This window comes from Peromyscus maniculatus, chromosome 11, assembly GCF_049852395.1.
Source record: "Peromyscus maniculatus bairdii isolate BWxNUB_F1_BW_parent chromosome 11, HU_Pman_BW_mat_3.1, whole genome shotgun sequence".
NCBI lineage: Eukaryota > Metazoa > Chordata > Mammalia > Rodentia > Cricetidae > Peromyscus > Peromyscus maniculatus.
In genome coordinates, this window is record NC_134862.1 from 82,822,307 (window position 1) to 82,966,485 (window position 144,179).

Below are 144,179 nucleotides of genomic sequence, written 5' to 3' on the forward strand. Positions count from 1 at the left end.
CTAGCCACCAAGATCTGTTTCTTTATTTGGCCACTTCTTAAGGCTGACTAGGAAAATCCAGCAATCAAAGGCCCCCTTTGCCTTACTGAATTGACATGCTCAATTAAAATTAAACATCTCATCCTAACATTGAGTTTCCCTCTTTACCCTAATAAACTGCCATTTGCCTATATACCACATATGACTCCCTCCTATCCAGAGGCACTCCTTTGTCCCTGCAGGACAAATACCATTTCCCTCCTTTCCTTATCTCCTTCCCCTGCTCCCTAATCTCCTATCTCCTTTACCACTGCATCCTTGCACATTCTAACACAAAACTCCCCTTCCCCCCTCTTAAAACTCTATCTTCAAGGTCATTTGCAGCTGTTTTTCTGCCTGAGTCAGGAAGCAGCCACTTTAACTTTTCTTCCCTGTTTAATAAGAAGAATCTCTTTATGAAAACAGGCATTTGGGAGTGGTTTGTGCCTAATCCAGGAACTGGTAGGGGGCTTCAACTGTGCAGGATTCTCTTTCAGGGTTGGTGGCTTACTGATATATTGTCTTGACTGTTTATGTTTTTGTTTTTGCACTAGGAACTAAGCGTCTCTAGGGGATATTTGTTCCACCTTTTCTGGGTGGATGTTCAGTTTTGGGTTATTGTTGTTTCAATCTGACAGATTAGGCCAGGAAAACAATGCTTAGTTTCCAGCCTGGGGGGTCACTCGGGGTGTTAATATTCAGACTCCAACTAGTCCCAGATCTTAAGTTCTAGTTGGAGTTCTTCATTCAGATTCCAAATAGTCCCCAGTTGGTACAGTGGATAGTGTTGATGGTAGGTTATTAGCACAGTGGTTCTCAACCTTCCAAATGCTGTATCCCTTTATTATAGTTCCTCCTGTTGTGGTGACCCACAACCTCAATCTTTTCATTGCTGCTTCATAATCATAGTTTTGATACCATTATAAATCATAATACAGATGATCTTTGGTGACCCCTGTAAAAGGGTCATTCAAGCCCCAAAGGTGTTGCAACCCACAGGTTCAGAACCTCTGGAGAAGGGAAGAACTGGCTCCAAATTCTGTTAAATGGGACTTAGAGTCCAGCTCTAGGAAGACCAGTTGAGGGAAATCCAGGGCTGCCTTAGCTTTGGCCATGGATGGCAGTGAGTCCTATATGGATGGAGGTGGGTTATGTGGAGCAGCTGATGTAAGAAGGCAGCAGCTGCTCTAAGAGTACTCTGGAGAGACCAGAATGGAGGAGACAAAGGAGGGCACAGCTAGGCCGGTAAGCAACCTGGGTTCCAGTCAAGTGTGGTGGCTGTGAGGTCCCTGGTAGAGAGAGAGATGTTCTTTGGGACCTTACAGAATAACAAAGGAATGGGGGTGGGCTAGGAGGAATGACTGAATGGGGCTGATTCTTTTTCCATGTTACCAGCTAGGCCATGACTACAAAACTAATAATAAAAAAAGAGCATAGAGAAGCACTATATTAGCACTAATCTTGAGGTTCTACAAGGGTTTTCAGAGGACAGTTTCTCCCAGTCCGTACAGTGATGTTAAGCTGCTTGCTGATAACTGCTAGAGAAGAATTTCTGTAGACTAGTCATAGCGTACATCACATACAAGTGGAACTTCCTATTTGTATTCATCATAGGATTCTCTCTGTTAGGTGCTGAAGAAGTGCGCTGGCTCTAGCCTAGAAGGAAATGATTCCCAACTCATGTAGAGTCCCCAAACTTTATGAAAGAAAGAAAAAAAAAGTCTGACACAAAGTATTTGAAAAGCATCACTGATGCTGCACCTGTGGTAATATTTTGTGTATACTCTAACAAATACAGCTTGCCTGAAGATCAGAGGGCAATGCCAGCCACTAGTTATCCATAGAGAGCAGGCAGTGGTGGCATACACTTTTAATCCTAGTACTTGTAATCTCACGCATTTGCTCCTAGTACTTGGGAGGCACACATGACTTTAATTCCAGCTCTAGAGAGGTTGAGACAGAAAGTGATATGGCTGGGCTGAGAAAAGGAATCTAATGCAGGAGGAGACAATAAGTTAGTCCCTTTCAGGCTGAGGATTCAGTAGAGGTAAGAAGTATCTCTATGGTTGGTTGCTCTGCTTTACTGATTTTTCAGCATTTACCCCAATATCTGGCTCCTAGTTTTTATTAAGACCAATTAGGATTCATGCTATATCTGGTATCCAACTTGTGGGGCATGAATTCACAAAAAAAAAAGCTGCTTGCCTGTGGCTTTGAAGCCACTGGCTTGGGCCAGAACTACATGTGGCCAGAATCACTACTGGGCCAGCTAGATTTTCCTTTTCTTCCCCAAGCCCTCTGAGGGTACCTATTATTTTTTTACTGTTGTAGTCGCTCTTCAGCAGACTCCACCAGACTTTGGCCTCCAAATGCCACAGGAGTTAGCCTCTTTCACAAATTCCCCCATGCAGATGGCTGGCTCTTTGGTTTCTTCCCTCTCCTCATGGATTTGGCTTTCTCCGGATGCAATCTAGGGCTGTTAACACACTAGGCACCTGGCTCACTTCACCATCATCTGAATCATCATTGTGCGCAGATTTGGTGAATCAATTGGGATTTCTTTTTCTTTCTTTCTTTTTGGTTAAAAAACAGACAGTGAGTCCCACCCCCCCATTAAAAAAAAGGGAAACATTATTACAATGGAGGTAGTTGGGTCTCTGTTTGATAATACGCTAAGTGGTTTGAAAGTGGAACAATTAATTGAGAGGATAATTAATTTAGATGGGATTTACATCATGTCAATTGGAAATATTCTTTGTTTGATCATTTTTGTTTTATCATTAAAAAAGTTGTCAATATGAGTGCCAAGATGAAAGTTTTAGAAAAACATATTAAAACAGATCATAGAGATACTCAGACTTGGATAGTGGAATTCAAAGGAGAACCAATATCAGCATTGCATTATAAGGTTATAGTCAAACAGCCCAAGGCTTTTAAACAGCCAACCATAATTTACCCAGTTATCCTACAGAAACTGCCAAATGATAGATATCCTTGAGGGTGTATATGAGCTAAATGAACTCATGTGCAAATGTTAGATTTAAAGAGATTCGAGGAAGTGATAGTCCCAGATGGCATGCCTTTACCTTTTGTGAAGCAAATGTTAAACTCATGGTCAATTTATAATAGAATTTTCCCTCAAGACTAGAGAAACATGGTTACCTCAGTCTTGGAGCCTGGTCATCAGTTACAGTGGAGGACCTGGTGGAAAGATGAGGCTAAGACCATTGAACAACAGATTAGGTCTAGAGCAAAACCAACTTCTTGGAGAGGAAGATTATGCTAATGTAGAAAGGCAATCTCTATATGACAATCACACCCTGGCTTTATGCCTGATAGCAGCCTTGGATGCTTGGGATAGAATTGAAGAAAATTGAGTCATTTACTAAAGTTATGCAGGGTCCAAAAGAAAAAAAACCTTCATTGATTTCTGACAAAAACTGACTTCAGCAGTAAATATAATGATACCAAATTCAGAAGATAGACAAATAATAATTGAATCTCTGGCTTTTAAATATGCTAATGCACAATGCAAAATGGTAATTAGGCTATTAAAGGCAAGATCAGCACCCTTGGAGGAATGGATCCGAGATACAATCAATATTGAATCTCATATCCATGCTGATGCTTTGATAGGAGAGGTGATTTCCAAAGATTTGAAGAAAAATCAAAATGTCAAATGCTTCAATTGGGGTAAACAAGGACACTTAAAAAGTAACTGTAAACAGGGCTTTCCTAGAAACAATGTTTTTGCTAAGAATAATCTCAACAGAATGTCCCTCCCTTCTGAATTATGTAGAAGATGTGGCAAAGGCAAGCATTGGACTAATGAATGTAGTTCAACAAGAGACAGACAAGGTAACCCTTTGCCATCAGGAAACATCTTGGGGGACTCTTACAGGTCCCCATGTCAAATTCAGCTCAGTCCTTCCCTGTCATTGTGGAGGAAACTCTTTCTTAGAACAATTAAAGAACCTAATGCCTATTGTAAAAAAACATACTTCTCTGGATGATAGAACAGCATTAAAAGATGAAACAAAAGTATCAGAAGAAACCAGAACAAGAAAGAGCCCTCAACTAGGAGAGATGCTATTTCATCAAACAGCATGATTACTCAATTTAAACTAACATGCATTTGATGAGACATAACTTACCAAAAAGGAACCTCCCCAAAGTTAGGGTTGGGGAAGGATTTTATTTTATCTTTTCAGGAAAATAAAAAAAAAAAAATCTTGAGGAATTTAAAGACCTTTGGACAAATAAGCATCCAAAGAAGACAAAACTATTCTTACCTCACTCCTGCCCAATCAGGAGTTCAACCCCCATCTGAATCTGGAATTCTCCTACACTCCATCTTTAGTCCTTAAAAGTCCTGCCATAACTAAGCTCAATGCTGTCCCTGATCTAACCACTATGTTGTAATGGACAGGAAGCCCAAGCTTAAGCTTGCAATAAAGGCTCTTTGCTTTTACATGTGAACTTGAACTCCTGGCGATCTCTGGGAGGCTCATGATATGGGCATAACAGGTGAAAGGATGAACAGCACTGGTGGTGGCACTGGTTACCAGTGGAAAAGTCACGAGCCATGGCCATGACTACCAGAGTTACAGAGAGCTTTATTGGAAGGAGGGAGGGGATAGGAGAGAGGAGAGCCAGGTTTGGAAAGAGAGAGATTGTGGGAGCAGAGCAGAGAGCAGAGAGGGAACAGAAAGAGAGGGTGGGGTCTGCATCTGGCTTTTTAAGGCACAGATTGTATGATCACACACAGCATACACAGTTGCCACCAGACCCTGATGACTTAATGCACAAGACCTTGAGCTGCGAATGTTCAGGAATGAGAGCAGAATCCTAACAACAGGATCTCTCAAAGATGATTCCACACAGACTAAGATAACACTATTAAGCTGACAAACACCATCTAAAGATCAGCTTTGGACTATAAACTGCTCAGGACAATTTTGAGGTGGCTAGCTGAGATGATCCAGCCTCATAGGCTACTCTAGCCAGAACTTGAGACAAGCCCTACACTTTCCCATTACACAGAGACTGGACAACAAATGATATAACTACCTCTCCCAGGACTTGACAATTAACTCAAATTTTTCTTTTCAGGATCCCCTAAAGATGCCTTTGCCTTTTTGGTCATTCAATAGGTTATGGATATTTTTCATTGTTTAGGGTGGTTGGTTACATGTTGTATTGCTAATAGTCAGGAAATAAGCTGAACAAAGGAGATTAGATTCAGGGTTCTTGTTTGAAAAAAAAGAAGGGGATACAGATATGATATGACAAATGAGTAGATTATTGAGTCTACTCTGAAAAGAAAAAGGGGAGGATATAGATATGATAAGATAAAAAGGTAGATTGTTGAATCTACTTTTAAAAGCTTACATTGATATCATCTTTCTATATTGATACAAAGTTGAGATTAATTTTGTTAGAACACACTGAACATACATTTCTATTCTTGTTCTGTGTATTGTACCTATACAGTTAATTTAACAATGTAATGCAAATATCTAGTCCTTGAAAGTTATTACAAGGTAATTAGGACATAAGGAAATACAAGTTAGTAGTTAGTCTTTACAATCAAACTTGTAGTCATGATAGATATGTTTTCAAGGTCAAACAGATATATTTTAGATAGACAGGTCATCTTCAAACCCTTTAGAGATCTAGAGAATATGGAGTTTGCTTTCTTTGTATAATGTGAATCTTAAAATGTTTTATTAATAAAAACAAACCCAGAGCCAGATATTGAGGTGAACTCTGAAAGATCAGAGAGACAGAACATTCCACATCCAACCTCACCTTGCCAATTTCTCAGCTGACCTTGTTTTCATGAATCCTTGGACCTGAAGCCTCTGAATCCTCACCTGAATGGATCTCAGCTGAACTGCTGCTAAAAGCTAAAAGCTTTACAAAAGGCTCTAGTTCCTGGTCCTCATGCCTTAAATACTTTTCTGTTTCCTGCCATTACTTCCTGGGATTAAAGGCGTGTATAACCACGCCTGGCTGTTTCCAGTGTGGCTTTGAACTCATAGAGATTCAGATGGATCTCTGCCTATGGAATGCTGGGATTAAAGGCATATGTGTGCCACCATTTTCTGGCCTCTATGTCTAATCCAGTGGCCGTTCTGTTCTCTCACAGATAAGTTTATTAGGGTACACAATATATTGGGGAACACAATATCACCATATCTTTGGGGCAAAAGTTAGCCACTAGGCAAGAAAGTGCCCTTGCCTCAACTCCTGACAGTATGCTGTCCAAATGGGACAAGCAGAACACAAAAGAAAGGCCTGTTGAAATTTGTCAAGACAAGGTAGGACAGTCCTTCAGAAAATCCTGCCTCATAGATAAGTCTGTCAGACATGCTAGGCCTATAGGCTGAAGACTGAAGGTGAAGCCCCAATGTTTCAGAGGTAGGCAGTTGTTTCTGTCATTTCTCACATTTTTTGGAAATCCCTTGCTTGTACTTCCTGCTTACTCATATATATTATTTCCTCTTGGGTCTCAGGAATTGAAGATGAGATAGTTATGTTTATAGTTTTCCTTGTTAACAAATTCAAAAAGGAAACTCACTAAAGAGGTGTAAAATGTATTAGACTGAGAGGCATCAAAAGATAGTTTTTGGTAGGTAATTCAAGTTAGGATAGAAAGTGAATTAGGTACATTTTGGACTCACCAAAACTGGATAAATAATGGAGTATTTTCTATGAATTTGTGAAGTGTTAATGGACTAGATATTATAGATGCAATTATTGCCTGTATATATTATATATAGTTGTTGTAATTATTGTATATAGATTTTATTTTAGACAAATGGGAAAATGTACTGATTTTTTTTGTATGCTCCAACAAATAAAGCTTACCTGAAGATCAGAGGGCAAAGCCAGCCACTAGTTAGCCATGGAGGGCAGGCAGTGGTGGCATACACCTTTTATCCCAGCTCTAGGGAGGTTGAGACAGGAAGTGGTATGGCTGGGCTGAGAAAAGGAATAAGTCAGGATAAGATAGTAAGTCAGTCCCTTTCAGGCTGAGGATTCAGTAGAGGTAAGAAGTCTCTCTTGTGGCTGGCTGCATGGCTTTACTGATCTTTCAACATTTACCCCCCTGATCTCTGGCTCTGGGTTTTTTATTAAGACTGATTAGGATCCATGGTAAATGCACCCCGGAGCTGAAGCCATGAGATAAAATTGCATAGTTTTTTATTTCAATCTATCTGTACAGACTTCTAAATAGTCAGAGCTGTTCTAAGAGTCATCTGGTTGGTTGTGTCATTTGCAGTCTTTGGGCTGAAGGAAGTCATGATTAAAAAGGAGAGCCCAATACCTGCTAATTAAGGAACCAAAGTTCATAGTTACCAAGCTCGTTCCTAGTTCTGAAGTCTCTGGAATTAATAGCAACTTCTTGCAAAAAGAAGATTCTTTGACTAACTCTCTGAGTAGCACTAACCTGTGGGTATAAACATGAATATTTTAAAGGAAAACTGACAATGAGATGTGATGTTTTTTAGGCCTACTGCCCTCCAGGTGGGAGGTTTTGACAAGGCATATTATGCTTGCTATGAATTTTCTCTTGTGTAGCAGGCCTCAAATGCAACCAGAAAGCAGTTGGTTACCACTGTGACAATGGTGCCATCATTGTGCCAGGTGCCCTACTTTTTCTTTTGTCCAGAACTCATAATGGAAACTAATAAGAATGCTCCTGGTCTTTCTCTATACTTTAAGTGGCATTAAGTTCAGGTAGGAGAGAAGTTGAGTCCTTATGTAAACATCAGGGAGACTATAGCTTCCTCCAGATCAAAATCATTCACCTTACAGAAAAGCTTGGTAAGACACAGGGTGTTAACAAAAGGATACACATGGCAAGCCACAAGAATATGATATAAGGAGTCCAGCTGTGTATTAAAGCTATACCTTGACCAGGCCAAGGGTCTGTCAAGTGGGAAGCCATTTAGCATGAACTATTTGGTGTTACACAGCTTAATATTCAGCTGTGCCTTGTTATAAATTGCTTGTATTCACAATTCCTCTAGAATGTGTGTGTGAGCTTCTTTGCTCAGGCCAGTACTTGGATAAGGTAACATAGGCAAAGACAAGCTGGCTGGAGATGCATAGCTTTGTGTGTTGTGCAATAATAAAACTCAGAACATCCTTTGCCTTGAGGCCTAGTGGCTCTCCAGAGCAACTGACTGAAACAAAAGAGATTTTTACATATCAAGGTGGAAGGTAGGGTGGAGCAACATTCCAGAGGAGGGAGAGAACCACATGGCAAGGGGAAGAAGACACAGGCATTTTCTGTAGAGGCAGACAGAATGGCATGACCAGGGAGAAGGAAGAACACAGAGGTTTTGTAGATAGTAAGGCAGAAGCCTTGTAGAGTTCATCGGAGCCAGGAGTAGAGAGTAAGTAGAGATGGAGGATGAAGAAACAGAGGATGTAGATGAGGCTGGAAGCATAAGAGCTTAGTTGTTAGCAGGACTATGAGAGGGCAGTAAATGAGGGAACAAAAAGAAACTGAGTGTCAGGACAGAACTGAAGCTATGTAGACAGGATTTCATCCCAGAGAAATAAAGTAGATGAATGAAGAGCTTGGTGTATCTAGATTTATTCCTGTCCTGAATGCCTGACAGAGATGTACCTGAAGAGATAGAATTTTTTCTTAGAGGAGTAAAGTTAACAGACATAAGAGCATAGTGTATATAGATTTCTTCCCTCAGATATCCAACACTGGACGCGGTGTCATCCTCGGACTCTGGGCAATCTGTAGATACAGAATAGCAGGATTGTCTCAGAATGGGTGAAATCTCACATCAGGCAAGAAAGATCATTAAGATCAAGTAAACAACTTAGAGGCTTCAGGAAGTCCCTGAAACCAGATATAATAGGGTCCCCCATCCCCAAGAATATATACATTGTAAGGAGTTGTCCTAGGCATTCTCATATAAGCTGATATGCCTGAAAATTGTTGAGACCACCCATGCTGTCCTGAAGAGGCTCAGACCAACTTGACTACCTAAAAAGGACACTCTCCAATGCTTTGTACTGTCTGCACATTGTCAAGGGTGCCCCAGGATTCTTGCTATTATGAGCTGTTACTCATTTTGAATTAAATGGTGACATAGCTGTCTTTGAGTCATTTCTGCTCCTGTAAGTAACACCTCATCAATATTCCTATAATAAACACAACAATAAATAAATAAATCCCATTGGCTCACCAAATTGGACTTCAGTTGTACCTGAACTTTGGCCTGGGGTGAGTAGATATTTGTTTCCACCTCCCCAGGAATATTGAAGTAGAGGATAGATCCAGCCTACTGTATGTAGCTAGATTTGGCACTGTTACTCCCTTTTTTCTTAAATAGCATTTGTGGATTATATAAATTGAAACTTTTGGTCTATATAAGACAAAATTCTCTGTCTCTGACACATACTTTTTTTCTGTCTTAGTGTGTTTTGTGTTGTGTCAGGACACTACAGGTACAGCGTTAATTACAGAAAATAAATGTAATACATATCTGCCAGTTTGGGAATCCAAGAACTAATCTTTGGCATTTGATGAGATTTCTTCCTGTATCTTTGTTACAGGATGTTGTGGTGGTTAGAGTCAAAGCCAGGTGTTTCCAAAACCTTTCCCTTCATTGAAAGATTTAGGGTAAAGGCGCACACAGATTTTAAAGAAGCAGTGAAACTTTATTCAAAGCAAAGCGACAATAGAGCTCAGGAAGGAATATGTGTGAAGAGCATCCGTGGGCCATGTGAGGAAAGGTGCTCAAGGGCCCCGGTTTTTGTTTGGAGCCACTTTCATGGAGTTCAAGAGAAGGAGGAGTTGGGGTGCTGAAGGGGACTGACACTGGTTCATCTGTATTTCAACTAATGGGCTTAGATTAGGTACTCAATTACTTCCTGAGCATGTACCTTTCCACACAGTATTTTATTTTGATTATATTCACACAATTATACATAGGAAGAAGTTGGTGAATTAGGATATTCATCATAAAAGTTCCCTTTGAGGACCCAGGTTTGTCTTGTTGTACACATCCCCAAACTAGTCCAGGCTGGATCCGATCATCTTTCTTGGTATCAAACATGTTCTGGGACATATTTGAATATAAATGTTCTATGAAGGTATTTCTAAGGGCAGTAATCATTTTCATTGTTTGCAGCATAGGTATTTGCAACCTGATGTATGCGGATGTCCATGATGCCAACAGTTTTCAGGTATGTTGTTAGAAGAACATTGTGTGTACACAGGGCATGGGGACAGTGGTCTCTGGCTGGGAAGTGCATTTGTGGTTATCAGACAGAAGGGAAGCCTCAGATTGCTAAACTGTGCCCCGTGCTAGCCTGTCTCATCCCTATGTGCTGGAAGAGCAACGTTAAACAAAACAAACAAGAAAAGAAAAACAAGCAAACAGAATTCCCTTCTACAAATGCTTTTCTAGTGACATTGATCTATTGATGGGAAGTGACTATGAACTGAACACACCCCATTAGGCCCCTCATTTCCAGGATCATTAAATGGGAAATAAGATGTGGATTTCCAAGATGAGAGATGCACTCATCCTTAGCTCTTCCCTCTTCCTGCCTTTATTTCTTCTTTTCTCACCTTTTCTGTGCTCCTTAATCCATGTTAGATTGTTGCCCCATGTGCCTATTAATACTGATTGTAAACCTGACAGACCTAGTATCACTTATGAGAATCCTTTGAACACATGCATGAGGGGCTTTCTAGACTTGGTTAAGTAATTTGGAAACACTCACCTTAAGTGTGAGTGGTATTGTTGAATAGGTTCAGGTCCTGAAGTGAATAAAAAGAGAGAGACAGAGAGATAGAGAGACAAGGACCAAAACAGCTCTAGAACTCACTTCTTTTTGAGTCCTGCTATAAACACAATGGGACCAGCCATCTCACCCTTCTCTACCATTAAATCAGAAGCAAAACCAAACCCATTCTTTTTCCAGTTGCTTAGGTCAGATATGATTTCACAGAAGTGAGAGAAGTAGAAAAAACCCCAGCAAGACCTTTCTGGGAATCCTGACAAATTTCTTAATTCATTTATCATAGGGCTTCCTCATTTTGAAGGATTCCAGTGACATTATTTCATTCTAGAATTGGAGTTGAGATTCCTTACTACTGCAGATAGTATTCCTCACTCTTACCCAAAATTTGTGGATTCTTTGCTTAAATAATGAAACCGTATAATACAGTCACAATTACTCAGTGAAAAGCATCTGAAGACTTGTCAGGTCCTCAACACACTAGTTTGGGAAACTGCACTCAAGGCTGAATTCAACCATCTCCTGTGTATTACTAATGTTTGGTTTTTCTGGGCAGGACACAGTCTATTTGTTCTTGAACAAGCTTTGTCCTTAAACATCACACTTGAAGCCTGTATTCCACAGTTTTATCTGCAGATCACTAATATTTTATTTTAGAGCAACTTCAAATGGTTTAAAGATATTCCCAAGGAATCACTGCTTTATCAAAAACTGGATTTTTTTAAATGTTATATATATTTATAAAACTGATAGATTAAGAATTATAAAAGTTTAGATACAAAATATGGAATTTAGATAATACAAAAATGTATAAAGAATATGAGAAAGCACCATTTCCTAGATATAATAGCAGGCAGGGCAGTGGTGGCACATGCCTTTCATCCCAGCACATGGAAGTCAGGGGCAGGCAGATCCTTGAGTTCCAGGACAGCTTGGTTTACAAAGTGATTTCCAGGACAGCAAGGACTAAACAGAGAAATCCCCTCTTGAAAAAACAAACAAACAAACAAACAAACAAACAGATGGCTTTCATAGGTATGGTATTTCAACAGGTCATATATACATTCACTCTCTGGACTTGTTTCTTTTCTCCGTAAACAGTATCCTTGGCATCGAGATTGTCAGAAGTATAGTTCTACAGAGGTTTTCATAACTGAATCAGGGTTGAGTGCCTCTCCTTCTGGCGTTGATAACCTTAAAGAAGAAAAGATGAAGTCAGAGCAGTTGAAATGCAGATGGTTCACACTTCTCTCTACATTCCTACGGACTGTTTACATTGTAATAGTGGCTGTTTAAGTGTAATACGAATCCCACACAGTGTGTAAGCATGACAAGGATTGTGGATTTTAGCATATTGTGGTCTGATTTGCTCAGGGCATCCTTGGGAACTTATCGTTTCTGTTCATCATCCTCTGCAACAGACAGTATTTGAAAGTTACAGATGAAGACCCCAAGGTTCTTTGCGTGTAGTCTTTGGTCAATTTCAAGTCAATGTTTTGTGATATTTTGTTTGTGTTCTGACAAATAAAGCTTGCCTGGAGATCAGAAGGTGGAACTAGTCACCAGTTAACCACAGAGGCCAGGCTATGGTGGCACACACCTTTATTCCTAGCATTTGGGAGGAAGAAGCAGGAAGATCAGGAGTTCAAGGACACCCTGGACTGCAGGAGATTAAAACATATGATCCGTAGGAAGAATTGTATTTCCCAAAGCACACACCTGCATGTAACTGTGCCTTACAGACTTCAGCTGCCATGTATCTTCTCTTGAGGTCAATTCAAAGCAGACAAGTCGAAGTTTATTGCCTGGCTCACAGTTGATACTGGTCAGTCGTCCATAGACCACCACTTCCATTTTCCCAGTATCATCTTCAATCCCATAGTAAATGAAGTCACCCCTTTCATTTTTCTGAAAAACAAGTTAACATTCATGTTTTAAGAAATATGTGAAAACTTACCACATCTATGAGAAATAAAGAGTGTTAGCTTAAACCTGTCCCTGACAATGGCAAGTATGGCTTTTAGGTTTAGAATCACAGGTAAAAGGCCAGTGAGATGGCTCAGTGGGTGAGGGTGCTTGTTGGCAAGCCTGACTACCATTCAGTTCCCAGGACTTACAGTGGAAAGAGAGAACTCATTTGTGGAGCTTCTCTTCTGACTTCCACACTGCTTTCATGGCCTTTATGTTTCTCTCAACCCTCACAGACAAAATAAAGGAATAACTGACAAAATAGAATTACTTGAATGGAAGAGTTTAACATGTTATGGTGAACAAATCTTTTTCTTGGCAATCCCTCTGGAGGTTTTGTGTGCCTAGCCCTTAATGACTGAGCTATAATTGCAGCCCTTGGAAGCCTCTCTTAAGTTTTACCTACTTGAGGTCTTTATCTGCCGGGTGTCTTTAGAAAAAATGAGTATCTTCCTAAGTACTAGGGGGAACATATCAGAATAGCTGAGATTTCTTAAGGTTCCAAAGTAAGGGATCAAAAATGAAAAAAAAAAAAAACATAAATACACAGCAAACCTCATTTAGCTACCATTTCAGGGCTCTTAGTTACATCCAGGAGGCCTGAGAAGAAAAGGCTACTTTGGCTCATTGTGAGTCTGAGAAACACTATTATAAGTCTTTTTTATTTAATTTATTTTACTTTTTATTGACAATAAAATTATTTTCACACATCATATTCTAATCACAGTTTCCTCTCCCCCATTTCCTCCAGCATAATTCTTTCCTCCCCACTTTTCCAACTCCAACCCTTCTTTCTCTCTCTTTTTTGTCTTTTTTTTTTTTTTAGAGGCTGAGGACTGAACCCAGAGCCTTGTGCTTGCTAGGCAAGTGCTCTACCACTGAGTTAAATCCCCAACCCCGCTTTCTCTCTCTTTTAAGCAAATAGTCAAATAAAGAAGACAAACCAACAAGAAGAAAACAAAATGAACAAACTAACAGACATAAAAAAGAAATAGCATGAGAAACAAACACACAGTCACACAAGACAGACAATCACACACACACACACACACACACACACACACACACACACCCCTCCTGTATAAATGGATCACATTTGCTCAGTGTACACATCAATGCACTCTACTACTTCCTAATCCCTTAGAAGTTAAATCTACAGCAATATTTCTGGTGTTTTAGTTTGTGTCCCACTTACTTATTAATTGTGTGACCAATTGTACCAGCACAGTCAATAACAGCATAGATAAAAGGAAAAAGTCATGCCTGATTCATGCACTATGAACTACAAAATCATACATCGAACAAGCAAACATACTAATGAACACTGTACATTGTACATAGTACATTGGCACTTAAAAATATTCAAAAGTCATAGAATTCCTTAAATTTCTTCACTTTCATTGTGCCTATTATAAATTGTGAATTTAAACCAGATTGTTTAACTCTTCTTTCTCTCATTATTTAAAATATTATTCACTCAGTAAAAAGGTCTTGATAAAATGTAAAGAATGTGATAATGAGAACACATTAAAGAAATAATCCTGGCTTGTTGGACATGGTTTCATTCTAGGGCAGAATTGTCTATTTGGTTTTTTATTCTCATCATTGCAAACTGTATCTAGTCTATGAGTTTGACACTTCATTCACAACTGAGTTCGGTAAGGAAACTATCAAAGAAATATAATCTCAAAGGAAAGTGTTCTATAAACTGAACAGTGTCTGGGAATAGGATGACTATAAATGGATTGTCATAGCCAGGAAAATGCCAAAGATTATTGATGAATCTCCTTGTAAAGAATTTCCGCCCGGCAGCAGCAACAAACAGAGGCAGGTAGGCCCGCAGCTGCAGCCGGCAGAGACATACAGGCCTGACAGTGGGCTGCAGAGGCAGACTGACCCGGCAGAGGCAGGCAGGCACAGCAGGTGACAGCCGAAACACAGTCGCAATAAAGACCAGAAACAGAGCTATTATTCTCTGAAGAGCTAGTGAAAACAAATTCTTAATCAAAAACTTGGAACAGGGACGCCTTTAACCCCAACAGCCGGGGAAGAAGCTATCTCCATGGGACAGAACCAGAACGAATCTGAACACTCCCTCTGAGGAAAACCCAGGGCTCAGCTGCTGATCCTGCAAAATCCAACAACTTGGAGGTGTTGGTGAGACTACCCCGCTCAGCTGAAATCCATCGAGGAGAGGATTCAGATCCCTACAATTTGAAGTCTGAAGAAACAAGATCAGCTGAGGAGTTGACGAATAAACAAAATGTGACCTGGGAACACAGAAGAAGGCGCTACCCAGCCACCAAACCAGATCACCAGAATCATAAGTATATACTTCACTGACTGAGATCAGCTGCCCCTGAAGAAACAGCCCAATAGCACCAATTTAACCAAGAACTCCTAATGAACCAAGACTAAAAATTAGAACAAGGGAAGCACTCTCAGACACAGACACCATCTGCACCAAGCAGAGAAAGAGATGAGTAGACGCCAGTGCAAAAATACAGGCAACAACATAAAGACCTATATGGCAACATCAGAACCTAGTGATTCTACACCTGCAAGGCCTGAACATACCAAGACAGAAGAAACAGAAGAAATCAACCCTAAAAATGACTTTAAGAAGATGGTAGAGGACCTTAAAGAAGAAATAAAACATTCCCTTAAGGAGGAAATAAAAAATTCCCTTAAAGAGGAAATGAAAAACTCCATTAAAGAGGAAATAAAAAACTCCCTTAAAGAAATGGAAGAAAAAAACGAACAAAAAAATGGGAAGAAATCAAAGAAAGCCAAGAAAAAGCAATTAAATAGATGAAAGAAACATTCCAAGATCTGAAAAATGAATTTGAGACAATAAAGAAAACACATGCTAAAGGAATGCTGGAAATAGAAATCCTGACTAAACGAACAGGAACTACAGAAATAAGCATAACCAACCGATTGCAAGAGATGGAACAGAGAATCTCTGACACTGAAGACACGATAGAGAAAATAGATTCGTCAGTCAAAGAAAACACTAGAGACAAAAAAGTCGTAACACAAAATGTCTAGGAAATTTGGGACACCATGAAAAGACCAAACCTAAGAATAATAGGGATAGAAGAAGGAGAAGAATACCAACTCAAAGGTACAGAAAATATACTCAACAAAATCATAGAAGAAAACTTTCCTAACCTAAAGAAAGAAATACCTATGAAGATACAAGAAGCTTATAGAACACCGAATAGGCTGGATCCAAAAAAAAAAAAAAAAAAAAAAACCCTCGCCACATAGTAATCAAAACACTAAACACACAGAACAATGAAAAAATATTAAGAGCTGCAAAGGAAAAAGACCAAGTAACATATAAAGGCAAACCCATCAGAATAACACCAGATTTCTCAATAGAGACTATGAAAGCTAGAAGATCATGGACAAATCTTATGCAGACACTAAGAGACCACGGATGCCAACCCAGACTATTATACCTAGCAAAACTCTCAATCACCATAGGCAGAGTAAACAAAATATTCCAGGATAAAACCAGATTTAATCAATACCTGTCCACAAACCCAGCCCTACAGAAAGCACTAGAAGGGAAAATCCAACCCAAAGAAGCTAAACACATCCATGAAAAATCAAGCAATAGGACCGGGCGGTGGTGGCGCACGCCTTTAATCCCAGCACTCGGGAGGCAGAGGCAGGTGGATCTCTATGAGTTCGAGGCCAGCCTGGACTACCAGGTGAGTCCCAGGAAAGGCGCAAAGCTACACAGAGAAACCCTGTCTCAAAAAACCAAAAAAAAAAAAAAAAAAAAAAAAAAAAAAAAAAAAAAAAAAAAAAAAAAATCAAGCAATAGATAATCCCACAAACATACACCAAAGAAGGACAACACAACACAACCACAAAAAAATAACAGGAATCACTGGTCATTAATATCCATCAATATCAATGGTCTCAACTCACCTATAAAAAGACACAGGCTAACAGAATGGATAAGAAAACAGGACCCATCCATCTGCTGCATACAAGAAACACACCTTAACTTCAAAGACAGACACTACCTCTGAGTAAAGGGCTGGGAAAAGGCTTTCCAAGTAAATGAACCTAAGAAACAAGCTGGTATAGCTATCCTAATATCTAATAAAATAGACTTCAAACTAAAATCAATCAAAAGAGATCAGGATGGACATTACATATTTATCACGGGAAAAATCCACCAAGATGAAGTCTTGATTCTAAACATTTATGCTCCAAATACAAAAGCACCCACATTCATAAAAGAAACACTACTAAAGTTTAAAATGCACATCAAACCCCACACATTAGTAGTGGGAGATTTTAACACACCACTCTCACCAAAAGATAGATCTACCAGACTGAAACTTAACAAAGAAATAAAGGACCTAACAGATGTTATGACTCAAATGGACTTAATAGATATCTACAGAACATTCCATCCTAACACAAAAGAATATACCTTCTTCTCAGCACCCCATGGAACCTTCTCAAAAACTGACCACATGCTTGGCCACAAAACAAATCTCAACAGATACAAAAAAATTGGAATAACCTCCTGTATCTTATCAGACCACCATGCCTTAAAGTTAGACCTCAACAACAACAAAAATTATAGAAAACCCACAAACTCATGGAAACTGAATAATGCCCACCTGAAACATCAATGGGTCGAGGATGAAATAAAGAAAGAAATTAAAGAGGTCCTAGAATTCAATGAAAATGAAAGTACAACATATCCAAACTTATGGGACACTATGAAAGCAGTGCTAAGAGGAAAATTCATAGCTCTAAATGCACACATAAAGAAGATGGAGCAATCCCATACCAATGAATTAACAGCACAACTGAAAGCTCTAGAACAAAAAGAAACAAACTCACCCAGGAGAAATAGACACCAGGAAATAATCAAATTGAGGGCTGAAATAAATGAAATAGAAAACAAGAGAACAATACAAAAGTCAATGAAACAAATAGTTGGTTCTTGGAAAAAATCAACAAGATAGACAAACCCCTAGCCAAATTAACCAAAAGGCAAAGAGAGAGCACCCAAATTCACAAAATCAGAAATGAAAAAGGAGACATAACAACAGACAATGAGGAAATCCAGAGAATCATCAGATCATACTTCAAAAACCTGTACTCCACAAAAATGGAAAACCAGGAAGAAATGGACAATTTTCTGGATAAATACCATATACCAAAATTAAATCAAGACCAGATAAACCATTTAAATAGACCAATAACCCCTAAAGAAATAGAAACAGTCATCAAAAGTCTCCCAACCAAAAAAAGCCCAGGACCAGATGGTTTCAGTGCAGAATTCTACCAGACTTTCAAAGAAGAACTAATACCAATATTCTTCAAAGTGTTCCACACCATAGAAACAGAAGGAACACTACCAAACTCTTTTTATGAGGCTACAATTACCCTGATACCCAAACTACACAAAGATGCAACAAAGAAAGAGAACTACAGACCAATCTCCCTCATGAACACTGATGCAAAAATACTCAACAAAATATTGGCCAACCGAATCCAAGAATACATCAAAACAATTATTTATCACAACCAAGTAGGATTCATCCCAGGGATGCAAGGATGGTTCAACATACGAAAATCAGTCAATGTAATACACCATATAAACAAACTGAAAGAAAAAAACGACATGATCATCTCCTTAGATTCTGAAAAAGCCTTTGACAAAATCCAACACCCCTTCATGATAAAGGTCTTAGAAAGATCAGGAATACAAGGAACATTTCTAAACATAATAAAAGCAATTTATAGCAAGCCAACAGCAAACATCAAATTAAATGGGAGAAGCTCAAAGCGATACCACTAAATTCAGGAACAAGACAAGGCTGTCCACTCTCCCCATATTTATTCAATATAGTACTAGAAGTTCTAGCTAGAGCAATAAGACAACAAAAGGAGATCAAAGGGATACAAATTGGCAAGGAAGAAGTCAAACTTTTACTATTTGCAGATGATATGATATTATACATAAGTGACCCCAAAAACTCTACCAGGGAACTCCTACAGCTGATAAACTCCTTCAGTAAAGTGGCAGGATGCAAGATCAACTCAAAAAAATCAGTAGCCCTCCTATACACAAATGATAAAAGGGCTGAGAAAGAAGTCAGAGAAACATCACCCTTTACAATAGCCACAAATAATATAAAATACCTTGGGATAACACTAACTAAACAAGTGAAGGACCTTTTTGATAAGAACTTTAAGTCTCTAAAGAAAGAAATTGAAGAAGATATCAGAAAATGGAAGGATCTCCCATGCTCATGGATAGGTAGGATTAACATAGTAAAAATGGCAATCTTACCAAAAGCAATCTACAGATTCAATGCAATCCCCATCAAAATCCCAACACAATTCTTCACAGACTTGGAAAGAAAAATACTCAACTTCATATGGAAAAACAAAAGACCCAGGATAGCTAAAAGAATCCTATACGATAAAGCAACCCTTGGAGGCATCACCATCCCTGACGTCAAACTCTACTATCGAGCTATAGTAATAAAAACAGCTTAGTACTGGTATAAAAACCGACATACCGACCAATGAAATTGAATTGAAGACCCTGACATTAATCCATGCACATATGAACACCTGGTTTTTGACAAAGGAGCCAAAACTATACAATGGAAAAAAGAAAGTATCTTTAACAAATGGTGCTGGCATAACTGGATCTCAATATGTAAAAGATTACAAATAGATCCATATCTGTCACCATGCACAAAACTCAAGTCCAAGTGGATCAAAGACTTGAACATTAATCCAGTTACACTAAACTTAATAGAAAAGAAGATAGGAAGCACTCTTGAATGCATTGGCACCGGAGACCATTTCCTAAATAAAACACCAACAGCACAGACCCTGAGCACAACAGTTAATAAATGGGACCTCTCGAAACTGAGAAGCTTTTGCAGGGCAAAAGACACAGTCAATAAGACAAAAAGATAGCCAACAGAATGGGAAAAGATCTCACCAACCCCTCAGCTGACAGAGGATTGATCTCCACAGTATATAAAGAACTCAAGAAACTAGACATCAAAATTCTGAACAGTCCAATTAAAAATGGGCTAAAGAGCTAAACAGAGAATTCACAAAACAAGAATCACAAATGGCTGAAGACATTTAAAGAAATGCTCAAAATCCTTAATCATCAGAGAAATGCAAATCAAAACGACTCTGAGATACCACCTTACACCTGTCAGAATGGCTACAATCAAAAACACCAATGACAGTCAATGTTGGAGAGGATGTGGAGCAAAGGGAACACTCCTCCACTGTTGGTGGGAATGTAAACTTGTACAACCACTGTGGAAATCAGTATGGCGGTTTCTCAGAAAATTAGAAATCAAATGACCTCAAGACCCAGCCATCCCACTCTTGGGCATATACCCAAGGAATGCTGATTCATACCATAAAGATACATGCTCAGCTATGTTCATAGTAGCACTATTTGTAATAGCCAGAGCCTGGATCAACCTAGATGCCCGTCAATGGAAGAATGGATAAAAAAATGTGGTACATATACACAATGGAGTACTACTCAGCAAAGAAAAACAATGAAAGCATGAAATTTGCAGGCAAATGGATGGAACTAGAAAAAATCATCCTGAGTGAGGTAACCCAAACCCAGAAAGACAGTCATGGCATGTACTCACTCATAGGTGGATTCTAGATATAAAATAAAGAACAATCAGACCACAACCCATAGAACCATGGAGACTATCATGGAGGTCCCTAGGCCAACTGTGGCTTATAATAAATTTCGGTTTTACTCAATTATTGAAAAAAAATAGCCAAATGAATGGAAACACATAAACAATGAACCAAAGGCTGAGAGGCCCCCAGCTGGATCAGACCCTCTGAATAGGTGAGACAGTTGATTGGCTTGATCAGTTTGGGAGGCAACTAGGCAGTGGGACCAAGTCCTGTGCTCATTGCATGAGTTGGCTGTTTGAAACCTGGAGCTTATGCAGGGACACTTGGCTCAGTCTGGAAGGAAGGGACTGGACCTGCCTGGACTGAGTCTACCAGGTTGATTGCAGTCCTCAGGGGAGGCTTTGCCCTGGAGGAGGTGGGAATGGGGGGTGAGCTGGGGGTAAGGGGCGTAGGTGGGAGGGGGGAGAAAAGGGGAATCCATGGCTGATATGTAGAACTGAATATTGTTAAAAAAAAAAAAAAAAAAAGAATTCTCATGGTGGTACCTTGAGAGAGGAATGGTTAGAGACTATCCCAATATCCAAAGTATGGAAACCTTACTCATCTCTTTCTGATATGAAAGGTAATTATTTCCTGTGTTTAGTAAGTTGAGCAACTTTCAGTGCCAAGAAAAACTTAAAATCTCAGAATGCATATGCATTCCACAAATAATGTAGTGGCTTACCTTAGTTACCACAAACTCTCCATTCACGTATGTCCCTTTTATTTGAGAGAAAAGATCCTTAATTTTAGGAGTTCCATTGGCTCTTCTCCTCAGTGTATTTGAGATAACCATCGTTTGGTTAACATTCGCATCAGACACACAGGAGGCTCCATATATCTCCAGGAATCCATTGGCGCCAAAATAATCTGATATGGCAATGATCTTTTGTGGGATGAACTTGTTCTTTAGGGCTGTCTCAAAAACCTTCACTCTGAAGAATTCAGTCTCAGTAGCCACTGTGGCATGGAACATTCTTTTGCCATCAATCAAATCATAAGTAAATGGTTCTGTTACTTTCAACACCATCACTTGTATGGGATCTCGATGGTGACCTTCTACCTTAGAAGGCTCCTTTGGTAAGTTTCCCTTCTTTGGTGTCTACATAAAACATACAGAGGATAAACATGCATAATTCAGACCAATCCTAAGGCACAGCTCCACTGAATAGAATGGAGAACATCTATCTATACAATGATTCCCATACCTTACCCTAGATAAAGGAAGAAATGGAGATTTACCTAAATCACTACTTAAGTGATTCCAATTAATACTGATCATACCTGCTAAATAAGGAAATTATACTTGTAGTTAAGGGGAATGAACCCAAAGCCTCCATGTTCTAGTCAAGTCTTCTATGTAGGAATATTTTGAAGATTCCAATTACAAAACCTTGTCAAAACAGTCAGAGCTTTCTTGTAAAAGAAAGATGCACTCAAATATTGTTAATCAGGAGTGGTTCGGGCTAGCAGCTCTTCTTTTTGCATAATAGCAGGCATGGAAGAGAATCCTGGGACCAGAAAAAGTCCTGAAGTCATTTTACTTTGATAACCTACTTCCTCAATATCCCATTCCATTTCTGAACATCAGGAGAGCACTATGAAATGGAGGCAAAACTGTAGGGCTGAAAGAAGAAGCATGTTGGTCGTCATGGCCAACCTGGGTACCAGCTCAGGGAGGCAGCTATAACTGGTAGCACTCTCTGAAATTTGACTTGGAAACATACAGATTTCACACTATGGATGGTAGGGTTAAACTTCAATTCCTGATCGATGTGTTCTATCTTCAGGAAATACATTTTCATTATAACTGTTTCAGTAATTCACAATATGAAAAGAATACCTTGACAAAAAGTTCAGAATGTAAATTAAATAAGCAAGTGTCTCACTATACTCCTTACAGAATAGGCATGATCAGGTGATCATTGAGTCAGACATTTTCTTAATCAAATAGAGCATACAAAGTTATTTTAAAGTTGAATGTAGGGAAGGTCAGTAACTAAACACAATAAAAATGAGTTGATTATTTGAATAAAAGGTTATGTGTGCATATAGATTAATGAAGAAACCTTTCAAGTTTGTGCTAAGCTCTGTTATTATATTGTAAGAACAGGTTGCTTTACCCTTGATAGACTGCTGATTACTGCTGTTGGAGGCACCAGAGGAGTCTGGAGAGCACTGGATGCTGTTGTTCGGGACACCCAAGGGTCCAGGAGAGAGCTAGATGCTGTTGGTGGAGAGCCACATGGAGCCAGGAGACTTTTAGATGCTGTTGCTGAAGGCATCTGAGGAGCATGGACACTCCTTGATGCTTTTTCTTTAGAACAGGGAACAGCCTGTCCAGTACCATATGATACTCCTTGAGGCCCTTGAGTGGTACACATACTTCTGGACTCTGTCCATGGAGGAGCATTTAGAGCCTGGATTACGTTGGATGATGTTCCTAGGTGTGTTTGAGTGGTCTGTACTTTGCTTGTTCCTATTGGTATAGAACCCTGAGGAGCTGGAAGGCTATTGGATGTTGTTGGTAGAAGTACTTGAGAAGTCTGGAGACTACTAGATGCTGTTGCTGGAGAAGCCAAAGAAGCCAGGACATAAACATGTCCTGTTCCTAAGGGACCTGGGACATTGGCATTCCTGGGTGCTTTTACTGTAGCAGGGTTAAGAGTCTGAATGCCACTGGATGCTGCTCTTTGAGATACCTGGGTGGTGCTATCATTTCTGGACACTACTTCTGGAAGAGCATTGGGAACCTGAATATTGCTGGATGCTATTGCTATTCCTACCTGGGCTTCCCTTTTCAATGTTGCTGAAGGCCCTTTAGGGGTTTGGGCTGGCCTGGATGTTATTACTTGAGGACTCTGAGGAGACTGCTTGCTACCGGCTGCTGTTGCTGTAGGTAGGTGAATGTTCTGGGCGCTATTGGACACTGATCCTGGAGACAAATAAGGAGTACTGAGAAAGCTTGACACTGTTTTTGAAGGCATGTGAGGGACCCAGCTATTACCAGATATTGTTGCTGGAGGTACATGAGGAGCCTGGACACCACTGGACCGTGTTAGAGGCACTGGAGAGTTCAGATGGATGCTAGAGTCTGATGCTGGAGACATCGGAAAATTCTGGCAAAGTGGTATTGGAGAGCCTAGAGATGTTCTTAAAGTGAAGCATGTTTCTGTTGGAGTCTGAGAAGTCTGGTGGAGGCTGTTAGAAGCTGCTGCTGCTGCTACTGCTGCTGAAACTTCTGGAAGAGTCTGGAGTTTACTGGCAGCTGAGGAGTTGCTGGTTGCTGCAGATTCTGGAGGTTGATGTTTTTTCTGGGAAACCTGTGTCTTAATGGTACTCTGTTTTTTGATGTTTGTGTTTTTCTGTTTTAAAGGAAAATAGGATTGGGATATTTTTTAATACTGCTTATTGGTTTTTGAAAATAAGACCAAGTACATCTTTTTACTTTCTTGTACTTTCTCTTTTCAAAAGAGGACTTTTACAATTGTCAGCTTTTTCCTGGGCTGAGGGAAGTACTTGAGAACATACTTAGTTATTTCTAATACCTAGCTTCCACTCTTATAACTTCTCTTAAAAGTCAGGTATTGAATTTTCTCTAGTCTGGGATGGAATACAAACTCAAAGCATCTTACAGACTGTTCAAATATTACTTGGCCTCATTCAGCTTTTAGTGTTATTTTGTGGGAAATGAAGTTTGTAGTAAAACTGGCTACTTGTGTTCTTTTTCTCAGGTAGACTTTCCAATCTATCAGATATTCAATCCTTATTGTACACAGATACAACCCTCCACATTTTCAGGTGATGTGATTGAAATTATGCCACAAATACCCTAAAAAAAAATGGACAAGATGGATGGGAATGTAGCTCAGTTAACTTCGTGTTGGAATAGCATGCCTGAACCCCATCCAGACTCATTTAAACCTGTATTTAGGTCTATAAAATAAGCATAACTCTAGTTTAATAAAACTTCTCCGTATGTGAGAAATACTTGTATTTAGGCAACAGATCAAGTTAGGGTCCTCATTATACTTTTATAATCTTAGAAGTATAAAAATTTAAATATTATAAAATTTGCTTTAAAAGTGAAGGTAAGTAAGTATGCAAACACTTTGGTTTAGCAGTAATGGCCATTTTTACTGTTTTTGTTTTATGTTTTTGATGGTTCAAGGTAAAATTTCTTCTAAAATGCAACAATTGCTATAAAGCTGACTCCTTTCAAGCCAAACTTAATACTAACTGTAGCCTATTTTCCAGGCTTGTCTACGTCTTGAATTCAATTGCTGTCGTCATTGACAAACATGGTTAATTAGATGTGCCTAAGGAGTTCCCGTGCTAAATAACAGGACTCTACCTGTTAAGAAGATTAAATGCTGGTCACATAGAGTGTTCAACACAATGGTACCATGCAATAAAATAAGGAGATGTGTGTACATTGCAGTCAGGATCTCAAAATATATGCATGATGAATCGATGTAATTAAGTACATGATTAGGAAATTAGATGAGAAGTACTTTCAAGGTTATGATTGTTGTAATTATATTAAAAAGGCATCAGAGTGGGAACAGGAAGCCATTCCCTTTGATGAGGAATGGCTGGGAGAGTTTGGTGTATGTCTGGGAGGGTCTGAAACTGACACTTAGCAAAAGTGACCATTACAGTTATGCAATATTTGGTCAGTGAATGGACATGGAGAAAGACTTCCAAGCAAAGAAACAGAATGTGTCAAAACACCTGTTAAGAAGAGCATAGAATGGTGAAAATAACCTCTGAAGTTGGGTCACCAGCAAAGGGAAAAGGCCTGAGAAGAAACTAGGCAATGGGGAATGATACATTCTTGTGTTAGTCCCTGTCTGTCTCCTCTCTTTCTTTTCTGAACTCTAAACAGAAAGTTGGTTGACAACATTAGAAATCATTTCATAAATACTTACCTTTTCAATGTACCACAGAGGCTGTGATACATGATTACATAACTTACTGAGCTATTTAATAATAAGAGGAAAATCTTTGTAGTAGGGGATCAGTGAGACATTTTCCCAAGGTTGTGGTGAGCCCAGAGATAGGCTTTGGGAAAGGGCAAGCATTGGGAATAGGAAAGTGGTACCTTGTTTGAGGAACTGCTGGATGGTGTTGGTGGAGGCTTATGAGGAGTCTGGAGACAACATTCATCTTTTTGTGGGTTGCTTCCTGAAGGCTCCAGAAGCTGAGTCTGCTCCTGGGTAAGCTTCATTTTCTTGCCACCTTCAGTTTTTATGGTTTGTTTTCTCTTTTTCTAAAAGAAAAATGTTTGTCTTTCCTTATTGACTTTCCAATGTGTTGGGAAGTGAACCCCAGACTTTGTACATAGTATGTTGTGCTTTCTCATACAGTTTTATCCCCAGCCCTTAGTAATGTCTTTAATATTAAGTAAAACATGATATTTCAAGGACCATAAGAATCTTTGTTTTATTACTGGATTCTAATTATATTTGCATCATTGTGTACACCTCATTCTTAACAGATGGATCATATGGTATGGTAGTTTGAATAAGATTGACCCTCATAGATTCACTAATTTGAACACTTGGTCACCAAAGAGTCTCAGTATGTGTGTAGCAGGTATGTCCTTGTTGGAGTAGGTGTGGTTTGTTAGAGGAAGTTTGTCACTGAGGGGTGGGCCTTGAGGTTTCAGATGCTGAAGCCAGGCCCAGTGCCACTCTCTCTTACAGCTGCCTGTGGAGATGCAGAACTCTCAGCTACCTCTCCAGCACAATGTCTGCCTGCACACTGACATGCTTCTCACCATGACAATGATGGACTAAACCTCTGAATATGCAAGTCCAATAAATGTGTTTTTAAATAAGAGTTGCTATAATCATGACATCTCTTCAAGTAATAGAAACCCCAACTAAGTGATAAAGGGTTGTCTGATAGAGGAGTAGAAAAATTACATTTATCTCATCCTACTTATCCCTGTGGTGGCAAAAGAGCATGAGGTGTAGAATTATAAAGTTTGTATTTAATATAACCATTAAAAAAGCCACATCCCAAACAACTTCTGTTTCAGTAAATGGTCTTTAAAAAGCCATGCGGAAGTTTTTTGTTTGCATCCCTGGGGGTTATGCTGCATGAGTTAGAGACATTGTATATCTGACACTGGAGGACAGTGACAGGTCCCTATGAATTTGTTGACTTAGAACCTGTTCTCACTAGAGCCGTGGACTAGATAGATTACTGAATCTTCCTAAAGAGCTAAGAAGGGGAGGAACCTGGGGAGAAGCTTTTTGGTGGGAGACCACCCACCTTACCTGTGCAGAGGGTTTACTCTTATCTGATTGATTATCCATGGAAAGAGATTGGGAACTACTGGTTTCTTCTTGCTTTCCTTTTTTCACTGCAGTTTTGTTTTTTCTTTTCTTTTGCTTTTTAACTGTAGGGATAAGAAGACACAATAAATCTAGTGACGTGGATAAGATTACTGAAGTTCATTCAGAAGTATTTATTTTCTGATTTTCAAATGAAAATGACAATTTATTTCATTTTTGTTAATAATTTTACAGAAAGACAATGATTTTATGTTATTTTTAACAAAACCTCAATCATTCAATTTTACCAATAAAGACTTAGGGACCAGATGCTGGTGTGAAAGCCTGCTAGCTCAAGAGGTAGAGAAAGCACCCAGCTGACCTTCATATTCCACTATTGTCTCATAATCTCCCTTTTCCTGTGCAATCTCAAACCAAAACCGCTTACATTTAATGTCTCTCACTTCTACTTCCTGTGCTTCTCTCAAACCATCCTCTTGACTTCCATTAGTTTTTCCTAAACAATCAATTGTTCACTTCCATTTGCTTGATTTGCCTCTTGACCTATACATGATTTTTATTTAATAATGTTTATGAGTTGATATTTGATGTAAGAAAATAGCAACATTGGATTTTGACATCTATATTGGGGATATATTTTTTTATGTAACTCATGTATTCTCAATCTGCAGGTCTCCTTGACTGGGCCTCATTATGCTAAATTCTCAGGTCGGAATTGTGTACCAGTATATGCAACATTTTTAAACCAGTGACTTTGTAAAGAGAAAATTCTTCACATCTCTAAAATGCAGGATTCTACATAAATATTAGATCATATTTCTTACTGGACAGGGTACTAAAGAATGTGTAAGATGGTTAATCAAGTATTAAATTTATTCTATTTAAATGCTTTACATGACGTTTTCAATTTTTACTTTATCATTTTCTAGTTTTTCTATGTTTGAAAGTTTTAATGTATCTCAACAACTGCCTTTTATATTATTTACCTCCAACGCAAAAGATGTCTACCCTGAAATATATCTAGTTTCTTTGTAAGAAAAGATTTCTTGAAATCATCAACTTGTTGACATCTGAGATGCTTCAACCCCATTGTTTCTAAGGCACACACTGGGAAAGAAACATGTTAACTCTGATTGCTGCAGGGAGCCAGAAAGTTTAGGGAGGGTGGAGAAGGGATGAGTGTCCTGGATGCTCCCATGTTACCTTTTGCTCTCTCTGTTTTAAGCCTTTTAGCAAGGCCTTCAAGTTCTTTAATGCTTTGACACACATTTATCAGCAGGTTCAGTCCAGCATCTTTTGGGAATGTGTCCTCCAACTGGTCAGCCATCTGAATTCTGTCATAATCATCTTGCATCTTTTTTGTTAGATTTAGTTTTTTTCTTAGTAAGGACTTGATTTTCCTAAACTGGTAGTCATCCACAGCCATATCCTCTAATCCTTGTTGAAGAACAATTGTCTTGTATTTACTCATTATCTCTACAATTAGGGACGATCCTAAAAGATGAAAATGGACATAGGATTACAGACATATACAGACAATTCCAAAACAGGGTTATTCCTGTGTTAGTGAATGACCCCAATTGATAATGTCCATAATTGCATGTAAGACAAAAACAGAGTTAAATACAAAATGGATATAGAACCTCTGTATTAATAAACAAGCCTAGGATATTCTTCCCCATAAGCCATGTTAGGTGACTTAGAATAGTGACTTGTGGTGGAAGAAAAGTGTTGGAATCAATAATTGTTGAAGTGTTTAGAGTCTGGGCTTTGAGTGTTCATATCCTAGATGCTTTTTCCACTCTTATTTGGTTCTGGAGCCTGTCCCTCGATATCTGCCTGTGGGTTTCTGATTTTTCCCATTCTAAAGTGGCCTATGTGCAAATGGACTGCATCCTATTACAGTGTACCTGGATGAACAATGACTGAAGTCACATGACCATGATGAGCTACTGACCATTGTCCACTCAGGTTTGCCTCAAACAACCCTCATTAGCATCCTGTCTCTCCTGGACTTGGATTGTGATCTTTAGGTCCTTTGTGCTCATATTAGTGTCAATTTCTCCAACATCTACATAGTTTTCAGAGCAGCACCCTAGAATTTATTGGATGGAATTGTGTCTGTAGTTTCTTGATTTTATCCTTTCAGGATTTACTTAGTGTAAATTTATTTGTTCATAGATAAAAATTTCCACCTACTAGTCATGCTTAAGTCCCACCTAGATCTTTTAATAGTTTTCTAGTTTACTAACAATATCCAGTCCTCCTCAAATATATTGGAAGAACATGAATAATCTGACCTCTTCCATTTATGCTTATTTTTGCTCCTGAGAGAATATGCTTCAAAATATACAAAATACACTCCTATTGTCAAGGTTTAAGGTATGTCTAATTTCTTTTTCATTGCTTGGAAAGTCATTCTCACATTTGTTTCTCTGTCTACTTTTCATAAATTTAGAAAACTTAAGAGTTAAATGGGGTGTGTGATGGGAGGATAAGGTAGTAGAAGAAATGAGAGATGAGTAATAACACTAAGTATATTTCCAAAACTAAGATGGAAACCCATTGCTGTAGAAGCATATATATATATATATATATATATATATATATATATATATATATATATATATATAATTTATCTTCTCTTTTCCTAGCTACCTAAAAAATCTATCTATAAAGAATTCACATGAAGTTACTGTATAATGGGGCAACAATATTTTTACTAGACACCACAGTTTAACAAAAAGCCCAGTGCTAGGAATGAATTTGCTCTCTTGAAGTTACTCACCTGTCAGTTCTCATAGACTCCCAACATATTGCCTATTGACAATGCTCTTCAGTAAAAGCCAGAACTTTATGGTAAGACTCTATTGCAGAGACACCACACTTTGAGTTACAGAACATCGAGAAATCAAGTTGATATTCCCCTGAAGCCTCATCCCTGCTGGCTAGATTTTCCAATCTGGAAAGTACTGTGCACAGTAATGGAGGAGAAAAATAATTATTAACCTTACTCAGTTGTGGATCCTTGCAGGTAGAGTAACAACCCATCTGGCAAAACATGCTCAACAGTGCAACAGTGGCATGAATGCTGTGGGATTAACCATCCATTTTGTGATTTGATCTAAGGACTGTATGAGTGGAAACCCATACCTGGCACCATTCTAAGGCTGAAAACCCGTGACTAGACTACTCATAGTCCCTAGTTGAGAACCTATTAATTTTACACTGATAAATAGGAGTAGAATTAAACTTATTATTTTGCCCACAAGTCTTTCAACTCTCATCAGAGACATTTGTAAGAAACTAATAACAAAAAATTAGAAAATTTGAAACATCAAAAGATTGGCTCTCTAGAAATTCTCAAATTCCCCAATAAACTGAATTTTCCTCTTTGTAGCTCATTCATATTTTATATACTTCCTTGATGATCTTTAGAGAATGGAATGAGTTCAACATTCTAATTCAATTTATGGTATTTTAATTTGGGAGTCATACCTGTATGGACCTCAGCTTAATTGGAAATAAATTTCTAGGGCTTTAATTGCTTCCCTTTTTTGGAGAAAAATTCAACATTCTCCATGCTCAAAAAAATCCAAGGCTGAATAGAATATCCACACAAGGACACATGACAGGGAAGAGGAAGAGTATTAAGAAAAAGACATACTGTGTAAGCCATAAGACGTTAAAAGTAGATCACCTATATATTCAAGGAGGAGATTAAGGCTGATTCTCAATAATGAAACTCCCTTCTTCAGAGGAACATTCCAATTTCCATACAATACTAATATCCAGATGCCAGGAAAAAGTAAAATAGAAAGCATTTCTTTGAGTTGGTACTTGTGAAAACACAACTATTTCAAATACAATCAGATATGTGATGACAAAGACTATAATTTTTATGGTTTCCATTTATATGAGAACATTTATTGTGTTATTACTTTTTAATTTGGACTAATCATCCCAACCTCAGTATACTTTCCTGTATTACACAACATAGTATACATTCATCAGTGGCAATCTTTGCCCACTAGATTCTGGATATCAATGTGTTCCTCCTCACTGCTAAAAAGCTAAATATTTTAAATGTTCAGTCTCTTTAAAACACCTAAAGTCTCTTCCAAATTTCAAAGCCCCTCTAAAATATCCAAAGTCTCTCTAAAATTCTAAAGTCTTTAAAAATTCAAAGTATCTCAACTGTGAGCTCTTATAAAATAAAAAATAACTTATCTACAATTTTTCCAAGATGGAAAAACCAGTTCATCATTACATTTGATTCAAAGCAAAATCAAATTCTACAGTGTGAAAAGATTTTCTGGTATGCTAAGGGCCATGGCAACTTCATTTCTCTTGCTCTTCCATCCAAGCACACATAGTGTTTCTCCTGTGCTTAGATTACCTCTCTCTATGTTTACTGCTATCCTTGGTGTCATCCCATGGTACTGACATCTCAAAAAGGCTGGGGTCCCTTTGTACCTGTTTTGTATCATCACCAATGGTCTTTCACAACTTTTCACAGTGGCAAGCTTCAGCTATTGCTTATGTCCTCACTATGCCTCCAAAAACAGTACCACTAGTTGAGTCTTTTAAATTATAAAGTTTGGATGTCAGCACAAGGTACATCCTAGACTCCTCTGGATCACAACTTCAACTTGTGTGTACTGACAGTGAAAAGACACTTCCCAGATTATACCTCAATAATGCTGTTCTCTTCTTAATCTCAGTCAATGATTGAGTCACAGGTGAACAGAATCACAGATTTGTAATTCAAATATTGAGTGGCCGCAAAAGATTCTTTAGGAAACTCTGAACCTCTTCTCTGAAATTTCCAAGCCAGACCTTTATCATTTGCACTGCCTCTGCATTATCTTGTTAGTTCCTACAATAGTTGATTAATCTCTAAACACTCAATAGCTTTTATGTCCCAAAGTTACAATGTTCTTTCATAATCCTTCCTAAAACACAGTCAGGTGTGCCACAATAATATCCCTCAACCCAGTATCAATTTTTCTCTTAATTACAAGTTCTATTGCTGGGATAAAACACCGTGACCAAAAACAATTTGGGAAGAAAGGGATCATGTCATTTTATACTTCCACATCACAGTCCTTTGGTGAAGGCCGTCAGAGCAGGAACTCAAGGCTGGCTGTGGAGGCAGGAACTGAAGCAGAAGTTATGGGGAGCACTGATTACTTGCTTGATCCTTATAGCTTGCTCAGCACTCAGTACTACCTGCATATGGATGGCACTGCCCTCAATGGATTACACACTCATGGGCTTTGTAGAGCCCACTACCTATGATGGGACACTTTGTGCAATCTTGAGGCAGGGGGAAGGGCTTGGACTTGCCTCTACTGGATGTGCCTCCACATGGGAGGACTTGCCTTCTTGTGGGAGGGAGTGAGGTTTGGGTTGGGAGGGGAGGCTGGAGGGTTTGAGGAAGGAAAAGGGGATCTCTGATTGGTGTGTAAAATGAATGAAAAAATTTTCTTAATTTTTTTTTATTAAGAAAGTGTGTAGGGCAAAAAAAAAGTATGCCCTGCACACTTTCCTACAGGCAGTTTTAAAGGAAGCATTTTCTCAATTAGAGTATCTCTTCCCAGATAATTTTATCTTGGGTTAAGTGGACAAAAACAAAAAACAACTGGAACATACCCTTAGAAAGAGATAATACTTTAAATGTTGGTTTTATATACCAATAATAGTGTATGGCATTTCTCAGTATTTTATGTCTCTTGTTAGGACCATAATAAGTAGCAACATAGTATATGTTTTATTCCAAATGTTCTGATGCACACATATCCCCTTCATGTGTACATGGAAGAGCTTACTCATCTGTGAATTTGAGAAAACCAAAATATTTTGATAGATTCAGCAGTATATTTCTCAATTACTAAATTAACAAGGTATAAACATCTGTAAAAATATTAGAATGTTTCAGAAACATAAATGATACGAGAGAGATACCCTTACATACTTACACATCTGAAATCAACTTCTAAAATACTCTGTTCAAGTACATATTAAGAACTCTAAAGGGTACATGGAAAGCCTTTAAAATATTTTAAAGGTAGGTAATAGAGATATATTTCTAATTAACTCTCACTCAGCCCCCTTCATTTTCCACCAGAAAATAAGAAACAAATCCAAACAATCTAAAACTAAATAAAATAAATGAATTTCAAGATGACAGAAACAAATTCACTGTGATTGAAATACACCTGATGTAAAAGATGATAAGTGTGTTCCTGGATGATTGAAAAAAGATGTACTTGAGTAACTGAATCTGTGAAGCTTTGTACTATGCATGTCCATTGTTTCTCATGCTGTGTAATATCAGAACACTAGAGTGCAGTTCCATGTTATGATATATTTTCACTTAATACTATTATTTCACAGTAATCCCTTGATGTCACTATCCTATCATTTACCTAGTTAGTTACCACAGTCAACAAGTTCCTTCACACTCTCCAGCCAAGGTAACTAAAGCCTTCTTCGTATTTTCCATTTACTAATACTTATACTTAGAAAGTTATTTTATTATCAGCCATGATCAAAATGCACTTCTGTTAGCTCTAGTCCAAATAAGGGTGGAATAAAGATGTCTGCCATCTCCCCTAGCAAAGCATCAGACCCTAGCTGCTGTGGGTTCACTGCCCTGAGAGCAGCTGGCACCAGCCCTGCTCCCTCCACTCTCCTCTGAAGGAAGCAGCACTGGTTTCCCCTGTGCTCTTGTGGGTTCCACAGAGCTCTCAACTCTACATAGCAGGGGCAGGTCTCACTTTCTTGGGGATTTCTTCAGCAGTGCCCAGATCGTAGTTCAACTGAAAGGTTAGGAATAGGGGTAGTTTTCTTTGAAGAAGATAAATGAATAAATCCCGCAGACTGGAAAGGGATGTTGCAATCCACAAACTGCCAGGAACATGAATAGCTTATAAGATGGGAAGAACGACAGTGGTCAGAGTCATTTCGATTTGACTCAAGTGGTGCAACCCTGAGTGTCTTGCACCATGCTCTCTCCGGGGAGAGAAAGGCTGCAAAAGTGAGGCCTCCTCCCATTGATTTTCCTGGCTAGTGTGATTGAAGGGTTTCCATCTTGTACACACTTCCCTACACTGAAAAACAAAGGTCTGCTGTGCTCAGCTGTTCTTCTTACAAGTTTTCATAGGTGGATGATCCAAGGTTAACCCTTCATGTCCAGCATACTTACTTTGGGCCACTGAGAATCACATTACTTTGAATAAAGGTAATTTCTAAAAGGAAAAGTGTGAGCCACCCAGACACCTCCTCTCTTCCTCTAAAGGTGGAGGTGGCAGGAGGAGAATTCAGCAGGTTCTATTGCCACAAAGAACAGGATGTGTTTCCTGGATAGAGAATCATCATTGATGCAGGTATTTTTGGTTTAAGAACTTATTAAAACATTTACTAATTTTTCATTAGTTCCTAAACCAGAAGATTGTTTAAGAAGTATCTTGCATATTTTGCTTTCAATTAATAGAAAGGAATTTGTCATGCCTGCTGCTCTATGGACTATAGTAAAGCTGTTCTTCCTTAGGTGACTCAGTTAATGAATCCATAGTGTTTCTACGTTATTTATTGATAAAGATAATAGGTAGTGGGCCTATTTAATGACAATATGGAAACATTGAAAACGAGAAATTCTGAACTTGTGGTCAGACCAAGGACCTGAAATAACTTTGCACTACTGTGCTATTCTGTTGAGGAAATTGGGGAGTCTATGCTGTGTTGTAATTCTGAGACATTGTTTTGTGTTGTGGGAGCCTCCTAACTAATCTACAGATAGGATTATTGACTGTAGAATGTTGATCTACACTGCTGGATTTTGCTTTTATCTATGTATTATTGTTCCTATGCCCAAGTTCTATCCTTTTGGAATTAGAAATATGTGACTCACCCTTTATTTTAAAGGATTCTATAATCATATTTAGGACACATAGGACTTTTAAAGGGACTTTGAATTTCTATAAAGTGTTGAAAAATTTAAAGAATGTGGTATTGTAAAATATGGAGCTATGTCTTATACTGTATTTGCATGAGACCCTGGGGGACAATGAAGGGAAATTAGGATTTAAAAGAGATGCTTTCAAGTGAGAGGGGACAGAATGAAGTGGTAAAAAGGTGTAAAGTGGAATACTGAAACAATATGGTTAAGTGCAGTTGGAGAATGTGGGGGCAGAAGAGTGAAGGGAAGTTGTAATTAGAATTATAATTCTAATGACCTTTCAAAAAGTCATATGGAAAATTGCTCCTCTATATACTTCATAAAATATATACATATTCATATATAAAAAGTGTTTAATAGACTTATAATCCATTTAAAATGAGTAACAATGATCCTAGTAGATACCAGGAACTAACAAATGAAAATCCTAGTGTCAATAAAATGTTACTTCCTTTGGAGTTGTTGATCAGTGAGATCCCATTACACACCCTCTCAAACACACACACACACACACACACACACACACACACACTCACATACCACACACTACAAGCTATTGCCAATGCTCATGATTTCTTTCCAACTCGATAAAGACATCACATATTTAAGTCACAGAACATGGAGACATCAGCTGGTAGTGACCACGAAGGTACATTCCCACTGACTAGCTTTTATAGTGCTGGGAGGTGCTATTCATTTACCAGCAAAGAAAAGTAGTCACCAATATTACCCTTCTTCTCAGGAATCCTTGAAGAAGAAGGGGAAGAAAAAATTAAGAGCCAGAGGTGGTTGATGACTACAGGGACACAGAGTTTCCCAAACACAGCTGGGCAGTTGCACATATAAACTCAAAGTCATTGTAGAACATCACAAGACTTGTGCAAATTTAAGCCAAACAGAATTCCAGCATGAAGTAAAGGGAGGTGGACACAAATTCCCATAACCAGCTAAGGAATATTTGTCATTTGATGGCTGCTGGGAGAGGGAGAATCATTGTTATTAAGGGCATGGCCCATGGTTGGCTGATCACAAACTGTACTTGATGGGTTTTAAAAAGAAAAGGAGATACAAAGTTGGGTGGGAAGGGAAGGGAGTGTGTATCTGGAGGGAGTTGTGGGAAGGGGTGAATATGGGCAACGTACACTGCATGAAATTCTCAAAGAACTAAAACAATGAGAAAGAAACAAAATACAGTTCTTCTAAAATGAAAAATACAAACTTTCCTAGGCACACACATGCTTCAAAATAAAGACCTGATTTTAAAAAAAAGTCATGAAAGAGGAAGTTCATAACATGGTTGAGGAACAGACAGAACAGAGCATAGAGTTTGTTGATGTAAGATAGACACATCCTATAGTGAAATGGTGGTAGCAGAAGCAGAACAGAAACCTGCTGGTACCAGCCCATAATGAAGGACCTAATCAGTCCAGTGAAAACTTCTGAATGTGATTTAAGATTTGTTTCCCTAGGTTGTTAATAAAACATTCCTTAACAGTAGAAAAATCCAAAATTAGTTAAAACTTAAGACAATCCTGTTTATCTGCATTAGTGAAACTTTAACAGAACTGGAGGCAAAAATTGTTATCAAATACCAAATATGATAAACCTTCTCATCCTAGACGGATATAATAGTTTTAATTATGGATCTAGCTACTAATGATTGTGCCTGCTATTTGTCATTATTTTGTTTCTTCACAGCTCTGTAAAATCATGGAATATATTTTCACACAAGTACACATATCCACACACAGACATACATCATATATATTCAATGTCTGTGAGAGCACACAAGTCTGTGAATTTGAAAATAATCAGAACGAGAACCAATAGTTTTGTGGTAAATACAACAGTGTATCAATCACTGAATTACTAAGGTGAAAACATCTGTAAAAGATTTAGAACTTTGAGCCACATAGCTGGTAGACTTAGCAAATGGGTCTAATACTTGTACAATACTGAAATCAACATTTAAATTATGACGTTTAAGTACACATGGAGTACTATGCAAGGGGATACAGGCAACCTTTAAAATGTTCTTAAAGTAGACAATAGAAATATGTTTCTATTTAAATCTTCTTTAATCCATGCATCATATGACCAAAAACCAAAACAAATAAAATATAACCAAGCAAAAAAGTAAGCTTCACAATGACCCAAAAGTTTCTCCTAATGACTAATTACTATTTTTAATACCTTGTGTGAAGGGGAGAATAAGAAATATTAAATATGCCTATGAAAACAGTATGTATTTGAATAGCAGTGGTTCTGAATCCTAGAAAATTTTTAATACACACATCTGTTGACTTTCATGCTGTGTACTATTAGGATTTCACAAGATAATTCATCTCCATGTGCAGTTGCATTTACACTCAATATTACTTCACGGTAACTTTCATATCACTACCTTGTGCTTTATGCAGTCATGTTCCACAGCCACCAGGATTCCATGTACTCTCTAGCCAAGATAACTAAAGCCTTCTTCTCACTTTCTATTTACTCATACCTACACTTAGAATGTTTATTTTACAAACTCCAATTAATCAAAATGCATCTTTTCTTGTCCCAATCCCCAGAGATGAAGAAACAAAGATGTCTGCCATCTTCCTGAATGAAGCATTATACTCCAGCTGCATGGTTTCAGTGCCCTTAATGCAGCTGGAACCATCATTGCTTCCCCCACCCACCACTGGAGGAACCACTAGTGATCCCTGCGTTCTTGTGGATTTCACAGAGCTATCTGCTCTTTATATAACAGAGGCAGCACTTACCTTCTGGAAATGTCTCAGTAATGTCCAGATTGTAGATCCTCAGCAGGGCAGGAAATAGGGCTTGTCTATGTCGTGTAGGAAGATAAATCTCTCAAAAGTACACAGCAGGGTGTTGAAATCTCATTAAATGCTGAGAATATGTAGTATTTACAGAATAACAGGGAAGACAAGGGAGCTGTTTAAACTAAGTTCCTAACTTCAGCAGTGCTAGCTGTCTTGCCCCTTGCTGTCTCCCTAGGGAGGGTTGCAATGTAATTGCTCTCCACCCAGCAGTGTTCATAGCTTTCGATTTCTCCAGCTTCTAAACCAGAACAGTTCACTTCCTGTTACTAATGTAGTTTCCAGGAAAAAAAAAAACACAAAAATAAAGTTTCTCTTTACTCAGTTATTTTTCTTACAAGTATAAGTAGGCACAAAGCCCAACATTGAGCTTTTATATCCAACAAATTTACAGGTGGGCCACTGGGAATTTTACTCTCATTTTAATGAAGAAGAAATCATCAAGAGATAAAAGTGAGTCACTCAGCTATTTCAACCTCCTTTCTTGTTAGATCCGGTTCCTCAAACTTGGTTGAACATTTCCTGGATTGGGAAAGATTTGTGATGAATCACTTTTGTTTAAGCACTTTCCAAAGCATTCATTAATTTATTGATGGTCCCCAGGCCATGACTTTCCAGAGCATAATTTTACAAGAACCATGTGACTCCAGCTTCAGCTAAATAGAAAGTAATTTGCCATTGACTGCTGTGTGTATTACAGCTAAGCTGTCTTCTTTCAGTGATTAATGATCCCTTAGGAATCTTTTATGAAAAAACACAACAGGTCATGGGCTATCTCTATAAACCTGAACTGAACTTTCTATACAGCACTGACAATACCGAAGCCTTGAAAACTTATGAAAAGTTCTGAACTTCTGGTAGTTTCAGAGCCTAAAACAATGGTTTTCTGTCACTGGAGAGTTTCTCTCTGGTTCCTGCCATGTCCCTGCAGTCCTGCAGCCCACTTATAAAAATAAACACACAGACTCTTATGTTATCTAAACTGTTTGGCCTAATGGCTCAGGCTTCTTGCTAAATGTTCTTATATCTTAAATTAACCAATTTCTATTATTCTATAAGTTGCCATGTGGCTCGTGGCTTACTGGTATCTTATATCTAGCTTGTCATGGCAGCAGCTGGCAAGGACTCTCTGACTCAGCCTTCCACTTCCCAGAATTCTCCTCTCTGCTTGTCCCGCCTATACTTCCAGCCTGGCTACAGGCCAATCAGTGTTTTATTTATTAACCAATCAGAGCAACACATTTAACATACAGAATATCCCACAGCAGTTTTCTGACTGATTTTCCCTGTTAAGGATAGTGGATGTTGTCTGCACTATTGTTACACCAAGGCAGGGAACAAATGTCACAAATCAGTTAGTTTGAGAGCTTTAAAGGTGATCCACAAACAGGGTAATGCCATGGATTTTGGTAATAGTAATGGTAATAATCAACAGTAATGCCATCATCTGACAGGGGTCCACTGATTTGCCTGGATAGACGACATGAATGTATGTTTTCCAAGGGCTGGTGTTTGGTAGCTCTTGTCTCTTTTTGTATGCAACAATCAGGAGACTGGGAAGCCTTTCATCTTTCTTAAGTTCTTTCATTGTTTTAATGTTCTCATTGTGGAAACAATTCCCTTCCTTGGTTACTTTCATTTCAAGACAATGTAATTTCTAGGCTGTTTGTTTGTTTGTTTGTTTGTTTTTCAAGACAGGGTTTCTCTGTGTAGATTTGCCCCTGTTCTGGAACTCACTCTGTAACCCAGGGTGGCCTCGAACTCATAGAGATCAGCCTGCCTCTGCCTCTTGCATGCTGGGATTAAAGGAGTGTACCACCACTTTCCAGCAAACTGTTTTGAATATGATTTTTTCCTTGATTTTGTCTTGATATGTTTGTCATTTTTATATAGGAAATCTACTGATTTTTTTGTGTTACATTTGTATCCTTATATTTGCTGAATATGTTTATCAGCTATAAGAGATTTCTGGAGATGTCAGGGTATTTAATATAGAGTATCGTATCATCTGAAAATAATTATGCCTTAAGTTCTTTGTTTTCCTTTTATTGAAAATAATTTTTGTCCCCAATAATTTTATTTTGTTTTCTGACCAGTGTTATTTGGTTGTACTCTAGGTTCCTGGACTATCTAATCTCTGGTTCTTGGTCTTCCAAGCAGTCTCAGATATGGGTTTCAATTTGTGGAATAAGCCTTAATTCAAATAAGATATTGGTTGATTACTCCCACAAGCTTTGTGCCACCATAGCATTAGCTTATCTTGCAGGGAGGACACCACTGTAGATCATAGGGCTTGTGGATGTTTTGGTGCTTATGTTTCTCTTATGGTAGTGTGCAGAGTACCTTCCTGTACCCAAAATGCTCAAATGTTAGGGTGAAGATTCTATGTAGGCATCAGAATGACTTCTTCATGCTCAATGAGTTGTGTAGGTGTTGCCTTCAGCAATGGGATCTTATTGTCAGTTTATGGAGAGCAACTTATCTTGATAACACGCTGCATTGTCTAGAGATTCTCATGGGACCCCTTTGGGTCCCAAAAAAATCAATTAGATGTAATCCAGTCTCGGCACTAGAAGTTTTGTTTGGTGACAAGTGATGGCCAATTGGGACTCTGTCTCTCTCATTATTTAGGGATTGCATTTATATCACTTTATTCTATGTATATTTTTTAGAAATTTTCTACTGTTTAGATTTCCATACTATAGCATGCACAAGTCTGCACCAGGTTCTCTGCACATATTTTAGATCTTCCTGTTTATGGTTGTTGAAGAATTCCTGAGTGCACGAATGACTGAATCTCTGATTCTTGTGCCTTCTCCTGGGTTCTTTTTCTTCTGTTGGCTTATCTTGTCTAACTTTAATGTGATAATTTTTGTTTTATATTATCATATTTTACTTTTTATATTTTAAAAAAGGATGAAAATGGGAAAATAGATATTTTTCACATTATATATTCTGATTACAGCCATCCCTACTTCTCCAATTCCTTTCTACCCATCCCAAACAATCTCCTCTTTTTGTATCTAGTCAGAAAACAAACAGGCATCTAAGGAATCATAATAAAATAAAAAGCAATACATTCAAAGGTTTGGCGAATGTCAGATGTTTTGAATGTGGAGAAACTTTGGATGACTCTCCAGGCTGCCAGCTGTCTCTATCTACTCTCGCAAGACTCCCAATAGTTGCTTGCATCATTCTCTGATTTCTCAGCTAACATTATATCCTTCTGAGGTCTTTGATGTATTTGAAGACTAGATAGTTATAAATTCCTTAGTTGTGATAAAAGATAAGTTAGATATAAAAGCTTAGACTCACAAATATAGGATAGATAGGATATCTTCTTTAATTTTGCCAAATACAAATAGACTAGATATTATAACTATAATTCTTGCTTGATAATTGTTTTGCTATATGTAATTTTACTATGTTAAAGGTAAAACCATACTTTTTGAAAAGAAGAAAAGGGAAGTGCTGTTGATGTCTTTCTATATGCTATGATTATGTGTTGCTATGATTGATTGATAAATAAAGCTTTGATTGGCCAGTAGCCAGGCAGGAAGTATAGTATAGGTGGGATAAGCTGAGAAGAGAATTCTGGGAAGTGGAAGCCCGAGTCAGGAGATGCTACCAGATACCACCATGAGAAGCAAGATGTACAGTACCAGTAAGCCACAAGCCACATGACAACTTATAGATGAATTTAAGATATAAGAACTAGATACCAAGAAGCCTGCCATGGCCATACAAATTTATAAGTAATATAAAGCTCTGAGAAGCTGCAGGAGCCAGGTAGACACAGGAAAACTCAAACTACACTATGACAAAATAACCAAACAAGAAAAAGTAAAAGAAACACATACAGACACTGAGACACACACATTCTCTCACACAGGAATCCCCTAAAAAACCTAAACCAAAATCCATAATGTATACAAAAAGGACCTGTAAGACAAAAAGAAAAAAATGTCCCTGACTTAAAAGAGGGAGACAAAAACATCCAATGATCCTGTTGTGTTTGTTTTGTGTTGGCCATTTACTACTGAGCACGGTCACTACCCTTAAGAGTGATTTGTTTCTCCCTTGGAGAAAACTAATTGTTCATTTGTAAATGCCTATCAATTGTGGATAGCTTCTGGGACAGGGATGGGGGCACTTGTCCACTTCTCCTTTAAACTCTCTGATCCCACCTGGTACAGGCCCATCCTGGCCCTGTGCCTGCTGCCACAGTCTCTCTAAGTTCATATGTGTGCCAGTCTTGTGTCTAGGATGCCTTGTATTCTTGGTGTCCTCCATCCTCTCTGGCTTTTACACTCTTTCCACCTCCTCTTCTGCGGAGTTCCCTGAGTCCAAAAGGGAGAGACTTGATGGAGACATCCCATTGAGGGCTGAGTGTTTCAAGGCCTCTCACATGTGCATATTGTCTAGTTGTGGGTATTTTTGCCTACCTACTGCAGGAGGAAGCTTCTCTAATAATGTCTGAGCAAAAAACTGATCTATGGGTATAGCAGAATGTGTTTGGAGTCATTAACTTGCCACATCCTCTTTGCCGAAGTATAGTGTTTAGTTTTCTCATAGTTTGCTGGCCCATCTTGTCTCTGGTTCATGGCCAGCTGAGTAGCATTCGATATGGTTCTAGCTCATAGATTTGACCTTAACTCAAATCAGATATTGGTTCCTTACCTCCACAAGCTTTGTGCCAGTATTATAGTAGTGTATCTTGCAGGCAGGTCACTTTTGGAAATGGAATGGCTTAAAGGTGGGCTGGTGTTTATCTTTCTACTTTAGAATTGTGTGCCGAGTACATTCCAGTACATTGAATATTATTAGTAAACTGAGGTGAAGGATCAAGGTAGTTAATTTCTGTGTTTAGTGTTTAGAGTTGAGTAGGTGTTTTCTTCAGCAGTAAGACTTTACTGTCAGTTTGTAGGCAGCCATCAATATTATTGACAATAACCTGGGTCCTTTTTGGGTTCCTATGTGATCCCTTTAGCCAGAAACTCAAATAGATTTAGCCCATTCTCAGTACTTCATTTGGTAATGAGCATTGTCTAGTTGGGGTGCTGTCTCTCCCATTATTTGGTGATTTCATTTACATTACATTCCTATTTATATATACTGAAGGAAGCTTCAATTGCATTAAGTTTCTCTATGACCTCTCTAATGGCCCTTATTTTCCACTGTCCATCCATGTAGTCCATTCTCTGCTCCTCTCTACCTTCCTTTGCTGTTTGATCCTCCCATTTTGCCCCCTCTTTGTCCATCCATACCTATTTATTCTACTCAGCTTTCCTAGGGAGATGCATCCTTCCTCCCCTAGTTCCTTACTCTCTAACTAACCTCTGTGGTTTTATGGAGTGTAGCTTGCTTATCATTGGCTTAAGAGCTGACATTCACATATAAGTGAACACAACACATAAAATATTTGTCTTTCTAGGTCTGAGTTACCTCACACAGGATGATTTTCCCTCTAGTTACATCCATTTACCTGTGACTTTCATGATTTCACTTTTTAACAGTTGAATAACATTCCACTGGGTAAATGTACCACATTTTCTTTATCCATTAACCCATTGATGGTCTTCCAATTTCTGGGTATCATGAATAGAGCAGCAATGAACATGGTTAAGCAACTGTCTCTGTGGTAAAATGAAACTTCCTTTATATACCCAAAATTGGTATAGCTGGAACTTCGGGTGGATAGATTCCCATCCTACTGAGGAGCCACCACACTGACTTCTGTAGAGGACATGTAATTTTGCACTCCCACTAACAATGGATGTTCTCCTGACTCCACATCCTTGCCAGAATGAGATGTCATTTGTTTTATTGATCTTGGCCATTCTGATTGGTGTAAAATGAAATCTCAAGGTAATTTTGGTTGCATTTCCCAGATGGATAGTGATAATGAACATTTTAAAGTGTTTCTCAGCCTTTTGAGGTTCTTCTTTTAAGATATCTATTTAGATATGTAACATATTTTTACTTTGGTTTCCTTTTCTTGATATCTGATATTTTGAGTTTTTTAATATATTTTGGGTAATAGTCCTCTATCAGATATATAGTTGGTAAAAATCTTTTCCCATTCTGTATCCTTCTGCTTTGTCCAAGTGATGGTGTCCTTTGCTATACAGAAGCTTATTCATTTCATGAGGTTCCATTTATTAATTATTGATTTTAGTGCATGTGCTGGTAGTATTCTGCTCAAAAGTATTTTTCTGTGTCGATGACTTCAAGGATATTTCTACTTCCTCTTCTATCTGATTCAGTGAATTTGACCTTGTGTTGAGGGCTTTGATTCATTTGGAGTTGAGTTTTCTGCAGGATGATACATGGATTTACTTGCATTCTTCTTCTACAAGCAGCCATCCAATTAGATCAACAACATTTGTTGAAGATGCTGTCTTTTTTCAGGTATGTATTTCTGGCTTCTCTAACAAACAAACAAACAAACAAACAAACAAAAAAATCAAGTGTCCGTAGGTGTGTTGGCTTTTGTCTGGGTCTTCAATTCTATTTCATTGATTGACATGTCTGTTTTCATGTCAATACCATGCTGCTTTTATTACAATTGTTCTCTAGTTCAATTTGAGATCAGAGGTGATAATACCTCTAACAGTTCTTTTTTATTCAGGATTATTTATCTATCATGTGGGGTTTTGGTATTTCCTTTTTTAAAAAGCTTTTTTTATTAATTCTTTGTAGATTTCACCTTATGCATTCCCATCCTGTTCATCACCCCATTCCTTCTTATCCACCCTCTGCCCTTAAAACTCCACATCAACAAATAAAGTAAAATTTAGTAGAAAAATATCTCATGGTTGAAGATGTAGTATGACATAGTGAGTCACACAACAAAAACTTTAGTCCACACAAGTTTACTTACAAGTGTTCTTTACAATGAGTCATGGTCTGCTTCTAGGTCTCTGTCTTCTGCTACACAATGGACATTGTGCCTTCACTGGGACTTCTCTCTCTCTCTCTCTCTCTCTCTCTCTCTCTCTCTCTCTCTCTCTCTCTCTTTCTATCTCTCTCTTTCATGAGCCAGTCACCTTTTATTGGACACTAGGTCTTAGGACATGAAGACTCAGCCAAAGTTGGAGTCATGGATGAGAGTGGGGCAGGCGGTTGTGCTCTGGTGTGCAGTGCCCTCCACAGTGACCCTTCTTCAGTGGTACTTGCATCGCCGCTCATGTTTGAATTCCTTGTAAGAAAGGCAGTAGCTGAAAACCACATAGGCTGCCAGCATCATGTTAATCCCAGAGATGCTGCCTTTCCGCACGTTGATGTATTTGTTGTAATACCAGTCAGAACCTCTCTGAAAGGCTCCCACTATGCCACTGGGGGTGAAATTCCACATCATTATCCAGCTTGGCAGCTCTGCAAGTTTAACCTCCATGAGCTTCTTATCCTTCAGTGGCATGAGTGATGCCATCTTGCAGTAATTTTACTATGTTAAAATTAAAACCTTCCTTTTTAAAAAAGAAGAAAAGGGGAAGTGCTGTGGATATTGCTATATGTAAATAAACCCTGATTGGCCAATAGCCAGATAGGAAGTATAGGCAGGACTAACAGAGAGGAGAATGAAAAAAGGAGGAAGGAGAGGGGAGACTGCCTGGAGCCACCGCCAGCTCAAGGAAGATGCCATGTGGCAAAGTATAGATTAATAGAAATGGGCTAAATATAAGAGTAAGAGCTAGACAATAATAGGCCTGAGCTATTGGCCAAGCAGTTTAAATAATATAAGCATCTGTGTGTTTATTTTATAAGTGGGCTCTAGGACTGGCGGGACTTGGTGGCGGGAGCTGGAGAGAAATTCTCCAGCAACACCATTGTAATTATATTATGAAGATATCAGAAAGGAAACAGAAAATCATAAAATTTGATGAGGAATGGTTGGGAGAATTTGGTGGATTCCTGGTAAAAGTTTGAGATTGACTTCCAGAGACTTGAGGAGTGGTTCGAGGTTGACTTTCAGCAAGGCCTGAAGAATGGCTGTGAGGGGTCGGATGTTGACTCTCAGTATGATCTGAGCTGGTAGGTGAAGTCAAGCTAAGCTGGGACATCCTCAGGGACAGTGTGTCTCTTGGTTTAGGAACATATTTTTCTTTTTTTGCTTCAATTCTTCTGTTTACAAAAGGGAAAAAAAAAAGATTGTTCTCTTTTAAACCATAGTAGTTATTTTCAAAGCCACAGAGAACACAGGAACTTTCATCTTTAGTTCTTTTCACAGAAGATCTTTGATAATTTTCCCTGGAATGACAGCACACCCACAGAATCCTTTACCATCTGTCTTCCAGCTACCCTAACAGAGACTACGGACACCAGAGTATAAATATATTTTAAGTACTTTGCTCTCATCAGTCTCCACCACGAAGGCTTCTTTGTGCCCTCCCACCCTATCCTGGGGGTTTCCACTTTTGTCTAAAAGATTGTGCCAGTTCTGCTTTTTAGTCACATGTCTTAAGACTTACTCTTTCCAGCTCATGTTCTCTTTTCTAGCTTCATGGCCTATGCACACACACACACACACACACACACACACACACACACACACACAGACACCACATTGCTCTGGAGCTAGAATAGGTTCAAGGACACATGCCCATCTTGGGATGGGACATATGTTCTAGGTGTATTGGACACTGACTTCAGATGACTTGGTCAAGTACAACTTTTAATTGTGTTTGATTTTGTATTTAACATTTTCTTTGATTAAGATAAGCTATCCATTTTTTTCTTTCCTGACTTCAAGGTCTGAAATCCTCCCTTCCACATCTTTTAATCTGTTGGTAGGACTTACATCTGAGGCTTTGTTTGACTTCCTGGGTTTTTGCATAACCCGTTTTATTTAAGTTTGGGATTCCTTAGTGATTCTATATCTTTGTTAAGTTCTACTTTCAGGTCTTGAATTATTTTCATTGTTTCATTCAACTGTTTCTATTTTCACCATCTTTATAAAAGTTTTTTTTCATATCCTCAAACATATTTAAATTACTATTTTAAAGTCTTTGCCTCATGCTTCATCTAAATGTCTTTTCCAAGGGCCTGTTAGAATGGGATTGCTGTGTTCAGAAAGAGTCATAGTCTCCTGGTTGTTCATATTTGTGCTTTTGTGATGGAATCTAGATATCTGGAGTTACAACATTTGAAGAGTTTGTGGACTAGCTCTCTAACTCTATGAAGGTGGTATGCAAGCTGCCAAACGGGAAAAGTAATTAATACTCCTTCCCAGCTATAAAGCCTATAAACAACAACAATGAACGGCACAGAAAGATATCCCCAATGGGACAATAGTGGTACTTCTATTTTGGAAGTAACCAACATTGACCAATTGGACTTAAGCCCTCTTCTTCTCCATAGGAGGGAAATCACACCTAGTACTGAAAACCTAACAAGTTCCTGGCTGGTGAGGTCACAGTCCCTAGATGAAGGGGAACAATCAATCTTTTCCTAGACCAGTATAATTGCCAACTGCATTCCATTCTAAATACACATCCTTACACCTACAGGCAAGCATATCTCTCATCTTTCTTCAAAGAAGCTGCTTTTTGCAGCAGCAGCAGCAGCAGATGAGAATGTTACTTAAATCCATAACTGATAAAAATCAAGAGAACAACAGAGCCTGTTACATTCAGTTGATGCAGGTGCCTCAAGGCTGTGCAAGGTGTCGCACCATAAGTAGTGGGCTCCAAAAAGTCCTTACCTTGTCGGAGGAGGGGATGGGGGGTGGGTTGGGGGGGATGAGAGAAAAGAGGGGGATCTGTGGATGGTATCTAAAATGAATAAAAAATAAATAAAATAATCAAGAGGACAACACTGTGGAGTGCTCATCCCTAATTGATGCATCACTAATACAAACCCAGCACCCAGGCTCAGGGAGCACAGTGGAAGAAAGAATGTAAGAGCCAGATGATTACACTGTTTACCGCAGGATAGTGTCTTCTATACACGCCACAGCTGCATATCATGAACGTTTAATAACAAGACTGCCTAAACAAGACATTCATAATGGCAACACCAGTTCACTTGCCAGCCTGGATGCAGGAAATCTCACACACCTTACGCCAAAATGAAGAGCTATAGCCATTAAATGCTGTTAGAAAAGGCAGAATTGAGCAAGGCAGTAGTGGTGCACACCTTTAATCCCAGTCCTTGGGAGGCAGAGGCAAGCAGATCTCTGTGAGCTTGAGGCCAACCTGGTCTACAAAGCAAGTTCTAGGAAAACCAGGATTGTTGCACAGAGAAACCCTGTCTAGAAAAAACAAAACAAACAAACAAAAAAACAAAACAAAAAGGCAGAATCAGTCTTCTCCAGTGTTGAGCCAAGCCCTCTAACAGGTTATCAGATCCCAAGTGGTGAGCCCTAATCATAGACACATGTAAACACAACATATATATGCATGTACATAAATATATACTATTATATATGTATAAAATATTAATAATTAAAGAAGTCATGAATTTGAGAGGGAGTGTGGGGGACACAAGAGCAGTTAGGGGTTATAAATGATGAATAAAATTGCCAAAATGTATAAAATACATTGTATTAAATTTTTAGTGAATTAATTAAAATATTTACCAAAAATCTTAAAGTCCTAATATCAGGGAGAGGAATAAGAAAATACCGCAACATGATCAAGGGAAATAGATAAGTAATTTTTTGTCTTAAAATGTAAGATAGATAAATTATAAAGTGAAATGAAACCAACAGAACCAAGAAAAATCTCCACCATCAGCTTGTTCATGAATGATCCAGTCAGTCAAGTGATAACTGTCAAATATTATTTAAGACACGTACCTAAATGCTGTAACAAAACATTCCTTAGTGGTGGAAAAATTAAAAACAGTAATACCTAAAGTAATTAATTATATGTGAGTGAGTGTGTGTGTGTGTGTGTGTGTGTGTGTGTATCTGCGTCTGCGTCTGCGTCTGCGTCTGTGTCTGTGTCTGTGTAGCTTTAAATAACTTAAGATTAAAACTATTCTCACCGGGTAGTGGTGGCACACTCTTTTAATCCCAGCATTTGGGAGGCAGAGCCAGGTGGATCTCTGTGAGTTCGAGGCTAGCCTGGTCTACAGAGCGAGATCCAGGACAGGTGCCAAAACTACACAGAGAAACACTGTCTGGAAAAAAAAAACCCAAACAAAATAAAAAAACTACTCTCAAGTAACACAAAGAAATATGTTTTTCCTTCCTAGAAAGAGATAGCAGCTTTAATAATGAATTTATCCAATAATGCTACATCATATTTTCTTATAGCTTTTTTCCTTCAAGGCTCTATAAGTAGTATCATGGAATATGTTTTGTTCCATATGCACATGCATTTATTCATGCACATATGTAGCATACATTCTCTGTGTGTGCAAGAGTTCAAAAATCTGTGAATTAACCCCCTGCCCAATTTTATAGTAGCTTCAGTAGTTTTTTTGCACTTACTACATGAACAAGGTGAAAACATCCAAAAATATTTAGAAATTTTGTCAAATTTACTGATAAACTTAACAAGATTGGTCTAATATGAGCATAGTTTTCAAATCAACATTTAAAATATTAAGTTCAAGTATACTGAAATCCTAGACTAGGGTTTACAAAGAGTCTTTAAAACACTTTAAATGTAGTTAACAGAAATGAATTTCTATTTAAATCTCCCTTTTGTCTCGTACATTTAACACTAGGAAAAATGAACAAAATGAACAAAAGCAAGCAAAACACCCAAAATAATAAATTTTCAAGATGAGGGAAAATCTAACAGTGAGTAAGACACTGATTTTTTCAATTGGTGTAGAAGAGAGAAATGAGGGATGTTAAATATGCACATGAAATCATTAAGACAACATGTGTTTGTGAATCTGAAAAATTTCCTACTGCTCAGGTTTATCAGCTCTCATGCTGCTAAACATGGTAATAACACTAGACAACACCGTTTAAAATCCATTATGCTTGTTCACTTAATGTCACTTCCTTTTCTTTCAGCCAGTCAGTCACCACAACCACCAGGTTTCCTATGCACTCTTCAGACAGAATAAACAGGCTTCTACTTTTCTACATGTTTAGACTTATACATAGAAAGTTTATTTTATAATCCGCAAGAGTTAAACTTAATTTTTCTTTGCTCAGGTGTTAAGGATAGAGTAATAAATATGTCTACCATCTTCTTGAGTGAAGACATTACTGCTGTGAGGACCCCTGGAACCAGCCCTGCTCCCTATTCCCCACATGGAAAAACCAACACTGAACCTTGAGTTCTTGTGGGGTTCACAGAGCCTCCTGCTCTCTCTAGAACAGGGACAGGACTCACCATGCTGGAAATTCTTCAGAGATGTCCAGCTCCTAGATCCTCAGCAAGGCAGCAAACAGGACTTGTCTGTTTTAAGTAGGAACATAAATGAGTAAATCTCTCAGACACTGGATTGTATAGTTGGTGCCATCTCATCAGATACCTAGAAAGTCAGGAGTTTACAACATTATAGAAAAAATGACATTGGTTAATCTCTCCCCTTTGTGTAAGTAGTTCTGGGTGTTTCTGAGTGATCTTCCTGGGAAAGCGGTGACTAGTCAGTCAGAACTCTTCTCACTATTATTCACAGAATTTGACTTGTTAAGCAGGAAATTATTGTAGTCACAAAGAAATGCAGCCATATTCAGTTTTTATTCTGACAAATCTTAACAGGTACAAGTTCAGAAAAGGATATTTTCTGATCTAGGACATTTAAAGGCAGACCAATAAGAGTACATTTTCATTAAAGTCACACACCAACTCATTGGGGAAAAAAAGGCAACTCATTCACCCACCCCTACCTGCCCTATTAATGGAGGAGATAGCAGTGAGAGAACTAGGCAGCTCCACATATATGGGGATTTATTAGAATGAGTTACAGTCTGTGATCCAGCTAATCCAAGGACTAGCACAGAAACTCTATGAATCCAGAAGTGTCTCAGTCTACAAGGCTGGATGTCTCAGTTGGTCTTCAGTATATGCTGGAATCCTGAATAAGTAGGCTTTAATGCCAGTGAAGGAATGGACTGCTAGCAAGGCAAGAGTGAAGCTTCTTTCTTTCATGTCCTTATATAGGCCTCCTACTGGTAGCCTTTGGTGAGCCTGCTCCAAGGCTCCCATGGCCCTCAGCAGCCTCCAGCAGAAGGTGTGGCCCAGATTAGAGGGAGCGTTCCCAGCTCAAATCATCTGGATTAAAGATAAGTCTTTGCAACTCTGGATCTGGATTAAAGGCATATCTATTACTAGCTCAAATGATCTGGATTAATGGTGTGTCTTCCTACCTCAGAGATTATGATTAGAAGTAGATCGTCCTACTTCAAATTAAGCAAAAATCCATAACAAGTGTTCACTTCATTTTTAATTCATGATGTATTCAAGTTGACAACTAAGAATAACCATCAAACATTTACTGGCAAGAGAACATTCTTCATTGGAATCACTCTTCTTTTGAGCACTTCCTGATGTGTTTATTCATTGTCTCAAGGTATGGATTTCCAGATGTCATTATATGATGTCATTATAATATGCAAATCCAGTGTCAAATAAATATACAGCAATCTGGCATTCATTGTCTTCTGGACTATCACCAAACTGCCCTATTTGATGAAAATGACCCCTAGTGTTTCTATATTATATTTATGGACAGATATGTCAAGTTGAGGTTCCATGTAATGACAGCATCAATGACATACAAAGTGAGGAAGAACTCTGAACCTCTGGAAACATCAGGACCTGGAAGGATTTGTCTGACTGTATTATTCTATGAAGGATCATGGATGGTTTCTGGAATAGCATTTTTGGACTACTGTAATCATGAGACATGGGGCGAATGGTACCAGGGGGTGGATGGTGATATGGGAGCTTGCTAACTTACCTGGAACCAGGATGGTACCATGACTGATTCTGTCACCCTTCATTTTACTGGATGGAAATCACGAGTATACAGATGCTTTTCAAGATCTGGCCCTTGGCAGCTTTTGTATTCCTTTGTGTTTGGCAGCAGTGAATGGTAGGGCCTGGCAGTAAGGAACATCATCAAGTGTACATTCTAGGTCACAGCTTTCCTGCAGATCAGATAGAAGGACCCCTGGATCTTATGTAAACATGGAATACTAGGACAGTTAGTTCTTTAAATATTAAGAGTCCTGAATGGTTAAGCACTCCCAATTCCTTAGCCTGGCATTTCAGCATCCATGTGGTCCTAAGTACTGGAATATCTCAGACCCTAATGGTTGCCTTAGTACTGTTTAAGTTCCCTGGCCTCTGGTGTCAAACAGCCTTGCCTCTAAGGGCTTGACAGCCCTTTGGAATACTTCTCACAGCCACAGCCTTCAGTTTCTTTTACATTTTAAAGCCTTGTGTTTCATTACCCTCAGCTTGCTCTTCTATTTACTTCTGTCCTCTCCACCATTCCTGTTCTGGCTACCCTTTCAAACTGCTCAGTAGTTTCATCTTAAGTTGTCAAGCATCCAGTACCCTTGACAGCTTTCCAGTGTAGCCTGTTGACTACCTAGATGGCTGTATCACAGCTTCTGCTGTTGCTACCCTTCTGCTGTTTCCTTCTTCCATGTAACTAGCTTGGCCTGCACCACCAAAAGTAGCCAAGAAAAGTAACATTGGAGAAGTAGTTTTGGGAAACCAATCCTGTACTACTTACTATAAGAAACACTAGAGGAGGATTTCTTTCAGCCTGTTCACCGAGTCTGAAGAAGCTGATTAAACAGCCCAAGAAGAATGTATGGAGTAGTCATATGCTATCCACAGAAGTGAATCTTCATGTTTTTAGCAATCACAGCAGTCCTTCTTCTAGGCACCAGGGGAAGGACACTCCCTCTAGCCTATGTTCAAGTAGCTACAGGAATATTTAGAGTCTCCCAAAGTTTATCATAACAAAATGACTGGTAGAATTGTTTTTAAAAGCTTGGTTGAACTGCAGATTCAGGAGATGAAGCAGTGAGCTGTCCCCATTGGATAATTCCCTCAGAGCATCTGTAGAATGTTCAAAGACATCAGTGTTGAGATAAGATTAGACCTTTGTCTCATGACCCAGGAGCATAAGGGAAAATCCAATAGCTGCTAGTCATGGGGGCAAACTTGTTCCATACATAAAGGTTCTAATGCTCAGAGTTAGCACTAGGAAAAGCAGGAATGTTAAACATCCAGGATTGTCTTTTCAAAGGAAAAGATGTATAACCTGATTTCCACCTAGAAGGCTGGAAATGGAGGTGCTTAATAGCCTAGGTGACCTCAGTACTATCTGAATAGCCAGGGCTCCCCCAAGATGCCATAAACAGAGCAAGAAGTAATTAATAACATAGGTGACCTGTGGTGGTAATCTAATTGTATTGAAATATTATTTTGATTTGTACTGAAATATTAATTTGATTGTATGTTAATAAATAAAGTTGTCTGGGGGTCAGAGCTATTAGAGCCATAGCAAGAGTGTGGCGGTGGTGGCACACGCCTTTAATCCCATAGATATCTGTGTGTTCAGGGTCAGAGCTATTAGAGCCATAGCAAGAGTGTGGCGGTGGTGGCACACGCCTTTAATCCCATAAGATCTCTGTGTGTTCAGGGATACAGCCAGCATTGGAGACATATGCCTTTAAGACCTAGGGGGCTGTACATTCAGACAGTGACGAGGCAGTCATGTGTTTGGGTTTACAACCAATGAGAAGGCAGAACAACATACTTTAAAAATACGAACCGAGAGGAAGTAGGTCTCTTTTCGCGAAGCTGGGACAGCAGGAGGAAGGGTGAGATTTTAGCTCTGAGCTCTGACCTCTCGGCTTTCTCTTTTACATTGTTTCTGTGTTTCTTATTTAATAAGACGGTTGGTTACATCTACATCTGGCGCCCAACGTGACAAGAATCCATTAAAAACTGCTTGGCTTGGCGGCAGGTCCGCTTTCCCGCAAGGGCGGCAGGCGGTGGCAGGCGGCGGAGGAAGCGGCAGGAAGTGGCTGGCGTCTTAGTCCGAGCTGCCGGCGTCCTAGTCCGAGCTCCCGGCTTCCTAGTCCGGGTAGCAACTTCTAGCCCGGGCCTAGGTCTGTGAGCAGCTTGCCTAAAGCCGGTGCTACAAACAACTCAGACCTGCCCTGCCGAACAGGGCCCTGCCTGTAAAGCCAACGCTCGTGGTCAGAGCTTAAGGAAGCCAGACCCAAGCCTTGACTCAGCACAAGAGGGAACACGTGGCTGCATTTAAGCTTTAGCCGGCTACGCTTTCTTGTGCGTTCTCTCTTTCCTCTCTCTCTCTCTCTCTCTCTCTCTCTCTCTCTCTCTCTCTCTGGATTTACACCTGGGGACACTAGGTGGCTGCTTTGAAAATCCCCTCGGATTTCTACTGTTCTACGCAGATTTGGTAAGTCATAATATATCAGATATTTTAAAGGAAACTATCTAAAAGAGAATTTTTTTCCACATTAAAAAACAAATGGGTTTTATGTGTACATTGGAAGAAAATTGGTTTTTGTTCGAAATTTTAGGCAGTCTGGCAATGGAACAACTATATAATATTAGTATTGGTGGAATTATGCACCTTATCACTATAATAATCCACATTTTAATATTTAAAAAGATAGTCAATTTAAGTGCCAGGATAACAGCTTTAGAAGAACTTGTTAAACCTGTAAAAATTCAGACAGAAGAAATTAACAGTGAAGTTGTTTCAAGTCGGGATCATAAGGTTGCAGAAAGAAAGCCTGTTTTCACACAGTCACCCTTAATTTATCCTGTAACTGTACAGCAGATGCCTGATCAAATGGCTACACAAAATACTTGGGCTCCAATTGAAATGTTGGATTTAAAAAGGTTTAAGGAGGCAATAGTATCTTATGGCATGCATTCCCCATATGTAAAGCAAATGTTAAACACTTGGTCAACATATAATAGGATAGTACCACAGGACTGGCGGGACCTCGCACAAGGTGTTCTGGAACCCAGCCAGAGACTTCAATTTCTGACTTGGTTTAAGGAGGAGGCTAAAAACATAGAAAAACAATGGAGGGATAAAGGAGTACAAGTTTGCCAGGATCAGCTTATGGGCGAAGGCCAATATGCTTCAGCACAAGCACAATGTTTATATGATGTCCAAACCCTAATTTTATGTCGAACGGCAGCCTTGAATGCATGGGACAAAGTTGAGGAACCAGGAAAAAAATCTGAGTCATTTACAAAGGTGAAGCAAGGCCCAAAAGAGTCTTTTACAGATTTTTTACAAAGACTGGCTTCAGCAGTAAAGAGAACGGTCTCGGATTCAGAAGCTGGTAAGGCAATAATTGAATCTTTGGCCTTTGAGAATGCGAATGCAGCATGCAAAAGAATAATCAGGCCATTAAGGGCAAGACCTGCACCTATGGAAGATTGGATTAGAGAAACAATTAATGTTGAAGCTGATGAGCATGATGATACATGGGTAGGAGAAGTAATTTCAAAAGGTTTGAGGAGTGTTAGATGTTTTGGATGTGGAAAGCAAGGACATTTGAAAAGGGACTGTAGACAGGTCATTTCCAGAAACAATGTTTCTTCAAGGAACAATGGCAACAGAATGCCCCTTCCTTCTGGAGTATGCAGAAGGTGTGGTAAGGGAAAACACTGGACCAACGAATGTAGATCAACAAAGGACAGACAGGGTAATCCTTTGCCTCAGTCTTCGGGAAACTCCCAGAGGGGCCTCACGCAGGCCCCCAGTGCAAATCCAGTTCATACCTTTCCTGCAGCCATAGAGGAAATGCCTGCTCTGGAGAGCGATTAAATAACCAAATGCCTATTGGAATAAATCATGCTGGTCAGGATGATGAAACAGAGAGAATAGAAAATTCAGGAGAAAACATAAAGAAAATTTTTTGGCAAACTTCTAATAAATGAACAAAGACCAAAATTAACAATAAAAATAAATGGTGTTTTGTTGTCTGGTCTGGTAGACACAGGTGTGGACGTTACCATAATTGCACCAGAATTTTGGCATCCAACTTGGCCTCTTCAGGAGGTAAACGTTCAACTGTTAGGAATTGGGACATTATCTCAGGTGAAACAGAGTGCAAGATGGCTCGAATGTATAGGTCCAGAAGGACAGAGAGGAAAATTAAAACCATATGTGGCTAACATAACTATGAACCTGTGGGGTCGAGACTTGCTGCAACAATGGAATACTCAGATTAACATCCCTCCAATCTCAGAAACAAATCATAAACTAGCACATGTTACTGAGAGAAATATTAGAAGATATTGTTCTAATGAGTGGTCACCAGCCATCCATATTATACAAGAACAGGGCACAATAACTGATGATCTTCCAAAGACACCAACAGCTCTACCTTTAAAATGGTTAACAGACAAGCCTGTATGGGTCCAGCAATGGCCTTTAACAACAGATAAACTCCAGGCTTTAGAAGAGCTGGTAGAAGAACAGTTAAATGCTCAGCATATTGAAGAATCAACCAGCCCTTGGAATTCTCCTGTATTTGTTATTAAAAAGAAATCTGGTAAATGGAGAATGGTAACAGACCTTAGGGCAATTAACAAAGTAATTCAGCCAATGGGTTCTCTACAATCTGGGATGCCTTTGCCTACTCTGTTACCAAAAGGATGGCCTCTCATAGTTATTGATTTAAAAGACTGTTTCTTTTCAATACCCTTACAAGAAAAAGACAGAGAAAGATTTGCTTTTACAGTGCCTACTTATAATAATTCTCAACCGGTTAAAAGATTTCAATGGAGGGTCCTCCCACAGGGAATGTTGAATAGCCCAACTCTGTGCCAATATTTTGTACAACAGCCATTGGAAGTGATACGTAAAAAATTTCCTAAATCTATAATTTATCATTATATGGACGATATTTTACTAGCTGACTCAAATGCAGATACTTTAGAAATAATGTTTGAAGAAGTAAAGAAAATTTTGCCTCACTGGGGATTACAAATTGCTCCTGAAAAGATACAAAGAGGAGATTCTATTAATTATTTAGGATATAAAATAGAGCTACAAAAAATTAGACCCCAAAAGGTGCAAATTCGGAGAGATAGACTACAGACTCTTAATGACTTTCAAAGATTATTTGGAGATATTTCTCATCTACGAACTATTGTTGGGGTAAAAAATGATGAACTGACTAATTTGTTCAAAACCTTAGAAGGTGACAAGGACTTAAATAGTCCAAGAGAATTATCACCTGAAGCTGAGAAAGAATTAGCCTTGGTAGAAAAGAAAGTGCATGAAGGACACGTGAATCGTATTGATCCAAAGCTGGATTGCAGTTTGGTTATCTTACCTTCTAGGCGTTCTCCTACTGGAATATTAATGCAGAAGGAAGATATTATATTGGAATGGATATTTTTACCAAATAAACCAAATAAAAAATTAAAAACTTATGTGGAAAAAATCTCTGACTTGATTTACAAAGGAAAAATGAGACTTCGTCAATTAGCAGGCATAGACCCAGCAGAAATTGTCATACCATTAACTAAGGAGGACATTGAAAAATTATGGACAGAAAGTGAACCTTGGCAAAGAGCTTGCAGTAATTTTTTGGGAGAAATTAACAGCAAATATCCCAAAAGCAATAGAATTGATCTTATAAAGAGAGCTGATTGGATCTTGCCTCGAATTGTACGGCAAAAACCCATATCTGGAGTTCGTACATTTTATACAGATGCCAACAAAGAAGGAAAGGCAGGTTACAAATCAGAAAATTTAAGTAAAGTGGTTCAAAGTCCGTATAATTCAGTTCAAAAATCAGAATTGTATGCTATTCTGTTGGTATTAATGGATTTTTCAGAACCTCTCAACATAGTAACTGACTCTCAGTATGCTGAAAGAGTGGTGTTACATATTGAGACTGCAGAATTTATCCCTGATGCTTCAGAATTAACTTCACTATTTATTCAATTACAAGATACAATCAGGAAAAGGAATCATCCTTTATATATAACTCACATTCGATCCCATACTGGTCTGCCAGGCCCTCTAGCACAAGGCAATGAAGAGATTGATAAATTATTGATAGGAAATGTGCTGGAGGCCTCAGAATTTCATAAAAAACATCACGTTAATAGTAAAGGTTTAAAAAAGGATTTTTCCATAACCTGGCAACAAGCCAAAGAAATAATAAAGAAATGTCCTACTTGTTCCTTCTACAATCAGACGCCATTACCAGCAGGATGTAACCCAAAGGGTACTCAGAGAAATGAAATCTGGCAGATGGACGTGTTTCACTTTGCAGAATTTGGAAAATTGAAATATGTACACCACACTATCGATACTTATTCAGGATTTCAATGGGCAACTGCTTTGAGTTCTGAAAAAGCTGATTCTGTAATCACTCATTTGCTAGAAGTTATGGCCATCATGGGTATACCTGCACAAATCAAAACTGACAATGCTCCATCATATGTCTATGTTAAAATGAAACAGTTTTTTGCTTATTACAATATAAAGCATATTACAGGCATACCACATAATCCTACAGGTCAAGCAGTTATAGAAAGATCAAACAGAACTCTAAAGGATATGCTAAATAAACAGAAATGGGTAACAAAAACCCCCAGAAATAGACTGCATAATGCTCTTCTAACTTTGAATTTTCTGAATGCCAATGAGAAAGGAACAACAGCTGCAGAGAGACATTGGATAATAGAAAAAACTACAGAATTAAATCAGCCTATATACTTTAAGGATGTGCTGACCTCAGAATGGAAACCAGGGTATGTATTACATTGGGGACGTGGTTTTGCTTTTGTTTCTACAGGAGAAGACAAGCTGTGGGTACCATCAAAATTGATAAAGGTTCGATTTGAACAAGAGAGACCTCTTAATTAGAGGAGGTGATAGTTCATCAACCAGCATGAACATCCAATTTAAACTAACTTGTATCAATAAAACATGCCTTTTCATTTCATCAGATAATAACTTGCCAAAAAGGAACATCCCCAAAATTAGTCTTGGGGAAAAGTTTTTGTTTTTGTCTTTTAGGAGAATGAAGGTTAAGGAATCTGAAGAACACTGGACAAATGAGACAACTGAAGAAAAGGGACAAATCATCTATCCCAAGAAACAGAGTGAAACGGTGTATGGGTATATATTATCTAAAAAAAAAAAATTGTCTTCCTAAATGTTTGTTTCTGCTTTTCTCTAAAGATTTAACACTATTGGTCTTCTAACAGTCCCAGTTCAATTAAAATTTAAAGCTGACTTTGGAGTTGGAGAATGGCTCTCTCCTTCTTTAAAATCAAGCATGTTGTTAAAAGGAAAATGCAAACTCCCTGTATCATGCCAGAATAAGAGCCATCTTCTGCTATGGTACAGGACAAAAGCAAAATTAATTAAGGGACTATTCTATTACTAATCTCAACTCTTTGATTCTATTCTGATTCTTTAAACTTTTCTCAAAGTATAAATTTTATATCAAAATTTACAAGATTAATATATATATATATACATTTTAAACTTTGTTAAGATATGAATGGTCACATAGAGTACTAACTAATTCTAGAAAAAAGGCTAGCTGCATATATATGTTTTTGTGTTCGAGTCTCTTATCAGTTTTCTGCAGGAAATCATGGCCAGACCTAACATCAACTGAAGTCTCCAGAAAGAAGATGGGGCCCCACAACAACAACAATTCCACGTGGACAATAATAATATCATTAAGCTGACAAACATCATCCACAGATCAGCTTTGAACTACAAGGTGCTCAGAGCAAATTTGAGATGACTAGCTGAGATGATCCAGTCTCAAAGACTACTTGAATAAGGACTTGAGATAAACCCTGAACTTTGGCATTATACACAGACTGGATAATGAAGGATATAGTTACCTCTCTTAGAATTTGACAATTAACCTAAAATTTTTCTTTCAGGATAAAGAAAACTTCGCCCATACCCAGCAGGAAGCAAATTTAAGAATACGACGCCCACATTCCCAAAGAGGTGGTGTGGGGCGGGTGGTTTTTTGGTCTTTTTAATGGGTTTTGGGTCTGGGATAATTTTCAGTATTTAGGGGGGTTGGTTACAAGTTATTGTCAAGGGTTAGGAAAAAGGCTAAGCAAAGGAGATTAGATTTAAGGTTCTTGTTTAAAAAAAAAAAAAGAAAGAAAGAAAGAAAGAAAGAAAGAAAGAAAGAAAGAAAGAAAGAAAGAAAGAAAGAAAGAAAAAAAAAGAAAGAAAAGAGAAAGACAATTACTAGTTTTAAATACTTTACATTGGATTGAATTGTTTTATATTGTACACAAATTTGAAACTGATATTGTTAGAAAATGCTATATGTATATTTCTAATTGTATTTATTCCATCCATTTAACAATGTAATGCAAATTTCTGATCCTTGAATGTTATTATTATCAACTATTAGGATATAAAGAAATGAAAGCTAGTAGTTAGACATTATCATAGAACTTGTAGTCATATTAGATATGTTTTAAAAATTGAGCAGAGATGTTTTAGACAGGTCATCTTCAAACCCTTCAGAGATCTACAGAATATGGCATTTAAAATGTTTTAATAACTTAGAAAATTTTTCTTTTTTGAGACATGTCGGCTCCTGGCAGTACCAATCTACTTTAGAGAAAATATGGGCATTGAAGAAACTGCATATGGAGTCAACTTTCATTCTGGCAAAAGTTAGCCACTGGACAACAAAGTATCCTCGAATCAACAGGACAAAATGGACAGACAGATCACGAAACAAGGGACTACTGATTCTTGCCAAAACAAGTGTGGTTATGGCTTTATCAAAAGGCATCTTCTGAGGCCAGGACAATATGGCCCCATCCCTGAAGTGGCCTTCGCATCCGGAAAAGGTACGGTGCCCTTTTCTTCGAAGGCAGCTTAACAGGCAGAGGGCCGATGGATTCTGTTGTACAATGGAACAGCAGCTGAAAGCTCATGCCTCTCAAAAGTAGACTGGCATTTAATAGAGGGATGTGGAGAAGAAGGGGATGCTGAGATGAAGCCATATATACACAGCCAAGAAGAATGGACAGCTGAATTAAAAAACTGTCAACAATTTCCAGAATTTAAAATCCTGAATCATGACAGGACACTAGTGGAATTCAGGTGTTTCTGGTACGTGGACTGCTCTCACCCAATGTGAGGTTGAACTGTTGACCTTGTGTACATCCTACTTCACAAATGAGTCTGTCAGATACACTAAGCCTATAGGCTGAAGATGATGCCCCAACACTGCGGAGAAACCTCAGGTGACTGCCCAGGCAGCTGGCTATTTCTGTCAACTCACAAAATTTTTTTGGAAGTTGCTTGCATGCACTTCCTGTTTTTATTTTTGTTAGCTAATATTATTCCCTTCTTGGGTCTCTGAGGGAGTTGAAGATTAGTTAGTTATGGTTGAAGATTAGTTAGTTATTGTTGAAAATTAATTAGGATAGAAAGTACATTAGATACATCTTGGAATTATCAAAATAGGATAGATAATGGAATTATTTTCTCTGATTCATCAAATACCTGTTTAGGTATTTATTACTTGTATATATTGTATATAGTTATTGTACTTTTGTATATAGTTTTTCTTTTGTTAGTCATAACCTTTTGCTTTTTTTCTTTTTATTAAAATAGAAAAGGGGAAATGTGGTGGTAATCTAATTGTATTGAAATATTATTTTGATTTGTACTGAAATATTAATTTGATTGTATGTTAATAAATAAAGTTGTCTGGGGGTCAGAGCTATTAGAGCCATAGCAAGAGTGTGGCGGTGGTGGCACACGCCTTTAATCCCATAGATATCTGTGTGTTCAGGGATACAGCCAGCATTGGAGACATATGCCTTTAAGACCTAGGGGGCTGTACATTCAGACAGTGACGAGGCAGTCATGTGTTTGGGTTTACAACCAATGAGAAGGCAGAACAACATACTTTAAAAATACGAACCGAGAGGAAGTAGGTCTCTTTTCGCGAAGCTGGGACAGCAGGAGGAAGGGTGAGATTTTAGCTCTGAGCTCTGACCTCTCGGCTTTCTCTTTTACATTGTTTCTGTGTTTCTTATTTAATAAGACGGTTGGTTACATCTACAGTGACCTCTGCTCTATCATCTTATGAGCTATATACTACGATACCAGATCCTCCTCTAAGTAGTTAAGATACCACTTAGAGCTTATGTATAAAACCCATCTTCATGGAGGAAGTGTTATGTACTTTGAGAAGAGTTTCAATGTAATTATGCCTCATTGTGTACACAGAATTTTGTTATACCAGTAAATTTTCTTTTCAAATTGCACTGTACTTAAATATGCCTAAAATAAACTGCCCAGGTTCAGATTCCAGAAGTTTGAACCAACACCAGTACTAAGTTGTCTTGAACCAGACTTCCTTCTTGTCTTACATTAACTTTTAACCTGCTGGCCATAGTGTTGACAGAGACCCCTGCAGCTAACTTCTCAACCTCCAAGAATCGTTGCTATTTTCAGGAAAGTTGATATCAAGGGACTGCTTGCAATAAGAAAAATGGAAAAATCTATTGTTATCACTAGTGGAGATTTTAACAAAACTTTTGCAATGCTATATGCCCATGGAGTCTTAATGAAAAAGTGAGTGTCTGTCATCTTTATCAACTGGAAATGGAGACTCCAATGAAACCTAACTTCCACAGGGAAGAAGAAAACTAATCATTCTAATCCTGACTTGGACCACATACTAAATGATTGAAGACTGATATTGGAGCCATCTGAAGATTACTGAATTAAGAGTAGGTTACAGAAAAGCACAGAAGATGTGGTTAGAAGCCATAGACCCCTGTGGCTATCCAAGTTTCTCTTTTGTAGCTTTATATGCTATGTGGATGTCATGCACTTGGTAGTGTAGGACATTGGTGTAGTTTGAGAATGACCTATGTCAGAGATTGGAGGGTCAAGATCATATGGGAAAAGTCAGGTGTGGTGGTGCATGCCTTTAATCCCAGCACTGGGGTATTAGAAACATGATTATCTCTGTGAATTCAAGGCAAGCCTGGTCTGCATAATGAGTTCCCAGGCAGACAAAGTTACACAGTGAGCCCTGTCTCAATAAAATAAAATAAAATAAAATAAAATAAAATAAAATAAAATAAAATAAAATAAAATAAAATAAAATAAGATAAAATAAAATAAAATAAAACAAACAAAAGAACATTTTGCAAGAATGAACATGATTCAGGTTGTTTTCACTTTTAATTGTCATTTCATTTCATAATCATTTCAGCAGGCAGCACACAAATCACCATCACTGAACTAGATAGTTTAGACCAGTTTTCCTTAATCCAATTTGTGCAGAAGAGAGTTTCATAAATGGAGTAAAAGAATGCTAAAAATGCATTTTTCATGATTTTTAGGGATTGGCTAAACATTTGGAGAATTGTCCTGTCACATAGATATCTCAGACCAAAAAGAAGCAGATAATTATGGATTAGCAATTAAAGACTTAGTCAGGGAAAACTTACACACAATGTGATCTTGGTATTCATCACAGGATGCAGATCACAGCCACAACAAACCTGACAAAATATGTCCAGGGGTCCAATAGTGGCATGAATATCATCAGTGAAACCACCTATCTTCTTCTTTGATTTAATGTCCATATAATTACATACCCACATGCATATATGTTATATAACAAAAATTATTTTTAAAAATTCTATCAGATTGAGAATGAGTAGATCTTGGGGAAGTTGGAGAGAAAAAGAATGATGAAGTGGTGTAATTACATCTCATTTAAAATAAATTTTAAAAATATATAGTGAAAAATAAAATACCTATTAACTATAATAATATTAAATTTTATTTTTAGGTCTTTAATTTCTTTTAATATATATTTTGTATGGTAAACATCCAGTATTACAAATCTGTATCCATGCAGACTATTCAGGTGGTAGAGACAGGTGTATCTCTATTCCGTTGAAGCCAGTCTGGTCTAATGATTTCCAGAGCAGGCAGAGCTATATAGAGAGATCCTGTCTCAAAAACCAAACAGATAAAAAAGAACACATGGCAAGAACATGATTCATTTTTTTTCACTCTTCATTATCACTTCTACTTTTTCATAGTTCTGCATTCTTCCCTTGTGATATAATGTCATGCTTTCTTGTAATAATATTCTACTTCCTTACCACATTCCTGTTGATTTTTCTCTGTTCCACTAACCTGATGCCTTCATATTTATAGCAGTTATTTATTTACACTAGTCTTGATAACTAGTACAGTTGGCACTTTCTATGTAATCTTTCCATTTTCTTCAGGTATATTTGTTCTTGGTCCTTTATACCAGTTTGTGAGTTATAAAAAATTCCTCCAACAAACATTAGAGTTTTTCTTTAAAAAACTTTTATTTTTCCATTAATTGTGGAGTTGTTTTAGATTCACAGCAAATAGAGAGCTAAGAATTGAAGGTTCCAGGTTCTTCCTCCTCATACCATCATAACTCTTCATTAGTCACATCTTGCACTACAGTGGTGATTTTTCTGTCATCTCTAAAGTTTGAATGGCATTTGCATATTGTGAGAAAAGTCATCTTATTCATGTTATTGATTAATAAAATTCAAAATTTCATATATGTTCTCATTAATGTAAGTCTTATTTTAACCCTCTCAGTAGTAAAAAATCATTTTTCTGTAATTGCTTTAAAAAATCCATTTTGAACTACTAGTATTTATATTATGAAATGGTGTGCCTTTCTGTTTTGTGAGTATAATTAGGATTGTATTGTTTATTGGTCAACCTTTTTCTTTAATGATTTTTAAGTCCCTATTGCTTAAGACACGGCATTAATGGGTCATCAAGCATAGAGAAATCAAGCTGGTGTTGATCTGGAAGCTTCATCTTTGCTTGTTAGCTTTCATAGTGCTAGAAGCTGATATGTATGCATGCTGTTAGAGGAGAAAAGTAAACATCAGGGTTTTTTTTTTTAGCTATGAACCCTGAAAGTATCAACCAGAACAAGCCTGGCAATGTATTACCAGAAGTACAATAGTGGCATTAATATCTTTGAAGTAACCAACCACTTTCTTCTTGGATTTAAGGCTTACTTCACAAGATAGAATTCATGTATATTACTGTTATCAGATACAAGAACCTGGAGATAGACAGGTCATAGACCAGAGGGGAGATGCAACTGTTATTACTCGGCCAAAGTAACATAGTACTAAAGTAACTACTAATGACTTATCATTACTATGGTAATTAACACAAAAATCTACAACTGTTCAAGGTATAGAGAATAAGAGACTGTGCAGGGCTCATGCCTAAATGGAACATCTATAATGCAAACCCTCTTTCCACATGAAAGGGATCACTGTAGAAGAGCAGGCTGGTGTGAGGTATCACTATAAACACCATGACCAGTAGAGTATTGATCTAGGAGAGGCAAGATGTAGATTGAGTTCAGCCCATGTTGTTTCAAACTTAGACCCTGACATTGGGTAGTTTACTTTGGGCATATTAAGCAGAACACAAATTGGAGAAATTTTCCTAGTGATAATAAACTTAGTCTCATATGCATAACAAAGCTTAAGACATTATTATATTGAAAGTCTGGTCAAGCACAGGTGAAATCTTCTCTAAAGATAGGTTCTATAGATTTGCTTTGGAAGCAGGATCAAGGTAAACAATGTTCATCATAAGGGTTTCAGTGCTATAGACTGAGTTAAACATAAGAGTTTGGGTGAGCTGGTGTCATTTGGCATGCAGATAGCACAGAGGTCACCAGGCTATTAACCATATACATTTCCAGTCTCTTGGGAAGAAAACAAGTTATACACTTCTTCCTTTGTAGAGACAAAACTGCATGTTTAACATTCCTAGTTTTCCTCATGCTTGTCTGTGAGCACAAGTACCTACATGCTTCCTAGAGGCTAGAATAGTATAGGAGCAAAAGTGGATAGATGAGTATAGGAAACCACTTTACATATAACAGGGAAGTTGCCCTTATACGCATCCAATGGTTGTGAGAAAACCCACAAGACATGTGTAACTCAAGCCAGACAAAAGCCCAGCAAGGAGAAAAGAGACTAAGAAAATATTACCCTTAGCTGAGAGAGAGCCATTTTTATTAAGGTGTGGCTTCTGGTAGACTTAATATGCTCCAGTGTATGACAATAGCTAAGAGTATAGGGACACACTAATTAGACAGAAATTACTCTTTAGTGTAACCTTGGTATGTGAAGAGTATTGATTTCAGAAGAACTGAAGAAGAAGGAAGAGGTGAAATTGATCAAAATTTAAAATGCTATTGCTAGATATATTGCAGTTCATTGTACTTGATAATGTTGGAAAATGATTTTTAAAAGCTATTATCTACATGCATGTTTGTAAGGTATGGGAGTGTTAAATATGTTGATTTCCACATCATGAAATATTGAAAACTATAATATTTTGTCTATTATTTTGTAAAGACAATCAATTTTTCAGTGTGGTTTTGCATTTAAAATACAGAGGAACTGCTGTTCAAAAACAATAAATAATCTAGAAAGCTGCTTTTGGACCAAAGTAAGAAACAAGTAAGTGGAAAAAGGAGAGTTTATTCAAGCATATTTTTCCAAGAAAAATCATTTTAATGGGACAAATTCTATAATCATAATACTGTAAATCCCATTTCATATCTTAAAAATAAGGGAAAAATCAGATAATAGGCTAAAAAGAAAAGAACTAAACCACAAACTTTCTAAAGAGAGCAAAACCTCCAGTCTTATGTTGTTGAGCCTGGAAAAAGCTTCTTAGATAAAATCAGAAAAAAAAGTGAACTGCATTTAAAATGCTTCAAGGAGACTGGAAGAAGTTGACACACCAGCAGCAATGGATGACTGTTCTCTTTACTCCACGGCCTCACCAGCATGGGCTGTTACTTGTTCTACTGATCTTAGCTGTTCAGACAGGTTTAAGATGAAATCTCAAAGTTGATTTGCATTCCCTGATGACTGAGGATGTTGAACATATCTTTAAGTGTTTCTCAGTCATGTGAGTGTCCCCTTTTGAAAATTCTTTGCTTCGTTCTTCACTCCATTTTCCAGTTGGGCTATTTGTTTTCTTGATTTTCTAGATTTTTGAGTTCTTTATATATTTGGGATATTAACCCTCTGCCAGCAGTGCAGTTGGCAAAAATCTTTCCCCATACTGTGGACAGCTTCTTTGTCTGAATGATGGTATCATTTTTTCTTTTCTTTTTTTATTAAGAAATTTTCTATTCATTTTACATACCAACTACAGATCCCCTCCCCTCCCTTCTCCAACAACCCAGCCTTTCCCCCCATTCCTTTTAAAAATTTTTATTATTTCTATACTTGAGAATTTAAATTCAAGTGTTATTTTCATAGCAAAAGAGAACAATAAGAAATTTTGAAAATGAAAATACATAATCACAAATCAGATATGGAAACTATTAAATGCATGGATGTACTACTCAAGCTGTTGTTTATTACCAATTGCTAGGTGTCTCTAATTTAAAAACTTCGCTGTTAAAAGCACTGAATTGATTTAGTAGGTAGCTGCTTTCTTCTCCATCTTTTGGATTCAAATGGGTAGTGGGTATTTCCTTTTTTCTCCTAGCCTTGGTGACCTGGAAGGAGACAGAGAGAGATACTATAAGATCCTAGCAATTGAGCTAAAGCATTGTTTATATCTCTCCAGTCACCCATCCTTGCCTATTGCCCTCAAGGGCCTTACATGACCCTTTGCCCTCTCAAAGACTGTTGATCTTCTCTGCTTCATCTTTTTCATTGTATTGCCTTATTTTGAGCTACCCCTTTCCACCTATGGGTTTCTTGAAGAGAAGGCTCTTCATACTCAACATGACTTTATTTGAGTAGGTTGGATATTTCCATATGTAGTGGAATTAATGGTGTCGATTCATTCTTTGGTATATTTTTGTGCTATTTCTGTTTCCTAGACCTCTCTCTATCTAGTGTCTTTACCCAATTAAGAAAGTAGTACCTACTCATTTCCTATGAAGTGCTAAACACTGTGATAACTCATAAATGTATAAGCATTTCTTCCCTTAAAATTCAGGTTAAGAGTTAAACTTTCCCCAATGTCAGCCAACTCCTAATTTTTAAAGCTGGCATTCAAATCAAAACTCTTGCTCTTGATCTCTATTCAAATGACATATTTCTATGGCAGTCTAACTTCTTCATGCATCTTGTTATTTTGCACATATACAATATTCTTTGAATTATTTCTTCAACATCCATTTTTAAAAAAATCTTCCCCATAGAAATGGGTATAAAGACATCATCTGAATTCTGTCCTCCACAGACAGAATTGCCTATGTAACACAATGAAAATTTCATGTTTGGAGTCCTAAAGAAATGTCAATTTCCTCTTTGGTTAATCTGTTCCCTGTCTTCTTCCTACCTTAATGAAACTGTGATCACCACACACCAACTTAGGTTGCTTGCCAATTGTTTTCAGTTGAAAGGAGAAGAGTTGAAGTTTATCTCCTTCCTCACACTTGATGTTGTAGCATTTTCCATTCCCTACAACTTCTATATTTCCTGAATCATCTTTTACTTCATAGATTGTGTTCTTTGGGTACACCGTTTTCTGTAAAAGTAAAATTAACATTCCTTTTCTGAAAGTCATCATATTCACAGTTGTTGTTATACATTCAAAAAAGACATTTTATGACAAAAATCACAGGAAAATATGAAATCTATTACAGACACAGGCATACAGGTATCTTCACTGAAGTCTTCCCAAAGAATTTTCTCTTATTACTGCAATGATTTACTTTTGTTATCTAGAAGATTTGTGTCTGGAAATGTTAGGACAATAAATGTTCTTCCTGTTTTTCACTACTCCCTATTCCTCACCAGTCTGGATTCTCCATAAACCACCCTGATTGATCTCAGAAATTAGAACTTCGGGCAACCATCTTTATGTCTTCTGCTTATAAAGGGATGAATGAGAATTTGCTCCCATAGTTCATTCATTCAATAGTTTAAAGGGAAATCTACAGAACAGATAAGATCCCAGCAATTCATTCAGACCCTCTCCATTTACTTCCCTCTTTCCAGTGCCGTGTCCAAGTAAGTCAATGTCCCCCAATTCATAGTGTATGAGCTTCACAATTCACTGTATTGTGTTCATAAGCATAGTCTCTAAAGAGTGTGCTATGAAGTAGGTGTTTACAGTGAAGGAGCTTTTAAAAGAAGATTTAAAGAGGCTTAAAGTTGTCAACATTATAAAATATTTGCAGAGCTCACCAAGGTTGTCATTTTTTTGAAAACTGAATCCTAATACCCTGAATTTGGGGATTGATGCAACAATGAGATGTCTGTATATATTTTCATTTGTAAATGAGAAAACTAGATTTACTTGCCTTCCAAAGGTCATTTAATACAGTAGTTCTTAGTTGCTAAGGTCTTCCGAAATAATAAGCTAACTGAATAAGTTACAAGAGTCATCATTACCCGACAACTTCCCTTCTGGACCAGAGGTGAGTGCCTGGGTCTAGCCCGGACCCCATCCCTGGCCACCAGCCACCCTGGGAGGACCTGCCCAGCTTGGCGCCGGGTTCTGGCCACCGGGCAGCTCCCCTTCTAGCCCCACCGGGAGCGATCCCCATTTCCAAGCCCCCAGCAGCCCCTGCAGTCTCCGCGCCCTGCCCCCACGTCCATCTGCCCAAGACCCCACCCACTTCCTGAGACTTAGAGACCGGCCCCCAGCTCCCAGCCTACCCCCGACAACCTCCCTTCTGGACCAGAGGTGAGTGCCTGGGTCTAGCCCGGACCCCATCCCTGGCCACCAGCCACCCTGGGAGGACCTGCCCAGCTTGGCGCCGGGTTCTGGCCACCGGGCAGCTCCCCTTCTAGCCCCACTGGGAGGGATCCCCATTTCCAAGCCCCTGGCAGCCCCTGCAGTCTCTGCGCCCTGCCCCCACGCCCATCTGCCCAAGACCCCACCCACTTCCTGAGACTTAGAGACCGGCCCCCAGCTCCCAGCCTGCCCCTGACGACTTCCCTTCTGGACCAGAGGTGAGTGCCTGGGTCCAGCCAGGACCCCATCCCTGGCCACCAGCCACTCCTGAGAGGCCTGCCCAACTTGGCACCAGGTTCGGGCCACCGGGCAGCTCCCCTTCTAGCCCCACCGGGAGGGATCCCCATTTCCAAGCCCCCGGCAGCCCCTGCAGTCTCCGCGCCCTGCCCCCACGCCCATCTGCCCAAGACCCCACCCACTTCCTGAGACTTAGAGACCTGCCCCCAGCTCCCAGCCTGTCCCCGACTGCCATTCTGGACCAGAGCCTGCCCCTGACTTCCCTTCTGGACCAAAGAGTTGGACAAGAGAACTCCCTTTTGCACAAGAGAGAGAGTCTTCCTGAGTCTGTCAGCTCTTTGTGAAACAAGTCCACTGATAAGACCAAGAAGGAATCACAAGGAGATGGGCAGACGTCAAAGCAGAAGTACATACAGCAAAATGAAGAGCAATACAGCATCACCAGAACCTAGCTCGCCTCCAACATCTAGACCTGAACACCAAAAATTGGAAGAAGCAGAAGAAAGTAGCCTTATGAGTAACTTCATGAAGAAGGTAGAGGCTTGTGTAGAGGAAAAGACAAGAAAATTGGAAGAACGCTGTAAACAACTAGAGGAAAGGGCAAACAAATTAGAAGAAAACAATAAAGTCCTGGAAGAAAACATTAAAATCCTGGAAGAAAACAATAAAGCACTGAAAGAAAATCATGAAAAAGCAATGAAACAAACAAAGGAAACAGTCCAAGATCTGAAAAGGGAAATTGAAAAAATGAAAAAGACACAAACAGAGGGAATGCTGGAAATAGAAAACCTGAGTAAAAGATCAGGAACTTCGGATGCAAGTATAACCAATAGAATGCAAGAGATGGAAGAGAGGATTTCTGGCATTGAAGATACAGTAGAAGAAATAGTTCCATCAGTCGAAGGAAACACTAAAGCCAACAAAGTCATGAACCAAAATGTCCAAGAAATCTGGGACACCATAAAAAGACCAAACTTACGAATTATAGGGATAGAAGAAGGTGAAGAATACCAACTCAAAGGCACAGAAAATATATTCAACAAAATTATAGAAGAAAACTTTCCCAACTTAAAGAAGGAAATGCCTATGAAGATACAAGAAGCCTATAGAACACCAAACAGACTAGACCCCCAAAAAAAGTCCCCTCGACACATAATAATTAAACAACTAAATGTACAGAATAAAGAAAGAATATTAAGAGCAGCCAAGGAAAAAGGCCAAGTGACCTATAAAGGTAAACCCATCAGAATAACACCCGATTTCTCAATGGAGACTTTGAAAGCCAGAAGGACCTGGACAGATGTAATGCAGACACTAAGAGACCATGGATGTCAGCCCAGACTAATATACCCAGCAAAACTTTCAATCATCATAGACGGAAGGAACAAGACATTCGAAGACAAAGCCAGATTTAAACAATACCTATCCACAAACCCAGCCCTACAGAAAGCACTAGAAGGAAAATTCCAACCGAGGGAAGTCAGATACACACTTGAAAACACAGGCAATAGATAAAGCCACAACAGTAAACCCCAAAGAAGAGAAGTACACACACACTACCACCAAAAATAACAGAGATGAAGAATCACTGGTCATTAATATCCCTTAATATCAACGGACTTAATTCACCTATAAAAAGACATAGACTTACAGAATGGATACGAAAGCAGGACCCATCCTTCTGCTGCATACAAGAAACACATCTCAAATTCAAAGATAGACACTACCTAAGAATAAAAGGCTGGGAAAAGACTTTTCAATCAAATGGTCTTAAGAAACAAGCAGGGGTAGCCATCCTGATATCCAACAAAATAGACTTCAAACTAAAATCAATCAAAAGAGATCAAGAAGGACATTACATCCTCGTCACAGGAAAGATCGACCAAGATGAAGTTTCAATTCTGAACATATATGCCCCAAACATAAGGGCACCCACATATGTAAAAGAAACATTACTAAAGCTTAAACCACATATAAAACCCCACACATTAATAGTGGGAGATCTCAACACCCCACTTTCACCACTGGACAGATCTCCCAAATCGAAACTTAACAGAGAAATAAAGGACTTAACCGATGTCATGACCCAATTGGACCTAATAGATATCTACAGAACATTCCATCCTAACAAGAAAGAATATACTTTCTTCTCAGCACCCCATGGAACTTTCTCTAAAATCGACCACATACTTGGCCACAAAGCAAATCTCAACAGATACAAAACAATCAGAATAACCTCCTGTGTTCTATCAGATCACCATGGTTTAAAGCTAGATTTCAACAACAACAAAAACTACAGAAAACCTACAACCTCATGGAAACTGAATAATGCTCAACTGAATCACCAATGGGTTAAGGAAGAAATAAAGAAAGAAATTAAAGACTTCCTAGAGATCAATGAAAATGAAGACACCACATACCCAAACTTATGGGACACTATGAAAGCAGTGCTAAGAGGGAAATTCATAGCACTAAATGCCCACATAAAGAAGTTGGAGAAATCGCACACTAGTGAATTAACAGCACATCTGAAAGCTCTAGAACAAGAAGAAGCAAAGTCTCCCAGGAAGAATAGACGCCAGGAAATTATCAAAGTGAGAGGTGAAATTAATAAATTAGAAACTAAGAGAATAATACAAAAAATTAATGAAACAAAGAGTTGGTTCTTTGAGAAAATCAACAAGATAGACAAGCCCTTATCCAAACTAACCAAAAGACAGAGAGAGAGAATCCAAATCAACAAAATCAGAAATGAAAAGGGGGACATAACAACAGACATTGAGGAAATCCAGAGAATTATAAGGTCATATTTCAAAAACCTCTACTCCACAAAACTGGAAAACCTAAAAGAAATGGACATTTTTCTGGATAGATACCACATACCTAAGTTTAATCAAGACCAGATAAACTATTTAAATAGTCCAATAACCCCTAAGGAAATAGAAACAGTCATTAAAGGTCTCCCAACCAAAAAAAGCCCAGGACCAGATGGTTTCAGCGCAGAATTCTACCAGATCTTCAAAGAAGAGTTAATACCAATACTCTCTAAATTGTTCCACATAATAGAAACAGAAGGAACATTACCAAACTCCTTCTATGAGGCTACAATTACCCTGATTCCTAAACCAAACAAGGATGCAACAAAGAAAGAGAACTACAGACCGATCTCCCTCATGAACATTGATGCAAAAATACTCAATAAAATACTGGCAAACAGACTCCAAGAACACATCAGAACAATTATCCACCATGATCAAGTAGGCTTCATCCCAGGGATGCAAGGGTGGTTCAACATACGAAAGTCCATTAATGTAATACACCATATAAACAAACTCAAAGAAAAAAACTACATGATCATCTCACTAGATGCAGAAAAGGCATTTGACAAAATCCAACACCCCTTCATGATAAAAGTCTTGGAGCGATCAGGAATACAGGGAACATACCTAAACATAATAAAGGCAATATATAGCAAACCAACAGCCAACATCAAATTAAATGGAGAGAAACTCAAAGCAATTCCACTAAAATCAGGAACGAGACAAGGCTGTCCACTCTCCCCATACTTATTCAATATAGTACTTGAAGTTCTAGCCAGAGCAATAAGACAACATAAGGAGATTAAGGGGATTCAAATTGGAAAGGAAGAAGTCAAGCTTTCCCTATTTGCAGACGACATGATAGTATACTTGAGTGACCCCAAAGATTCCACCCAGGAATTGATAAAGCTTATAAACACCTTCAGCAACATAGCAGGATACAAAATCAACTCAAAAAAATCAGTAGCCCTCCTATATACAATGGACAAAGAAGCTGAGAAGGCAATTAGAGATACATCACCCTTTACAATAGCCAAAAATGACATAAAATACCTTGGGGTAACACTAACCAAGCAAGTGAAGGACCTATATGACAAGAACTTTAAGTCCCTGAAAAAAGAAATTGAAGAAGATCTCAGAAAATGGAAAGATCTTCCATGCTCATGGATAGGCAGGGTTAACATAGTAAAAATGGCAATCTTACCAAAAGCAATTTACAGATTCAATGCAATCCCCATCAAAATACCAACACAATTCTTCACAGATCTGGAAAGAACAATACTCAACTTCATATGGAAAAACAAAAAACCCAGGATAGCTAAAAGAAACCTGTACAATAAAACAACTTCTGGAGGCATCACAATCCCCGACTTCAAGCTCTACTATAGAGCTACAGTAATAAAAACAGCCTGGTATTGGCATAAAAACCGACATGTGGACCAATGGAATCGAATTGAAGACCCTGACATTAACCCACACACCTATGGACATATAATTTTTGACAAAGAAGCCAAAAGTGTACAATGGAAAAAAGAAAGCATCTTCAACAAATGGTGCTGGCATAACTGGATATCAGCGTGTAGAAGGCTGCAAATAGATCCATATCTGTCACCGTGCACAAAACTTAAGTCCAAGTGGATCAAAGACCTCAACATAAATCCAGCTACTCTGAACCTGCTAGAAGAAAAAGTAGGAAATAGTCTTGAACGCCTTGGCATAGGAGATCACTTCCTAAATATAACACCAGTAGCGCAGACACTGAGACAAACAATCAATCAATGGGACCTCTTGAAACTGAGAAGCTTTTGTAGAGCAAAGGATACGGTCAACAAGGCAAAGCGACAGCTTACAGAATGGGAAAAGATCTTCACCAACCCCACATCTGACAGAGGACTGATATCCAGAATATATAAGGAACTCAAGAAATTAGACATCAAAAGGACCAACAGTCCAATTGAGAAGTGGGCTTTAGAACTAAACAGAGAATTCTCAACAGAGGAATCCCAAATGGCTGAAAGACATTTAAGGAATTGCTCAACTTCCCTAATCATCAGGGAAATGCAAATCAAGACAACTCTGAGATACCACCTTACGCCTGTCAGAGTGGCTAAGATCAAAAACACTGAAGACACTTTATGCTGGAGAGGATGTGGAACTAGGGGAACTCTCCTCCACTGCTGGTGGGAATGCAAGCTTGTACAACCACTTTGGAAATCAATATGGCGCTTTCTTAGAAAATTGGGAATCAATCTCCCCCAAGATCCAGCTATACCACTCCTGGGCATATACCCAAGAAATGCTCAATCATACCACAAGAGCACTTGCTCAGCTATGTTCATATCAGCATTGTTTGTAATAGCCAAAACCTGGAAACAACCTAGATGCCCTTCAACTGAAGAATGGATAAATAAATTGTGGCACATATACACAATGGAATACTACTCAGCAGAGAAAAACAACGACATCACACGGTTTGCAGGCAAATGGATGGATCTAGAAAAAATCATCCTGAGTGAGGTAACCCAGACTCAGAAAGACAAATATGGTATGTACTCACTCATAGGAAGATGCTAGAAGTGGAACAAGGATGACTAGACTGCTACTCACATCACCAGTGAGGCTACCTGGAAAACGGGACCCCAAAAAAAAAGACACGGAGAAATGGACAAGATCTACATGAATAGCCTGGTCATGAGTGGGAACAATGAAGGGCGACAGTCGAGGGAAAGAGTGGGAGATCCTAGCTGGATCAAGAAAAGAGAGGGAGAACAAGGAATAGGAGACCATGGTAAATGAAGACCACATGAGAAGGTGAGAAGGGGAGGAAGCAGAGAGCTAGGGAGGCCCACGGAGATTCACAAAGATACCCCCTCAAAAGACTGCTGGCAATGGTCGCGAGACGGCAGGAACTGACCTACTCTGGTGATGGGATGGCCAGACACCCAAATAGTGGTGCCATAAACCCCATCCAAGGACTGAGGAATCTGAAGGCAGACATCCACGGCTGGGCCCCTGGTGGAGCACTGGGAGTCTAATTAGTGAGTAAGAAGAGGATTTATATGAGCGAGAATTGTTGAAGCCAAGGTTGGATAAAGCACCGGGACAAATAACCAAATGAATGGAAGCACAGGATCTATGAACCAAAGGCTGAGGGGCCCCCAACTGGATCAGGCCACCTGAACGGGTGAGACAGTCATTTGGCTTGATCTGTTTGGGAGGCAGCTGTGCATTGGTGCCAGGTCCTGGGCGCGTTGCATGAGTTGGCTGTTTGAATCCTGGGACTTATGCAGGGACACTTGGCTCGGTCTGGGAGGGGGGAATGGACCTGCCTGGACTGAGTCTACCAGGTCAACCCCGGTCCTCGGGGGAGACCTTGATCTGGAGGAGGTGGGAATGGGGGGCGGGCTGGGGGGAGGGGTGGGCGAGAGGGGGAGAACAGGGGATTCTGTGGCTATTATGTTGAACTGAATGGTGTTATAAAATAATAATAATAATAATAATAATAAAAAAAAAAAATGAAAAAAAAAAAAAAAAAAAAAAAAAAAAAGAGTCATCATTAAATGGTTAAACTACTATCTGCCGAGATAGTGAATTCATTATACTGAATGTTTTTGGATTTGTGAGGATGCCGACCAATCTATTTATTACTCCAAATGCATATCACAATAAATATTCAACCTTGTTCAGGGAAGCTATAGAAATAGTGTATAGAAACAAAATAATAAGTATTGTATAGTTGTGGTATTGCTTTAAAAATTGAGACTGTCGGCATGCCCCTGACCTGTGTCCTGAACCATTCCTTCTCACTGTGGCTGAGAGTAGGACTTGTAAGTAGTAAAATAAAGTTTGTTGGTAAGTCTTTTTCAGAGAGCTGTTTCAGAGATATCTTAAGAAGCAGGCTGTTAAAGGGTCACCCACTCTTATTCTCTAATACGTGGTGGAATGATTTTTCCTTCTATCCCTAGCCAAGGGAGAGTTCTGTTTTACAGTATTGCCATTAAGCTGTGACTGGAAAGTTATCATATTTGATTCCAGGTGTTGGTGGAGAAAAATTAAAAGACAAGTTGTCAGGCATTACCTTGTGTAATGTAAACAACCCATAAAACAGCGTTCCAGCGACACCGTTTTTAATATGACCGATCTTGGGAGTTTCATTTGCTCGTTTGATAAGACGGTTGGAGACTTCAATCTTCTGGTCAGGACCAGCATCACACACAATTGAAGCTTCATTTATCACCAGGATTCCTTTGAACTTGATGTAATTGGAGATGACAATGATATTCCTTTTTGTGAACTTCTCTTTCAGGTTGATGTTGAAAACTTTCACATGGAAATACTCATTCACAGTGGCCACTGTAGCATGAAACATCTTCTTTCCTCCTTGTTCTGGTAACTCATATACAAACGGGTCTATTGCATTGAGCACCATCACTGTCATGGCATCCTTTTGGAGAATAGCACCTCTGGCAATGCTCTGAGTTTGGATCTGTGTCTTTTGGTTCTGGGTTGGACAAACACGGGGGTATAAACATGTAAGCAAATATAAATTAGCCTTCACATAAAATAAATCACAATCTGCACACTGGTTCTAACAATTTTTATGTATTTATATCACTATGAATAAGCTAAAGAGGAACTCTTTGATTGTCCAAAAGGCTAGTGAATGAAAGCAGTGGGCTTCAGCCACAGAAGTCTGAACACTCACTGAAAATCAGAGGAATCTTTCTAACAGGAAGCAAGATGCTCAGCATGAACACAGCACAAGAATTTGAGAGCAATTTTATGAAGTACTTAAGTAAAATTATAATTAATTCAAATATATCCTTTACTCTTATGGCAGAGGAATATAAAAGGGGAAAGTTAAGTATTGTTGAAAATATAGAATGGTAAATATAAATCATACAGATGACATAGGACTTTAGTTACCACTGAACTATCTGGGGTTATTCTGAGGGTACAAATTATAGTATGTCTCCTCTGCATATACCAATCTGCTATAATTAAATGATCAAAACCAACATGAGCCTGCCCTCAGGCACCTCTTTTGAATGGGATCAGGTACAGTTAGTTACTATGTTTAGAGCCCTGTCCTTACGCATGGATAGAGAGTGTTCTTCAACAGCAGGGATTTGGAAATCCAGAAAGATAGTGATAGGCATCTAATCACCTTTCTACACAGTGTTCTGAGCTCACTGGGTTTCAACAGAGTATTTCAATAAAGGGAAGACTGCCTAACTCCAAGACAGAGTATAAAAAGCTATGAACTTCATAGATTTGAGTATAAGGTGATAGTGTTGTTGTCTCCACAGACCCAAGGGAAAGAAAATAATACAAGCTATCATGTCACAAACACTCATCACCTATGAGTGATTAGAATTCACTTGACTCTGATTTTTTTCATCAGTGTAAACAATTAGTATAACAAAAAAAAATCAAAAGGCAGTAGTGATGGGTGTATAAGTCAACAGTAGCAATGACCGGATTTAAATTGACAACAAAGTTATAGGATGTGCATAAGATAAAATAGTGGGTTACTATGAAGTCCTCAAAATGATCCTTAATGCACACATTTTAAGGATAATCACTGAACGTGGTACTGAGATTATGGTAGTAGATATTCAATCTAAAATGAATTATTTAAAAGAGAAACATAAATACTGATGTAGTCACTGAATGTTCTATTCATTTTAACTTAGGGACTTGAAAGATAGCCCTGATATGTTTAATCGGAAAAACAAGTAATAAAGTAATAGCTATTGTAAGACGTTACACTAGAAAGTTTTCCCCATAATTACAAAACTATCTGAAAAAATATTTGGAAAAACCTTAAAATTACCTGAATGGTAAAGTTTGGAATGAGTGAAAATTGCTTCTCAAGTGAGAAAAAAGGGGGGGGGCGGTGAGGAAAGAGGGATAGAGAGAGGAAAGGGAGAGTCCAGAGAATGGATGCTGATAATGTTGTAGTTTTCCTTCTGTGACAAATCATTTGTTCCTTTAATGAGAACTTGGGAAAAAATAAGAGGCATCAATCATCCCATTTTTCATGTGTTATGAGAATAACACTGACTTGATACTGGAGAAATACTTGACAGTCCAAAGTGAAAGTAGCCTGACCCAGGAAGAGTAAACATGAAATAATCAGCTGTAGCTCACTTCCTTTTACTCCCAGCTTCTCATAAATTGACTTCTCCTGAATTTCCAAAAATTCCTTAATTTTCCTCACTATATATTTTTACTCCCAGAATTGGTATTTTTTCTATTATTTTTACTTAAAACCTTTTTATACAATATGTATTGATCATGATTCCCCTCCCCCTACGCCTCCAGATCCTCCTCCCTCCCCACTCAACTTCGTGTTCCTTCTCTCACTCTCAAAAACTAAAACAAAATGAAAAGATAGAAAATAAAACCAAGCAAAACAGAAAAAAAAAATCCCCAAACAATAAAAAGTAAAAACCATCCCCCACCCCGCACCCACACACAGTCTTATTGTGTTGGCCAACCTCTCCCAGGCATTGGGCGTGCTCAGACTGTGGTGGATAGTGTTTATTGGAGAAAACGGGTTTTTCCCTTTGTTAGTAGATATCAACTGAAAATAGCTTCTTGGTTAGGGTTGGGACTTTTTGTCCACTTCCTCCTCTCAGTTCTGGGTCCCCAGGTGGCTTGAACCTGTGCTTTTTTAATGTGTGCCGCCATGGTCTCTGCGTTCATATGTGCATCAGTCCTGTTTGTTTGAAAGAAACTGTGTCCTTGGAGTCATGCACCAGCTCTGACGCTTATACTCTTCCATCCTCCCCGTCCACACAGATACCTGAGTCTTGAGGAGAGTGATTTGATGAAGACAACCAATTGAGGGATGAATGCTGTAAAGTCTCTCACTGTCTACACATTGACCAGTTGTGGGTCTCTGTGTTAATTTCCATCTATGGCAAGAAGAAGCTTGTCTAATGAGAGGTGAATGAGGCACCGCTCTATAAACATGACAGCATGTCATTAGGAGTCATAGTATTGCTATGTTCCTTTAACAGAATAATAAAGAGTAGTAGGTTTCTCGCAGGCCCATGGCCTACCTACTCTCAGATTCTTGGCGGCTTTGGTAATGTCAGTTATGAGTTCCATCTCATGGAATAAGCCTTAAATCTAGTCAAAAAGTGGTTGATTACTCCCTTTTCACCTATGTTATCACTTTGTTTTGTGACCTCTAAGTCTCACAAGACACCTGTCAGAGCCTTAACTGGTACGGACAGCTCTCATCTTTCCTTCTTAGCTGTGATGATTCTCACTTCTACACTTCTGGAAATTTCAGGGTTTGTAAGTATCTATAGAAAGAATAGGACAACCATAATCTTACAATACACAGTAAAATGGGGGAAATCATTAGTTATGTGTCATAACTGGTAATAAAACAAGAATATTTTACTCAGGTAAAAATTATCCATTTTTAACCTAGTGTGGACAGGGCTTCTGGGAGTATATATATAGGATAGGGCAAGACACCAACATTAAAATTCAGAGGATGGATGTGTTTGGACACTTACATGCTTTTGAGCTGGAATGAAAATATAGTGTGACAAAAATTCTGAAGAAAGAAATACCCCCGATTTGTGTTGAAGAAAAGTTATTAACAGGTTAGTCATATAACAGGAAGAGATATGTGATAGTGCAAGAGAGAAGAAATAAGGCCCATTGCTATTGAAACTTGCATGTGCTAGAATATTCACCTCTCTCTCCCTGCCTGGGATTAACACAAGCCTTATTGTCCGAAGAAATGCCAAATTCATCAAGTTTCCCCAGGGCAACACAAGATTATGGTACAGAAAATTCTATTTGTATCACCTACATTTCTATGCCTGTTTCTGTCTTTGTATGATGATCTATATCTACCATAATCAACCTCTGTGTATTTTTAATTAATTAAATCTCAGTGATAAGTGTGTGACATGGTCAGAACGTCAAGATCTGATTCTGATATTTGAATGTGAGGTAGAAAACTTGTACCTTAGCTGAAGGCGTGTTGGATGAAGCTGAAGAAGAGACCTGGAGCACTGGGGGCTGGCAGCTGGTGGTGGCTTCTTTAGGACAGGGAGGGTGATCTGGTCCTTCAGACCGCTTGGTCCTCTTCACTCCAGTCTTTTCTTTATTAATACTTTTTCTTTTCTGAAAATATATCCAATGGTCTGTTAATGAGTCTCAGTATCAACTGAACAGAATGAGTCTTCATTATTAGGTAGTATATTATGCCAGAATATGTTGGGAAATTGAAGGAGGAACATCATCCACCCTCTCGCCAGGTCTAAAATATGATCATAAATAGTCATAAACTGTGTGTGCATAAGTTATTTCATTAAACAAAGAGAGAGGAAAGAGTTATATACACAGTTTTTCTATTATTATCTCTATGGTAGGACATAATTGAATTTGAATTTTAAAACTTGGTGTGTAAACATGGACACCATAGTTCTACCTGATTTTCATGTACACAACTCTCTAGTAGGCGTGAACACATATTAATGCTGCATGACCACTTACCATGAGTTTCAATAAAGCTTGACGATAAACTAATAAAGCAATGAGTCCTTGATGGGCAGAGTAAGGAAGAGCCACTGCTGACCCCTCTGTGGACAGCCAGCCAGCTGCTGTTCCTCAAGCTCACCTGAGCTGTGGAAGTCTCCCCTTCATCAGATGCTACAGTGTTGCTGGTAGTTGATGTGGGTGTATCAGAGCCTGCTTCTTGCTTCCTTTTTCTCAGTGGGGATTTTCCTTTTACTAGAATGGGTATAATTTTCATCACAACAAATGCATGAACAAAAGAGCCCAATTAACCAACACAGAGGACTTGGAACCATCTAGTTTTCCTGCCATTTTCTCTCCATTGCATTCATAACTATGTTTATTCTATTAGTTTACTATGGGGGCACACCACTAAAGGCACAGCCTTAGACACAGTCTCCACTACTTGATGTTTTTTTTTTTACTTGTCCCCTCTAAAATGAGAAAACGCTTCCTGTCCTTGAACCCATGCCCATCAGCTAAGCTTTTCTCATTCCTGTTCTCCAAAAAATCCAAATTTTTTATCACACTGACTAGTCATGTTTTGTGTATAATACTCTCCAATCATAGAAAGCAATTAAAGGAAATCTGATATAAACTTGTGCAATGTAAAATGCAGTTTCAGAGCTTCATTATGCTAAATGCTGGGGTCAGAGTTGTGTACCCATATATCTAATACTTTTTAAATTTAGTGACTTTATAAAGAGAAGCTTCTTCACATCTTAAAGATGCAGACCTGTATGTACTTAAGTATTAGATAATATTTGTTAGCAGAAAAGATATTAATGAATGGGTAAGATTGTTAATTGAGTATTAAATGTACTCTATTTATATGCTTTAAGTGATTTTTTTCATTGTTCACTTTATTATTTTATGGTTTTACTACCATGTTGGGTATTCTAAACTATCTTAAAAATTGCTTTTTATTTTATTTACCTCCAATGTAAAAGAAGTTTACCCTGAAATATATCAAATTTCTTTGTGAGAAAGGGTTTCTTGAAATCAATTTGTTGACATCTGAAATGCTTCAACCCCCATAATGTCTAAGGCACACAGCGGTAAAGGGACACATCAGCTCTGATCACTGCAGGGAGCCCAGAACGTTCAGGGAGAGAAGAAAAGGGATGAGTGTCCAAGGTGCTCCCGTGTTACCTTTTGCTCTCTCTGTTTTAAGCCTTTTAGCAAGGCCTTCAAGTTCTTTAATTCTTTGACACACTTCTATCAGCTTGTTCAGTCCAGCATCTTTTGGAAATGTGTCCTCCATCAGGTCAGCCAACTGAATTTTGTCATAGTCATCTTGCATCTTTTTTGTTAGCTTTAGTTCTTGTCTTAGTAAGGACTTGATTTTCCTAAACTGGTAGTCATCCACAGCCACATCCTCTAATCCTTGTTGAAGAACAATTGTCTTGTATTCACTCATTATCTCTAAAATTATGGACAATCCTAAAAGATGAAAATAAACATAGGATTATAGACATATACAGACAATTCCAAAACAAGCATATTCTTGTGTGAGTGAATGACTGCAATTGATAATGTCCATAATTGCATATGAGAGAAAAACTGAGTTAAATATCAGCTGTGCCACTGTGAAAACTGGATGTAGAACTTCTGTATTAATAAATAAGTCCTAGGATATTCTTTCCCATTAGCCATGTTAGGTGACTTAAACCAGTGGCTGTTGTGGTGGAAGAAAAGTGTTAGAATCAGTAACTGTTGCAGAGTTTAGAGTCTGGGCTTTGAGTGTTAATATCCTGGATCCTTTTTCCATTCTTATTTGGTTCTGGAGCTTGTACCTTGATATCTATCTGTGGATTTCTGATTTTTCCCATTCTAAAGTGACCTATATGCAAATGGACTGCATCCAATTACAGTGTAGCTGGATGAACAATGACTGAAGTCACATGACCATGGTGAGCCACTGACCCTTGTCCACTAGGCTTTCCATCAAACAACCCTCATTAGCATCCTGTCTCTCCTGAGGTTGGATTGTGATCTTTGGGTTCTTTGTGCTCATATTACTGTCAATTTCTCAACATCTACATACTTTTCAGAGCAGGACCCTAGAATTTATTGGTTTGAATTGTGTCAGTAGTTTCTTGATTTTTATCCTTTCGGGATTGACTCAGTGGTTCTTATTTGTTCATAGACACAATTTTCTACCTTCATGTTATTTTTAAATCCTCCCAGACCTTTTAATAGTTTCCAAATTTATTAAAAATATTCCTTCCTTCTAATATATATTGGAAGACCTTGAATAACTGGCACTCTTCCTTTTAAGTTTATTTTTACTCCTGAGATCATATGCTTCAAAATATAAAATATACTCCTATTGTTAAGGTTTATGGTTTGTCTAATTTCTTTTTCATTGTTTAGAAAGCCATTCTCACATTTCTTTCTCTATTTTTCAGAAACTTTGAAAACTTTAGATTTAAGTGGGGTGTGTGATGAGAGGGTACGGTAGTAGAAGAAATAGAGGAGTAAGAACACTAATTATGTTTCAAAAACCAAGTGGCAAACCTATTACTATAGAAGTTTCCATATATATATACATATATGTATGTATATATATATTCTTTCTATCTATCTATCTTCTACCTTCTCTCCTCTATTTCTAGCTATCTAAATATCCATTAAGAATTCACATGAAACCAAGAGGTGATGGCATACACGTCTAAGCCAATTGTCTCTAGTTGAGAAGCTATCAATTTTACACTGCTAAATAGGAGTAGAATTAAACTTATTATTATGTCCCCAGGTCTTTCAAACCTCATCAGAGAAATTTGTAAGGAACTAATAACAAAAATTAGAAAATTAGAAGCAAGAAAAAAATTTGTTTTCTGGAATTTCCCAAAATTCCCCAGTGGACCTAGCATCCTGCTTTGTACCTCATTCACATTATATATACTTCCTTGATGGTCGACAGAGAATGGAATGAGTCCAATAATCTAATTCAATTTTTTTGTATTTTAGTTTTGAAATCATGCCTTTATGGACCTAGGTTTAATTGGATATTAAATATCTAGGTGTGTCAATTGTTTCCCCCCTTTTTTGGAGAAAAATTGAACATCCTCCATGCTCAAAGAAATCCAAGGCTAAATAGAATATCCACACAAGGACACATGACAGGGAAGATAAAGAGTATTAATAGAAAGACATACTCTGTAAGACATAAGATATTAAAAAGTAGATCATCTATATATTTAAGGAGGAGATTAAAGTTGATTCTCAACAATGAAACTACCTTCTTCAGAGCAGCATTCTAATTTTCATACAATACTGATCTCCTGGTCCAGGGAAAATGAAAATAGAAAGCTTTTATTTGGGAGGGTTTTAGTGAAAACACAACTATTTCAAATATAACCAGATATGTGATGACAAAAACTATGTGTAATTTTTATGGGTTCCATTTATATGAGAACCCTCATTTTGTTATTGAAGTGTTATTGCTTTTAAATTTGTACTAATCATCCAAACTTCAGGAGAATTTCCAGTTTATACAACATAGTATACATGCATTAATGCCAATCTATGCCCACTAGATTCTGGTATCAGTACGTGTCCATCCTCACCACTGAAAAGCTAAACACTTGAAATGTTCAGTTTCTTTAAAACACCTAAATTCTCTTCCAAATGTCAAAGCCTCTCTAAAAACATTCCAAGTCTCTCTAAAATTCCAAAGTCTTTAAAAATTCAAAGTATCTCATCTGTGAGCTCTTACAAAATAAAAAAAAAAAATCAGTTCCCTACACTGTTTTTCCAAGTTGGAAAAAACAGGTTATAATTTCATTCAAATCAAAGTAAAATCAAATTCTACAGTGTAAAAAAATTCTCTCCTCTGCTAAGGGCCTTGGCAGCTCCATTTCTCCTGCTCTTCCATCCAAACACACATAGTGGTTCTCCTGTGTTTAGGTTACTTCTCTCTACAACTGCTGCTATCTTTAGTGTCATCCCTTTGTACTGACATCTCAAAAATCTGGGGTCCCTATGCACCTGGTTTGTGTCTTCACCAATGATCTTTCATTGCCTTTCACAGTTACAAGCCTCAGCTATTCCTTATGATCTCATTTTGTCTCCAAAACTAGGACCACTTGGGTGAGTCTTTCACATTGCATATTTTGTCTGTCAGCACAAAATATACCCCTGTCCCCCTCCGGACCACAGCTTCTGCTTCTGTATATTGAGAGAGAGAAGACACTTCCCAGATTATATCTCAATAATACTGCTCTCATCTTAATCACAGCCAATTCTTGAGTCCCAGCTGGCCAGAATCACAGATCTGTAGTTGAAAAAGTTCAGTGTCATCAGTAGATTCTTTAGGGCACTCTCAACCTTCCCTCTGAAACTTCCTAGGCAGGACCCCATCATCTGCACTGCCCTCTGCATTATCTTGTAAATTACCATAATAGTTCATTAATCTCTAAGCATTCAATAGCTTTTATTCTCAAAGTTACAAAGTTCTTTCATAATCCTTCCTAAAACACAGTCAGGTGTGTGTGTCACAATATTACCCCAGAAACCCAGTACCAATTTCTCTCTTAGTTACAGGTTCTATTGCTGGGATAAAACACCATGACCAAAAACAACTTGGAAAGAAAGGGATCATGTCATTTTACATTTCCACATCATAATCCTTTATTGAAAGGAGTCAGAGAAGGTACTTAAGGAACCTGGAGGTAGCAATTGAAGCAGAAGCAATGGGAAACAATGGTTACTGGCTTGATCCTCATGGCTTGCTCAGCAGTGAGGACCACCTGCGCATGAGTGACACTGCCCCCAATGGGTTACACATCAATCATTAATCAATTATATGCCCTACATACTTTCTTAGAGACAATTTTGAAGAAAGCATTTTCTCAACTCAGGTATCTCTTTCCAGATAATTTTATCTTGTGTCAAGTTGACAAAAAAAAAAAAAAAAAAAAAAAAAAAAAACAATAAGAATATACCCTTAGAAAGAGATTATACTTTAAATGTTGGTTTTATATACCAATAATAGTGTACGTTATATCTTAGTATTTAATGTCTCTTGATAGGACAATAATAAATAGCAACATAGAATATGTTTTGGCCTAAATGTACAGATGCACACATACCCTATTCATGTGTATGTGAAAGAGCATACTCATCTGTGAAATTGAGAAAACCCAAAATGTTGTTATAGATACAGCAGTATATTTCTCAATTACTAAATTAACAAGATATAAACATCTGTAACAAAAATAGAATGATTGAGAAACATAAATGATACACCAAGAGAGATAACCTTACAAATATACACATCTGAAATCAACTTCTACAATATTCTGCTAAAGTACACATTAAGAATTCTAAAGGGTACTTGAAAGCCTTTAAAGTATTCTAAAAGTAGGCAATACAGATATATTTCTAATTAACTCTCACTCAGGCCCCTACATTTTGCACCAGAAAAAAGAAACAAAGCCAAACAATGTAAAACTAAAGAAAACAAATAACTTTCAAGATGATAGAAACTAACTCACTGTGAAGGAGATAATGCTGAGATAAAAGATAATGATAAGGACAGCCATGGATGATTAAAAAAAAATGTACTTGAATACCTTGAATCTGTGGACATTGTACTATACATGTCCACTGTGTCTCATGCTGGGCAATATCAGAATACTAGAGTGTAGTTCCATGTCCTGATAGATTTTCACTAAATACTATTTCACATTAATTCCTTGATGTCACTATCCTATCATTTACCTAGTCGATTGCCACAGCCAACAAGTTCCTTCACACTCTTCACATCCAAAATAACTAAAGCCTTCTCCTCATTTCCCATATACTCATACTCACACTTAGAAAGTTATTTTATTATCTGCCATAATCAAAATGCACTTTGTTGACTCAGACCCCAGTAAGGATGTAATAAAGATGCCTGCAATCTTCCCTAGCAAAGCATCAGATCCTAGCTGCTGTGGGTTCCCTGCCCTGAGAGCAGCTGGCACCAGCCCTGCTCCCTCCACTCTCCTCTGAAGAAGCAGCACTGATTTCCCCTGTGCTCTTGTGGGTTCCACAGAGCTCTCAACTCTTGGAAGGTGTGGCAGGACTAACCTTCTTGGAAATTTCTTCAGCAGTGTCCAGATCCTAGTTGGTCTGCAAGGCAAGAAGCAGGGCTAGTTTCATTTGAGTAAGAAGACAAATCTCTCTAGATTGGACAGAGATGTTGCAAAACCTGAACTGTCAAGAACACAAAGTAGTTTAAAAGATGGGAAGAACGACACTGGTCAGAGTCATTTCGATTTGACTCAAGTGGTGCAGCCCTGCGTGTCTTGCACTGTGCTCTCTCCGGGGAGAGAAAGGCTGCAAAAGTGAGGCCTCCTCCCATTGATTTTCCTGGCTAGTGTGATTGAAGGGTTTCCATCTTGTATACACTTCCCTACACTGAAAAACAAAGGTCTGCTGTGCTCAGCTGTTCTTCTTACAAGTTTTCATAGGTGGATGATCCAAGGTTAACCCTTCATGTCTAGCACACTTACCTTGGGTCATTGAGGATCACATTCCTTTGGATAAAGGTAATTTATTAAAGGAAAAGTGTGAGCCAACCAGACACCTCCTCTCTTCCTCTAAAGGTGGAGGTGGCAGGAGGAGAATTCAGCAGGTTCTATTGCCACAAAGAACAGAATGTGTTTCCTGGATAGAGTATCATCACTGATGCAGATAATTTTAGTTTAAGCACTCATTAAAGCATTTCCTTAATTTTCACTAGTTCATAAGCCAGAAGATTGTTTAACCATTATCTTGCACATTTTGCTTTCAATTAATAGAAAGGAATTTGTCATTGCCTGCTGCTCTCTAGTCTATAGTGAAACTATTCTTCCTTAGGTGACTCGGTTAATGAATCCATAGTGTTTCTCAATTACTTATTGATAAAGATAATAGGTAGTAGGCCTATTTCATGACAATATGGAAACCTTGAAAATGGGAAGTTCTGAACATGTAGTCAGATCAAGGACCTGAAATAACTTTGCCCTAATTACTATTCTGTTGAGGAAAATGAGGAGTCTCTGCCCTGTTGTAATTCTGAGACATTGTTTTGTGTTGTGGAAGCCTCCTAATTAATCTACAAGCAGGATCATTGAACTACAGAATTTAGATTTGCACTGCTGGATTTTATTTTTATCTTTGTATTATTGTTCCTCTGCCCAAGTTCTACCCTTTTGAAATCAGAAATATGTGCCTAACTTTTTATTTTACAGGAGTCTATATTTATATTTAGGATACCCAGGATTTTTAAAAGGACTTTGGATTTCTATAAAGTATTGAAAAATTTAAAGAATGTGAGATTTTAAAATATGGAACTATGTCTTATACTGTATTTGCATAAACTCCTGGGGAACAATGAAGGGAAATTAGGATTTAAAAGAGATGCTTTCAAATGAGAGGGGACAGAATGAAGTGGTATAAAGGTGTAAAGTGGAATACTGGAACAATATGGTTAAGTGCAGTTGGAGAATGTGGGGAAGGTTGTGGAGGGAATTTTGATTAGAATTACAATTCTAATGACTTTTCAAAAAGTCATATGGAAAACTGCTACTGTATATACTTCATAAAATATATACATATTCATATATAAAAATTTATATTAATATAAATTTAATGAGTAACAATGATCCTACTCGATACCAGGGGCTAACAAATAATTTTCCTAGTGTCAATAAAATGTTACTTCCTTTGGAGTTGTTGATCAGTGAGGTCCCATGATAGCTCCTCTCAAACACACACACACGTACTACAAGCTATTTCCAATGCTCTTGGTTTCCTTCCAGAACTCAATAAAGACATCACATACTTAAATCTTAGAACATGGAGACAGCATCTGGTAGTGACCCTGAAGTTACATTCCCATTAGTTAGCTTTTATAGTGCTGGGAGGTGCTATTCATACTACCAGCAAAGAAAAGTAGTCACCAATCTTAGGAAACCTTGAAGAAGAGGGGGAAGAAAAAAATTTAAGAGCCAAAGATAGTGGATGACTACAGGGACACAGAGTTTCCCAAACACAGCTGGGCAGTTGCACATATAAACTCAATGTCGTTTTAGAACATCATAAGACTTGTGCAAATTTAAGCCAAACAGAATTCCAGCATGAAGTAAAGGGAGGTGGACACAAATTCCCACAGCCAGCTAAGGAATATTTGTCATTTGATGGGAGCTGGGAGAGGAAGAATCATTGTTATTAAGGGCATGGCCCATGGTTAGCTGATCACAAACTGTACTTGATGGGTTTTAAAAAGGAAAGGAGATACAAAGTTGGGTGGGAAGGGAAGGGAGTGTGTATCTGGAGGGAGTTGTGGGAGGGGGTGAATATGGGCAACGTACACTGCATGAAATTCTCAAAGAACTAAAACAATGAGAAAGAAACAAAATACAGTTCTTCTAAAATGAAAAATACAAACTTTCCTAGGCACACATATGCTTCAAAACAAAGACCTGATTTTTTTTAAAGGTAAAAGAGGAAGTTCATAACATGGTTGAGGGACATACAAAAGAGAACATACAGTTTGTTGATGTAAGATAGACACATCCCACAGTGAAATGGCGGTAGCAGAAGCAGAACAGAAACCTGCTGGTTACCAGCCCATAATGAAGGACCAAATCAGTCCAGTGAAAACTTCTGTCAAATGTAATTTAATAAATGTATCCCTAGGTTGTTAATAAAACATTCCTTAACAGTAGAAAAATCCAAAATTAATTAAAACTAAAGACAATCCTCTTTATGTACATTAGTGGAGCTTTAATAGAATTGAAGGTAAAAACTCTTATCAAATACCAAATATGATAAACCTTCTCATCCTTGAAAAATATAATAGTTCTAATTATGGAATCAGCTACTAATAATTGTGCCTGCTATTTTTTATTATTTTGTTTCTTCACAGCTCTGTAAAATCATGGAATATATTTTCATAAAGTGCACATATCCACACACAGACATGCATTATATATATTCAGTGTCTGTGAGAGCACACAAGTCTGTGAATTTGAAAAAAATCAGAATGAGAACCAACAGTTATTTTGTCAACACAACAGTGTATTAATTACTGAATGGCTAAGGTAAAAACATCTGTAAAAGATTTAGAACTTTGAGCAAAGTAACTGATAAACTTAGCAAGATGGTTCTAATACTTATACAACTCTGAAATCAGCATTTGAATTATGAAGCTCAAGTACACATCGAGTACTATGTGATGGGACACAGACAGCCTTTAAAATATTCTAAAAGTAGACATTAGAAGTATGTTTCCATTTAAATCTCCTTTAATCCATACATCTTACGACCAAAAACCAAAACAAATAAAATATAACCAGTAACTTCCACAATGACAGACATTTTCTCTCAGTGACTAATTACTATTTTTATTACCTTGTGTGATGGGTAGAAAAAAAAAGTATTAAAATGCTTATGAAAACTGTCTGTATTTGAATAACTGTGGTTCTGAATCTTAGAAAAATTTTAATACACACATCACTTGACTTTCATGATGTGTACTCTCAGGATTTTACAAGATAATTCATCTCCATGTGCAGATGCATTTACACTCAATATTACTTCACGGTAACTTTCATATCACTACCTTGTGCTTTATGCAGTCATGTTCCACAGCCACCAGGATTCCATGTACTCTCTAGCCAAGATAGCTAAAGCCTTCTTCTCACTTTCTATTTACTCATACCTACACTTAGAATGTTTATTTTACAAACTCCAATTAATCAAAATGCATCTTTTCTTGTCCCAATCCCCAGAGATGAAGAAACAAAGATGTCTGCCATCTTCCTGAATGAAGCATTAGACTCCAGCTGCATGGTTTCAGTGCCCTTAATGCAGCTGGAACCATCCTTGCTTCCCCCACCCTCCACTGGAGGACCACTAGTGATCCCTGCGTTCTTGTGGATTTCACAGAGCTATCTGCTCTTTATATAACAGAGGCAGCACTTACCTTCTGGAAATGTCTCAGTAATGTCCCGATTGTAGATCCTCAGCAGGGCAGGAAATAGGGCTTGTCTATGTCGTGTAGGAAGATAAATCTCTCAAAAGTACACAGCAGGGTGTTGAAATCTCATTAAATGCTGAGAATATGTAGTATTTACAAAATAACAGTGAAGACAAGGGAACTGGTTAGAGTAAGTTCCTAACTTCAGCAGTGCTAACTGTCTTGCCCCTTGCTGTCTCCCTAGGGAGGGTTGTAATGTAATTGCTCTCCACCCAGCAGTGTTCATAGCTTTCGATTTCCCCAGCTTCTAAACCAGAACAGTTCATTTCCTGTTACTAATGTAGTTTCAAGGAAAAAAAATAACCACAAAACAGAGTTTTTCTTTACTCAGTTATTTTTCTTACAAGTATAAGTAGGCACAAAGCCCAACATTGAGCCTTCATATCCAACAGATTTACTGGTGGGCCACTGGGAATCTTACTTTCATTTTAATGAAGATGAAATCACCAAGGGATAAAAGTGAGTCACTCAGCCATCTCACCTTCCTTTCTTGTCAGATCCTGTTCCTCAAACTTGGTTGAACATTTCCTGCATAGGGAAAGATCTGTGGTGAATCACTTTTGGTTTAAGCACTTTCCAAAGCATTCATTAATTTATTGATGGTCCCCAGGCCATGACTTTCCAGAGCATAATTATACAAGAACCATGTAACTCCAAATTCAGCTAAATAGAAAGTAATTTGCCATTGACTGCTGTGTGTATTACAGTTAAGCTGTCTTCTTTCAGTGATTAATGATCCCTTAGGAATCTTTTATGAAAAAACACAACAGATCATGGGCTATCTCTATATAACTGAACTGAACTTTCTATACAGCACTGACAATACCCGAAGCCTTGAAAACTTATGAAAAGTTCTGAGCTTCGGGTAGCTTCAGAGACTAGAACAATGGTTTTCTGACTGATTTTTCCTGTTAAGGACAGTGGATGTTGTCTGCACTATTATTACAGGGAACAAATGACACCAGTCCGTGGAGGCTAGTTAGAAAGCTTTAAAGGTGATCCACAAACAGGGTAATGCCATGGATTTTGGTAATGGTAATGGTAATAATCAACAGTAATGCCATCGTCTGGCAGGGGTCCACTGCTTTGCCTGGATAGACGACATGAATGTATGTTTTCCAAGGGTTGGTGTTTGGCAGCTCTTGTCACTTTCTGTATGCGACAATCCAGGAGATTGTGAAGCCTTTCATCTTCAAGTTCTTTCATTGTTTTAATGTTTTCATTGTGGAAACATTTCCCTTCCGTGGTTACTTTCATTCCAAGACAATGAAATTTCTAGCCTGTTTTGTTTGGTGTTTGTTTGTTTTTTGAAGACAGGGTTTCTCTGTGTAGCTTTGCCCCTTTTCTGGAACTCACTCTGTAACATAGGCTGGCCTCGAACTTGAGATCAGCCTGTCTCTGCCTCCTGGGTGCTGGGATTAAGGCGTGTGCCACCACTGCCCAGCAGGCTGTTTTGAATATGATTTTTTCCCTTGATTTTATTCTTGATATGTTTGTCATTTTTATATAGGAAATTATTAATTTTTTGTGTTAATTTGTATCCTTATATTTGTTGAATATGTTTATCAGCTGTAGGAGATTTCTGTCTTCAGGGTATTTAATATAGAATATCATATCATCTGAAAATAATGATGCTTTGAGTTCTTTGTTTTCCTTTTATTGAAAATAAAATGTGGCACATATACACAATAGGGTACTACTCAGTAGTAAAAAAAAAATGATATCATGAAATTTGCAGGCAAATGGGTGGAACTAGAAAATATCATTTTGAGTGAGGTAACCCAAACTCAGAATGACAAGCATAGTATGTACTCACCTATAAGTGGATACTGGATGTGAGGAAAGGGATGGCCAGACTGCAACCCACAATTCCAGAGAGGCTAGCTAACCGGGAAAGACCCTAGGAAGGACACATGGATGACACTGAGAAGGAGAAGTGGATGAGATCTACATGAGTGGACTGGGTGTGTGTGGGGGGGTGGCAGAGGGCAAGGAGTGGGGGATGAGAACATAGGGAAATGGGAGGGTCAAGCTGGAACAGGGACAGAGTGGGAGGGCAGGGAGGAAGATACTGTGATAGATGAGAACATCATGGGGATAGGAAGAGGCAGGGTGCTGGGGAGGCTCTCAGGAATCCACAAGGTTGATCCCACCTTGGTTTCCTGGCAGTGGTCCAGAGAGTGCCTGGACTGGTCTACTCTGGTGACCAGTCTAGCAAATAACCTAGCTGTTATCATAGAGCCTTTGTCTACTGACTGATGGAGGCAGATGCAGAGATCCACGGCCAGGCGCCAGATAGAGCTCTAGGAATCCAATTGATGAGAAAGAGGGAGTCTGCAGGTGAGGAATGTCAAAATTATGATGGAAGGACGTGCAGAGATGACCAGCCACACTAGTGGAAGCCCATGAACTGTGTAGTGGTGGCTGTGGAGCCCCCATGGGACTGGAATAGGCCCTCTGGATATGGAAGATGGTTGTTTGGCTGGAACTGTTTGGGGGGCACCCAGGCAGGGGGATTGGGATCTGTCCCTGGTCTAGGGGCAGGCTTCTGAGAATCTGGTGCCTGTGGTGCAATGCCTTGCACAGCCTTGGTGCAGTGGAAAGGAGCTTGGAACTGCCTAGGCTCAGTGTGCTGGGCTCTGCTGACTCCCCATGGGAGACCTCGATTTAGGAGAAGTGGGGATGCGATGCGGGGTGGCTTCGGAAAGAGGGCTGGGGAGTGGGAGGAGGGAGGAGGGCATATTTGTGGATGGTACGTGGAGTGAATAGAAAATTTCTTAATAAATAAAAATGAAAAAAAAAGAAAACATAAGAAGAGATTCTTGGTTTTTCATCATTCACAAATAAATTACATTTTATAAATTAAAAAAAAGAAAATAGTTTGTGTTCCCACTAATTTTATTTTGTTTTATGACCATTTTTATTTGGTTGTGCTCTAGGTCCCTGGACTATTTAATCTCTGGTTCTCGGTTACCCCAGCAGTGTCAGCTATGGGTTCCAATTTGTGGAGTGGGCCTTAGTTCAAATCAGATATTTGTTGGTTACTCCTACAAGCTTTGTGCCATCATAGCATTAGCTTATCTTGCAAGGAAGACACCACTGTAGATCATAGGGCTTGTGGATGTTTTGGTGCTTATGTTTCTCTTATGGTAGTGTGCAGAGTACCTTCCTGTACCAAAAATGTTCAAATGTCAGGGTGAAGATTCTATGTAGGCATCAGAATGACTTCTTCATGCTCAATGAGTTGTGTAGGTGTTGCCTTCAGCAATGGGATCTTGTTGTCACCTTGTGGAAAGCAACTTATCTTGAAAACACACTATATTGTTTAGAAATTCTCATGGGACCCCTTTGGTCAAAAAATCAATTAGATGTAACCCAGTCTCAGCACTGCAAGTTTTGTTTGGTGACAAGTGATGGCCAATTGGGACTCTGTCTCTCTCATTATTTAGGGACTGCATTTATAACATTTTCTTATATGTACATATTTTTGAAATTTTCTACTGCTTAGGTTTCCATACTACAGCATGCGCAGGTCCTGCACAGGTCTGCACCAGGTTCTCTGCACATATATTTTATCTTCCTGTTTATGGTTGTTGAAGAATACCTGAGTGCACGAATGACTGAATCTCTGATTCTTGTGCCTTCTCCTGGGCTCTTTTCCTTCTTTTGGCTTGTCTTGTCTAACTTCAATATGATAATTTTTGTTTTATCTTTTTTTTTGTAATACTCTTTTATTTATTTTACAACACCATTCAGTTCAACATAATAGTCACAGATTCCCCTGTTCTCCCCCTCTCGCCCCCCCTCCCCCTCCCCCCCAGCCCACCCCCCATTCCCACCTCCTCCAGATCAAGGTCTCCCCTGAGGACTGGGGTCGACCATATTTTACTTTTTATATTTTAAAAAAGAATAAAAAATGGGAAAATAGGTATATTTCACATTATATATTCTGATTACTGCTATCCCCACTTCTCCAATTCCTTCCTACCCATCCAAATTGATCCCCTCTTTTTGTGTCTAGTCAGAAAACAAACAGGCATCTAAGGAATCATAACAAAATAAACTGCAATACATTCAAATAAATAAAAAAAGAACCCAATTGGACTATGACAAAATAGCCAATCAAGAAAAAGTAAAAGAAACCCATACAGACACTGAGACACACACATTCTTTCACACAGGAATCCCCTAAAAACCCAAACCAAAATCCATAATGTATACAAAAAGGACCTGTAAGACAAAAAGAAAAAAGTCCCTGACTTAAAAATGTGAGACAAAAACATCCAACAATCCTGTTGTGTTTGTTTTGTCTTGGCCATTTACTACTGAGCATGGACACTACCCATTGTTTCTCCCTTGCAGAAAACTAATTGTTCATTTGTAAATGCCTATCAATTGTGGATAGCTTCTGGGACAGGGATTGGGGCACTTGTCCACTTCTCCTTTAAGCTCTGTGATCCCACCTGGTGCAGACCCATTCTGGCCCTGTGTCTGCTGCCACAGTCTCTCTACGTTCATATGTGTGCCAGTCTTGTGTCTAGGATGCCTTGTATTCTTGGTGTCCTCCATCCTCTCTGGCTCTTACACTCTTTCCACCTCTTCTGTAGAGTTCCCTGAGTCCAGAAAAGAGAGACTTGATGGAGACATCTGTGCTTTCTGAGAAACTGCAAATAGAACACCTCTGGGGTTATAAACTCAGATGTTCTGGTAATAATTAACCTGTGAAAGAATAAGCTGGTGTGCTTTGGCTTTCTGCCTGGGAACTTCTCTGTACAACCAAGGGGCACAGGGTACACTTTGCTGATTTCCAAAAGAACTTTGGAACTATTATGAAGAACCCAATCACCTGTTGAATTTTCTCATTCCCTACTTCCTTGCATCATTAAAATAAAAGACTGGGGTTGAGTGGGATCAGGAGAAGGTGGAGAAGACGCACATCTCCAGATCTGACAAGACTCATCAGCTTGCACCAAATCATGTGTCTGAGTTTTTTCTCGTACCTGCCAGACGTCCCGGCATATCAGCCACGGATTCCCTTGTTCTCCCCCCTCCTGCCCCCTCCCCTTCCCCCCAACCCACCCCCCATTACCACCTCTTCCAGGGCAAAGCCTCTCCCGAGGACTGAGATCAACCTGGTAGACTCAGTCCAGCAAGGTCCAGTTCCCTCCTCCCAGGCCAAGCTAAGCGACCCTGCATAAGCCCCAGGTTTCAAACAGCCAACTCATGCAATGAGCACAGGACCCGGTACCACTGCCTAGATGCCTCCCAAACAGATAAGCCAATCATCTGTCTCACCCATTCAAAGTGCCTGATCCAGTTGGGGACCCCTCAGCCATTGGTTCATAGTTCAGATGTTTCCATTCGTTTGGCTATTTGTCCCTGTGCTTTATCCAGCCTTGGTCTCAGCAATTCTCACTCATATAAACCCTCCTCTTTCTCGCTAATTGGACTCCTGGAGCTCCACCCAGGGCCTAGCTGTGGATCTCTGCGTCCAGATCCCTCAGTCATTGGATGGGGTTTCTAGCACGACAATTAGGGTGTTTCGCCATCCCATCACCAGAGTAGGACAGTTCGGGCTGTCTCTCGACCATTGCCAGCAGGCTATTGTGGAGATATCTTTGTGGATTTCTGTGGGCCTCTCTAGCACTTTGCTTCTTCCTATTCTCATGTGGTCTTCATTTACCATGGTTTCCTATTCCTTGTTCTCCCTCTCTGTTCTTGATCCAGCTGGGATCTCTCACTCCCCCATGCTCTTTCCCTCGACCCTCACCCTTCATTACCCCGACTCATGTTCAGGCTGTTCATGTAGATCTCATCCATTTCTTCGTCATTGGGCGATCCCCATGTCTTTCTTGGGGTCCTGTTTTCCAGGTAGCCTCCCTGGTGATATGAGTAGCAGTCCAGTCATCTTTGCTCCACATCTAGTATCCTCCTTTGAGTGAGTACATACCATGTTTGTCTTTCTGAGTCTGGGTTACCTCACTCAGGATGACTTTTTCTAGATCCATCCATTTGCCTGCAAACCTCATGATGTCATTGTTTTTCTCTGCTGAGTAGTATTCCATTGTGTATATGTGCCACAATTTATTTATCCATTCTTCAGTTGAAGGGCATCTAGGCTGTTTCCAGGTTCTGTCTATTACAAACAATGCTGACATGAACATAGCTGAGCAAATGCTCTTGTGGTATGATTAAGCATTCCTTGGGTATATGCCCAAGAGTGGTATAGCTGGATCTTGGGGGAGATTGATTGCCAATTTTCTAAGAAAGTGCCATATTGATTTCCAAAGTGGTTGTACAAGCTTGCATTCCCACCAGCAGTGGAAGAGAGTTCCCCTAGTTCCACATTCTCTCCAGCATAAGTGTCTTCAGTGTTTTTGATCTTAGCCATTCTGACAGGCATAAGGTGGTATCTCAGAGTTGTTTTGATTTGCATTTCCCTGATGATTAGGGATGTTGAGAAATTCCTTAATTGTCTTTCAGCCATTTGAATTTCCTCTGTTGAGAATTCTCTGTTTAGTTCTATAGCCCATTTCTTAACTGGACTGTTGGACATTTTGATGTCTAATTTCTTGAGTTCCTTATATATTCTGGATATCAGTCCTCTGTCAGATGTGGGGCTGGTGAAGACCTTTTCCCATTCTGTAGGCTGTCGCTTTGCCTTGTTGACCGTATCCTTTGCTCTACAAAAGCTTCTCAGTTTCAAGAGGTCCTATTGATTGATTGTTTGTCTCAGTGTCTGTGCTACTGGTGTTATATTTAGGAAGTGATATCCTATGCCAATGCATTCAAGACTACTTCCTACTTTCTGTTCTAGCAGGGTCAGAGTATCTGGATTTATGTTGAGGTACTTGATCCACTTGGACTTAAATTTGGTGTACGGTGATAGATAGGGATCTATTTGCAGCCTTCTACACGTTGATATCCAGTTATGCCAGCACCATTTGTTGAAAATGCTTTCTTTTTTCCATTGTACACTTTTGGCTTCTTTGTCAAAAATTATATGTTCATAGGTGTGGGGATTAATATCAGGGTCTTCAATTCCATTCCATTGGTCCACATGTTGGTTTTTATGCCAGTACCAAGCTGTTTTTATTACTGTAGCTCTATAATAGAGCTAGAAGTCAGGGATCGTGATGCCTCCAGAGATTGTTTTATTGTACAGAATTCTTCTGGCTATCCTGGGTTTTTTGTTTTTCCATATGAAGTTGAGTATTATTCTTTCCAGGTCTGTGAAGAATTGTGTTGGTATTTTGATGGGGATTGCATTGAATCTGTAGATTGCTTTTGGTAAAATTGCCATTTTTAATATGTTAGTCCTGTCTATCCATGAGCATGGGAGATCTTTACATTTTCTGACATCTTCTTCAATTTCTTCTTTCAGGGACTTAAAGTTCTTGTCATATAAGTCCTTCACTTGCTTGGTTAGTGTTACCCCAAGGTATTTTATGTCATTTGTGGCTATTGTAAAGGGTGAAGTATCTCTGATTTCCTTCTCAGCCTCTTTGTCCATTGTATATAAGAGGGCTACTGATTTTTTGAGTTGATCTTGTATTCTGCTATGTTGCTGAAGGTGTTTATAAGCTGTATCAGTTCCTTGGTTGGATCTTTGGGGTCACTCAAGTATACTATCATGTCATCTGCAAATAGGGAAAGCTTAACTTCTTCCTTTCCAATTTGTATCCCCTTAATTTCCTTATGTTGTCTTATTGCTCTGGGTAGAACTTCAAGTACTATACTGAATAAGTATGGGGAGAGTGGATAGCCTTGCCTCGTTCCTGATTTTAGTGGAATTGCTTTGAGTTTCTCTCCATTTAATTTGATGTTGCCTGTTGGCTTGCTGTAAATTACCTTTATTATGTTTAGGTATGTTCCCTGTATTCCTGATTGCTCCAAGACCTTTATCATGAAGGGGTGTTGGATTTTGTCAAATGCCTTTTCTGCATCTAGTGAGATGATCATGTGGTTTTTTTTCTTTGAGTTTGTTTATATGGTGCATTACATTGACAGACTTTCATATGTTGAACCACCCTTGCATCCCTGGGATGAAGCCTACTTGATCATCGTGGATAATTGTTTTGATGTTTTCTTGGAGTCTGCCAGTATTTTATTGAGTATTTTTGCATCAATGTTCTTGAGGGAGATTGGTCTGTAGTTCTCTTTCTTTGTTGTATTCTTGTTTGGTTTAGGAATAAAGGTAACTGTAACCTCATAGAAGGAGTTTGGTAATATTACTTCTGTTTCTATTGTGTGGAACAATTTAGAGAGTATTGGTATTAACTCTTCTTTGAAGATCTGGTAGAATTCTATGCTGAAACCATCTGGTCCTGGGCTTTTTTTGCTTGGGAGACTTTTAATGACTGTTTCTATTTCCATAGGGGTTATTGGACTATTTAAATAGTTTATCTGGTATTGATTTAACTTAGGTATGTGGTACCTATCCAGAAAATTATCCATTTCTTTTAGATTTTCCAGTGGAGTAGAGGTTTTTGAAGTATGACCTGATGATCCTCTGGAATTCCTCAATGTCTGTTGTTATGTCCCCCTTTTCATTTCTGATTTTGTTGATTTGGATGCTCTCTCTCTCTGTCTTTTTGGTAGTTTGGATAAGGGCTTGTCTATTTTGTTGATTTTCTCAAAGAACCAACTCTTTGTTTCATTAATTTTTTGTATTATTCTCTTTGTTTCTATTTTATTGATTTCAGCTCTCAGTTTGATCATTTCCTGGTGTCTATTCTTCCTGGGAGACTTTGCTTCTTCTTGTTTTAGAGCTTTCAGGTGTACTGTTAAGTCACTAGTGTGGGATTTCTCCAACTTCTTTATGTGAACACTTAGTGCTATGAATTTCCCTCTTAGCACTGCTTTCATAGTGTCCCATAAGTTTGGGTATGTGGTGTCTTCCTTTTCGTTGATCTCTAGGAAGTCTTTAATTTCTTTCTTTATTTCTTCCTTAACCCTTTGGTGATTCAGTTGAGCATTATTCAGTTTCTATGAGATTGTAGTTTTTCTGTAGTTTTTGTTGTTGTTGAAATCTAACTTTAAACCATGGTGGTCTGATAGAACACAGGAGGTTATTCCAATTGTTTTGTATCTGTTGAGATTTGCTTTGTGGCCAAGTATGTGGTTGATTTTAGACAAGGTTCTGTGGGGTGCTGAGAAGAAGGTATATTCTTTTTTGTTAGGATGGAATGTTCTGTAGATATGGATTAAGTCCATTTGAGTCATGACATCAGTTAAGTCCTTTATTTCTCTGTTAAGTTTCGATTTGGGAGATCTGTCCAGTGGTGAAAGTGGGGTGTTGAGGTCTCCCACTATTAATATGTGGGGTCTTATACGTGGTTTAATCTTTAGTAATGTTTCTTTTACATATGTGTGTGTCCTTGTGTTTGGGGCATAAATGTTCAGAATTAAAACTTCATCTTGGGGGATCTTTCCTGTGATGAGTATGTAATGCCCTTCTTGATCTCTTTTGATTGATTTTCGTTTGAAGTCTATTTTGCTGGATATTAGGATGACTACACCTGCTTGCTTCTTATGGCCGTTTGATTGGAAAGTCTTTTCCCAGCCTTTTATTCTTAGGTGGTGTCTATCTTTGAATTTGAGATGTGTTTCTTGTATGCAGCAGAAAGATGGGTCCTGCTTTTGTATCCATTCTGTAAGCCTATGTCTTTTTATAGGTGAATTAACTCTATTGATATTAAGGGATATTAAAGACCAGTGATTGTTCATTCCTGTTATTTTTTGGTGGTAGTGTGTGTATACTTCTCTTCTTTGGGGTTTATTTCTGTGGCTTTATCTGTTGCCTGTGTTTTTGAGGGTGTATCTGACTTCCTTAGGTTGGAATTTTCCTTCTAGTGCTTCCTATAGGGATGGGTTTGTGGATAAGTATTATTTAAATCTGGCTTTGTCTGGGAATGTCTTGTTCACTGCAACTTACAACTCCAGGGAGGCTACCTAGTAAAGAGGACCCTAAGAAAGACACAGGGATCACCCAACAATGGAGAAATGGATGAGATCTACATGAGCAAACTGGACATTGGGGGCCAGGTGTAATGGAGGGCAAGGGCCAGGGGAAAGAGAGCTTAGGGGAATGGGAGGTCGCAGCTGGATCAGGAACAGAGTTGGAAAACAAGGAAAAAGATACCATGATAAATGAAGACCCCATGGGAATAAGAAACAGAGTGCTAGAGAGGTCCCCAGAAATCCAAAAAGATACCTGCATGATAGACTACTGGCAATGGTCGAGAGAAAGTCAGAGCTGATCTACTCTGGTGATTGGATGGCTGAACACCCTAACTGTCATGATAGAACTCTTATCCAGTGACTGATGGAAGCAGATGCAGAGATCCACAGGCAAGCCCCAGGTGGAGCTCCAGGAGTCCAATAGGCAAGAGAGAGGAGGGATTATGTGAGCAAGAGATACTGAGACCATGAGTGGAAAAAGCACCGGGACAAATAGCCAAACTAGTGGAAACACTAGTTGAACTGTGAACCAATAGCTGAGGATCTCCAATGGAAATGGACCAGGTCTTCTGGATAAGTTGATTAGCTTGAACTATTTAGGAGGCCCCCAGGCAGTGGGACCAGGACCTGTCCTTGGTGCATGAGCTGGCTTTTTGGAACCTAGGGCCTATTCTGAGACACTTTGCTCAGCCTTGGTGTAGGGAGGAGGGGACTGGACCTGCATCAACTGAATCTACCAGGCTGAGCTGACTCCCCAGAGGAAACCTTGCCTTAGAGGAAGTGGGAATGGGAGGTGGATTCAGGGGGAAGACTTGGGGATGGGTGGAGGGAGGACAGGGGAATTTGTGGCTGATATATAAAATTAAATTAATTTTAAAATAAAATATTTAAAACAAAAAACAAAAAGAGAAATTTTGAAAGTGAAAATACATAATTACAAATTAGAAAACAAAACTATTAAATGCTTGGATGTGCTGCAAAAGCCGCTGTTTATTCCCAGTTGCTTTGTGTCTCTACTTTAAAAGCGCCACTGTTAAAAGTATTTGATTGACCTTGTGGGTAGCCATTTTTTACTTCATCTTTTGGGCTTGAATGCTCAGTGGGTGTTCTTTTTTTTCCCAGCCTTGGTGACCTTGAAAGAGACAGTGAGAGATACTATGAGACTCTAGCATTTGAGCGAAAGCATTGTTTATATTTCTTCAGTATCCATCTTTGCCTATAGCCCTCAAGGGCCTTAAATGACTTTTGCCCCCTCAAAGGCTGTTGATCTTCTCTGCTTCATCTTCTCCATTACATTGTCTCATTTTGAGGCACTTTTTTCCAACTATGTAGTCCTTTATGAGATGACTTTTCACACTCAACATGAATTTCTTTGGGGCCAGAGAATTATAACAAAAAAGAAAAAGTAAAAAGTATTGGTTTATCCTGTCTATAGCATGGTTTAGAGTAGAAAAACAAAACGAAACTACATGAAATTCTGATTTTCCTCAGTACTACTGCTCTGGGTTATCAGATATAGTTGAACCTCACGGATTCTTGTATTCTTGAAAATGGAACAACTAATGTGTATATCCCTGTGTTAGAATGTAGCAGCAATTATATTTTGACTACGGTATCTGGAGTATACCTTCTGTTTAAACCATCTCTAAGGCTTTAATAGAGTTATTACAAGATAGACCCCTGCTCATTTTTGTCTGGCATGAACTATGTTGATCCTATTCCTCTATAAATTTTCTCTATCTATGTTTCCTCTAGCTTTCATTTTATCTTGACCTCTCCGTTTGTTTGTCTTAATTTGTAGTAGTGTTTACCACTGGCTTTCCATTTTCTGTCCTGTGATCCATAACTGCCATCACTGATCCACATACTCATCATGCCTAAGAATCTGCATTCAGTGCCAGGTAGCATAGGTAGAATTCAGTTCCACCACTTGCTATCTTTGTCAGTGACTATTTCTGATCATCTACAAAATGGAAATTATTAGTATCTCTCTTTTGCTACTTAAAGTCCCAGCTCATAGTAAGTATTTGGCAGGTGTTCTCTATTAGTATAAATGTGAATTTACTAAAGGGGGTTCAACATCAACATCAATCTGAACATCCTTCCACCCCCTAGGTGGTGTTCTTTGTTCTCAGTGTTAGTATCAGCACCATTTATCCTGTTTCTTAATGATATCACTGAATCACATTTGGATGTGCTTTGAACCCATTTTCTCTCTCACCATCATTACCATGCTGGTTGTAAAATAATGAAGGTCTTTCTTCTTAAACATTAGTCATCTCCAGGACTCAAAGCCCCATTTATCTTTTCCCTGCTTAGTACAATTATGAAATAGCTTCTGTTTTGTCTTGATAAAATAGCTGCCTAGTTTTTAAAATCATGCTCCATAGCCTTTGCATGTTTTAGTGGCATAAGTCTATGGTGATATTCAAACTGCCAAAGATTTCATAAGCAGCTTACAAAGTTCCTCAATATTTAATGCAAATACTTAATATGAAAGTGTATAATAGCACATAGTTGTGTCTAACTAATATTTCTGCCTCCAAGTCAAGTTTCTGTGCAACACAAATTTTCAAGACAAAATACTTTTTACTACTGTGTCAAAGTGATCAAGCATTCATCCTCATAAACCTTTCTGTATTTACCTTATCCACCATGAATGTTCCTTATCTCCTTATTTCTGACAATGCTACATTTATCTGATCATTTAAACAGCCATTTGGTATACTTTTCTCAGAGTTGTCATCTTGCATATGTTTAGATTTAATAGTGTTGATTCCTCTTCAGTGTTCATGTCATTTCTATTTCTTAGATATCTCTATCTCTCTAGTGTCTTCACCCAGTTAAGAAGGTAATACCCACTCATTTTTTATGATGTGCTAAACACTCTGATAACTCCTAAATATATAGGTATTTCTTCCCTTAAAATTCAGATTAAGAGTTTAGATTTCGCCAGAATTAGCCAACTCTTAATGGTTGTGACTGTCATTCAAATCACATCTGACTTATTAACAACCCTTGCTCTTGATCTCTATTCAAATGTATTTCCATGTCATTCTAACTTCTTCATACTTCTGGTTATTTAGAATATACATAAGAATCTTTGGATTAATTCTTCAATATCCATGTTTTAAAAATATTCCCCATAGAAAGGAGTATAAGTGCATCATCTCCATTCTCTCCTCCAGAGATAGAAGTATCTATGTAATACACTGAAAAGTCAATATTCAGAATCCTAAAGAAAGCATCAATTTCCACTTTGACAACTCCATTCCCAGTCTACTTCTTACCTTAATGAAACTGTGATCACCACACACCAACTTCAGTTGCTTGTCAATTGTTTTCAGTTGAAAGCAGAAGAGTCGAAATTTATCTCCTTCCTCACAGTTGATATTATACCATTTTCCATTCCCTAGAACTTCTATATTATTTTTATCATCATCCTTTATTTCATAGATTGTGTTCTTTGGGTTCACTTTTTTCTGCAAAATAAAATTAACATTCATTTTCTGAAAGTTAGCACATTCAGAGACATTGTTATAAAATCAAAAAAAGACATTTTGTGACAAAAATCACAGGAAAATATGAAATCTGTTTCAGAAATAGGCATATAGGTATCTTTACTGAAGTCTTCCCAAAGAATTTTCTTTTATTACTGCAGTGATTTACTTTTGTTATCTAGAAGATTTGTGCCTGAAAATGTTAGGACAATAAATGTTCTTCCTGTTTTTCACTACACCCTATTCTATTCCCTACCAATCTTGATTCCATAAACCACCCTGGTTAATCTCAGGACTCAGAACTTTGGACAACCATCTTTATATCTTCTGCTTATAAAGGCATGAATGGCCATTTGCTCCCAATGTTCATTCATTAAATAGGCTAAAAATCTACAGAACAATTAAGATTCCAGTAATTTATTCATTTAGACCCTTTCCATTTGCTTACCTCTTTCCATTATCATGTCCAAGTAAGTCAATGTCCCCAGTTCATATTGTATTGAGTTTCTCTCAAGCTGTTGCTCTTCAACTTTTCAATTGTGTTCATAAGCATAGTCTAAAGAATGTGCCTTAAAGTATGGGTTTTAACTGCAGGGTCTTTTTAAAAGAGGATGGACTAAACAGACTTAAAGTTGCCAAGTTTACAAAAAAATTGCTGAGTTGCCCAAGTTTGTCAATTTTAAATACTGAATCCTAAGACCCTGATTTTGGCCATTGATGCATCAATGAGAAGTCTGTGTATATTTTCTTCTGCAAATGAGAAAACTAGGTTCATTTGCCTCTCAAATGTCACTTCATACAATAGTTCTCAATTGCTATGGTCTTCAGAAATAGTTAATTAAGATAAGAGTCAACATTGAATGATTAAACCTACTATCTATAGAGATAGATGATTCATTCTATTGAGTAGTTTTTTTATTTAGAAGGATGCCAGCCAATCATGTATGATTCCAAATACCTGTCACAATCAATAATCACCCTGATTCAGTCCATCTATAGAAACAAAGTGTATAGAAAGAAAAGATTGAGTATTGTATAGTTGCAGTGGACTTTAAAATAACTGAGACAGTTGGCATGGCAGTGAACTATGTCCTACACCATTCCTGCTCACTGTGGCTGAGGGTAGGTATTTTGTAACTAGTAAAATAAAGAACCTTGGTAATTCATTTTCAGGGAACTCTTTAAGAGATATCTTAGGAAGTAGGTTGTTAGTATGTCACCCACTCTTATTCCTTAGTATATGGAGTGATTTCACCTGTTAACCCCAGCCATGTTAAAGACTTCCGTTACAATATTATTATAGCGATTGGAAAGTTATCATATTTGAGTTCAGGTATTGGTGGAGAAAAAGACAAAAACAAATTTTCAGGCATTACCTTATGTAATGTAAACAACCCATAAATCACTGCTCCAGGGCCATACTTGTGAAAATCAGAAATCTGGGGAGGTTTACTTGCTTTTCTGATAAGACTGTTGAAGACTTCAATCTTCTGGTCAGGACCAGCTTCAAACACAGAGGAAGCCTCATTTATCTCTAGGATTCCTTTGAACTTGAAGTAATTGGAGATTATTATGACATTCTTTTTTGTGAACTTCTCTTTCAGGTTGATGTTGAAAACTTTCACATGGAAATACTCATTCACAGTAGCCACTGTAGCATGTAACTGTAGCATGAAACATTTCTTTTACTCCGTGTTCTGATGGCGTGTATACAAATGGGTCTATTGCATTGAGCACCATCACTGTCACGGCATCCTTTTGGAGAACAGCACCTCTGGCAATACTCTGAATTTGGGTCTGTGTTTTTTTGGTTGAACAAACACAGGAATAAATATATAAGTTTATCAGTAAATACAAATTAACCTTTACATAAGATAAATCACAATCTCCACATAAGTCCTAACAATTTTGATGTATTTGTAGAAGTGTGGATAAACTAAAGAGGAATTATTTCATTAACCAAAAGGCTAATGAATGGAAGCAATGGGCTTCAGCAACCAAAGTTTGAACACTCACTGAAAATCAGAGGAATATTTCTAAGCAAGATATTCAGCATGAACACAGCACAAGATTTGAGATCAATTTTATGATGTACTTAAGTGAAATTATAATGAATTCTAATATATCCTTTGCTCTATGACCAAAGAATATAAAAGGGGAAATTTAAATACTGTTAAAAATACAGAATGTTAAATACAAACCATAAAGATGACATAGGACTTTAGTTAATACAGAACTACCTGGGGTTATTCTGAGGGAACAAATTATAATATATCTTTTAAGGAGAAACCAATCTGCTATAATTAAATGATCAAAAACTACATGAGCTGGCCCACAGTCATCACTTTTAAATAGGCTCACAAGTGGTACTTTGGTTGGACCTATGTCCTTATACATGGATAGAGAGTTTTCCTGAAGGGCAAAAATTTGCAAATCCAGAGAAATATTATCAGGCATCTAATCTGCTTTCTGCATAGTGTTCTGAGTTCAGTGGGTTTTAACAGAGTATTTCACTGAAGAGAAGATTGCCTTACTATAAGACAGAGTATGCAAAACAATGAAAATCTATAAACTTCATAGAAGAATAGGAGATAGTGTTATTGTTTCACAGGCCCAAGGGAATGAAAATAATCCAAGCTATCATGTAACAAACAATTATCACCTATGACTGATTAGATTTAATTTGGATCTGTTTTGTTATCAGTGTAACCAATTAGTATAAAATGAAAATAAAAAAGGAATATAATTAGTGTTAGTCATGGGTATATAAGTAAACAAGTAGCAATGACTAGATTTAAATTATCAATAAAGTTATAGGATATGCATAAAATAAATTAGTGGGTTTTTAGAAGGCCACCAAATGATCCTTAATGCACACATTTCAAAGATAATCACTGAAAGTGGTACAGAGTTTGTAGTAGTAGATAAGCAATCTAAAATGAATTACTTAAAAAAGGAACAGAAACACTGATGTAACCATTGAATATGTTATGAATTTTAACTTAGAAACTTGGAAAGATAGCCCTGATATGTTAAATTTGAAAAGCAAATAATAAATAACTATTTTGAGATGTTACACTAGAAAAATTTTCCACATAATTATAAAAGTATCTGAGAAGTACAAAGCAAACCCTTTAAATTATCTGAATGGTAAGGTTTGAGGTGAATAAACTTTCTTCTGTTATTGCTTAATTGTCTGATTATATTTCCTCGAGTGAGAAAAAAAAGGGGTAGAGGTGAAGAAGGAGGGATAGAGAGAGGAAAGGGAGAGACCAGAGATTGGATGCTGATAATGTTGTAGTCTTCCCTTTGTGACAAATCATTTGTTTCCTTCAATGAGAACTCAGAAAAACTAAGAGGCATCAATCATCCTATTTTTCATGTGTTATTACATTAATATTGATTGATACTTGATACTGAAGGAATATTTGACAAGACCAAATGAAAGTATCCTGACCTGAAAAACTTATACATGGCATAATAGATTGTAGCTCACTTCTTTCCACTCCCAGTTTCTGGTGAACATCATATTTTCCTATATTTCCATTTCTTTTTAATTTCCCTCATTACATTTTTCTTCTCTCCAAGAATTTTTATTTTTCTATTATTTTTATTTAATTTTTATACATTAGGTATTGATTATAATTCATCTCCCCCAACTCTCCCAGATCTTCTCCTCTTCCCATTTAACTTCATGTTCTTCCTCTCATTCTCAAAAAATAAAATAAAAACATAAAAAGTAAAATCAGAAAAAAATTCCAAGTAGAACAAAATACCTCGCCCCCCTCAAAAAAAAATCTCATGGAGCTCTTTTTATATTGGCCAACTATTCCCAGCCATGGGCACTATTCTCGAATGTGGTAGATAGTCTCCTTTGGAGAAGCCCTTTGCTAGTGAGTATCAACTGAAAATAGCTTCTTGGTTAGGAGTAGGACTGTATGTCCACTTCCTCCTCTCAGTTCTGGGACCCCAGGTGGCTTGAACCTGTGCTATTTAAATGTTTGCCTCCAGTGTATGAGTTCATATGTGCATCAGTCCTGTTTGAAAGACACTGTTTCCTTGAAGTCATGTACCATCTCTGGCTCTAACAATCTTTCATCCTCTCCTTCCACATAAATCCCTGAGCCGTGAGAAGAGGGAGTTGATGAAGAAAACCCATTGAGGAATGGATACTGTAAATCTCTCACTGTCTGCACAATGGCCTGTTGTGGTTCTCTGTGTTAATTCCCAACTATGACAAGAAGAAGCTTCTGTGATGAGAGGTGAATGAGGCACTGCTCTATGGATATAACAGTATGTCATATGCTATTGCTATGTTCCTTCAGCAGAATAATAGTAGTAGGTTTCTCCCAGGCCCATGGCTACCTAGTCTTAGGCTCTTAGCTCCTTTAGCAGTGACTGATAGAGGTTCTAACTTATGGAAACAGTACTCATTGCTATGACACTTGCATATGCTGGACTCATCACCTCTCCCTTCCTACGTGGGATCAACACAAGCCAGGAAACTCCTCATTGTCAAAAGAAATGCCAAATTCATTCAGTGTCTTCATAGCAACAAAAGGTTACGGTACAGCAAATTCTATATTTGTATCACCTGTCTTTATATGTTTCTGCCTTTGTATGGAGATTGACTTCTAACATATCTAGTCTCTGTGTTTTTCCTAATTAATTAAATATCAGTGGCAAGTGCATGATATGGTCAGAACGTCAAGATCCGATTCTGATGTTTGAATTGAAGAAATAAAAGTGAGACAGAAAACCTGTACCTTAGCCAAAGAAGTGTTGAATGAAGCCAAAGATGAGGTCTGCAGCTCTGGGGACTGGCATCTGGCTGTGGCTTCCTCAGGACAGGGAGAGTGATCTGGCCCCTCAGACTGCTTGGTCTTTTTCACTCCAGTCTTTTCTCTATTAATACTTTTTCTTTTCTGAAAGTATATCCATTGGCCTGTTAATGAGTCTCAGTACCAAGTGAACAGAATGTATCTTCATTATTAGGTAGTGGATTTATTATGTCTGAATATGTTGGAAACTTGAAGAAATAACACTCACCTTTTCCCAGGCCTAAGATATGATCATAAATAGTCATAAAATGTGTGCATAAGTTGTTTCATTAAACAAAGAGAAAGGAAAGTGTTATATACATAATTTTTCTGACATTACCTCTCTGGTAGGACATAGTTGAATTTGAATTTGAAAAGTTGGTTTGTGTAAACATGAACACCATTGTTCTACCCAATTTTAAAGTTCACAATTCTCTGGTAGGAGAGTGCTGCATGGCCACTTACCATGAGTTTCAGTAAAGCTTGACGATAAACTAATAAAGCAATGAGTCCTTGATGGACAGAGTAGGGAAGAGCCACTGCTGACCCCTCTGTGGATGGCCAGCCTGCTGCTGTTCCTCAAACTCACCTGAGCTGTGGATGTCTCCCCTCCATCAGATGCTACTGTGTTGCTGGTAGTTGATGTGGGTGTATCAGAGCCTGCTTCTTACTTCCTTTTTCTCAGTGGGGATTTTCCTTTTACTAGAATGGGTATAATTTTCATCACAACAAATGCATCAACAAAAGAGCCCAATAAACCAACACAGAGGACTTGGAACCATCTAGTTTTCCTGCCATTTTCTCTCCATTGCATTCATAACTATGTTTATTCTATTAGTTTACTGTGGGGGCACACCACTAAAGGCACAGCCTTAGACACAGTCTCCACTACTTGATGTTTTTTTTTTTACTTGTCCCCTCTAAAATGAGAAAACGCTTCCTGTCTTTGAACCCATGTTCATCAGCTAAGCTTTTCTCATTCCCATTCTCTGAAAAATCCAAATTGTTATCACACTGACTAGTAATGTTTTATGTATAATACTCTCAAATCATAGAAAGCAATGAAAGGAAATCTGATATAAACTTGTGTAATGTAAAATGCAGTTTCAGAGCTTCATTATGTTAAATGCTGGGGTCAGAGTTGTGTACCTGTATATCTAATACTTTTTAAATTTAGTGACTTTATAAAGAGAAGCTTCTTCATATCATAAATATGCAGACTTGTACTTAAGTATTAAATAATATTTGTTAGCAGAAAAAATATTAATGAATGGGTCAGATTGTTAATTGAGTATTAAATGTACTCTATTTATATGCTTTAAGTGATTTTTTCATTGTTCACTTTATCACTTTATGGTTTTGTTACCATGTTGGGTATTCTAATCTATCTTAAAAACTGCTTTTTATTTTATTTACCTCCAATGTAAAAGAAGTTTACCCTGAAATATATCAAATTTCTTTGTGAGAAAGGGTTTCTTGAAATCAACTTGTTGACATCTGAAATGCTTCAACCCCCATAATGTCTAAGGCACACAGTGGTAAAGCGACACATCAGCTCTGATCGCTGCAGGGAGCCAGAACTTTTAGGGAGGGAAGAAAAGGGATGAGTGTCCAAGGTGCTCCCATGTTACCTTTTGCTCTCTCTGTTTCAAGTTTTTTAGCAAGGTTTTCAAGTTCTTTAATTCTTTGACACACTTCTGTCAGTTTTTCCAAGCCAGCATCTTCTGGGAATTTGTCCTCCATCAGGTCAGACAACTGAATTTTGTCATAGTCATCTTGCATCTTTTTTGTTAGCTTTAGTTCTTGTCTTAGTAAGGACTTGATTTTCCTAAACTGGTAGTCATCCACATCCACATCCTCTAATTCTTGTGAAGAACAATTGTCTTGTATTCACTCATTATCTCTAAAATTATGGACAATCCTAAAAGGTGAAAATGGACATAGGATTACAAACATATACAGACAATTCCAAAACAACCATATTTCTGTGTGAGTGAATGACTGCAATTGATAATGTCCATAATTGCATATGAGAGAAAAACTGAGTTAAATAATAGCTGTGCCACTGTGAAGACTAGATGTAGAACTTCTGTATTAATAAACAAGTCTAGGATATTCTTCCCCATTAGCCATGTTAGGTGACTTAGACCAGTGGCAGTTGTGGTGGAAGAAAAGAGTTGGAATCAGTGATTGTTGCAGTGTTTAGAGTCTGGGCTGAGTGCTAATATACTGGATCCTTTTTCCTTTGTTACTTGGTTCTGGAGCCTGTCCATGGATATCTATCTGCCTGTGGGTTTCTGATTTTTTTCCCATTCTAAAGTGACCTATATGCATATGAATTGCATCCTATTACAGTGTACCTGGATGAACAATAACTGAAGAAAGATGACCATGCTAAGCCACTGACCGTTGTCCACTAGGCTTTCCATCAAACACCCCTCATTAGCATCCTGTCTCTCCTGGGGTTGGATTGTGATCTTTGGGTTCTTTGTGCTCATATTACTGTCAATTTCTCAACATCTACATTCTTTTCAGAGCAGAACCCTAGAATTTATTGGCTTGAATTGTGTCAGTAGTTTATTGATTTTTATCCTTTCAAGATTGACTCAGTGGTTCTTATTTGTTCATAGACACACTTTTCTACCTCCATGTTATTTTTAAATCCTCCCCAGACCTTTTAATGGTTTCCTAATTTATTAAAAATGTTCCTTCCTCCTAATATATATTGGAAGACATTGAATAATCTGCACTCTTCCATTTAAGTTTAGTTTTATTCCTGAGGTCATATGCTTCAAAATATAAAATATATTCCTATTATCAAGGATTGTGGTTTGTTTAATTTCTTTTTCATTGTTTGGCAAGCCATTGTCACATTTCTTTCTCTAATTTTCATAAACTTTGAAAACTTTAGAGTTAAGTGGGGTGTGTGATGAGAGGGTACGGTAGTAGAAGAAATAGAGAGAGGAGTAACTAACACTAATTATATTTCAAAAACAAAGTGGGAAACCTATTACTGTAGAAGTTTCCATATATCTATCTATCTATCCATATATATATATATATATAAATATATATATATATATTCTTTCTATCTATCTGTCTTCTCTCCTCTATTTCTAGCTATCTAAATATCTATTAAGGATTCACATGAAACCAAGAGGTGGTGACACACACCTCTAATCCCAGCACTCTGGAGACAGAGACAGGTGGATCTCTGTGAGTTTGAGGCCAGCCTGGTCTACAGAGCAAGATCCAGGACAGACACCAAAACTACACAGTGAAATTCTGTCTCAAAAAAGGATTAACATGAAATTACTGTATAATGGACAGCAATGTTTCTACTAGACACCACAGTTTAACAAAAAGCCTAGTGCTAGAAATGAATTTGCTCTCTTGAAGTGAAAGGTCCTTCAGTTTTTATAGACCCCCACCATATAGCCTATTGATAATGCTCTTAGGTACAAGCCAGAACTTTATGGTAAGACTCTATTGCAGAGACACCACATCCTGGATGAACAGAAAATGGTGATTTCTACTTGGTACTCACCTGGAGGCCTCATCCCTACTGGTTAGATTTTCCAGTTCTGGAAGTTACTGTGCACAATACCAGAAAAGCCAAATAATCATTAACTTTACTCCGTTGTGGATCCTTGCATGCACCATAACAACCATTCTGGCAACATGCTCACTGGTGCAACAGTAGCATCAATGTTGTGGGATTAACCATCCATTTTGTGATTTGATCTAAGGACTGTATGAGTGGAAACCCGTACCTGGCACCATTACTGAGACTGAAAACCTGTGACTAGACTACTCATAGTCCCTAGTGGAGAATCTATTAATTTTACACTGCTAAATAGGAGTTGAATTAAACTTGTTATTATTTCCACAGGTCTTTCAACCCTCATCATAGAAATTTGTAAGGAACTAATAACAAAAATTAGAAAATTAAAAGCAAGAAAATACTGACGTTCTGGAAATTCCCCAAATTCCCCAATGGACAGAGTGTTATGCTCTGTAGCTCATTCATATTTTATATACTTCCTTGATGGCCTTCAGAGAATGGAATGAGTCCAATATTCCAATTCAATATATGGTATTTTAGTTTGGGAATCATGCTGATGTGGACCTCAGTTTAATTGAATATTAAATTTCTAGGGTTGTCAATTGCTTCCCTTTTGGGGGAGAAAAATTGAACATCCTCCATGCTCAAAGAAATCCAAGGTTGAATACAATATTCACACAAGGACACATGACAGGGAAGATAAAGATTATTAAGAGAAAGACATACTCTGTAAGATATAAGATATTAAAAAATAGATCATCTATATAGTCAAGGAGGAGATTACAGCATTTTCTCAACCATGAAACTCCCTTTTCTAACACACCATTCTAATTTTCATAAAGTACTGATCTTCTGATCCCAGGAAAAATTAAAATAGAAAGATTTTATTTGGGTTGGTACTTGTGAAAACACAACTATTTCAAATACAACCAGATATGTGATGACAAAGACTATGTGTAATTTTTATGGGATCTGTTTACATGAGAATCCTCATTTTGTTAAGGAAGTTTTATTGCTTTTGATTTTGGACTAATCATCCCAACTTCAGTAGAATTTTCAGTATTACACAACATAGTATACATGCATCAATGCCTATCTATGCCCATTAGATTCTGGTATCAATATGTGTCGATTCTCACCACTGAAAAGCTAATCACTTTCAATGTTCAGTTTCTTTAAAAAACCTAAAGTCTCTTCCAAATTTCAAAGCCTCTCAAAAATATTCCAAGTCTCTCTAAAATTCTCAAGTCTTTAAAAATTCTAAGTATCTCAACTGTGAGCTCTTACAAAATAAAAATAAGTTACTTACATTGTTTTTACAAGATGGAAAAACCAGGTCACACTTTCATTTGAATCAAAGCAAAGTCAAGTTCTACAAGGTAAAAATGTTGTCTGGTCTACAAAGGGCCTTGGCAACTCCATTTCTCTTGCTTTTCCATCCAAGCATACCTAGTAGTTCTTCTGTGCTTAGACTGCCTCTCTCCACACCTGCTGCTACACTTGATGTCATCCTAGGGTACTGACACCTCAAGAATGCTGGGGTCCCTATGCACCTAATTAATATCTTTACCAGTGGTCTTTCATGGTCTTTCATAGTGACAAGCTTCACCTATTCCCTATGATCCTTTCATGCCCCGAAACCAGTACCATCTGAGTGAGTCTTTCACATACAAAGTTTGATTGTCAGCACAAGGGACAGCCTTGTTCCAATCTGGACCAATACTTCAAATTCTTTGTACTGACAGTGAGAAAATGCTTCCCAGATTATACCTCAATATGCTGGTCTCTTCTTAATCACAGTCAGTTCTTGAGTCCCAGTTGACCAGAATCACAGATTTGTAATTTAAATATTGAGTGCCCCGCTATATTCTTTAGGGGATACTTAACCTTCTTTCTGAAATTTCCAGGCCAAACTCCCATCATCTTTACTGCCTCTGCTTTATCTTGTAAGTTCCCACAATAGTTCATTAATCTCTAAACACTCAATAACTTTTATGTCCCAAAGTTACAAAGTTCTTTCATAATCCTTCCTAAAACACAGTCAGTGTGTCACAATAATATCCCTCAACCCAGTACCAATTTCTCTCCTAGTTACAGGTTCTATTGCTTTGATAAAACACCATGACCAAAACCAACTTGGGAAGAAAAGTGTTCATATCATTTTACACTTCTGCATCACAGTTCTTTAGTGAAGGAAGTCAGAGCAGGAACTCAAGGCTAGAACCTGGAGGTAGGAACTGAAGAAGAAGCCATGGGCAACACTGATTACTGGCTTGATCCTCATGGCCTGCTCAGCAGTCAGGACCACCTGCACATGAGTGGCACTGCCCCCAATGGGTTACACACTCACATCAATCATTAATCAATCATATGCCCTTTCTACTCACTTTCCTACAGGCAATTTTGAAGGAAGTGTTTTCATAATTCGGGTATCTCAACCCAGATAATTTTATCTTGTGTGAAGTTTACAAAAAACAACCATAATATCTCCTCAGAAAGAGATAATACTTTAAATGTTGAATTCATACGCCAACAATAGTATATGGTATTTCTTAGTATTTTATGTCTCTTGATAGGACCATGATAAATAGTAACACAGAATATGTTTTGACCCAATTGCACAAATGTGCAATGTCCTCTTCATGTATTTGTGAAAGAGCATGCTCATCTGTGAATTTGAGAAAACCCAAAATATTTTGATAGATTCAGCAGTGTATTTTTCAATTACAAAGCGTAAACATATGCAAACAATTTAGAATGTTTGAGAAACAGAAATGATACACCAAGAGAGATAACCTTACATACTTACAAGTCTGAAATCAACTTCTGAAATACTCTGTTCAAGTACACATTAAGAACTCTAAAGGGTATATGGAAAGCCTTTAAAGTATTCTAAAAGTAGTCAATAGAGATATATTTTTAATTAACTCTCCCTCAGGCCCCTACATTTTTTCACCAGAAAATAAATAAATCTAAACAATCTAAAACTAAAGAAAACAATAACTTTCAAGATGACAGAAAATAACTCACTTTGTTTGAGATACTGCTGATGTAAAAGATAATGATAAGTGTGGTCATGGATGAATAAAAAAACAGATGTACTTGAATAACTGTGACTCTGTGGACTTTGTACTATACCTGTCCATTGTTTCTCATGCTGTGCAATATGAGAATACTAGAGAACAGCTACATGTCCTGATATATTTTCACTAAATACTATTTTACAGTAATTATTTGATGTCACTCTCCTATTGTTTACCCAATCATTTACCAAAGCCAAGAAGTTCCTTCACACTCTCCAGCGAAGATAACTAGAGCTTTCTTCTCAATTTTCATTTACTCACACTTATACTTAGAAAGACATTTTATTCTCTGCCATAATCAAACTGCATTTTTTGGGGGGAGGGGGGGCTCAAGCCCTGGTAAGGGTGTAATAAAGATGTCTTCCATCTTCCCTAGTAAAGCATCAAAACCTAGCTGCTGCGGGTTCACTTCCCTGAGAGCAGCTGGCACCAACCCTGATCCCTTCACTTTCCTCTGAAGGAAGCAGCGCTGATTTCTCCTGTGCCCTTGTGGGTTCCACAGAGCTCTCACCTCTGCCAGGAGTGGCAGGACTCACCTTCTTGGAAATTTCTTCAGCAGTGTCCAGATCCTAGTTCATTTACAAGGTTAGGAATAGGAATAGTTTCATTTGAATAAATGAATAAATCCCTCAGACTGGATAGGGATGTTCCAAAGCCTGAACTGTCAAGAACACAAAGTAGTTTATAAGATGGGAAGAACGACACTGGTCAAAGTCATTTCAATTTGATTCAAGTTGTGCAACCCTCAGTATCTTGCAATGTCCTCTCTCTGGGGAGAGAAAGGCTGCAAAAGTGAGGCCTCCTCCCACTGGTTTTCCTGGCTAGTGTGATTGAAGGGTTTCCATCTTGTGCACACTTCCCTACACTGAAAAACAAAGGTCTGCTGTGCTCAGATGTTCTTCTTACATGTCTTCATAGGTGGATGATCCAAACTTAACCCTTCATGCCCAGTATACTTACCTTTGGTCACTGAGGATCACATTCCTTTGAATAAAGTAATTTCTAAAAGGGAAAGTGTAAGCCACCCAGACACTTCCTCTTTTCCTCTAAAGATGGAAGTAGCAGGAGGAGAATCCAGCAGATTCTATTGCCACAAAGAATGGAAAGTGTTTCCTGGCTAGAGGAATATCTCGGATGTAGGTACTTTTGGTTTAAGCACTTATTAAAGGATTTACTTATTTTTCAGTAGTTCCTAAGCCAGAAGATTGTTTAAGCAGTATGTTGCACATTTTGCCTTCAATTAATAGAAAGGAATTTGGCATTAGCTGCTGCTCTATGGTCTATAGAGAAACTGTTCTTCCTTAGGTGACTCGGTTAATGAATCCATAGTGTTTCTATATTATTTATTGATAAATGTAATAGGTAGTGGACCTATTTAATGATAATATGGAAACCTTGAAAAGTCAGATCAAAGAATTGAAATACTTTGCCCTATTGTATTATTCTCTTAAGGAAAATGGGGAGTCTCTGCTCTGATGTAATTCTGAGACATTGTTTTGTGTTCTGGGAGCCTCCTAACTATTCTACAAGCAGGATTATTGACTACAGAACGTGGATCTACACTGCTGGATTTTGTTTTAATCTATGTATTATTGTTGTTATACTTAAGTTCTTCTTTTTTTAAATTAGCAAGTATGTGCCTTACCCTTAATTTTACAAGAGTCTATAATTACATTTAGGATACCTAGGATTTTTAAAGGGACTTTGGATTTCTATGAAGTGTTGAAAAATTTAAAGAATTGGGATTTTAAAACATGGAACCATGTCTTATACTGTATTTGCATGAGCCCAGCGAAACAACACAGGGAAATTAGAATTTAAAAGAGATGCTTTCAAGTGAGAGGGGACAGAATAAAGTGGTATAAAGGTGTAAAGTGGAATACTGGAACAATATGGCTAAGTGCAGTTGGAGAATGTGGGGGCAGAAGAGTGGAGGGAATTTGTAATTAGAATTACAATTCTGATGACTTTTCAAAAAGTCATATGGAAAACTGTTACTGTATATACTTCATAAATATATACATGTTCTTATATAAAAAGTGTTTAAATGGAATTATACTCTACTTAATGAATAACAATGATCCTACTAGATACCAGGAGCTAACAAATGAAAATCCTAGTGTCAAAAATATGTTACTTCCTTTTGAGTTGTTGATCAGTGAGGTCCCATGACACCCCCTTCCAAACACACACACACGCACACGCACACGCACACGCACACACACATGCACACACTATAAGCTATTGCCACTGTTCTTGGTTTCCTTCCAGAACTCGATGAAGACATCACATACTTGAGTCATAGAACATGGAGACATCAGCTGGTACTGACCATGATGCTACATTCCCACTGACTAGCTTTTATAGTGCTGGAAGGTGCTATGCTTGCTACCAGCAAAGAAAAGTAGTCACCAGTCTTCTCAGGAATTCAGAGATGATGGATGACTACAGGGATACAGGGTTTGTCAAACATAGCTGGGTAGTTGCACATATGAACTCAAAGTAATTGCAGCAGCATCATAAGGCTTGTGCAATTTTAAGCCTAACACAAATTCCCACAACCAGCTAAGGAATATTTGTCATTTGATGGCTGCTGGGAGAGGGAGAACCATTCTCATTAAAGGCATGGCCCATGGTTGGCTGATTACAAACTGTACTTGATGGGTTTTAAAAAGAAAAGGAGATACAAAATTGAGTGTGTAGGGAAGGGAGTCTGTATTTGGAAGGAGTTGTGGGAGGGAAGAGGTGAATATAAGCAAAGTACACCACACGAAATTCTCAAAGAACTGAAAAAAAATGAGGAAGAAAGAAAATACAGTTCTTCTAAAATGAAAAATGCAAACTTGCTTAGGCACACATATGCTTCAAAATAAAGACCTGATTTTTAAAAAAAAAGGTGAAAGAGGAAGTTCATTACATGGTTGAGGAACAGACACATCCTATAGGTTTCTGTTCTGCTTCTGCTCCCGCCATTTCACTGCGGGATGTGTCTATCTTACATCAACAGACTGTATGTTCTCTTTCCTGTGTCCCTCAACCGTGTTATGAACGTCCTCTTTCACCGTGGGCAATGTTGAATATAAAAACTTTTATGAAATATCAAAGTATGATAAACCTTCTCATCCTAGGAGGATATAATAGTTTTAATTATGGATTTAGATACTAATAATTGTGCCTGCTATTTGTTATTATTTTGTTCCTTCACAGATCTGGAATCTGTGGAATCATGAAATATATTTTCATATAGTGCACATATCCACACACATACATACATCATATATATTCAGTGTCTGTGAGAGCACACGGTCTGTGAATTTGAAAAAAATCAGAATGAGAACCAACGGTTTTGTGGTCAACACACCAGTATATTAATTACTAAATGACTAAGGTGAAAACATCTGTAAAAGATCTAGAATTTTGAGCAACACAACTGATAACTTAGCAAGATGGGTCTAATATGGGTACAACTCTCATATCAGCATTTAAATTATGAAGTTTAAGTACACATGAAGTACTATGCGAGGGGACACAGACAGCCTTTAAAATGTTCTAAAAGTAGACAATAGAAATATATTTCTATTTAAATCTCATTTAACCCATACATGTCCAAAAAACCAAAAACAAATAAAGTATAACCAAGCAAAAATGTAACTTACATGATGACAGAAATTTTCTCTCAGTGACTAATTACTATTTTTACTACCTTGTGTGGAGGGGAGAAAAAGAAAATATTAAATATGCTTATTAAAAACTGTGTATTTGAATAACTCTGTGGATCTTAGAACATTTTTAATGCACACATCTGCTAATTTTCATGCTGTGTACTATTAAGATTTTACAGGATAATTCATCTCCATGTGCAAATGCATTTGCACTCAGTATTACTTTACGGTAATTTTTCGTATCACTATCTTGTGCTTTATACCAGTCATGTGCCACAGCCACCAGGATTCCGTGGACTCTCCAGCCAAGATAACTAAAACCTTCTTCTCACTTTCTATTCATTCACACTTATACTTAGAAAGTTTATTTTACAGTCTCCAATTAATCAAAATGCATCTTTTCTTGTCCCAATCCCCAGAGATGAAAAAACAAAGATGACTGTCATCCTCTTGAATGGAACAACCCAGTTGCATGGTTTCAATGCCCTTAATGCAGCTGGAACTGTTCTTTCTTCCCCCATATTCCTCTGGAGGAGTGACTAGTGATCCCCTACGTTCTTGTAGATTTCCCAGAGGCAGCACTTACCTCACTGGAAACTTCTCAGTAATGTCTAGATTGTAGATCCCCAACAAGGCAGGTAATAGAGCTTATCTATTTCATGTAGGAAGATAAACCTCTCAAAAAGTACAGCAGGTTGTTGAAATCTCATTTAATGTTGAGAATACGTAGTATTTACGAAATAACAGTGAAGACAAGGGAACTGGTTAAAGTAGGTTCCTAACTTCAGCAGTGCTAGCTGTCTTACCCCTTGCTGTCTCTCTGGGGAGAGTTGTGGTGAAATCAGATTCTGCCCAGCAGTGTTCATAGCTTTTGATTTCCCCAGCTGGTGAAATAGAACAGTTTATTTTCTGTTGTTTAATATGGTTTTCATGGGGTATTATATATATATATATATATATATATATATATATATATATATATATATATATATATATATATGCACAAATCCAACACTGAGCCTTTTATATCCAGCGGACTTGTATCTTTGTCTCTAGGAATCTCTTGAAGATTTATGATGAAAAGGAAAAGGCTGAGCAAATAAAAATATAAAATAAACAGATTAAGACAAGTGGCTCAAGGAAATGGAATAGAGCTGAATCCTGTGTTCAAGAAGATAAATGGATTAAGAAATGAAATAAAGAGAGTAGTGATCTCAGGGCAAGATGCCAACCAGCTAAGTTTCCAACTTGAGTAAAGGAACTAAAAAAATGCTTAGAGCCAGGTGTGGTGGTGCACACCTTTAGTCCCATCTCTTGGAAGGCAGAGGCTGGCGGATCTCTGAGTTTGTGCTTAGCCTAGTCTAGAGATCCAGTTTCAGGACAGCCAAGCTTAGTTGATGAAGGACAGAAAGCTGGTGAAGATGTAATTGAACAATTGGACCATGTTCCAGGCCCAGTAAGAAGCAGCAGAACTTGGCAGCTTCAGCCATATGGTTGTGGATAGAAGAAGAAGGCTATGGAATTTGCCCCTTAGACTAAGGAAAACTGCTGAAGCAAGGTATATGTCGATGGGGGGGGGGGGTCAGGGAAGGGGTCTGTGAATGGAGGCCTAGAGAGGCCATTGTGTGAAGCTCTCAAGTTGAAGCCTGGATTGCCTTGGAGAACTAAAGGTGTTGGAGATTTTAGAGCTGTGAGCTTCTGAGGAAAGCTGCTAATAGGGAGTGGAAAGAAGTATTTTGTACTAGACAGAGCTGAAAGGAATTGGAGATCCAAAGAGTGTTTTGTCATCAGACAGGGAGTTACAGAGTTTGGAGTTTTCCCAGCTGTGTTTTGTTTGGGTCTTGCTTTTGTCCAGTATTTTCTCACTGTGTTCCCTCCCCCATGTTTTTGAATGGTAATGTTTATCTTGTGCCATTGTATGTTGAAAGAATGTAATCTGTTTTTTATTTTGAGTTTATAAAGGATTACAGTGAATAGATGGCATGAATCTCAGAAGAGACTTTGAAATTTGGACTTTTAAATATTGTTGAGACTGTGATAGACTATGGAGACTTTTGAGGTTGAACTGAATGCATTTATGATATTGTTACAAGTTTATGATTGCCAAGGAGTGGAATGTGCTAGTTTGAATGCAATTGTCCTCTGTAATCTCATAGGGAGGTGTTGGGAGCCATACAGCCTAGTCTTGAATCAGCATATGGCTACCATTCTAAGAGGTTTCCAAGGGCCAAGATTCCCATTGAAAGGGACTCTCACTTGACAAGGACCAGTACTTTCTAGGACAGTGTAGGAATTTGCAAAATTCATGCAACTTGCCGGCTCTTTTTTCTCCCATTATATTGGTGGTTCTTTGGGTGGTTTTTAGTTTTACTTTGTCAGTCACACAAGCAACAGCTGTAGTTTTCCCTGGAAATTCTGGTCTTTCCCAAATATTTTTCCCTAAGATTCTACAGGGCACTAGTGTTTCTCAAATCTCTTATCTGGAATTACTAACTACAACTCCTAATCCTGGGAACTTTTCTGACTCAATAGAGACAGGTACAGATGAGAAAAAAATACTCGGAACATTAACCATGTCTCACAGTTCTAGAAAGGAGAGTAAGGCATGCATACACAGAATAGGAAAAAGCCTCAGGGACATACATAGTGCCAATTGTTCAGAGTAAGTTCCCTAGGACATCAAGCACATAGGGTCAATGATATGACCTAATATGATCCAATCAGAAAAATGCAATGTAAAATATGGGATGAAAAGATTCATCTTTTCCTATGCATAGGAGCTTGTATTGGTGGAAGAAGTATGGGATAGTGGGATGGGAAAAGAATATCTTATCAAAGTCTACCATTTACAAAGAGATTGATACATGGGACACTCTTGTACACAAGAAAACTGTATAAAAGCATATATTGTAGACATGAAAGAAGTATTTGGGTTTAAATATTGTTGTCCTTAAAGCATTGTACCCATGTATACTACTTTTTTTACAAGTTTGTTTTATTGTAATAAGAACATTTAACAAGAGGTATGCACTTGTAACCGGTTTTTAAGTATACAAGACAACAATGCTGTCTGTAACTATACATGCTTAACAGCTCCACAAAACTAACTCATCCTGCATTGAAAGTTTTTAATTTTGTTAGTGGTGGTGATAGTGAAGGTGTGTGTCTGTGTTTTCTGTGCATGTGTGTGTATAGGTGCACATGTGTGAGTGTGCAGAGGCCAGAGGTACATATCAAGTATCTTCTCTCCACCTTATTTTTTGCGACAGAGTCTCTCACTGAACCTAGAACTCATAGATTAGCTAGACTGGCTAGCTAATGAGTCCTCGGGATCCTCCTGTCTCCACTAGTGTTACAGACACATACTGTGGTGCCCAGTTCTTATGTGGGCACCTGGAATTTGAACTCATATCCTTGTGCTTACAAAGTAAACAGTTCATTGTCTGAGTCATATCCCTGGTTCCTATACCTGTTGATTAGGTATGCTCCATTCCCACCCCTGCTCTAGTACCCGGTAGCCACATTGCATTCTCTTCTTCTGTGTTTGCATGTCTATTACTTTTTAACTTTGTAATTGCAAGTAGCTGCCAGCTGACTTAAGTACTCAAGAGCAGGATACGTCTGGCTAAATATTTAGCTAAGCCTTCAAAAAAAAAAAAGCTGTACTCTCTGTCTAGAATAAGATTATGTAGGGGTGGAAAATGTATTTGGGGAAGCATAAAAGGGAACACTGGGGGCTTTCATGATTATGATATACTACTTAAAATATGATATATTCTTTAAAAGTCAAAAATAGGAGCCAATAATAAAGCTATCCATGTAATAACCTTGGTAAGGGAATCTCTGTTAAAGTATTAACAAAGATGGCTCAAGCTATTTTGGGCCACCTGAGTGTAATCTACTTGATGGTCAGAATTTTTCCTTTAGCCAATGTTCCTTCCTTGCCTTGGGACTTGATCCTAAGCTGAGGCTTTACTCTGGCAGAGTGACACTATTAGGAGGTGTGGCCTGGTTGAAATAGGTGTGGCTTTGTTGGAGGAAATGTGTCACTGTGGAGGCGGGCTCTGAGATTTCTTTTGCTCAGGCTTCCCTCAGTGTGACGATCAGTACACTTCCTGTAGTGGGTAGCTGTTCTGCCTATGACCTTGAAGCATTGCCCCTAGAGATGCAGCAGGTAACTACTCCACCTGCCCATGACCTTGAAGTGCATGGGGCATGGCCTCTTGGCTGCCCTTAAGACCTGAGATACACATAGGCACTCTCTATTTGCTTCCCCGTGGAACTTGGATGTGGTACTGACTCAGAGGGCCAGAACAGCGTGAAGCTTTGCCCCAGCATTATGGAACCTGTGACAATTCTGTTCTGTACAGTGAACTTTTCTCCCCTAATAAATTCCTTTGCCCTTTAAGCAGACTCTTGGATTTCTCACTATAACTTCCTGTTGTTCTTTGATCAAGATGTAGCCAGGACCATGTCTGCCTGCATGCCACCATGCTCTCAACCATTATGACAGTAAACTGAACTCGGAAACTGTAAGCACCCACCTCAGTTAAATATTTTTCTTCATAAAATTTGCCATGGTTGTGATTGCTCTTCACAGCAATAGAAACCACATCTTTAAAAAAATCACCTTTTGTTTAAGCACTTTCCAAATTATTCATTCATTTATTAACAGTTCCCAGGCCATAGCTTTCTAGAGCATAATGTTGTAAGAAACACCTAACTCCAACTTCAGCTAAATAGAGGGTAATTTGGAATTACCTGTAGTCTGTATTATAGCTAAGCTGTCTTCTTTCAGTGATTAAGATAGTGACCCCTTAGGCATCCTTTATGGAAAAACACAGCAGATTGTGGGCTTTCTATATAACAGTGAACTGAACTATCTACATAATACTGCTAACACTGAGGACTTGAAAACTTGTGAAAAAACTCTGAATTTTTTGTAACTTCAGATACTAAAACAATTGTCTGATTTCCCCTGTTAAGGATAGTGGATGGTGTCTGTACTATTGTTATATTGAGATGTAAAAGAAATGACATCAACCAGTGGATGCTAGTTTGAAAGCTTTAAAGCTAATCTGCAAACAGGATGATGCCATGGATACCATCATTCATCTGGCAGGGATCCATTGATTTTCCTGGATAGAAATTATGAATGTATGTTGTCCAAGGGCTGATGTTTGGCAGCTCTTATATCTCCGTATTTGACAATCCATGAGATTGCGAAGCCTTTCATCTTCTGATATCTTCTTCAAGTTCATTCATTGTTTTAATATTTTTATTGTACAAATCTTTTCCTTCCATAATTTCATTGCAATATATTATAATTTTAGGCTGTTTAGCATATGATTGTTTCCTTAATTTTATTCTTGATGATTTTCATATATATATATACATATATATATATATATGTATATATATATATATATATGAATTCTACTGATATTTGTGTGTTACTTTTGTATTATTCTATTTGCTGAATGTGTCTTCAGCGTCTTTTATAGAGAGAATTATATCATCTGAAAGTAATGATACTTTGAATTCTTTTTTTCTATTATTGAAAATGCTCTTTTTCTCACTAATTTTATTTTTTATTTTATTTTTTTATTTTTTGGTTTTTCGAGACAGGGTTTCTCTGGGTAGCTTTGCGTCTTTCCTGGATCTCACTCTGTAGACCAGGCTGGCCTAAAACTCACAGAAATCTGCCTGCCTCTGCCTCCCAAGTGCTGGGATTAAAGGCATGCACTACCACCGCCCGGCTTATTTTGCTTTTAGACCAGTAGTATTTGGTTTTATTCGAGGTCCTTGGACTATCTAGTCTCTCATTCTTGGTCACCCAAGCAGTGTCAGATATGGGTTCCAGCTCATGGTGTGGACGTTAATTCATGTCAGAGAGTGGTTGGTTACCCCCACAAGCTTTGTGCCACTATTGCATTAGCTTATCTTGCAGGCAGGACACCATAGGGCTTGTGGATGTTTTGGTACTTTTGTTTCCCTTTTGGTAGTGTGCAGAGTACTTTCCTGTACCAAAGATGCTTGAATGTTGGGGTGAAGGTTCTATGTAGGCACCTGAGTAACCTCTCTGTGCTCTATGAGTTGTAAGTGTTGCATGCAGCAATGAAGTCTTTGTGTCAGTTTGTGGAGAGCAACCTACTTTATTGGGAACTGCCTGGGTTGTTTGGAAATTCTCATGGAACCCTTCTGGCTAACAATTCAGTTAGATGCAACCCAGTCTCATTACAGGAAGCTTCATTTGATGACAAGAAATGGCCAGTTTGGACTATATCTATCCCACTTTTTGGCAATTTCATTTAGGTTACTTTCATATATGTGTGTATTTTAGAAAGTTTCTACTGTGTTAGGTCTCCATACTGCAATGTGAACAGGTCCTGCACAGGTCTGTACTAGGTCCTCTGCATATATATATATATATATATATATATATATATATATATATATAAAATGGCTTTCTGTTTAGTGTTGTCATAGAATTCCTAAGTGCATAAGCAAGTGGATCTCTGATTCTCATGCCTTCTCTGGGGCTCTTTTTTTCTGTTGAATTGTCTTGTCCAACTTCAATATGATAAATTTTCTTGTACCTTATCATATTTTATTTTGTTATATTTTTTAAAAGAATGGCAAAAAGGGGGAATAGATTTTTTTCATACAATATATTCTGATTTCCCTTCTCCTACTCCTCTAGCTCCTCCACACCCATCCAAATCTATCCCCTTCTGTCATTAGTCCAAAGACAGACAGGAATCTAGGGAATAATAATGAAATAAAATGCAATACAACAAAATAAATTCCAACAAACCAATTGGACTATGCCAAAATAACCAAACAGGAAAAAAAGCCAAAGAAAAATAAAAGAAACACCATTAGATATAGCCCATTCCCAGTACTAGAATCTTCATTTGATAATGAGCATTGTCCAATTGGGGTGCTGTCTCCCCCATTATTTGGTGATTTCATTTACATTACATTCCTATATGTATACATTGAAGGAAGTTTCTACCGTATTAAGTTTCTATATTTTCCCTCAAATGGACCTTAGATTTCACTGTCCACCCATGTAGTCCATTCTGTGTTCCTCTCTACCTTCCTTTGCTCTATTTGATCTTCCTATTCCTTTATCCACCTCCTTGTCCATCCATAACTATTTATTTTATTCAGCTTTCCTAGAGAGATGCATCCATCCTCCCCTAGTCCCTTACTCTAACTAACCCCTGTGGTTGTATGGATTGTAGATGTTTATGCAGAGCTTAAGAGTAACATTCCACTGGGTAAATGTACATTTTCTTTATCCATTGATGGACAGACATCTAGGTTGCTTCCAAATTCTGACTGTTATGAATAGAGTTGAGAAACTCTTTTCCTGTGTCAATGACTTATATTCCCACATTTATTGATGTAACCAATCGTCTTATTAAATAAGAAACACAGAAACAATGTAAAAGAGAAAGCCGAGAGGTCAGAGCTCAGAGCTAAAATCTCACCCTTCCGCCTGCGGTGTCCCAGCTTCCCGAAAGAGAGCTATATCCTGTCTGTTCGTTTCTTTTATAGTATGTTGTTCTGCCTTCTCATTGGTTGTAAACCCAAACACATGACTGCCTCGTCACTGTCTGAATGTACAGCCCCCTAGGTCTTAAAGGCATATGTCTCCAATGCTGGCTGTATCCCTGAACACACAGAGATCTATGGGATTAAAGGCGTGTGCCACCACCGCCACACTCTGTCTATGGCTCTAATAGCTCTGACCCCCAGGTAACTTTATTTATTAACATACAATCAAAATCACATTTCAGTACAATTAGAATACCACCACATTTTCCCTTTTCTATTTTAATAAAAAGAAAAAAAAGCAAAAGGTTATAACTAACAAAAGAAAAACTATATACAAAAGTACAATAACTATATACAATATATACAAGTAATAAATACCTAAACAGGTATTTGACAAATCAGAGAAAATAATTCCATTATCTATCCTATTTTGGTAAATCCAAGATGTATCTAATGCACTTTCTATCCTAATTAATTTTCAACTATAACTAACTAATCTTCAACTATAACTAACTAATCTTCAACTCCCTCAGAGACCCAAGAAGGGAATAATATTAGCTAACAAAAATAAAACAGGAAGTGCATGCAAGCAACTTCCAAAAAAATTGTGAGTTGACAGAAACAGCCAGCTGCCTGGCTAGTCACCTGAGGTTTCTCTGCAGTGTTGGGGCATCATCTTCAGCCTATAGGCTTAGTGTATCTGACAGACTCATTTGTGATGTAGGATGTACACAAGGTCAACAGTTCAACCTCACATTGGATGAGAGCAGTCCATGTACTAGAAACACCTGAATTCCACTAGTGTCCTGTCATGATTCAGGATTTTAAATTCTGGAAATTGTTGACTGTTTTTTAATTCAGCTGTTCATTCTTCTTGGCTGTGTATATATGGCTTCATCTCAGCATCCCCTTCTTCTCCACATCCCTCTATTAAATGCCAGTCTACTTTTGAGAGGCATGAGCTTTCAGCTGCTGTTCCATTGCACAACAGAAGCCATCGGCCCTCTGCCTGTTAAGCTGCCTTCAAAGAAAAGGGCACCGTACCTTTTCTGGATGCGAAGGCCACTTCAGGGATGGGGCCATATTGTCCTGGCCTCAGAAGATGCCTTTTGATAAAGCCATAACCACACTTGTTTTGGCAAGAATCAGTAGTCCCTTGTTTCGTGTTCTGTCTGTCCATTTTGTCCTGTTGATTCAAGGATACTTTGTTGAATAGTGGCTAACTTTTGCCACAATGAAAGTTGACTCCATATGCAGTTTCTTTAATGCCCATATTTTCTCTGAAGTAGATTGGTACTGCCAGGAGCTGACATGTCTCAAAAAAGAAAAATTTTCTAAGTTATTAAAACATTTTAAATGCCATATTCTGTAGATCTCTGAAGGGTTTGAAGATGACCTGTCTAAAACATCTCTGCTCAATTTTTAAAACATATCTAATATAACTACAAGTTCTATTGTAATGTCTAACTACTAGCTTTCATTTCTTTATATCCTAATAGTTGGTAATAATAACATTCAAGGATCAGAAATTTGCATTACATTGTTAAATGAATGGTATAAATACAATTAGAAATACACATATAGCATTTTCTAACAATATCAGTTTCAAATTTGTATACAATATAAAACAGTCCAATCCAATGTAAAGTATTTAAAACTAGTAACTGTCTTTTTCTTTTCTTTCTTTCTTTCTTTCTTTCTTTCTTTCTTTCTTTCTTTCTTTCTTTTTTCCTTTTTTCTATAAGAACCTTAAATCTAATCTCCTTTGCTTAACCTTTTTCCTAACTTTTGACAATAACTTGTAACCAACCCCCCTAAACACTGAAAATTATCCCAGACCCAGAACCCATTAAAAAGACCAAAAAACCACCCACCCCACACCACCTCTTTGGGAATGTGGGCGTCATATTCTTAAAATTGCTTCCTTCTGGGTATGGGTGAAGTTTTCTTTATCCTGAAAGAAAAATTTTAGGTTAATTGTCAAACTCTAGGAAAGGTAACTATATCCTTCATTATCCAGCCTGTGTATAATGCCATAGTTCAGGGTTTATCTCAAGTCCTTATTCAAGTAGTCTTTGAGACTGGATCATCTCAGCTAGTCATCTCAAAATTGCTCTGAGCACCTTGTAGTTCAAAGCTGATCTGTGGATGATGTTTGTCAGCTTAATGATATTATTATTGTCCACGTGGAATTGTTGTTGTTGTGGGGCCCTGTGGTGGTAATCTAATTATACTGAAATGTGATTTTGATTGTATGTTAATAAATAAAGTTGCCCGGGGGTCAGAGCTATTAGAGCCATTGCAAGAGTGTGGCGGTGGTGGCACACACCTTTAATCCCAGAAAGCCAGCCTTTAATCCCAGGGAGTGGTGGTAGAAAGCAAAAAGATATATAAGGCGTGAGGACCAGAAACTAGAAGCATTTGGCTGGTTAAGCTTTCAGGCTTTGGAGCAACACAGTTCAGCTGAGAGCTATTGGGATGAGGACACAGAAACTTCCAGTCTGAGGAAACAGGACCAGCTGAGGAACTGGTGAGGTGAGATAGCTGTGGCTTGTTCTGTCTCTTTAAATAGACGAACAGACAGGAAATAGAGCGCTCATTCGGGAAGCTGGGACACCGCAGGCGGAAGGGTGAGATTTTGGCTCTGAGCTCTGACCTCTCGGCTTTCTCTTTTGCATTGTTTCTGTGTTTCTTGTTTGATAAAACGGTTGGTTACATCAATACCTGGCGCCCAACGTGACAAGAATCCATTAAAAACCGCTTGGCTTGGCGGCAGGTCCGCTGTCCCGCAAGGGCGGCAGACCGGGCGGCCAGCGTCCTAGTCCGAGCTGCCTGCTTCCTAGTCCAAGCTGCTGGCTTCCTAGTCCGAGCTGTCGGTTACCTAGTCCGAGCTGCCGGCTTCTTAGTCCGAGCGGCAGCTTCTAGCCCTGGCCTAGGTCTGTGAGCAACTTGCTTAAAGCTGGTGCTACAAACAACTCAGACCTGCCCTGCCGAACAGGGCCCTGCCTGTAAAGCCAACGCAAGTGGTCAAAGTTTAAGGAAGCCAGACCCAAGCCTTGACTCGGCACAAGAGGGAACACCTGGCTGCATTTAAACTTTAGCTACGCTTTCTTGTTCTCTCTCTCTCTCTCTCTCTCTCTCTCTCTCTCTCTCTCTCTCTCTCTCTCTCTCTTTCTCTTTGGATTTACACCTGGGACACTAGGTGGCTGTTTTGAAAATCCCCTCGGATTTCTACTGTTCTACACAGATTTAATTCGCTGGGATTTCTACTGTTCTATGCAGATTTGGTAAGTCATAAAGGAAACTATTTAAAAGACAATTTTTTTCCACATTTTAAAAAAAAATGGGCTTTATGTGTACATTGGAAGAAAATTGGTTTTTGTTCGAAATATTAGGCAGTCTGACAATGGAACAGCTATATAATATTAGTATTGGTGGAATTATGCACCTTATCACTATGCTAATCCACATTTTAATATTTTAAAAGATAGTCAATTTAAGTGCCAGGATAACAGCTTTAGAAGATGTTGTTTCAAGTCGGGATCATAAGGTTGTAGAAAGAAAGCCTGTTTTCACACAGTCACCCTTAATTTATCCAATTAACAGTGAAGTTGTTTCAAATTGGGATCATAAGGTTGTAGAAAGAAAGCCTGTTTTCACACAGTCACCCTTAATTTATCCTGTAACTGTACAGCAGATGCCTGATCAAATGATGGCTACACAAAATAATTGGGCTCCAATTGAAATGTTGGATTTAAAAAGGTTTAAGGAGGCAATAGTATCTTATGGCATGCATTCCCCATATGTAAAGCAAATGTTAAACTCTTGGTCAACATATAATAGGATAATACCACAGGACTGGTGGGACCTTGCACAAGGTGTTCTGGAACCCAGTCAGAGACTTCAATTTCTGACTTGGTTTAAGGAGGAGGCTAAAAATATAGAAAAACAATGGAGGGATAAAGGAATACAAGTTTGCCAGGATCAGCTTATGGGAGAAGGTCAAAATGCTTCAGCACAAACACAATGTTTATATGATGTCCAAACCCTAATTTTATGTCGAACGGCAGCCTTGAATGCATGGGACAGAGTTGAGGAACCAGGAAAAAAATCTGAGTCATTTACAAAGGTGAGGTAAGGCCCAAAAGAGTCTTTTACAGATTTTTTACAAAGACTGGCTTCAGCAGTAAAGAGAATGGTCTCGGATTCAGAAGCTGGTAAGGCAATAATTGAATCTTTGGCCTTTGAGAATGCGAATGCAGCATGCAAAAGAATAATCAGGCCATTAAGGGCAAGATCTGCACCTATGGAAGATTGGATTAGAGAAACAATTAATGTTGAGGTTGATGAGCATGATGATACGTGTGGTGGTAATCTAATTGTACTGAATTATTATTTTGATTGTATGTTAATAAATAAAGTTGTCTGGGGGTCAGAGCTATTAGAGCCATAGCAAGAGTGTGGCGGTGGTGGCACACGCCTTTAATCCCATAAGATCTCTGTGTTCAGGGATATAGCCAGCATTGGAGACATATGCCTTTAAGACCTAGGGGGCTGTACATTCAGACAGTGACGAGGCAGTCATGTGTTTGGGTTTACAACCAATGAGAAGGCAGAACAACATACTATAAAAAAACGAACCATCAGGAAGTAGGTCTTTTTTTCGCGAAGCTGGGACAGCAGGAGGAAGGGTGAGATTTTAGCTCTGAGCTCTGACCTCTCGGCTTTCTCTTTTACATTGTTTCTGTGTTTCTTATTTAATAAGACGGTTGGTTACATCTACAGATACATGGGTAGGAGAAGTAATTTCAAAAGGTTTGAGGAATGTTAGATGTTTTGGATGTGGAAAGCAAGGACATTTGAAAAGGGACTGTAGACAGGTCATTCCCAGAAACAATGTTTCTTCAAGGAACAATGGCAACAGAATGCCCCTTCCTTCTGGAGTAAGCAGAAGGTGTGGTAAGGGAAAACACTGGACCAACGAATATAGATCAACAAAGGACAGACAGGGTAATCCTTTGCCTCAGTCTTCGGGAAACTCCCAGAGGGGCCTCGCGCAGGCCCCCAGTGCAAATCCAGTTCAAACCTTTCCTGCAGCTATAGAGGAAATGCCTGCTCTGGAGAGCGATTAAATAACCAAATGCCTATTGGAATAAATCATGCTGGTCAGGTTGATGAAACAGAGAGAATAGAAAATTCAGGAGAAAACATAATCACTCATTTGCTAGAAGTTATGGCCATCATGGGTATACCTGCACAAATCAAAACTGACAATGCTCCATCATATGTCTCTGTTAAAATGAAACAGTTTTTTGCTTATTACAATATAAAACATATTACAGGCATACCACATAATCCTACAGGTCAAGCAGTTATAGAAAGATCAAACAGAACTCTAAAGGATATGCTAAATAAACAGAAATGGGTAACAAAAACCCCCAGAAATAGACTGCATAATGCTCTTCTAACTTTGAATTTTCTGAATGCCAATGAGAAAGGAACAACAGCTGCAGAGAGACATTGGATAATAGAAAAAACTACAGAATTAAATCAGCCTATATACTTTAAGGATGTGCTGACCTCAGAATGGAACTTTTCTCTAAAGATTTAACACTATTGGTTTTCTAATAGTCCCAGTTCAATTAAAATTTAAAGCTGACTTTGGAGTTGGAGAATGGCTCTCTCCTTCTTTAAAATCAAGCATGTTGTTAAAAGGAAAATGCAAACTCCCTGTATCATGCCAGAATAAGAGCCATCTTCTGCTATGGTACAGGACAAAAGCAAAATTAATTAAGGGACTATTCTATTACTAATCTCAACTCTTTGATTCTATTCTGATTCTTTAAACTTTTCTTAAAGTATAAATTTTATATCAAAATTTACAAGATTAACATATAAAGATATATAGATATATATACATTTTAAACTTTGTTAAGATATGAATGGTCATATAGAGTACTAACTAATTCTAGAAAAAAGGCTAGCTGCATATATATGTTTTTGTGTTCGAGTCTCTTATCAGTTTTCTGCAGGAAATCATGGCCAGGCCTAACATCAACTGAAGTCTCCAGAAAGAAGATGGGGCCCCACAACAACAACAATTCCACGTGGACAATAATGATATCATTAAGCTGACAAACATCATCCACAGATCAGCTTTGAACTACAAGGTGCTCAGAGCATTCTTTCAGGATAAAGAAAACTTCGCCCATACCCAGCAGGAAGCAATTTTAAGACTACGTCGCCCACATTCCCAAAGAGGTGGTGTGGGGTGGGTGGTTTTTTGGTCTTTTTAATGGGTTTTGGGTCTGGGATAATTTTCAGTATTTAGGGGGGCTGGTTACAAGTTATTGTCAAGGGTTAAGAAAAAGGCTAAGCAAAGGAGATTAGATTTAAGGTTCTTGTTAAAAAAAAGAGAAAGAAAGAAAGAAAGAAAGAAAAGAAAAAGACAATTACTAATACTTTACATTGGATTGAATTGTTTTATATTGTATACAAATTTGAAACTGATATTGTTAGAAAATGCTATATGTATATTTCTAATTGTATTTATACCATTCATTTAACAATGTAATACAAATTTCTGATCCTTGAATGTTATTATTACCAACTACTAGGATATAAAGAAATGAAAGTTAGTAGTTAGACATTTCAATAGAACTTGTAGTCATATTAGATATGTTTTAAAAATTGAGCAGAGATGTTTTAGACAGGTCATCTTCAAACCCTTCAGAGATCTACAGAATATGGCATTTAAAATGTTTTAATAACTTAGAAAATCTTTCTTTTTGAGACATGTCAGGTCCTGGCAGTACTAATCTACTTCAGAGAAAATATGGGCATTGGAGAAACTGCATATGGAGTCAACTTTCCTTGTGGCAAAAGTTAGCCACTGGACAACAAAGTATCCTCGAATCAACAGGACAAAATGGACAGACAGAACACGAAACAAGGGACTACTGATTCTTACCAAAACAAGTGTGGTTATGGCTTTATCAAAAGGCATCTTCTGAGGCCAGGACAATATGGCCCCATCCCTGAAGTGGCCTTCGCATCCGGAAAAGGTACAGTGCCCTTTTCTTCGAAGGCAGCTTAACAGGCAGAGGGCCGATGGCTTCTGTGGTACAATGGAACAGCAGCTGAAAGCTCATGCCTCTCAAAAGTAGACTGGCATTTAATAAAGGGATGTGGAGAAGATGGGGATGCTGAGATGAAGCCATATATACACAGCCAAGAAGAATGGACAGCTGAATTTAAAAACTGTCAACAATTTCCAGAATTTAAAATCCTGAATCATGACAGGACACTAGTGGAATTCAGGTGTTTCTGGTACATGGACTGCTCTCACCCAATGTGAGATTGAACTGTTGACCTTGTGTACATCCTACTTCACAAATGAGTCTGTCAGATACACTAAGCCTATAGGCTGAAGATGATGCCCCAACACTGCAGAGAAACCTCAGGTGACTGGCCAGGCAGCTGGCTGTTTCTGTCAACTCACAATTTTTTTGGAAGTTGCTTGCATGCACTTCCTGTTTTATTTTTGTTAGCTAATATTATTTCCTTCTTGGGTCTCTGAGGGAGTTGAAGATTAGTTAGTTATGGTTGAAGACTAGTTACCTATAGTTGAAAATTAATTAGGATAGAAAGTGTATTAGATACATCTTGGATTTACCAAAATAGGATAGATAATGGAATTATTTTCTCTAATTTGTCCAATACCTGTTTAGGTATTTATTATTTGTATATATTGTATATAGTTATTGTACTTTTGTATATAGTTTTTCTTTTGTTAGTCATAACCTTTTGCTTTTTTTCTTTTTATTAAAATAGAAAAGGGGAAATGTGGTGGTAATCTAATTATACTGAAATGTGATTTTGATTGTATGTTAATAAATAAAGTTGCCTGGGGGTCAGAGCTATTAGAGCCATTGCAAGAGTGTGGCGGTGGTGGCACACACCTTTAATCCCAGAAAGCCAGCCTTTAATCCCAGGGAATGGTGGTAGAAATCAAAAAGATGTATAAGGCGTGAGGACCAGAAACTAGAAGCATTTGGCTGGTTAAGCTTTCAGGCTTTGGAGCAACACAGTTCAGCTGAGAGCTATTGGGATGAGGACACAGAAGCTTCCAGTCTGAGGAAACAGGACCAGCTGAGGAACTGATGAGGTGAGATAGCTGTGGCTTGTTCTGTCTCTTTAAATAGACGAACAGACAGGAAATAGAGCGCTCATTCGGGAAGCTGGGACACCGCAGGCGGAAGGGTGAGATTTTGGCTCTGAGCTCTGACCTCTCGGCTTTCTCTTTTGCATTGTTTCTGTGTTTCTTGTTTGATAAAATGGTTGGTTACATCAATAGGGCCCCTTCTTCTTTCTGGAGACTTCAGTTGATGTTAGGCCTGGCCGTGATTTCCTGCAGAAAACTGATAAGAGACTCGAACACAAAAACATATATATGCAGCTAGCCTTTTTTCTAGAATTAGTTAGTACTCTATATGACCATTCATATCTTAACAAAGTTTAAAATGTATATATATATTAATCTTGTAAATTTTGATATAAAATTTATACTTTAAGAAAAGTTTAAAGAATCAGAATAGAATCAAAGAGTTGAGATTAGTAATAGAATAGTCCCTTAATTAATTTTGCTTTTGTCCTGTACCATAGCAGAAGATGGCTCTTTTATTCTGGCATGATACAGGGAGTTTGCATTTTCCTTTTAACAACATGCTTGAGTTTAAAGAAGGAGAGAGCCATTCTCCAACTCCAAAGTCAGCTTTAAATTTTAATTGAACTGGGACTATTAGAAGACCAATAGTGTTAAATCTTTAGAGAAAAGCAGAAACAAACATTTAGGAAGACATTAAATTTTTTAGATAATATATACCCATACATCGTTTCATTCTGTTTCTTGGGATAGATGATTTGTCCCTTTTCTTCAGTTGTCTCATTTGTCCAGTGTTCTTCAAATTCCTTAACCTTCATTCTCCTAAAAGGCAAAAACAAAAACCTTTCCCCAAGACTAATTTTGGGGATGTTTCCTTTTGACAAGTTATTATCTGATTAAATGAAAAGGCATGTGTTATTGATACAAGTTAGTTTAAATTGGATGTTCATGCTGGTTGATGAACTATCACCTCCTCTAATTAAGAGGTCTCTCTTGTTCAAATCGAACCTTTATCAGTTTTGATGGTACCCACACCTTATCTTCTCCTGTAGAAACAAAAGCAAAACCTCGTCCCCAATGTAATACATACCCTGGTTTCCATTCTGAGGTCAGCACATCCTTAAAGTATATAGGCTGATTTAATTCTGTAGTTTTTTCTATTATCCAATGTCTCTCTGCAGCTGTTGTTTCTTTCTCATTGGCATTCAGAAAATTCAAAGTTAGAAGAGCATTATGCAGTCTATTTCTGGGGGTTTTTGTTACCCATTTCTGTTTATTTAGCATATCCTTTAGAGTTCTGTTTGATCTTTCTATAACTGCTTGACCTGTAGAATTATGTGGTATGCCTGCAATATGCTTTATATTGTAATAAGCAAAAAACTGTTTCATTTTAACAGAGACATATGATGGAGCATTGTCAGTTTTGATTTGTGCAGGTATACCCATGATGGCCATAACTTCTAGCAAATGAGTGATTACAGAATCAGCTTTTTCAGAACTCAAAGCAGTTGCCCATTGAAATCCTGAATAAGTATCGATAGTGTGGTGTACATATTTCAATTTTCCAAATTCTGCAAAGTGAAACACGTCCATCTGCCAGATTTCATTTCTCTGAGTACCCTTTGGGTTACATCCTGCTGGTAATGGCGTTTGATTGTAGAAGGAACAAGTAGGACATTCTTTACTATTTCTTTGGTTTGTTGCCAGGTTATGGAAAAATCCTTTTTTAAACCTTTACTATTGACATGATGTTTTTTATGAAATTCTGAGGCCTCCAGCACATTTCCTATCAATAATTTGTCAATCTCATCATTGCCTTGTGCTAGAGGGCCTGGCAGACCAGTATGGGATCGAATGTGAGTTATATATAAAGGATGATTCCTTTTCCTGATTGTATCTTGTAATTGAATAAATAGTGAAGTTAATTCTGAAGCATCAGGGATAAATTCTGCAGTCTCAATATGTAACACCACTCTTTCAGCATACTGAGAGTCAGTTACTATGTTGAGAGCTTCTGAAAAATCCATTAATACCAACAGAATAGCATACAATTCTGATTTTTGAACTGAATTATACGGACTTTGAACCACTTTACTTAAATTTTCTGATTTGTAAGCTGCCTCTCCTTCTTTGTTGGCATCTGTATAAAATGTATGAACTCCAGATATGGGTTTTTGCTGTACAATTCGAGGCAACATCCAATCAGCTCTCTTTATAAGATCAATTCTATTGCTTTTGGGATATTTGCTGTTAATTTCTCCAAAAAAAATACTGCAAGCTCTTTGCCAAGGTTCACTTTCTGTCCATAATTTTTCAATGTCCTCCTTAGTTAATGGTACGACAATTTCTGCTGGGTCTATGCCTGCTAATTGACGAAGTCTCAATTTTCCTTTGTAAATCCAATCAGAGATTTTTTCCATATAAGTTTTTAATTTTTTATTTGGTTTATTTGGTAAAAATATTCATTCCAATATAATATCTTCCCTCTGCATTAATATTCCAGTAGGAGAACGCCTAGAAGGTAAAATAACCAAAATGCAATCCATCTTTGGATCAATACGATCCACGTGTCCTTCATGCACTTCTTTTCTACCAAGGCTAATTCTTTCTCAGCTTCAGGTGATAATTCTCTTGGACTATTTAAGTCCTTGTTACCTTCTAAGGTTTTGACCAAATTAGTCAGTTCATCATTTTTTACCCCAACAATAGTTCGTAGATGAGAAATGTCTCCAAATAATCTTTGAAAGTCATTAAGTGTCTGTAGTCTATCTCTCCTAATTTGCACCTTTTGGGGTCTAATTTTTTGTAGCTCTATTTTATATCCTAAATAATTAATAGAATCTCCTCTTTGTATCTTTTCAGGAGCAATTTGTAATCCCCAGCAAGGCAAAATTATCTTTACTTCTTCAAACATTATTTCTAAAGTATCTGCATTTGAGTCAGCTAGTAAAATATCATCCATATAATGATAAATTATAGATTTAGGAAATTTTTTACGTATCACTTCCAATGGTTGTTGTACAAAGTATTGGCACAGAGTTGGGCTATTCAACATTCCCTGAGGGAGGACCCTCCATTGAAATCTTTTAACCGGTTGAGAATTATTATAAGTAGGTACTGTAAAAGCAAATCTTTCTCTGTCTTTTTCTTGTAAGGGTATTGAAAAGAAACAGTCTTTTCAATCAATAACTATGAGAGGCCATCCTTTTGGTAACAGAGTAGGCAAAGGCATCCCAGATTGTAGAGAGCCCATTGGCTGAATTACTTTGTTAATTGCTCTAAGGTCTGTTACCATTCTCCATTTACCAGATTTCTTTTTAATAACAAATACAGGAGAATTCCAAGGGCTGGTTGATTCTTCAATATGCTGAGCATTTAACTGTTCTTCTATCAGCTCTTCTAAAGCCTGGAGTTTGTCTGTTGTTAAAGGCCATTGCTGGACCCATACAGGCTTGTCTGTTAACCATTTTAAAGGTAGAGCTGTTGGTGTCTTTGGAAGATCATCAGTTATTGTGCCCTGTTCTTGTATAATATGGATGGCTGGTGACCACTCATTAGAACAATATCTTCTAATATTTCTCTCAGTAACATGTGCTAGTTTATGATTTGTTTCTGAGATTGGAGGGATGTTAATCTGAGTATTCCATTGTTGCAACAAGTCTCGACCCCACAGGTTCATAGTTATGTTAGCCACATATGGTTTTAATTTTCCTCTCTGTCCTTCTGGACCTATACATTCCAGCCATCTTGCACTCTGTTTCACCTGAGATAATGTCCCAATTCCTAACAGTTGAACGTTTACCTCCTGAAGAGGCCAAGTTGGATGCCAAAATTCTGGTGCAATTATGGTAACGTCCGCACCTGTGTCTACCAGACCAGACAACAAAACACCATTTATTTTTATCGTTAATTTTGGTCTTTGTTCATTAATAGAAGTTTGCCAAAAAATTTTCTTTATGTTTTCTCCTGAATTTGCTATTCTCTCTGTTTCATCATCCTGACCAGCATGATTTATTCCAATAGGCATTTGGTTATTTAATCGCTCAGAGCAGGGATTTCCTCTATGGCTGCAGGAAAGGTTTGAACTGGATTTGCAAATGGGGCCTGCCTGAGGCCCCTCTGGGAGTTTCCCAAAGACTGAGGCAAAGGATTACCCTGCCTGTCTTTTGTTGATCTACATTCCTTGGTCCAGTGTTTTCCCTTACCACACCTTCTGCATACTCCAGAAGGTAGGGGCATTCTGTTGCCATTGTTCCTTGAAGAAACATTGTTTCTAGGAATGACCTGTCTACAGTCCCTTTTCAAATGTCCTTGCTTTCCACATCCAAAACATCTAACACTCCTCAAACCTTTTGAAATTACTTCTCCTACCCACGTATCATCATGCTCTCAGTCTCAACATTAATTGTTTCTCTAATCCAATCTTCCATAGGTGCAGATCTTGCCCTTAATGGCTTGATTATTCTTTTGCATGCTGCATTCGCATTCTCAAAGGCCAAAGATTCAATTATTGCCTTACCAGCTTCTGAATCCGAGACCATTCTCTTTACTGCTTGGGTCTGGCTTCCTTAAGCTCTGACCACGTGCTTTGGCTTTACAGGCAGGGCCCTGTTCGGCAGGGCAGGTCTGAGTTGTTTGTAACACCTGTAACACCGGCTTTAAGCAAGCAGGATTTAAGCAAGCAGCTCACCGATAGTCCAGCCTGAGGTTAAGCAGACCTAGACCCAGGCTAAAAAGCTGCCGCTCGGACTAAGAAGCCGATCGCCGCTGGCCGCCACCGCCGGCCGGCTGCCCTTGCGGGAAAGCGGACCTGCCGCCAAGCCAAGTGGTTTTTAATGGATTCTTGTCACGTTGGGCACCAGATATTGATGTAACCAACCATCTTATTAAATAAGAAACACAGAAACAATGTAAAAGAGAAAGCCGAGAGGTCAGAGCTCAGAGCTAAAATCTCACCCTTCCTCCTGCGGTGTCCCAGCTTCCCGAAAGAGAGCTATATCCTGTCTGTTCGTTTCTTTTATAGTATGTTGTTCTGCCTTCTCATTGGTTGTAAACCCAAACACATGACTGTCTTGTCACTGTCTGAATGTACAGCCCCCTAGGTCTTAAAGGCATATGTCTCCAATGCTGGCTGTATCCCTGAACACACAGAGATCTATGGAATTAAAGGCGTGTGCCACCACCGCCACATTCTGTCTATGGCTCTAATAGCTCTGACCCCCAGGCAACTTTATTTATTAACATACAATCAAAATCACATTTCAGTACAATTAGAATACCACCACACACATTATCTTCTGATTCAGTGCATTTGGCCTTGTGTTGTGGTCTTTGATTCATTTAGAGTTGAGTTGTGTGCAGGGTGATATGTATGGGCTTATTGACATTCTTCTACAGGCAGCCATCCAACTTGATGAACCACATTGGTGGAAGATGCTGTCTTTTCCAAGTGTATATTCCTGGCTTCTCTATAAAAAAAAAAAAAAAAAAAAAAAAAAAATCAGGAGAAGGGTGGATTCCTTCTGCTTCCGGCCTCGCGAGCTCCAGTGTGGCAACATGAAACTGCTTACCCACAATCTCCTGAGCTCGCGTGTGCGGGGCCGCGGGCAAGCGTGGCTTCCCGCTGAGGCTGCAGGCCACCGAGGTCCGCATCAACCCCGTGGAGTTCAACCCCGATTTCGTGGTGTGGATGACCCCTAAAGTGGAGTGGGTGGCGCTTGTGCAGGCGGCGGACACCTTAAACCTGGAAGAAGTATCCAAAGAGCCGAATGAAGGCTATGAGCACGATGAGACGTTTTTGAGGAAGATACATCACGTGTTGCTTGAGGTTGATGTGCTCGAAGGCACCTTGCAGTGCCCAGAATCTGGCTGTCTTTTCCCCATCAGCTGTGGGATCCCCAATATGTTGTAGAATGATGAGGAGACTGAAACGTGAACTTGCTAGCCACCACTTTGACATTTTGTGAAGTGTGTATCATTTGTATAGCATGTTAACTATATATGTCATGTATGACCCCGATCTCCCCCCAGCGACTCACCGACCACCATGTACTTGAGCTCCATAGTATATATTTTTTCTCATTAGAGGTTCAAAACAAACAAACAAACAAACAAAAAATCAGGTGTCCATAGGTGTGTTGACTTATGTCAGGCTCTTTAATTTTATTCCGTTGATCAACATGTCTGTTTTCATGCAAATACCGTGCTGCTTTTATTACTATTGTTTTCTAGTACAATTTGAGATCAGAGATGATAATACCTCCAACAATTCTTTTATTACTCAGTATTGTTTTAGCTATCTTGAGGGTTTTGTTGTGTTTTCTTTTTTAGAACTTTTTATTGATTTTTTTTGTTTAGATTTCACACACCATGCATCCCATCTCATTCATCTCCCCACCCCTTTGTACTTTGTATCTGCCCTCTGCCCATGCAAGCCCCCTCAAAATAAAATAAAATAAAATTTAAAAGAAAAAAATCTGGTTGTACAAGCTGTAGTGTGACACAGTGAGTCTCACAGTAAACCCTTTAGTCCAAACATCTTTACTTGCAATGAGTCATTGGTCTGGTTTAAGGCCTCTGGCTTCTGCTAAACTCTAGATACTAAACCATCACTGGGACTCCTCTTGTATATACTGTTGTTGCCCTGTGTCATGGAGATTCTGTAGCTTTGGATCTGAAGGACCAGCCCCATCATGTGCTCCAGCAGTTCATAGATCAGGTGGATGTTGAGGTGGCCAACTCATATCACTGCTTCTGGGCCTGGGTGTTAACTTAGTTGGTCAGCCTGCCAGCTCTCCCTCATACTCACCACCAGGGCAAGCTTTTCAGCACTGCCCTTACTAGCTTACCTAATATAACAGGGATCAAGAGTCAGGGCCGGCCGGTTCTCCTGTTCCACACTCTCAGGGCTGGCTCATCTGAACTCACACAAACAGGGCCAGCTCTACTATGCTGCCCAGGTAATGTGTGGGGCCTACTCTCCCAAGTGCTTCAGTTGCTGAGGGTCAGGGACAGCTTGCCTACTCTCATGCCTCAGAGAGCAGCTATCTCACCTGTGGCAGATGGTAAAGGAGGAGGTGAAGGGAGGAGGGCATCTTTCCCTTGCCATCACATGGCAGATGATGGTGAATGGAGCCAGCTCTCCCACTCTCACACCTTTAGGGCTGGCTCACAGCGCCCAAAACAGGGTCAGATCTACTATGCTACCCAGGCAAGGTGCAGGGTCTGCTCTTCCATGTGCTATAGCCAGTGAGAGGAAGAATGAGCTCTCCTGCTCTTGTGACCTCAGGGCAAACTCTCCCTCCTGCCACAGTGTGTTTTCATATGAACCTGAAAATTGTCCTTATAAGTTCTATGAGGAATGTGTTGGAGTTTGATGAGGATTGCATTGATTCTGCAGATTGCTTTTGGTAGGAATTTTACTATATTAATCTTTCCAATCCATGAGCATGGGAGATTGTCTTACTGTTATAATTGCTGTGAAGTGACACTATGACCAGAGCAACACTTATAAAGAAAACTTTGAATTGGGGTGGCTCACTTACAGTTCAGAGGTTCAGATCATGGTGGATAGCATGATGGCATGCAGGCAAATGTGGTGGTGGAGCTGAGAGTCCTACATCTTTCAGTCAACAGGAAGTCAACTTAGACACTAAGCAGTATCCTGAGCATAGGAAACCTCAAAGAACACACCCACAGTGACACTTCTTCCAACAAGGTCATAGTCACTACAAAAAAGCAATACCTCCAAATAGTGTCACTTCCTATGAGATTATAGGGGCAAATTACATTCAAACTATCACAGAGATCTTTCCATCTTCTGCTAGTTTCATTTCCTTTCTTCAGTGTCTTAAATTTTTTTATCATGTAAGTCTTTCACTTGCTTGGTTAGAGTTACCCCAAGCTATTTTATATTATTTAAGACTTGTGAAAGTTATTGTTTCCCTGATTTCTTTTTTAGTCCATTTGTATATTCCTATATATTTGTATATAGGAAAGGTACTGATTTTTGTGAGTTAACTTTGTATTCTGCTACTTTGATGAAATTATTTATCAGCTGTAGGAGCTCCCAGATGGAAATTTCAGGGTCACTTTTATATCCTATCATGTCATCTGCAAATAAAGATACTTTGACTCCTTCCTTTCAGATTTGTGTCCCCTTGATCTCCTTCTGTTGTCTATTGCTCTAGCTAAGACTTCAAGTACTATATTGAAAGGGTATGGGGAGAATGGGCATGCATGTCTTATTCCTGATTTTAGTGGAATTGCTTTGAGTTTCATTCCCTTTAAGTTGATGTTGGTGATGGACTTGCTGTAAATAATCTTAAGTATGATGAGGTATGTCCCTAGTATCCTTAGTCTCTTCAGGACCTTTATCATGAAGAGGTACTGGATTTTGTCAAAGGTCTTTCCTGAAATCTAATGAGATGATCATGTGGTTTTTGTCTTTCAGTATAGTTGAATGGTGAATTACATTTATAAACCCATGTATGTTGAATCATCCTTGAATCTCTGGCATGAAGCCTTGTTGATCATGGTGGATGATCCTTTTCATGTGTGCTTGGATTCATATTGCAAGTATTTTATTGAGAACTTTTGCAGCTATAGTCATAAGGGTAGTTTGTCTGTAATTTTATTTCTTTGTTGTGTCTTTATGTTGTTTAGATATGAAAGTAACCATGGCCTCTCAAAATGAATTGGACAATGTTCCTTCTGTTTCTGTTTTGTAGAATAATTTGAGGAATATTAGAGTTAACTCTTCTATGAAAACCTAGTAGAATTCTGTTGTAAAACCACCACCTGGTCCTGAGGGTTTTGTTTGTTTGTTTTGTTTTGTTTTTGTTTTTGCTTGGGAGACTGTCAATTACTGCCTCTATTTTACTGAGGGTGTAGATCTGTTTAAATTGCTTTTCTGATCT

General features: G+C 38.3%; 1 protein-coding gene, 1 non-coding gene and 2 pseudogenes across 4 annotated transcripts; 1 reads left to right on the forward strand and 3 right to left on the reverse strand.

Moving 5' to 3' along the window:
• Positions 1–9,936: 9,936 nt before the first annotated feature.
• Positions 9,937–91,165, reverse strand: LOC102922505 (interferon-activable protein 204-like). 3 transcript variants are annotated; one of them, XM_076548005.1, is made up of 10 exons: positions 90,885–91,165; positions 87,002–87,043; positions 82,076–82,366; positions 81,027–81,139; positions 80,372–80,530; positions 76,452–76,874; positions 67,914–68,102; positions 21,182–21,598; positions 12,523–12,711; positions 11,516–11,997 (listed from the first exon to the last, which is right to left on the reverse strand). In XM_076548005.1, the coding sequence occupies exons 3-10, from the start codon at positions 82,341–82,343 to the stop codon at positions 11,962–11,964; spliced, it is 1,794 nt and encodes a 597-aa protein (XP_076404120.1). In that variant the 5' UTR covers positions 82,344–82,366; positions 87,002–87,043; positions 90,885–91,165; the 3' UTR covers positions 11,516–11,961. The 3 variants fall into 3 exon arrangements, with proteins under 3 accessions (XP_042114579.1, XP_015864387.1, XP_076404120.1); XM_042258645.2 differs by lacking the exons at positions 67,914–68,102; positions 76,452–76,874; positions 80,372–80,530; ... (2 more) ...; positions 87,002–87,043; positions 90,885–91,165 and adding exons at positions 22,620–23,861; positions 25,601–25,768; positions 26,784–26,905; ... (1 more) ...; positions 29,590–29,773; positions 37,533–37,968 and having other exon boundaries at positions 9,937–11,997; XM_016008901.3 differs by lacking the exons at positions 67,914–68,102; positions 76,452–76,874; positions 80,372–80,530; ... (2 more) ...; positions 87,002–87,043; positions 90,885–91,165 and adding exons at positions 22,620–23,861; positions 25,601–25,768; positions 26,784–26,905; positions 28,005–28,295; positions 37,533–37,963 and having other exon boundaries at positions 9,937–11,997.
• Positions 44,699–45,039, reverse strand: LOC102923036 (ATP synthase F(0) complex subunit f, mitochondrial pseudogene; annotated as a pseudogene).
• A 10,704-nt stretch (positions 91,166–101,869) lies between the features above and the next one.
• On the reverse strand, positions 101,870–109,731 carry LOC102923127 (uncharacterized). Its single transcript, XR_013043412.1, has 3 exons — positions 109,168–109,731; positions 104,192–104,383; positions 101,870–102,033 (listed from the first exon to the last, which is right to left on the reverse strand). It is a non-coding gene; the product is annotated as an uncharacterized LOC102923127 (transcript).
• A 31,072-nt stretch (positions 109,732–140,803) lies between these two features.
• Positions 140,804–141,196, forward strand: LOC102902763 (multifunctional methyltransferase subunit TRM112-like protein pseudogene; annotated as a pseudogene).
• Positions 141,197–144,179: the final 2,983 nt, after the last annotated feature.

Coding starts and splice junctions, on each gene's coding strand:
- LOC102922505 (XM_042258645.2), bottom strand. CDS start 28,272: ATGAGTAAATACAAGACAATTGTTCTTCAACAAGGATTAGAGGATATG. Junction 23,862..25,600: donor CCAGCAGTTCCTCAAACAAG/GTACCACTTTCC, acceptor CCTTTAAAACAG/AAAAACACAAACATCAAAAA. Junction 11,998..12,522: donor TAAGGCACAGTTACATGCAG/GTGTGTGCTTTG, acceptor TTCTTCTTTAAG/GTTATCAACGCCAGAAGGAG.